The sequence below is a fragment of the Ambystoma mexicanum genome, chromosome 5q, assembly GCF_040938575.1.
Source record: "Ambystoma mexicanum isolate Mex_15411 chromosome 5q, UKY_AmexF1_1, whole genome shotgun sequence".
Lineage (NCBI taxonomy): Eukaryota > Metazoa > Chordata > Amphibia > Caudata > Ambystomatidae > Ambystoma > Ambystoma mexicanum.
In genome coordinates this window covers 1,085,310,051-1,085,454,229 of record NC_090933.1, presented here as the reverse complement: position 1 = coordinate 1,085,454,229, position 144,179 = coordinate 1,085,310,051, and the positions used below count along the sequence as shown (strand labels likewise).

Genomic DNA, 144,179 nt, shown 5'->3' with positions numbered 1-144,179 from the left:
GTAGTTTGTTAGTTTGGGGCATATATGGTGGTGTGTTTGTGTGTTATGGGCATGCACAGATTAGTAACTGTGGCTCTCTTTGCAGCATTGAACTGCTCCTGTTACCGGACCTAAGAGTGCGCAGGCAGGAGGCCAGCACTCACCCCAGAGATAAGTTTCTCTTTGTCTTCCAATTGAGTAATTTGTTGCTATGTGCATGATGATCAAGTTTGGTGTACTTGTGTATGTGTTAATGTGAGTAGTACAGTTTTGTGCATTTTCATACTTTCACGTGTCAATCCTACTCCCCTCTCCTGCCCCGCATTCCGGTTATCCAGTATAGCAATGCCTGTCCCGACTGCATATCCCTGACCCTCCTTCCCCACCAGGGTCTCAGAGGCCTGTGTGACTTTGACCTTGCAGGCACCCAGACCACGGTGGGGGGTGGTTGGTTCGTGCCACTCCTGCACCTGTACACGGGAGCTGTGACAGTACACATCAGTTCGTGGTGCACAACGCGGTTGTGTTTGAAAACGCTGCAGTTTTTCTTTCTAAGTTTCTCAGGCTCGGAGGAGCCTGAGAAACTTAGAAAGAAAAACCGCAGCATTTTCAAACACAATAACATTGTATTTATGTTTGCAGTCGCTTCAAAAGCTACCGCAAACATAAATACGTTTTTAAAGCTGCAGTTTTATTTCTAAGTTTTCCGGGCTCCTCCAGCACGGAAAACTTAGGAAAAAAAAACACAGCTAGTGCTTATTTTTTAAAAAAAATAAATAGCACTTACTGAGATGCAGCTGCAGCTTTTCTGCCTGTAGTCTCCGGTCCACGTCCTCCAAGTCCCGGCACCAATGAAGGAAAAGCCACCCAGTGGTAGTTTTTCTTTACTACAGCTGGCTGGCTTTTCCTTCATTAGTGCCGCAAAAGCAAAAGCCAGCACAGGCGGGCATCCATTTCACAAAATGGATGCGCCCATGTGCTTGCTTTTGCAAATTTTGAGCTTGAATTGCTCAAAATTTTACGTAGGGACTTGGGGAAAAAAAAATATCAATCGTTTTTTTTAATATTGCCAGTCTATTTTTTAAATAAAAAAGTTTGGGTGCACCATCCCTTTAATCATGTGTTTCATGCCCTTTCTTCAGGGGGATGAGCCTCCAGACCACCTTTGCCAGCAGACATGGGCCATTGGACGTCTGCAAGCTGGACAGGTTTGGTGGTGCCGACATGTGCATGTGTGCGCAAGCAGAGGCACAGGGATTGCGCTCACACATCCAAAAACAGCTGACATGTTTCAAGGGACTCCAGGCAAGGTGAGAGCACAGGGGGGCCACAACACAGCAAACCTTCCACCTGGCCAGTTGCACATGCATGCTTAGTAGCAGCACTGATGGTGAGCTTGGACAAATATTGGTGTTGAAGCGCACAATACAGCTGAGATGTGTTGGTGGACTAATGGCTAGTTGATGTGAAAGTTGTCTGGGGCACCTTCAGGGGCAGTGGCACATACCCTACGGTCCACCATGGTCCATTGAGGCACTTGTATTGGCCATGTAGCGTTGCGAGACATGGAAAGAAGCAGCTCACAGGGACAGACAGCAAGGGACAGACTTGTGTGCAGTGCATTTAATTTCCATGTCGAATTTGACACATGCACTACCTACTTTATTTCGGTTATGGTGGAACACGACTTGTTCTGAAGTCAGACCTTGCTATATGCGTCTGGATGCTTACCCAGGGAACATTGCATGTTGTGTAAATCGTGACACATTGGTCTTCCATTTGCCACGCACCCACCGGCGCCTGACTTACTGCATTGACTGTGTGTGAACCATCACAGGGGTAATGTTACGTATGGGTAAGAAGCATCCACACCAGATTGTTTGTTTGTAGAGTAGTTTGTTAGTTTGGGGCATATATGGTGGTGTGTTTGTGTGTTATGGGCATGCACAGATTAGTAACTGTGGCTCTCTTTGCAGCATTGAACTGCTCCTGTTACCGGACCTAAGAGTGCGCAGGCAGGAGGCCAGCACTCACCCCAGAGATAAGTTTCTCTTTGTCTTCCAATTGAGTAATTTGTTGCTATGTGCATGATGATCAAGTTTGGTGTACTTGTGTATGTGTTAATGTGAGTAGTACAGTTTTGTGCATTTTCATACTTTCACGTGTCAATCCTACTCCCCTCTCCTGCCCCGCATTCCGGTTATCCAGTATAGCAATGCCTGTCCCGACTGTATATCCCTGACCCTCCTTCCCCACCAGGGTCTCAGAGGCCTGTGTGAGTTTGACCTTGCAGGCACCCAGACCACGGTGGGGGGTGGTTGGTTCGTGCCACTCCTGCACCTGTACACGGGAGCTGTGACAGTACACATCAGTTCGTGGTGCATCATTCTGTGTTATGTACCACACATGGTACACATCCTGTTGTGACATTGTTTTACTGTGCTACCTTGGTTGATACGTCATTGTGGTAGTACTTGGGCTATGTGACGTACTGCTACTTCAAGTCATCTACTGGAGGCTATTCTGGTTTGTTTTGCTGCCTGCAGGCTTTTTGCTTTGCTTCTGTGTTGGCCTGCTTTGAGTTCTCTTTGATGTGGTGTTTTTGCAAGTCAAGGTGGCCTATGAGGGTGCTGGACGCTTTTGGCACACAACGTGGGAGATGGTGACAAAGGGGAAGGGTGATCCTGTGGCCAGGTGAAAATCAAGGATGAAGGCTACATAAGGGTGCAGTTGTTCAGTGGGTCATGGTGATTTTTGAGGGAGGGGGGGGTGTTTTGTTGTTGACAGTTGCCTTGCCCTACAGTGTGATGCACAACCTGACATTGTAATTGCAGTATCCTATGCACATGATGTATTCTGCTGATCAATGCCTGTTCATGTGTTGTGTTTACCTTTCAGGTGTGAGGGAATAGTTGTGGCTTGACATGCTGGGGTGTACACATGGTGAATGTTCACATGTGATGTGTAGAGGAAACTGATGGTCACTTGATTGCACATGCATATATTGAGTGCATGTCCCTACTGACCCACACACTCGCACTATGATCCACTACATGTACAACCACCCTTCCAAGTCCACATGTACACTCTGTTTGCCTTCTGGTGCCCACTGTGTCCCTGCAGCACATGATCTATGACCAATTGTGGATCCTGTACATGCGTAATTTGCTTTTTGATGTAGTTTGTTGCTTAGATGTGATGCTCAGGGTGTGCGTCACACACAATGGCTGTTCACTATGCTGTGCGCTGAGCAGTGTGTTGAAGGAGGTGGGCACGGCACACAGAAGCTGCAGTGTTGATTTTGCAATTCACAATGTGCTTGTAGACAGGCATTCATTGTTATGTTACAACTACAACTGCATTTGGCTATGACTTATTTTGGGTGGGAGGTTGTTGGTCAGTCGTTTCATCTGATTCCATGTCAGGCATCATTGTGTGATGCCACTTTACATTTTTCACAAGTCAATGTGTACCTTATTGGTACTGTGTTGGTGTATAGCTATTGCTTGCCATGTCATGTTGTGGTTTGGGAGAGTTTGGGTGACGTAGCAGTGATAGTCATGGCCTGTTTTGCAGGTCTGTGTGATTCACACCTTGCATGTGTGCCTTTTGGCCACACAGGATTGCTTATGTTTAAGTAGCTAGGGATGCACACAATGTGGCACTTCCATGGCAACATTCTCAGGGTGGTAAGGTTGTGACAGTTGACTGTCTCTTTTTCATCATCGATTGTCACCTGGTATGTGCCAGGCCTGTGTGCACTCCGCAGGGGTGGGAGTTTAGGTGAAAAATGTGGCCACAAGCTGGGTCCGGGCTTCCTCGCCACGTGCCCTTTCCCCTCCCATGGGCAGCGCCTGTGCCTGTGATTGGGGATGTGGGGGCACCACCATGTCCACCGGTACACCCTGCCGTGTTGCAACATTGTGTAGGACACATGCTGCCACAATGATCCTGCACACTACTGGGGGTGCATAGAGTAGCTGCCCGCCAGAGCGGTCAAGGGAGCGGAAGCGTGACTTGAGCACTCCGAATGTGCACTCCACTATGGCCCTGGTTGCAATAATGGCCGCGTAGTATCTTACCTGGGGTGGTGTGGTGGGGTTCCGGATTGGCATCATCATGTGGTTGCTCAGAGGGTAGGCACTGTCCCCTGGAGAGGTGATGATGGTTGTGATTATTGGGGTTTGTGTATTTGTGTGTGTGTGTGTGACATGAATGCATGTGCACAGGCATTTGCACTCACCTAGGAGCCATGCCCAGCTTCCAGGGCAGACATTCTGTATATGAAACTGTCATGGGTGGAGCCAGGGCAGTTTGCATAGACAGAGGTGATGATTCCCTTTGCATCACATACCACCTGCACGTTGATGGAAAGCCAGTGCTTGCGGTTTTGGTAGATGTGCTCAGTGGCCCTAGGTGGACCTAGGGCCACATGGGTGCAATCTATGGCACCAAGCACTTTGGGGAAGTGTGCCACCCTGTAAAAGTCCTGGACAACGGCCTGCCTTTCTGCGGGTGTTCTGGGCATGTATACGTGCCTGCGGACTGAGGGGCGCGCTGTCATGATTGCCAAGACCTGGTGTAGGCATCGTGACTCCGTGGCCTGTGAGACCCCATCCCCACTATGGCAGTAGTCCGCTGAAATGACCTAGTGGCCAAAAAATGCAGGACATTCAGCACCTTATCCAAGGGGCTCAATGCTTGGGAGCAGAGGGTGGGGGTTGTAAAGTCATCTTCCCACTCCCTGACCAGGTCTAGGATGATACGAGGTGGAAACCTATACCTGCCGTAGACCTGGTTGTCAAACATCCCAAAAAGGCTTGTCCGGGGTGAGAAAATGCGTGCCCTGGCTATTCTCCTCTTCCTGCGGTGTCCCACGATCAGTGCTGCGACAAATGGGGCATTCATCGTAGCGGTATATACGTGTTTGTTGTTTGCGTGCACTTTTATACTGTGCGCGGGGACGCTTCCACCTGCCTTCCTGTGGCAGACGCGTTGACGCCTATGCGCATCTTTTGCTGTGCGCCGGTTTCCCGTATTCGAATCCATGAATACGGGTTGTTCGCGTGCGTGTGGGCGTTCCGTGTAGTTCCCTGCAGTACTTCCCCAGTTACGCCTTCTTTTTCATGCGTTATTCCCCATTCCGCATGTTACGCCCACTGTTCCGCCCACTTTTGTTGTGTGCGCCGCGCTATGTGCGCTTTCGCTGTGCGCGTAACGCATGCTGTTTGATGACGTGTGTGCCCGCATGCGCCACGCATGGATTTGGCGCACAACAAGTGGTATACACACTCAGCGCCTTCCCTGAATCGCACGCGTGCGCTTGCTTTCTCACGCTTGCGCCACCTTGCGCCTGCTTGCGCTGGGATTTTCAGCGCACGTTTGTTCCATGATTCGGCCCCTTAGTGTGTTCTATCATTTTGCAGTGTAATTATCACCACACTGGTGATTGCTGCCCCATATTAAATTTGTGTGATTTTCATTGAAATTTAAAAATAAATATTGTATTATTACACATCTGCCTGGTTCATGGTCCATTGTGACCGGGGGTGTTTGTAAAGGTGGGTATGAGACGGGTTGGGTGCCTTCTCACATTGAATTCATAATAAATAAAATAAAAGTAATTTGATTGGGCGCTGAATCCCCTGCCAGTAGCAAGAGTCCTGGTCTGGAGTGTACCGTGCCTTTGAAATCCTTAACAACATAATTGGTGTTTGCTCTCCCCTAGAATTAGAAGATCGGGCGGCCAGGGACTCCCAACAACAGACACTATATTGGCATATTGGGATAAAACTGTGCAACGGTACGCTATTACCACTTTCCCTTCCCCCATGACAAGGATTTGGGGCAATAGATTGTCCCCTCCCCCTGGGCTTGGGTAGGGGATCATTCCTGTGGTGGTTGGAAGGTGGGCTTCATAGATTAGGACAACTGTTCCAGGATAATCTCCCCCTCACGTTCGACCAGTGTAAACAAACCTTCCAAATAGGATATGCTGACAAATATGGGTATATCCAGCGGAGGCATTGGACGTCACGAGCCAATGTGGCAATGCAGGGGAAGCAGAGCACAACCACTTTTGAAGACTTATTCATAGGGAACCCCCCCCCCCCCATCCCATCTGCTAAACTGGCGACCTTGTACAAAGTGTTAAACTCCAGAAGGGTTAAGGCCCCACATGGCAAAGTGGGAAGAAGACGTGGTCAGGCCCATTGATGACCTTGCGTGGTATAAAATCTGGACGAGGGTGGGCAAGGCATCTCAGGTGGTCCAACTCAAGGAAAATGGTCTCCAAATATTGTGCAGATGGTACCTGACCCCTGAGCGGTTGCACAAAATGAATCCGCAGCTCACCCCCAGTGTTGGCATTGTGGGACTTCCCCAGGCTCATTTATTCACATGTGGTGGAGGTGTCCCCAAGTACAGAGGTTTTTTCGAATGTGAGCTTGACCATTTGGTGATGTTAATGGAGGATTCTCAAGGTCACTACAAACAGGGAGGCAAGAAGTCCCGCCTGGTCAGCCAGCTTTTGGTGGCAGCTAGATTGGTAATAGCAAAGCATTGGAAAAGTCAAAATGGGCTGGATATTAAGGAGTGGTGGGCACGGATATGGTATGTGCTGCCATGAGCAAAAAAGATGGGGCAATGCAGGGGCGAATGCCACAATATCTGGCAGATTAGGCCCCACTGATTTCATATGTCAGCGCACATGATAATCCTAATGTTCATCACAAACCCCATGAGATGATATCATTTTTTAAAATCTAGAATGAATAAGAACTGCTGAATGGTAAGGCGCCATAACTGTTAATATATTATGCACCGAACTGTAATTCTTCAATCAGTATATTGGATTTGATATGATTTGAATTTTTGGTTTTACTAGTTTGTCAAGCGCAACGCAAAGCACGAGCTCTAGGAGCACACTGGACTGAGATATAACGCAGAGATTGCAAGGGGTGGCGGGAAGATAGACCACGCCCCCTTACTTGTGTAAGATTAAGATGTAGCACATTGGCAAATGGAGTATATTGTAAACATGCTAAATAATAAAGTTTGAATTGCAAAAAAAGAGGACTTTTGGTCCCAGCTTTATGCGGGCCAATGACAGTCATTTAGGAGTTAAAGTAGTTTGATTCCGGCAAATAGTTGTGTAGCTACTACGTTTCCCAAAATATTGCCAATAAAAAGGGGTTCATAATGGGTCGGTAGCTGGCCAGGCCGTCTTGATCTAGGGTTGTTTTTTTCAAAAGGCGCCGTATGAGACCAGTCTTAAGGGAATGATCCTTCTGTGAGAGAGGCATTAATGATGCTGAAGAGCGTGTTGAGGACCAAGCCCATCAATTGTATAAGGAATGAGGCTGGGATGATGTGATCTGAGTCAGAAGTACGTTTCAGGGAAGCAATCGTGGTTCATCTTTTGAAAATAGGGGTCAAGTGGGGGTAAGGTTACGCTGAAACAGAGGCTGTCAAACAACTGAAAAGAAGTCTCCAAGGCTCCGTTTGGCTTTTCCACATGCAAATTCAGAATTTTCCCTGGATTCTCGGACACCTGTTGAACCACAGTCTTACATCAGTAGCATGGCCAGGTTAACAGTCATGTTTTATGCAAGCTTTATTGACCTTTGTGAACAATGTTAATGAATGCAAGAAACAAGTCCAGGCAACCGTATGAGCACTGAAAAACTATCGGTTGATCTAGTTGAGACCTCTCACTAGCCTCTACATTATTTTCAATAACCGAATATGAACTGGGAATTGCTCCGATTCAAGGCTGGATTCGGTCTATGCAGAGTTATCCCATAGAACTCAGATACAGTCAAAATAAAGTCAGATGGAACAAGGATTAGCCAATCTACAAGACAATCTTTGCATATTTAGCTTTTCCTCATATAGCGTATGACAAGAACACCAGTCAGGGAATGCCAATAGTTTATGTAGATGGATGCTCCTACCAGATTTAAAAAAAGGAGAAGGCATTGGTAACTCGTGTTGGGCATGCTTCGGTAAATGACATCTCAAGCATCCGCAGCAGTTGATAAAATTGTTCCCCCGGAGTAGTCAAATGGCAGCATTAATGGCCATAGATAAAGATGTCCTATTCAGATTATGTCCAAAATGCATTTGTAGAGCATTTAAAACTAGAAAGTCAAAGGCGTACTTTGTGCCAACAAACAACCCCTGAAACATAGGAAGTTATTCAAGACAATAGATGATTTGGTAATGCCAAATAACATCACCTTATTTAGGAAGAAAATAAAAGGTCACTCAAAAGTTGAACATCCCGATAAGACAGGAAACTTTTTGGCTGATCAGTTAGCCAAAACTGGAGCAATCCAAGGAGAATACATTGCTATGAAATATTTCCTTGGAGAAATAAAAATAACTGCAGTAATTAGATCATAATCCCTGGCTGAAAACAAGCGCTCAATGGAGTGCAAATTCTCCAGATGCAGACCCAATTACAACAAAGAAAGAAGGCAATATTTGGGAAATTCTACATATATTTAGAAGATTAAGAACATTTTCCCTTAACCGAGCCAGACTGTAGGGAGGGAAAGGAAGATCTTCGAGACAATGAAATTCCAGAAAATGTTTAGCATTCAAGACTAACTTTTGGTTAGGACACCCCAGTCTGGTTGCAACATGTGGGTGGTACCATCCTCATTTCAAAGCATAATATTAAAGAAGGCCCATAATGTAGAAACTGCTGGTAATCACAGCTTTGAAAAGACAATGGCGATCCGACATGAGGTCGTATACTTCAGTTCTAATAGGCGTGGCCAGGGTGTTCCAAAGTTTGGAAGCTAGGACAGGGAAGCTCACCCCACCAGCTTTTTGGAGTTTGCATCTAGGCACGGTGAGGCTGTGAGTTTGGGCTGCTCTAATGGGTCGAGTGGATGTGTGGAGTGTGAAGCGAGCGGACATGTAAGGTGGGGCGTTGTTGCTCAGGCATTTGTGAGTCAAGGCTAGGGGTTTCAGGGCAATTCTATGTTTTACCGGGAGCCAACGTAAGTCCAATCTGACGGAGGAGATATGGGAACGTCTCGGAATATTTAAGGCTGCCCTTAAGGCATTATTTTGTACAGTTTGCAATTTATTAAGGTTAGACTGACTGGTCCCTAGGTAGAGAGCACTGCAGTAGTCGATTTTGGCCATGACATGTGTTCTGGCGAGGATGATGCTGTTGGTAGAGTTTAGGAAGGGTCTACAGGCGGTGATAAGTTTGCAAGTATAGGCCGAAGCTGACCTAACTGCATTTGTTGTCTGTTCAGGGAGAGCGTGGAGTCGAGATAGACACCTAGAGTCTTAGTGTCTTTGGAGACTTTTATATTGTTGCCGTCAATAATGAAGGACTTGTAAGTTTGATCTAATTTGTTGAGCCAATGATTTGATCCTAGAAGTAGGAGCTCACTCTTATCATCGTTAAGGCAAAGTTTGTGATGTTCCATCCAGGCCTGGATGACCAAGTAAACATCATTCAGGGCTTTCGTGTCAGCTGTGTAGTCTCCCGTGATGGGGATGAGTATCTGGGTGTCATCCACGTAGTTGGTGTAGGAGACACCCAGATAGTCAAGCACATCGAAGAGGGGCTTGGTGAATACATTATACAACGTAGGGGATACACACGAGCCTTGAGGAATGCCACAATGAATGGGGGAAAGGTCCACTGAGGCCATAAGTGAGAAGACCCTCATAGATCTGTTACTCAGGAATTAATGGATCCAGGCATTGGCAGAGTCAGAGAAGTAGGCTGCAGATTTGAGATACTGGCAGAGTATTTGGTGGTTGACCAAATCAAAAGCCGCGGAGAGGTCGAGGAGAAGGAGAAGAGCTAACTTCCCCTTGTCCTTTAGTGACTCCATCTGAGTTTTCAGGTCAATCAGAGCTGATTCCGTGCCATGTTTAGGGCGGAACCCTGATTGTCTTAAGCCCAGGAGATTGTTTAGTTTGAGGTAATCCTGAATCTGCAGGTAGGCTGTGCGGTCCAAGATCTTGAGCAGGAATGGGACTGTAGTGATTGGTCTGAAGTTGGTTGGGATATTAGGATCAAGGGAGGGTTTTTTGAGGAGTGGGATAACCCATGCATCCTTTAGGTTGTCAGGGACAATACCCGTCTTGAAAGAAGCATTTATAAATGCTGTGATGAACAGGGCTAACTCATGAGATGCTTCCTTGATAATAGGTGCTGGGCAAGGGTCGCCTTGGCAATTGGAAGGTTTTAAATTGTTTATGATGCCTTCTACTTTGAGAGTAGTGAGCGGGGAGAAGGAGAAACGTTTATGAGAAGGATTGGCTAGGTGTGTATTGGATGTGGATGTGGTCAGTGTTTGGTCAAGCTGTAGGGATTTCTGTTTGTCTCTGATTTTAGATTGGAGGGTGGCAATTTTACCCAGGAATGCTGAATGAATATTGGTGCACCAAGTGCTATCTTTGGTACAAGAGTTAGGGGGGGCTGCAGGTGTCTCAGGTTCCTTAAGAATATTAAAGAGTTCCTTGGTGTTAGACTGGGCTGACATAATGCGGTTATTGTAAGAATCTTTTTTTGCCTGGAGTACAGCTTCTTTATAGTTAAGGGTGGCTATCAGAAGACCGTCCTTGTGGGCGTCAGAGTGGTGACTTCTACAGCGTGACTCTGCAGTACGTTTCTCTTTACGTAACACTCTAAGCTGGGGAATGAACCACGAGTTAAGGTGAGCTCGTTGTTTGGGTTTCCTCAGTTTGAGTGGGGCAATAGATTGTGGGAAGGATGAGGGGGGAGTAGTTTTTCAGTTGTAATGTTCTTTTTATTTCTAGTGAGGGTGGCTGGGCGACCAGAGGCATGGGTGGTGAGGCTGCTTCGATACTGAAAGTGATGAGGTGGTGGTCGGACCATATGCAAGGGTCGTTGGAGAGTACGTTAATATTGCAATTGGTGTCACTGAGTCAGTCAAGGGAACGCCCTTTAATGTGGGTGGGTTCCTGTATGTGGTGTGAGAAGCCTAAATCTGTTAAGGTATTAGCGAGGTCGAGGGCCGCAGGATCATTAGGGTCTTGGTGTCCTAGATTAAGGTCACCAAGAATTATGGTTTGAGAGTTAGATTTTGCATTGTTGAGTACTAAAGTAGAGATGTCATCCACAAAGGATGTGGGTGGACCAGGGGGTCTGTATATTAGGTGGATGGTGACCGTTTGGTTGGCTGAGAGTCCGAGTTTGACAGAGAGTATCTCTGCGGATTCCACCTTAGTGCTTGGGATGGTTCTAAGTCCTAATGAGTTTCTGAAGATAAATGCAATTCCTCCACCTCTCGAGGTGCGATCACATCTAATAATGGAGTAATCGGTGGGGATGGCCAGAGAGAGTGCCGGGCCAGATGCCACGTGCAGCCAGGTCTCAGAGATGGCGATGAAGTCGAGTTCCTGAGTCTTGATAAGATCAGCGATGTCCAAAGCGTGAGCGGATAGGGACCTTTCGTTAATCAGAGCGGCTTTAATTAAACCAGCGTTCTTATTGATGAACTGCATCTTCTTTTCTCATTTTGGCTTCCATCAAAAGATTGAATGCAAATGTGGTAGTCCCACTAGGGCTTACTATCACAACTAGTTCAGAAGACTCAGAGGTCAGCACCTAATTCTGTGTCTCCTTTTTAACTTATGACTGGTAGAAAATGTTCTTGCCTCAACATTTTTTGTACCAAACACAAGAAGAGACATCGATCAACACCTCCACCACTCATGATTATGTAGAAAATTGGCAGAATCATCTCCAACATGCTTTTGCATAAACCCAAAGGGACTTGGAGATGGCTGCCACAAGAATGAAAGCCTGTTACCACCTGGAGACTTCCAAGAAAGAGTATGCGATAGGTGATGGGGTTTACCACTGTAATTTCCAAAGGAACCAACCAAAAGGGCGCAAATTCCTCCCACCTTGGCACAGACCCTTTAGGATCACAGAAGACCTCTCCTGTTGCCTACAAACTCAAAAGAGGACAATTTGGTCCACATGAACCAGCTGAAGACCAGTTATCCCCGAAATGCAATTAATCAGATTTGGGAATCAGTTTTTCCTACTGATGAGACAGCCCCCTGAATAAAAAGGAATCTGCGTAAAATGGGGAGTACAGATGTATGTTTGCATAATAACCAAAAGAAATGTTTGGAGATGTAGAGATTGGAGGGGATAGGAATCAAAGAATAGGTGAAATTGAAATTCATAATTATGTTGTACTAAACCAGCCTTTCTACCCCTCTCTGAGAGTAACTAATCCACGTTCCCTGCATCCAGAAGGCAAGCAGGACAAGGGAGAGAGAACAGAAAGAAGGATGTAAACTCCACAGCCCATCGAAAGAGAAGGTGGGCATCCAAGTACCTTTACCCAAAGCAGCAAAGAATGAATCAAAACCACAGCAGCAACGATCTAGAATGACGAACAAGACAATGCGCGAAGAAGAGGTAGGAGCTGGTACTATCGCAGAGAAACTGCATCAACATCTGGAAACAAAATGATTCTATCCTCTATGGATCAATCCCAGCTCCTCATTCTTTCCCCTTGAGACTTTGGTGCGGGCGAGGGGGAGCAGGAGGACTGTGTGGGCAGAATTAAAGGCAAATGAAGACAGAATTCAAAGTGAGGTGTTTCTAGAATAGTGCCTTTTACCTGCTTCACCTTGCATCACATTTCTAACTCCGCTACAAATTGGGTGCACCGGTCGGATACAGGTATTCACCTGCACACAACACATTGTGCAAATAATGCCACAAGTGAAAACACCTCAGGAACAATATAGACTTTGAATAACTTTATATTGACATCACAGAATGCTGTACAGATCCACGGTAAAGACAATATGTATTCATGGAGCACCGTGCCTGCTGCACTGGAACCGTACTTCCGAAAATAAGGCCCAAATGTGCAAATACCTTAATTTCGCTAACGGAGAACATTACCTGTTATCTTTTAAACATGACTAAAAAGTCAAGTGGTAGGACATTTTCAGATGTTCAGAATGATATAGTGACCCTACTGTACATCAAGTGAAGAAAATTAAAGGGGCAGTTCTTAAAAAAGATGTATTGGTAGCTTATTAAAAAGTTCCTATGGAAAATACTTTTTAAAATGAGCCTCAAAGTCCTGTTTTTCAAGTACTTGGAGGCATCCATTTGCTAAACATAACCAGTTTCATATGATTGTTATATCTCATCTCTTGCAGCAGTAATCAAGCAAGAGTCCCCCCCAATGGGAGCTTTTGGTTGTTGCCGGAGAGCAGATTACAGGTTCAAATGACAGTTAGTCAAAGAGCACAGCCCCTGGATCCTGGAGGCTCGCAGCACAGATTTTCACAGTAAGTGCCTTTACTTTGTAAACCTGGATGGTTTGTATCACCTAATGTCGTGGCGTTTTAAAAAAGCTGCTAATATCTTTTTTATTAGGGCCGACATTTTTAAATAATAACATTTGAGGGAACTGCATCTTTGAATGATTTCATTCAGATCATTGGTAAAAACATTTTTTATTTCTTTTCCCAACCACTGTTACAATGAATAGACACCTGGTGGATTGCACATAATATCTTATAATGTAAATATGTTGAAATAGTGTTTTGTATTGACTTACACCATTTCATTACAATAGTCGTGAAAATGCCTTTCAGGCATACAGAAACCTAAGATGGCGATCCCCCAACTGACCCGGCTGAACTAATCTGCAAGGAACTTGCTAACCCCACAGCAGTCGTCTCGTCTCCTCTCTTCCGCTCTCCCAGGCCCTTTGCTCTGCAGTGGCCGCCCACTTTTCCTCCAAAACTCTGGACATCCTGTCCTCAGTCATCTGCTCCTCCCAGCCCTTCCCTTCTCTTGCCTCTCTTACTCTCCTTTTTTCTCCCATTGTCTGCTCTACGAAGGTCTCCTCTAAACAGGTGCTCTCCTGCTCCTCCACAACCATCAAGAACAACATCGCCTCTCTCGCTCCAACCTTGGCTGACCCCTGAAACCACTTATTTGCACTGGATTCTTCCCTCAACCACTCAAGCATTCTCTTGTGCACCTTCTCCTAACAAAGCCGTCTGCTGACCCTTCTTGCCCGGCTAACTATCACCCTATTTCTATCACCATATTTTGGAGCAAACTCATGGAGAAGCTGGTCATCCACCAACGGACCGTCCACCGAAACAGCCAGCTGCCTCCACAACTACAGGTTTTAGGGATTGCCAGAGGTACAGGAATTGCTCTCCTGAACACCCGCAAAGACCTACTCTCTAACCTGGACTCCAACACTCCCTCGGTTCTGATCATCCTCAATCTCTCTTCTGCTTTTGACGCAGTGAATCACTCGATCCTCATACACCGTCTCCATGATACATGTAAGGGAGGCATGGTATCACAAGTATGACACGGGCACAAAGGTTAAAAGTTTCAAAACCTTCCTTAGATTCTTGGGGTTTGGAAGAACTCCCACGTTGCCTTGTAGCTATGATGGGAGTCGTCTCTACCATCAAATAATAAAGAAAACACAGTCCTAGTCAGTTTATGCCAAATCAAAATGGCTGATACTAACAAAACCGAATGCCTGCCCTATCTCTTATATAAAAAGTGTGTAAAGGTGAACGTGTATGCAAAGGCAAGTCAGTGTTATAACATAAAAGATCAAGGTGGCTGAGTCAGCTCTCCCCCCCACGGTGGATAGCACGGAGTAAGGCGGGCCCCGTAAACAGGATGACACACTCTGGCTCAGGTTATCAAAACAAAGGCAGTTCAATACTTGGGTCAAGGCCCACTTGGCCTTCCACTTTAAAGTCACTTGTTTCCAGTTCAACAACAGTTCTTTCACAGTTCAACAAAAGTTCACATATGTCTCCCTCTGTCAGGCTCGGACCTCTCAAGGCATCAACAGTTCCCGTAGGTCTCCCCCTGTCAGGCTCAGACCTCAACAAAAAGTACCTGATTCAACGCAGAGCTCTTCAGTCTGCCTCAGACCACGCAATCACAGCACCTACAGGGGTTTCCCCCACCCCCAAGCTTTATTCACATTCGTTAGGGGGTCCCTTCCCCTACGTTTACCTCATATTCCAGGTCTCCCTCAGCCAGGCTCCGACCTTCCACTGATGTCAAAGACTTTCGAATGTGCAAGGCTTTTACCATAGACCTCCCCAGGACCAGTTCGACTTTCACTTCCGCTCTCCCTTATGTAAATTTTCCCCAGTGTCTCTTGGTCTCGGTAGTTCCATACCACAAGGACAAAAGTTCAAAGAAATCTTTCTCTTAAAGCAATCACCTTTTAACTTCCTTGTTCGTAGGGGTTAATCTGCACCCTTGCGCATTTCAGAGATCGTTCACTTTGTCACTTTATAACAAGACAAACATTTTGTGGAGACTTTCGAATAGGCTACTTTCTTTCGCTGGATCACTCTGCTACCCTGTATGACTGGCTTCACAGTTATCAGTAACTTATAATTCACTACTGGTTGGCTTTCTTTAGCGTCTCAGCATTGTACGCAACCTTCAATTGTGAGATACACAGTTGCAGCTACAATCTTTCCTTGACACAAACCAGCCTTTCATCTCTTTCAATAACTCACCGATTGTGCGAGTTCCTGTCATGTCTACGCGGCTTTGAATCACCTCCCCAACTCTGTCATTCACCCGGGAGGGTCGCTGGAGTCCTTGAAAAACAATGCAGGTTTTGGTCTGGGATTTGGCTTTCTCTGCGTATTCTTCATGTTTCCCGGTGGCAACTGCCTCCTGCATGGGTGTTCAGGGTTTCCCTACCCTTCACTCTAGTCCCTCGATTGGTCGTCCTGCTCCAGTGGGTTTGCCTTCGACCCTGGAAGATCTGCTCCTTACTCAGAGAGTGTCTCTATGTTCTGCCTTTTATCCTTGTGGGGGAGCTAATGGGTATCGGATGTTAATGTTAAAGGACATTTGTATCGCGCACTTTCACCACCGGAGTGGTCCCTTGGTGCTCTGGCGGCTCTGAAAAAAAGGGAGGGAGGGTGGGTTAGTGGGAGGAGGCTGGAAAAATGCAAGAATCCAGTGATAGTCTGTTGGCTGGGCCTGGTGTCACGCTCACCTGAATCTCTGCAGGAGCGATGGATTCCTTCGACCTCTGCCCTTGCTCTCCCCTCACCCGGAGTTCTGCTCTCTCTCCCTTCACCTGGGGTTCTACCTGTAAGGTGAATGATGGATTAGTGAGTGGTATCCAGACCCAGGGAACCCCCTCCTCCCCGACTCCCTATGAGTTAAATACTGTGTCCATGGGGCTCACCTCTTGGTTTGGAAAGGTAGGCTCTCCGTCCTGCCTCTGCAGGGGCGCTACAGTGCAGGACCTGTTGGCTGTCGCAGTGACTTGGTGCTGGTTTTGCTGGTTGCTGTGGTGGTGCTTCTGAGAAGAAAGCACAGCCGCTTATTTAGTTAGAGGAGTTTTGAAGCTCCTGAAAAGTGTCCCAGGGCCAGTTACTTCACTGGACCCTTCATTCTGCTTGGATCAGGTAAGTACTATATGTCCTCGGATTCCCAGTTGCTTCACTGGGTTCGGGCACGATAAAGTACAGGTTCGTATTGTCTATGGAGGGTTATTGCAAACTGAGTGTTTTCAAGTTCTAACCTGTCTTTCCTTTGTTTTTTCTCTTTGCAGGTTGCCAAAATAACTCGTCGGAAAAATCCAGAAACCTTTGCTGAGAAGGCAAGCAGAAGTGACTTGTAGGTCCGCAAGGGAAAGATGAAGTCGCAGACACCTTCGGACGACCGCTAGAAGGTGAGTAGAAAAAACTGCCGCTTTACCAATGCCTCTGTTCTTCTCTTTTCAGATGTAGTGTCCGTAGTGAAGATGATGGCCCAGCTAGGCGCGGGAACTGTAGAAAGCCGTAGAAGACTACGGAGACTGGAACCAGGTAAGTGTGTGCTCGATGCTACAGAAAACACACAAAGCAAGTCTTGTTCTTTGGGCGTGGCTTTTATAGAGAACCACGCCCGAAGACTAGAGCGTTGCACTTAGGTCTGGATTGGCACAAAAGGATCCATACTAGTGGAAACAGGAAGTCTCATGTTACTCTATGGGCGTAGGGAGCACCAATGGGTGAAATGGATATTAACCCTGTCCTTGCTCTCCATGCTTTCACCCACAATGCTCCTGTCCGTTTTCCCTTATTGTCATCATGGATTGGATATGAAGGCGACTTGGTAGTGTCCCCTAAACTAGTACCCATGACACCTGGGGTGTTTGCGGCCGGTAGTCGTCGTGTACTGTTGTGCAAGTCTATGTGTTTTCTTTTATTTTGCTGTTGCGGTGTAGTGAAGTTTGTGCAGTTTGTTGTGCTGTAGGTTTGTGGTTATGTTTGGTTTGGAGTTTGAGAGGTGTATGCAGAGGAGGAAATTGTTAGTGGAATTGGTTAGTTGGCATCTCTATCCTGAATTGATGAGTTGGACTTGCGTAATCTCTCCAGAGGGTACCCTGTGCCTCTGGTTGGGTCTGGGGCCATCCTGCATTCGAGGTCCTTTTCACATCTCACTGCCACCTCCACTAGCCCTAACAGCCCTGCATGTTCCTCCCCCCACCTACATGGCCAGTGCACCTGCCAGTGTCCACAACTCAGTTAGTGTGGTGATTGGTAGTATCTCAACAATTCCACAACACAGTGGTACCTAGTTGGATGGAATTGGCTGGGGTTGTTGACTCCATCTCCTTGGGCGTCACCTGTGCTCCACTCTGCCCGACGTCACCCGTCCAGGTGCCGTGGGTGCTTCTCAGTCGGTTCTGGGAGCTTGTCAGTGTCCTTTCCGGTTTAGTCAATTCTTTCCTTTCTGTTGTTTCAGTTTGAATCTGTGATGTTGAAGAGCTAGGTTTTTAGTAATTTTCTGAATTTTAGGTGATGTTTGGTCTTTCTTATTTCTTTTGGGATGTTGTTCCAGGTTTTTGTGGCTAAGTGGTAGAAGGCGGTGCCTCCGAGTTTTTTCTTAATGTATGGTTTTAGTGCCAGGCGGATTTTGTTGCTTGACCTGAGGGGTCTCGTTGGCTTGTAGATTGTTATTTTCTTTTGTAGGAATTCTGCTTCTTGTCCACAGATTGCCCTGTGTGTTATGCACATTGTTTTGAAGGTGATGCAATGTTTTACTGGGAGCCAGTCTAGTGTTTTTAGGGCAGGGGTGATGTGGTCTCTTCTGGATAGTTTGAGGAGTAGTCTGGCTGCTGTATTTTGAATCCATTGTAGTTTCTTCAGGAGGTATTCTGGTATTCCAAGGTAGAGGCTGTTTGCATAGTCGATTCTTGACATGATGAGGGCGATGATAGCGAGTGTTTTGTGCGTAAAGGAGAGGAAAGGTGGGATTCTTCTTGCCGTTTGGAGGAGGAAAAAACATTTCTTGACTGTTTCATTTATTTGTGGTTCTAAGGTTAGGGTGTTGTAATGTGATTAAGACATGCCTGACCTGATTAACAGGACATGTCCAATGAAATATGTAGGTGTTAGCCTCATTACTCTGTCGCCCTCTTCCTCGGCCCAGTGTTTGTTTAGAAGGTTAACTCACCCCAACTACCGCACCCAGGTGATCCTCCCACACTGGCCCATGCCCAGGGTCTGGATCCAAGGATGATGGCCATGCCCCAGCCATCTGAGAGAGGGATTTCCTGGGGACTTATACGTGGGACACCCTTTGGTTTCTCACATACCCTAGGCATCACGGACTGGGCACTGGCGTGGCTGACCACCTTCCTTTCAAACAGACCGTCTCCAGTGCATAGGGGCCAGTTTCTCTCCTCCACCTCACTCTACCTGTGGCACCCCCCTCAGGGCTCTATCCTATTATCCTGGCTCTTCAACATCCACCTAGCACATCTGGCCCACCGGATCTCCACTTCGTCCCCTAATTTCCAGTGTTACGCAGATGAGAAAGCTCTCTTTCAAGCTGCCTTCCTCTACCACCACTTCCTCCCTCATAGCTGGCTGCCTGAATGCTTTTCAGGCATGGTGCTCTACCAATGATCTCAGCAAGATAGAGATCCTTCTCGTTGGGATGCCTGCTCCTTGTTCCCCCCCCACTCTTTGGCTTGGGTCCCCTCCCCTCACCCACTTGTGAGGCAAACATCTTCAACTACTCTCTATTTCTCTCCACAGTTCATGGAACTTGCCAAGAAGTCCAATTTTTAGCTGCACCTGCTCAGGGGCATTTTTACCTTCCCTAACCTTCACCCAGAAGCTCAAAGTCTCCAGAGCCCTGGTTATCTATAGGCTAGACTACTGCAACAGCCTCATCCTTAAACTGCCTCTTTCCTCCCTTCACCCGCTTCAACTAATCCATAATAGGACTGCGAGACTTATCCTTGGCCTCAAGCCCAGTGACTGCATCTCACCAGCCCGAAAATCTCTGCACTGGCTCCCAGTGACAGCAAGGATCAAATTCAAGACCCTTTGCGTCATCCACAAGGCTGTCTGGGGCATGTAACCTCTTTATATCCAGCTTTTCCTCCCTAAATACCTCCCAGCCACAGTCCTTTAGTCTTCTGGTGCCAACTCTATGCAGGTCAACGCTTCTCCAAACAGAGAGTGGGAGGTAGATCCCTTTCCTCAGCTGGCTCCTCCCTTTGGAACGGCTTCCCTCCCCCCAGACATGAGCCAGATCTTAAGTTGCAGAAACTTCTCAAGACTTTTGTTTCTCCTCTCCCCCCTGCCCCCTCCGTCCGTTGCTAACTGCTGCAACTGGGGCCTGGACCCGTCAGTCATACAGGGGCTAGACCACCCCCTAAATGTCCCCCCAGCATCCTTTGCCAACACTTGCCCCGGATTTCCCCAACTTGGTCCTCCCTGTCCACCACACTCATCCTCCCCCTCAACCCCCTTCCCCCAGCACTTGCCACCTTGGCTCGGGCCAGTACTTGCCACCCCCACTCCTGTACTTCTCCCTCTACCCTCTCACACTTACCACCTTGACATGCACGCTAAGATTGTAACAAGGCTAATATAACCTTGCACGACAAGTGAACGCCATCGCCTCTTCTGTCATGTACACCACGAAACGTATAAATGCCTCGAGATGCTTCTTATCCCCGGATAGCTGCCTTACAATTGCTCGAGCCACTTTCGGGTTGACTACTGCAATGCACTCTTTGCCGGCACCTCAGAGCAAAATATCAGACAGATGCAGACTATCCAAAACAATGCCCTCCAAGCAGCACTGAGCATAACAAAACATGACCACAACACCTCAGCCAGGAAAAAAAAGCCTACGGGCTACCCATTTGCAAGAGGATCCGGTTTAAAACACTATCAATCACTCAGAGGTGTCTCTCCAATGAGGCACCCCATACCACACTTAAAAGATTTCCAAAGCAACCTCCCTCAGACCCACCAGATCAAAGTACACCCACCGACTTGTTCAGGACACATTTTTAAAGGGCCAAACCGGTGGGCTCAAGCTTCCCAACCATTGCAGCAAAACAATGGAACCTACTCCCCCCTGCCTTGTGCTCAGAGCCCTCCTACTGGACCTTCCGGAAAACTTTAAAAACCTATTTGCATGAATTCTGTACTTGTAACTCCAGACATTGCCTGCCTAACAAGTTCTCATTTTATTTAAAGTGTAACTGCTTTATGTAATAGTGCATCAATGCCCCAGGGCTTTGTGCGCTTTATAAATGCAAAAAATAAACCTACTTTTTTGATTCCCATGCCTCCCCCGGCCCCCCATCTTGTCTTGTGGAATCTGGAAAGACCTGTGTATAGGCACCATACAAATGTCCAATAAATAAACACTTTCAGTTCTGATCTCACTGCTTCACTTCAGCCTTGCATACCGGTTCCTATGTGTGGGGGGGGGGGGGTTAAGACTCCCATGGTACTAGCCTGGACCTTTCAGATTGGACACATTTACTGTGGGCTTTAATCATGAAGAACCCATTAAATTCCCAGGACAAAAGGACTTGCGAGTAATGAGCAGCCGCCTTGGAAACTCAGAGAGATTAGAGGGAAATTTGTAAAAATAAATCTGGAGAAAAAAAATCATATCTATGGTCCTCCATGAGATATCTGTTCATTTTATTATTACTTCAAAGAAATTCCTCCTGCTGTGGCACCTTGTTGAACTCTGCATAGCAATACAACCGGCCAGCTGTTAAGCCAATGCATAAGCAGAAAGGTGACCCATCATCTCATTTCAAATAATTTACTGAACCCATTCCATATTGTGGGTCACGTGCTGTAGCACAAGATATTGTTCATAGGGAAAATGCATGGCATAATTCAAATATTACATTACTAGTGCACAGGTTTTCATTCACACAGTAAGACCACTATATTTTCTAAGCCAACGACTCCCTCTGCCTCCTTTCTCTCCCGAAGTCATCCAGCATGCACAGAATTTGCTCGCTCCTCACCACGAGGCTTGGAGGAGTCCCCTGACCACCCAGAGGAAAGGTAAGCCCTGCTGGGCTTTTGTGGAGCCCTAACCACTGGCGCTCTGGGCAGACATGCATTTTTGCCTAAATACCAGAAATACAAAATCATTATTTTTTGCATGGCTTTAAATTAAAAGAAAAACGCTTCAGTTGAGGGCCATCCTCTCCATCATGGCCACTGCTGGATTTGTGGGACCAACTATTCACAGCACTTTCACCTAAACCTGCAAGTAAGCCTCTTCGGAAGTGTCCCTGGGACAACTTGTGCAGGACCTTTGCTCTGAAACTGCCGTTGTTTCGATTTGACACTTGAAACTTGGTACATCGCAAGCTGTGTTCATGGCACTCTCATACCGAATTTCGTACACTTGGCATTCCCAGGTCTGGAATAAACAGAGCGCCCAAAGCAGAGTACACGCGATACAGTGTCGCCCAGTGTTAGACAGGAACCTGTGCAGTTCCCTCTGGGACCACTGCAAAAGATTTAGGACTACAGGTGTTTGGCAGTAAACCCGCTTGGTAGCAGTCTGTACCACACAGATTCACTTGGTAGCTGCGGCTGAGCAGTCAGACTTCCCTCCAGAAGAGTTAGGCAGTATACAGAGTATTCACAATAGGTCAAAAGAACACAGTAGAACAAGCAAACACTGACCAGAGCTTGGTGTTAAAGAGATATAATTATTTATTTAAAAACACATTTAATAAAACACACTGGCACTAATATCAAGCAGTTCAAAAACACGGTCACTAAAAGATATACACTCCCTTCAACGATTAGTTCGATAAGTCTTAAGTAAAGCAACACTTATTTTCAGACAGCGGTGAGCGCTTAACGAAGATGGCACTCTAATCAATCGGTTTAAAAGGGAGAGAAAGGCAGAGCAAAGATAGAAACAGATCCCAACACTTTCGGAAGAACACAGTAGGAGAAGAAGGCAGGTTAACAAGGCCGGACCCACTTTAAGAGGCTCTGGTCGAAATGTGTCCAAGGTCACACGGTTCAAAGTGCCCAAATGTCTCGCAATAAGTTCAGAAAGAGTTGGACCAAAAAGAAAGGGACCAGTTTGATGGTCAAGGCGGCCAGCCCAGTCCAGAAGGTTAAGGGATTATTATTACCTTGTAGCAATCTTTAGAAAGGGAGGCCTGGCGGACACGGTACCTTAAAATGGTGAGAATACTCCAGCGGGGGCAGTTGTTCCTGGCAGCGGGTGCAAGTCGGTGCTTCGTCCGGGGGAAGAGAAGATCTCGTCGGGGAGGAAAGCAGGAGTCCGTTGCACTGCCAGGGAAGAAACCAGCCGCAGAGTTCTCAATTAAAAGGAGCGGTCCTTTTATTTGCGGTCCAGTGGTAAGTGGCTATCCAGTTGCCGGGGTGCTTGGCACGGGCAATTCGACCACAAGACGTCCTGGGATGCGAGAAAAAGAAGGTAAACTGGTTGTGCCCACCAGTCAGGGGAAGAAGACTCTCCAGCCGGGAGATATTCTCTGTCGTTGGGAAGTGGTGAGTCGGTTCAGCAAGGCTCCACCGGTGGTGTCGTCGTAGCAGGTCGGCTCAGCTTCTCCCTCGTCGGATTTTCAGGTACTGTGGCGACTTCTGAAGTTCCAGTCCCAAAAGCCCTGCTTTTATGCAGCACACCTCCATTCACTCAGCCTAGCTGTCAATCAAACATGCTAAGTGGTGGGCCAATCACACCAGAGTGCGACTTGAGTTAACAAGGTAACTCAGTCCAGGGTGCCTAAAACCCTCCCACACCCCCTGTGGTACCCAGACAGAGTGGCACCACTTTTGGAGGCTTCTGTGGAGAAGCCTGCCAAAAAGGGGAACAAAGGGCTCGACCTTTGGTTTGGAGTTACAGAGGCGAACACAAACGCCATTTTAAAACAGAGTTCTGGCAGAAAATACCAACCGGTGAATTCATATTAAATAAATAAACCAGCGGTATGTTCGAGGCTATAAGAATTAAATAATTAAAGTTGGTAGCCTCGAACAATGGGAAAATCCCATAGAGATATATTCGTGGTCGAATATAAAAAGTAGTATCCACTGCCACCAGCCAAAACTCGATCAGGGGGGACAGAGACGTGCCCCCTCGAGCAACAGACCCCGGGGCAATCGAATTGCCCCGACCAGTACATTCACAATATGATGGTTTGTACTGGTTTCTGTTCATAATTTGGGACTAGCAAAGCCAATGGTGACTTTACATGTCCTGGGAGACAGTAGTCAGTGCCAGAGTATGGAGTCTATGTTGGGGGTCACTATGACACCCCTGTGTTACTGCACGGAGGGTGCTGTGTAACACACATAAGAAAAACATATGAGACCCTATGGAGTAAAAGACCCCATAGCCCATGAAACACATTAACATTCAAAGGAACACCATAAATCATGTCCAAGAGTGAGAGAAAAAGAATCTCATTCTTGGCGGGAGAAAAAAAACAAACTCCGGAAATCCAGCAAAGCTGCTGGGGGACTCACTAGGTTAGGAAATTCAGCCTAAACAGAGAATTCTCCCTAACACCCAGCCATGGTGACGAACTTTGCCGCCATCAACCACAAGCTGGATGGTCTGACCTACAAGGTAGACAGGATGCAGGAGCGCATCAATAAGGAGAGTAGCAGGACCTCTGAGGTCGAGACCAGTGTCAGCATGCTAGAGGACACTTGTAACGATACAGCGCAAGCAGTACAAGACATCCGGAGAGAAATGAAAGCAATAAAGTATGAGAACCTTGAGGCAAGGTCTCGCAGACACATTAGGGTGGTGTATTTCCTGGAAACGATTCCGCAGCATAATATGGAGATCTTTATGGAGACTTATCAAGGAGGTGCTGAAAGAACTGGCGCTGTCGTCCCAGTTCCTAGTCGAAAGGGCCCACAAAATCACCCAGCAGGTCCCGAGACCGGGCCTAAACCTGAGGCCGGTGATAGCCAAGCTACTCAATTACCACGATCGGGACACTATCCTAAGAAGGGCGCAGGAACTTGGTGATCTCACCTTCGAAAATAGTAAGGTGTCCTTCCATCCGGTCTTCACCCCCACGGTCCAGAAGGCCCGCATGTCGTTCGATGAGGCAAAGAAACCACTCCGAGACAGGCAGCTTCAGTACGCTATGCAATATCCCTCCAAGCTTTGGGTGAAACACAAGGAACAAGTTACTTACCTGTAACTGTTATTCTCCAGCATGGGTCTGGCATGGATTTACATGCTCATGAATACAAGAATACATAGCAGTACACACATGCACAACCACAGGAGGTGGCAAGGCTCAACATTAAGCATTTCAACAACTCAACATTAAGCATCTCTTACCTCCTCACCAGGTTCACCTTCAAGCGAACAGGTTGCGCAGCACTGCTTGGCCGACTCTGGACTCCTCCCTGGAATCCCAGTCGACGCAGTAGAATCTCGTGAAGGTGTGCGTCGACCTCCACGTAGCAGCCCTGCAAATATCCAGCAGGGGCACACCAGACAGGAACGCCGTAGTAGCAGCGATTGCTCTGGTCGAATGGGCTCTCGGACGGCCAGGCAACGGCCGCTTTGCCAACAGTGACAGTGCATGATGCAGCCGGAGAGCCATCTGGAAATGGAAGCCTTGGAGAGGGCCTTCCCTTGGTTCACAGGGCCAAAGTTCACAAACAACTGTGATGTCTTCCAAAAACTCTTTCTGCAGTCCACGTAGAACTTCAGCGCTGTAGCCACATCCAGCAAGTGCAAAGTCCTCTCAGCCGGCGACAAAGGCGACAGGAAGAAAACAGGCAACACCAAGGGCTCTTTGAGATGGAAGTCCGACGGTACCTTGGGCATGAAGGAGGGGTGTGCTCTCAGCACTACCCTCGTCTCGTGCAATGTCAGGTATGGGGGCTTACAGGAGAAGGCCTAGATCTCTCCCACTCGTCGTGCGGAGGTGATGGCCACAAGAAACGCTGTCTTCCACAATAGAAATTCCAGCGGCGCTGAATGCAAAGGCTCGAATGGCAGACCCATGAGCCTGGTCAGCACTACGTTGAGCTCCCATGCCGGGGCCAGAGCCTTAACTGGCAGGAACGAGCGGAACAGTCCTTTCATGAACTCCTTCACCAGGCGGTGGGACCACAGAGATGTTCTGGTGTAGCGGGAAATAGCCGCCAGATGAATTTTGATGGAGGCATGCGCCAGCCCCGCCTTGGCCAGCGACCGCAAATACGGCAGGACTTGAGTGGCCGTAATCCGTAGAGGGCTAATCTTCTGGGCACGGCCCCAGACAGAGAGCCTCTTCCATTTATGTCCATAGAACTTGAGAGTTGAGGAAGCCCTGGCCTTGGCAAGTACCTCCTTGCAGTCCGCCGGGATATCGTAGCCTCCGAACTCTAGTGCTGCAGGAGCCAGGCCTGCAGTTTCAGCGATCCTGGGTCGTGATGCATTATCGTGCCTCCATTCCTGGTGAGAAGATCCACGTCCGTCGACAGCTTGAATGGAGGGGACACTGACATGTCCAGAAGGACCGGGAACCACATCTGTCTCGGCCACGCCGGTGCAACATGGATCATCCTGCACCTGGAACATCTGAGTTGACTGATGAGTCGCAGAAGCAACGGTGGGAATGCATAAAGGAACAGGCCGGCCCAGGGGAAGGAGAATGCGTCCCCGATGCTCTCTGGCTGGGGAAACTGCTCTCTGGCTGGGGAAACTGCTGGCGAACTTCCAGCACTTGGTGTTCGCTGCTGTCGCAAACAGATCGATCTGGGGATTGTCCCACCGTCGGAATAGGAGATCCACCTAATCTTGCCGAAGCTCCCACTCGTGGCAAGAGCGCAGCTCCCTGCTGAGTGAGTCGGCGACAGTGTTCTTTACTCCTGCCAAGTGAAAGGGTACCAGAAACATCTTGCAGTTCCTTGGAGAGAGCCTGGGATCTGGTGCCCCCCCTGCTTCCGGATGTACGAACATTGTGGTGTTGTTGTCGGTGAAGACCCGTACCACCTTGCCCTTGAGGGACGGAAGGAAGGACCTGAGAGCCCAGAGCTCCAGGATGTTTATGTGCAGCTCTCTCTCCTCTGGGAGCCAATGGTCTCGTGTGGAAATCTCTGGTGTGCGCGCCCCAGCCCTCCAGCGAGGAGTTTGTTACCGTTTCTTGATGCGCTGGGGCCTGGAAGTCCATGCCGGCCGCGAGATGCGTGCAGGTGCCCCACCACCGGATCACTTGTCGGAAAGTCTCGAGGGTGACCTTGTCCTCGAAGCTTCCTGCCACTTGTATCCAACGGGCGTCGAGGAACTCCTGCAACGGCTGCATCCGCAACCTGCACAGCCGTACGAGGTATATGCATGACAAAATAATGCCGAGCAGGGACTTGATGGACCTCACCCTGGCAACTTCCATGGTCAACAGCTGGTGTACCTTGCCCAGGATGGCCTTTATCCTCTCCTCCGACGGTGAAGCCAGCCGCGTCACTGTGTTGAGCCTGGCTCCCAGGAACAGGGTGTCCTGTGATGGCACCAAGCAGGACTTTGCATAGTTTATCGAGAACCCCAGTTCCATGAGCAGGCGGACGGTCCTCGCTGTGTGGTCGACGGAGAGTTCCCTTGACTTCACTTGGATGAGCCAATCCTCCAGATAGGGGTAGACGTGGATCCCCTGCAGGCGTAGGTACTCCACCTGCACCAGGCACTTAGTGAAGACCCTTGGCACCGACTTCAAACCGAAAGGCAGTGCTTTGAATTGATAGTGCGCCCTTGGACCACAAAGCGCAGACATTTTCGATGTCCATTGCATATTGGGATGTGGAAGTATGCATCCTCCAGGTCCAGTGACAACAGGAAGTCCCCTTCTTCCAGCTGTCCCAGCACCTGCTGAAGGGTGACCATCCGGAATTTCTGGGATATTATGTATTTGTTGAGGCGGTGGAGATCTAGGATGGGCCGCCAGCCGCCGGTCTTCTTTCGGATGAGGGAGTACCATGAGTATACTCTGGAGCCTCTTCGGGACGAGCTCTATCGTTCCCTTTCCCAGCATTGCTCGGACCTCCAGAAGTAGCTGTGGAATGTGGTTTTCTTTCCTGGCCACCAGTGGAAAGTGGGGACACTTCCTTTTGAACTCTAGAGAGTGTCTGTGGGCCAGGGCATCCAGCACCTAACAGTGGGGGAGATGGATTTCCACATGCCGACAAAGTGTCAGACGGCCTTCCACCGGGGTGCTCGGGTGGGGGACCGACGTCTCGGCCGGTTCAGCCCTGCTTCGCCGAGTCCTTGCCACCTTGGGCCCCTTGGCAACGACGTTGTCCACCGGCCTCGCTGCGGCCCCTGGTGGCATCCTGCAACGAAGAACGGGCTGCTTGACAGTACGATGAAGAGCTGCCGCCAAATCCTTTGGAGGCACCTTGAGACTTGCCTCCGGAGGTCCGAAATGACGGCCGTCGCTGATGGAGCGTGCCCAAGGCACAGGCCGTCTCGGGGCCTGCCTTGATGGCCTACAGTGGCTCATCCACTGCCTTGCCGAACAGGTTGTTCCCGTGGAAGGGAATGTCCAGTACCCTGGTCTGTACATCCTGATGGAAATCTGTGGCCCTGAGCCAACTGCGTTGGCGAAGGCCTACACTGTTGCCCATTTGGCAAAAACCGGTGTCGCCGATGTCCGTGGCTACCGTGATGGCGTGGTCAGAAGCCACCTCGCCCTCCTGCAGGATTTCAAGGGGCCTCTGCTCTCTTGTCGTCCGGGAGGAAGTCCAGGAGGGGGGGGCGATTTTAAACCACAGCTCCCTATCGTAGCGTGCCGCGATAGCGAGAGCGTTGGCCGCCTTAATGGCCGTCAAGATGACCAGACGTCCCATGGCATCCAGCTTCTTCCCCTTGTCGTCCGGCGGGGAAGTGGAAGTCGTTGCCGTCGCCCCTGCCGATTTCTTCTTGGCTGCCGCAGAGACTACGGAGTCCGGGGACAGCTGGGCCCTGAGGCACATAGGTGCGGAATCTGGGACCCCATACTTCTTCTCGTACTGGTCTCTCTTTGCAGGGGCCGTGGATGGGTTCCTCGTCCCAGATGTCATCCAACAGCGGGACTGAGAGTACGATCTTCCTCTTGGCCTCTCGTCGTTGATAAGGGAATCCCTCCTTCTTCTGCTCTTCGGGGCATAGTTGGAAGAGTTCTGAGGCCCTGCCGATCATGGCGTGAAAAGAGCCAATTTCATCAGGAGGGGAAGCCTGGGGAGGGGCCGATGGGAGATCTGTTCTGTCGTTGCCGGCGTTGTCCGTCCCCATCTCAGTCTCCAGCTCATCCCTCGGTGGAGGGGATGGAGGTGAAGAATGGAAGGGTGGGGGTGGATGGACTCGCCTCTGCTTGTTCGGAGGACTCCCCGACGGTCCAGGCACTGCTGGATCGTCTGTCGGAGGTAGGGCACCCTTGTCCTTATCTCTGTGTACAGGGCGCGCAGCGCCAGCAAGATGTCTTCCGACCTGTCCGGCAGTGGTGGCATCGGTTGCAACAGGAGCGTCGGCAGAGGCGTGGTGACCTCCGGTTCCTTGTGAACCCGCCGTTCTTCATCGGCTCCACCCTCGATCTTCATGCCCGCCTCGTCGGGATCCTTCCCGCAGGCCCTGACCTTGTCGAACCTCTTGTCCAGGACTGACTTGATGACAGACAGCTCTTCCTCGGAGGAGGTATCCGAGTCCGCTAGGACTACCGCACCCCCACCCCTCCTTCTCGGCCCGGGGCTTCACAGGGGTCTTTTCAATCGGTTAGAAAGACGATTCCTTCCGGGATGGCAGGGAAACTCTAGGCCTGGAGGTCGTATCCACTGGGGTTACCTCCGCGGGCTTTGCCAGGGACGCCACAACTCCCTCAATCAAGGCCTTAGCCGGGTGACTCTGAGCCTTCATGACCTTAGGTGCATCTGAGGCCTTCACCGTGAGGGGGAGCGTCACTGCTTCGCTCCCCCTTGGCTTTCTCCGTCGGGACCGGCCGGGGCTTCTCCCAAAGCTTACCCAGGTTTTCCGATTTCCTTTTCACCAGCTGGAGCGTTGGCTCGTGGTTGATGGCGTCAGTGACATTGTGCCCAGCCTGGCAGCCGAGGAGCCCAACCCAACGGCGCTCCCGGTGCCCGCAGACTCGCAGTGCTTTGCCTTCTGTTGGGCCCCCATCGCCAGAGCGCCATCAAAGGTCTTAGAAGACCGCTCTGACTTCTTCTCACCTACAGCCAGTCAACAAGTCGTTTATAACGGTCTTTCATGGTCCGGACGGGCATGTTCTTGCAGAACACACAGTCCTCCTCCATGTGCGACTTGTCAGAGTGCAGGCAGTAGACACACCGAGAGTGCTCATCTTCCTTGAAGACGTTCTGCAGTCCACATCCTGGGCAGATCCTAAACAGCTTGGATCCAACGGCCGTCGAGTCTCCTTTGTCTTGAGCCATGTCCACGCTGGGTAGGCCTCAAAGATCTTCCAGAATCCTCCAAGAAGTGAAATTCAATGAAAATTCACCCTTGAGGGGCATTGAAATTTCCGAATCGGGTCCCTATTAATCAGAAGATGAATCGGTGGAGCTTGATGCTCAATTTGACCAAAAAAATAAGAGTAAACTCTTTGAAAAAAAAACGCAACACGCAGTAAAAGCTCGAGAGATAAGCACAAAGACTCCCAACACTTGAACGTGCAGTAAAATCTGAAGATGGCTGCCAGAGGAGGGGCTTAGGTAGAGGGCAGTCATTGGCTGGGGGCAGTATGACCCAGAGACCAGTGATTGGTTATTAGGAGAAAGACGGTAAAAGGAAAAATAATCAGTTTCAGTTTCGTTTCTGAACTGAGGATTCCCAGCCTGAAGACGGGGAATATTCCATGAGCATGTGAATTCGTGCCAGACCCCATGCTCGAGAACGGAAGGGCACATTTATTTACCAGTCCAGAGGCTGTGCATGATTTTATTGAATCCCTCCCAAAGTAATGGCAGGCGCTGAAGTCCTGGTGCGGTCGGGACACGATGAGAAGAAGGCCTGCAGAAAATTAAGTTACTCCAGCGGTTCTGGTCGGTTGTGACTGGCCGGAACTAGATTGCTTGCCATTGGTCCGACGGGCGCAAGCACAGCAGCAGTAGACATGTAATGAGTCAGCCCAGCAGCATGTCCGTGATGGACAAGAGCAGTGACCTCCCCTCGACAGCTGGGCCACGAGGGATCACTTAGGTGACGGTGTCGGGCACCCCCGGGCTGTTGCTCATGCAAGTATTCTTGTTGGGGTATTGCGGGATGGGGTTGGACTCACTGTCAGTTGGGGGTGGACAGTGGGGGAGGATGTTGAGGGGAGAGAGTTCATGGTGTACAGCCCTGCAATGAGTGTTGGAGTTAATTACAAAATGGTTTGCATCGTCAGAGTTAGATCATGTGTTCACCTGCAGAAGGGGATGTCCAAAAGGCCAATCCTGGCATCTCATTAAACTTATTCCGCAGGAATTACACGCAAAGCAATTAGCTTGGACGTGAGGGGGCTGAATGACCCACGAAAAGCACGAAAAGTGATGCAATACTGTGAGAGGCATGGGGCACGAATAGAAATGCTTCAGGAGACCCACCTCAAGGGTAAAGGGAATTAAGGAGTGGCCAAGAGTTGGGGGAGCAGTACGTTTTACACAACCTATTCGGCCTAGTCGTCAGGTGTGATGACGCTGATTTACAAGTCACTGGGGCTTCAGGTGAGTGACTCTGTGATAGACCCAGGAGGGAGATATGTCATTGTGTCTGGGGTGGTGGGCGGTACGTCACTGACCCTTGTTAATATTTATAGGCCAAATGTGGATGACCCCGAATTTTTTACTCTTTGCTGGGACATTGGCTTAAATTCACACACACCAATTTGTTGTGGGCGGGGGGCTTAAATGTGGTACTCAATCCCAAGATAGATAAATCAGGAGGAGATGATCCAGGGCTGCTGGGGCCATCCTGAACGCCATGGAGTTACTCAAACTCCAAGACATCTGGAGGGTGCTTCTTCCGGGAGTGGGCAGCTTCACAGACCATACTACTGCACACAATACTAAGTCCAGACTGGACTATATATTGTGAGGCCAGCATTTGGTGAGCTGCGCTGAGGAGTGCACGATACTCCCGAGGACACTCTCGGACCATGCACCAGTCCTATGGTCCTTGCGGCTGGGGGAAGCAACCCCTGCTGGAGGTTGCAAACATTTTGAGGAAAACCTAGGCACAGAGGCCGGGAGGGGGACCCTTTGGGAGGCCTTCAGGTGGTGCTGCAGGGAGGGTGCATGTCAACGGAATGTTAGATCAAAGCTTGGGAGGAGATGGAGAGAGCGGGCTCCCCAGGTGTGCTAACTAAAGGAGGGTCTGGACCGCTTTCACGCGTTGGCGGATCAGGAGTTGAGGTATTTTGCACAGCCAGCGATGGCAAGTAGATACAGGGAAGAAGGCACACCCTTTAGATCTCTGGTGAACCTGGTGAGGCTCAAGCGGGGACTTGGGGAGGTCATGGCAGGGTGGATGCGTGGGGGGGGGTTGTGGTAAAACCTAGTGAAATTGCAGAGGCCTTCTGAGGTTACTATGAGTCTCTGTACTCGTTGGGAGCATCTCTCGTGGAATATGTCAAGGCAGCAGCTCTCCCCCTCCTTGGTGTAGAGGCAGCACCGTGGAAGAAATTTTGAAGGCGGTGCAGGATCTCCCTTCATCCAAGGCGCCCGGATGGGCGGCTTAACGGCTGAGCTCTATAAAGAATGGGGACTTGAGGTGGTAACTCATATGCTGAGGGCCTGGGAGGAAGGCATGGTGACTGGCAACTCCCGCCCACTATTAGGGAAGCGGTGGGGACTTTGATCCTCAAGCCGTGTAAGGATCCGCTTGAGTGTGCATCATATTGCCTGATTTCTCTTCTTAATCTGGACACTAAAATCTTTGCTACGGTTCTAGCCGATCGCCTACTCCCGCATATCCCGCAAATCATCCACAGCGACCAATCGGGATTTATCCCGGGGAGGCCGACCTCCTCGAATTTGAGGAGGCTCTTCATGATAAAACTACTCTTTGCATGGTCTAGTGCCCGGATACGTATCAGGAGCTTGCTCTCTGAATAATTTAGGCTGGGTAGTGGTACAAGGCAGGGGTGCCCTCTGCCCCCCCGTTATTTGCTTTAGCAATTGAAGTCTTGGCAAGTTGACTGCGGAAGTATCATGGGCACAGGGTGTTACCTATAGGCGGGGGTAGGGATCTCATCATTGTATGCCGACCACGCCATTTTGTACCTTGGAAACCCCGAGGCCAACCTGGGCCCCCTGACACGAGACTTCGGAGCCTACTCCGAGCTCCTGCTGAACTGCTCCAAGTCCATACCTTTCCCCCTCAATTCGACTAACATGCGACTGTTGAACACGGAGGGGTTTGGGTGGGAACAGCCGGTTGTGACATACTTAGGGGATAAAGTCAGCAGGGAGGTCCAATCATTGCTCAGGGATAACTACCTTGATTACCTGCATACCCTGGCGAAGGAAGTCGATAAGTGGTGCAGTCTCCCGCTTTCGCTCATGAGTAGAGTGTCCTTGGTCAAAATGATGGTAGTACCTAAGCTTCTGTATATTTTCCAGAACTTCCGGCATGGCCAGGGATGGATTTCTTCCGCAAAGTGCGTGCCCAGCTAATAAGTTGGCCTGGCATCCAAAGGCTTTGCGAATAAGATGGGATGAGCTAGCACTGCCACGGGAGGGGGAAGGATCTGCGTGCCAGATATTGAGGCCTACTTCCTGGCAGCTCAACTATCATTTGCCCAATACTGGATGCCGGATGCGCCATGTGTCCCCCATGTGTGCATTGAACATCGATCGGTGAAACCTTATTCTCTCCCGGGGGTGTTGCTCTCGGGGAAGGTGGCGGGCAGACGCAAGATTGACCCAGTGGTATGTACGGTGCAGGCTTGGAGGAGGGCTCTGAAGATGCTTGGAGTGGCTCACCCCTTTGATGCGGGTATTCCAATATGGTACGTAGAGGGTTTGAGGCCTACTTGTGACGCAGCCCTGGCTAGGGACTGGAGGACCTGTACCCAGCAGGGGTGTTTGTTGCACAATACATACTCATGGAGAGGACAGGGGTGAGGGGGGGGGGGAGGGTTACAGCGCAGACTCCAGTATTTTAGAATGAAGATGGCAATGAGGGAATGGTACCCAGGTTTTCCAGCTATGCCAGAAACCACTCCACTCCTACACTATATCAAAAACTACCCCAGCTGTCGAGGGATTCTGTCCTCCATGTATAAGCTGATCCTGGCAGGTGCTCAGCAAGATTACCCTAAATACATAACACAATGGGAGTAGGATGCAGCGGAAACCTTTAGTGCCATCCAATGGAAGGTGCTGTGTGGGGTCACAAGCCTGGGAGCCCCGAGCTCCAGGTTGCAGTTGATTCCACTCAAGACACTTCACAGCTCTTACATTACCCCAGCCTGGGCTCAAATATGACAAGTCAAGGCCGGCCAGGTGCCCGAGATGTTCTACTGAACCGGCGGGCATCACGCAGATACTGTGGGTATGCGTCCAGCTGCGACCCTTCTGGGGCAGCGTTACGAAGAAAACGTCAGACATACTGGGGCATGTAATCCCATGTACTTTAATGTGTGGTATGTTTGGATGGTCCACCAGGGTGCCAAAAAGTAAGCGTAAGCTGCTGGTGACCTGCATGATACTGTCCAGGCAGTGTATTTTGATGAAGTGGACAAATGGAAGCCCGCTGACAGACTTGATCTGGATGAGTAATTTGGACAGGGACTATGCTGCCCTATGTGGGTCCCAAAATAAACTCAAGGACATATGGGAGCCATTGTCTGTCTATTTGTCGGCAATGGACTCGGCAAAAGCCTAATGGGGGCCGTGCAGGAGTGGGAGCGCAGGACTGTCTCACAGTATAGCTGTGAATACATGGTAACTGATGGGGGCCTTTGGTCGACCCCTTAACGCATATGTATTGCTTTTATGAAAACTGATGATTTGGTGAATGTACACCTTCATGACTGTTTTATGGTGGTCTGATGCCTTGATGATGTGAACTGGTTAATAAAGACATGTTTAAAAAAATAATTACTGCTTCCTCATCCTTGGACATCTATGCTCCCTGCAGATCTGCAAGCGAGTAATGGCTGAACTCCTCCACTAACCTCTTCTGAACCTTTTACTGTGCCTTGGCACTCTGCCTTCCTTGCCGCAACTAACCTACATCGTCTCTCACTGCATTGTTCCTCCATCTCTAAAAATAAAAATAAATTAGGTGCGTTTACTTTTTTCATCTGTGAACCTCACGTCTCTTGAAATTGCATTCCTTTCTGGTTTGCATTTATGCCTCCGACTACTTCTACTAGGCCACCTGGTGAGTTTAGCAAGTGCTCTGCAGCCTCTTCTTTATTCCTCTCCTAACCTCTGCCACCCCTATGGTTCTCTCCATCTCTCCTATTTTCTCTAACTGTTACACCCTCACTTATCCACCTCTCTCACGAAGTCTGGAAGGAAAAAGCAGACATCTTGAGTGCAAACCCTGGACTTCCCATCGCAGACACCTATGTCAGTGTTTCCTCTAGAGACATTTTCACAGATATCCTCTTCTCTCTGTCCCCTCTCCAGATCTATTGACCCCTCATTTCATCTCCACTCTCTCTCCTTCCACATCCTCTACTATTAAAAGTGGCACCAAGTGTAAGTCCTGTCGCCCATTTTCTCATCCTCATGTTGCTTTCACACAGGCACTATCCTAGTTCAGGGTCCACAAACCAACCTTCTCAGTGACCGGATCCTGCCTTCTCTCACTAACTTCCTTCCTTCCTTCCTTCTCCTGCATCTCCCCCTTCTACACTCTCTCTCCATCCTCTGACTGGTGTACCACGCCCCTGTACACCACCTCAGAAAACATTCAAAGGCACAAACCTCTACTTGGCAACAACGCCCGCTCATCCAACAAACACTCCACTGACATCTGCCTCCTTCTTGAAGACATTGATCACGACATGCTCGCTCTTACCGAGACATAGTTCAATGCCAGCTCAGTCACTGCGTTGAAGTCCCTCATCCCTGATGGCTTCAAGATCATCTCCAAGCCTCAACCTCACCACCCTGGCATAAAGAGAGAGGGGGGGGGAGTTGCCTTAATTCTTCCATGAGTGGATTCCTACTTCCATCTTACCCACCCAGCTCTACTTTTCCTTTGAAAACCTGGTTTGCAAGTTGGTCATCTCTCCCACCTCCACCCTGAACATTGCTATCGTTTACCGGCCTCCAGGCACCACCACCCTGTGTAGTTTAGTTTATTTGTAATGCGCTCCAGACCTGAGGGTATTCAGGCGCAAGGCATAAGGATATTCAAAGCTTGGTTACAACATGTAAAATACATTTGTGTGCAGGTGCCGATTGGTTACATGTGTTTACAATAAGGTTACGATATATACAGGCAGGTACATTGAAGGCATGCAAAGTTTTACAAAGTAGTTGGCGCGGTTGGTGCATGCAGTGTAGAGAGAGGTGCCGGGCTAAGTTAGCAAGGTATATGCCTAGATGTCGGCATCTTTGAGCCAACTAGTGATGCTCTGGCGGAACTTGTGATAGGTTTGATCGATTCTTAGAGGGGATGGTAGTGAGTTCCATAGGAGTGCTGCCTTGACCTGGAAGCTGCTTCCTCCGATTTTGGCACGTTTGTATCTGGGGACCCAGAGGTAGTTGGTGAGTCTGGTGATTCTTGTTGTAGGCTTCAAAGTGAATCTGTCGGATAGGTAACGGGGTGCTGCATTGTTCAAGCATTTGTGGGTGAGGGAGGCAGTTTTTAGCATTATTTTATCATGAGTGGAGAGCCAGTTGTTGGCTCTTCTGGTGTTGAGATAGCTTCTCTCTTGGGGATTTCTAGGGCTGCTCTCAGCACATTATTTTGTAGGAGTTGGATTTTTTTGATGGTTTGTTTATTGGCTCCTATGTAAAGAGCGTTGCAGTAGTCCATCCTGGATAAAATGAGGGCTCTGGCTAGGGTGATGCAACTGTCCTGTGACAGGAAAGCCTTGCCAGCTCTAATCAACTTGCATGTATATGCTGTGGCCAAGGCATTGACCTGCTTATTGAAGGAGAGAGTGGAGTCCAGATAGAAACCCAGGGTTTTAACCTCCTTGGCGACAGTAATAATATTATTGTCTATGTTGAATGCTGAGTATTCGGGGCTGAGTTTGAGGGTCGAGGGAGTGCCCAGGATGATGATCTCTGTTTTGTCATCATTCAGGCATAGACCATGGGTGGCCATCCATGCCTGGATGATGAGGTATATCCTGTTCAACAAGGCCTCTCTAAATGGGCCAGTTTCTGTTCTTCCTTACTTTCATCCACCCTCCTCCTCATGGGTGATTTCAACATCCAACTGGACCCCAACCGAAACACCTCCCCCCCCCGGCTTTCCATCAATTCTCTTCACCGACCTCTGCACCTTGCTTTCCCTCTCCATTCTCCCTTTGGGGCCAACCCACTCAGCTGGACACACTCTGGACACCATCATACTCTGACCTCTCTCCTCTTCCCCCCCCCCCCGCCCCCAGGTCACCCATCTCTCCTGGTCAGACCATTCTCTTCTCCCACCTGGGTCCCTTTGGACCTCTGACCGCAGCCCCACTCCCCCCCCCGCCCGTCAACATCCACCCGATGAAACAAGTGTCAGTTGCTGCCTTTGCTTCCACCTTCATCCCGCTTCATCCCCCTTACCTTCAACTCCAACTCTGTCCTCCACAACCACTACCTGTCCATCACCAATACTCTGGACATTGGTGCCCCAGTCATGAGGATCTGCCTGAAATCGGCCTCAAAGTGGAACACTTGGTACGACTGCGAACTTGCAGCCCTGAACTGAAAGTGCAGGGCAGCAGAATGAAGTGGCAAACTTCAGGCTCAAACTGTCATACCGCCTGCTCCAAAGGCAACAGACTCTCCATCAATGTCAGGAAAAGAGCCCACATACAGGCACGGGTTTCAAGTGCATCCAAAAACACGGCTTTATTTTTCAAGATCTGCAGGGAACTAGCCTACCCTTCCACAGTCTCCTCCCTTTTTCCTTCCCAGGCCCTCTGCTGGCCACACACTTCACCACCAGGACATCCTGATCACCCTTGCTATGAACCATCCCAAACATCCTAACCTTCCTTGCCCACCCCCACCCGCCTCCTTCTCCCATCACACCTGAAGCAGTTACCAGAGTTTTCCACTCCATGAAAGTCTCTTCTAAACAGGGTTCCCCTTGCTCATCCAGGACCACCAAGGATGACATTGGCTCTCTTGCGCCTCTGCACTCGCTGATTTCTGCAATCACTCTAGACACGGGCTTTTCCCCCCATCCCCGCCTCCCTTAAACACTCCCTTGTGCGTCCACTCCTGAAAAAACCTTCAGTAGACCCTACCTGCCCTGCAAACAACCACCCTATTCCCATCACCCCCTTCCTGGAGAAGTTGGAATTGCCCCCAACTCACACACCAAATTTGTTGGTGGTCTCCACAACCATCAAGCTGGATTCCAAGCATCCCAAGGCACCAAAACTGCTCTTCTGAACACCTGTGAAGAACTGCTTGCAATTCTGGACTCCACTCCCCAGCTGTCCTCATCCTTCTCTCCTCGGCCTTTGACACTTTCAAACATTGCATCCTCATACAAGGTCTCCACGATACCCTTGGTATCTCAGAACGGGCACTGGACTGGCTGCCATCCTTCCTTACTAACCGCTCTTCCCAAGTCATCATGTGCACCTTCTCCTCTCCTACTTCCTTCTCCACCTGTGGTGTCCCTGAGGGTTCTATCCTCTCCCTGTGGCTCTAAAATCTACCTTTCTTTGCTCTGCTTGCACGCGTCATCTCCTCCTCCAACTTCCAGTGTTACGCAGCTCTTTTTCAAGCCGTCATCCCCCAACTGCCTATCTGCCATCCAGTACTGGTGCACTTCCAATGATCTCTTCCTCAACGTCTGTAAAACTGATATCCTTCCCATTGGGACCCCTGCTTCCTCCTTCCTTTCACTTTGGCCTTCCTCCTTGGGCTCTCTCCAGCTGCCTCTTCTGAAGCCAAAAACCTTGGAGTCATCTTCGACTCCCCCCTCTTTTCTCCCTCACACTCAGGACATTGCCAAGAAGTCCCACTTTCAGCTCTTCCTTCTCAAAGGAATTCTCCCTTTTCTCAGTTTCCCCCAGAGGCTCAATGTTACCCAAGTCCTGGTTCTCTCTAGGCTTGACTATTGCAATAGCCTCCTCCTGAGTCTACCATCTTCCACTCTGCGACCCATCCAGCTAATCCAGAATAGGGCGAGACTTATCCTTGGCCTTAAGCCCAGGGACCGCCTCGCTCCGTCCTTAAAATGTTTTCACTGGCTTCCGGTTGTTGCACAGATTAAATTAAAATCCCTCTGCATCCTACACAAGGCTGTCTGGGCACAGGGACCACAGTATCTTCACCCTTTCCTTACTAGATATTCTCCCTCTAGACCACAAAGTTCCTCTGGCACCAACTCTGTGTGTAAAGCATTTTGCAGTGGTCATTCACCTTCCTTAGCTGGCTCCCTCCTATGGAAGAGTTCCCTCTGCGCCTTGAGCGTGACTTTTTTAAATTCCGGAAGCTCTTTAAGACTTCCTCTTTATCTCATCCTTCATCAGCCCAGCTCCTGTCTACCCTCGGCAGTTGCATTGGCACACCTTACACACTTCATCTGTGGCTCACCCATGAGCTTGAACTCCCCAGCACTTACCCCCTCTGCCCTCTTCCTTGCTGCACGTGCACATTCTAAATACTCACAAGGCATAGTAGGTTCGTCCTTTTTCCTTCCACTGCTCTAACTATTGTTCGTTTGTTTTGTATCGTGTTTCACTTCCCTTGTTCCCTCTCTTCGCTCTGTGGGTGCTTTGGAACAGTATTTTACTTGCTGTAGAAGCACCTAACAAGCAAGCAAAATAAAAAATACCAGGTGAAGCTATGGAAACTGGACCACTATATATCTCTTAAGGCAATAGTTCCATCTAGCAGAGCATTCTGAACATTCGGGGAGCCTCTACTGCTCATGACAAGCATCGGACAAACATACGTCTGGCCTTTTATTTTAAGATAGATGAAAACGGTTTTGGCACATAACTTTAGAGACATGTGGCTGGGTGTGTTGTGAAGCAGAGAGCCTCGCTTTAATGTGATACAAAATTCCCTAAGAGTATTAAAAGTTAAAATGATGAATAAAATGAACTATGCTATACATTTATATTGCATACCCAGACATGCATCTATGATGCCAGAGTACAGCAATCCATCTCATTTACATGAAAGGTTGGTACCTACCTGCACTTATGTAATTGTCATTTGTATAGCGTCTTTTCCCATTGGTATGGTCTCAAAGTGCTGTTGGAGGAAACGGTCATGGATATCAAAGTCCTGGCATTGGATTCACCAGAGGAGTTTAGAATGCGTGTGTGCATTTTAGCTAAAACAAAAACATGTAAAATGGAGCAGATTGGGGGGGGGGGCACACTTTACGTTCTCACGAATATAGAAGGTATAACCATCCAATGAAGATTTGGGGGTGGGGCATATTCAATCAGAGTGTCCGACTATGAAGCAGGCCAGTGGAACTATTGGGCCAGTCAAATAGTGTGGCATAATCAGGACAAAGCATGGGGATATTTAACACTTTGAAAAGGGATCAGGAGTCTGGAAAATGTTGCAAGAAAGACCACCACCTGTTCTTGATGGATGGCTTACTGGGAGACCGCTTTAAGGGCTGCAGATGGGAAGATTCCTGTTCTAACAGAAGGAGTCCTATCCACAGGGGAACCTGCAGTGAAGGAAACCAGAACCAGCCCAATCCTCATTGAAGTAGATCAAGTGTGGCTTGCGGACAGCGAGACTTCAAACTGAGAGGGTCTCTGCTCTGCTGGCTCATTGTCTTTAAAGACTAGTCCAAAGTGAATGTGAGCCTTCCCCAATAAAACAATCTGCTATCTAGCCACCAGATTATTTTACCATCTAAATCCCAGAAAGGTATGTGGTTTTGGAAGGTGATGCCAAATACATTGAATGAATGCAAAATAAACATTTGCAATACATTTAGAATCAAATGAGATGACATTTCAATCTAACCCAAAATACATTTCTGAGCTGTATGCGTAGTGGTACAGATATCATTTTATGCAGTCTATTGTATCCAAAGCATTGTCACAGAAATAATGAACATTTAGCTGTGATATGAAGACAAACACCACAGCCTAATGAAGGTCTGCTTCATAATGCTTGTTTTGTGAAGGCCGAGGCTATTTAATAAGGAATGAGAGCAAATTTAATTGCATCATTTCTTCTCCCATAAAATCATCTGAATTTAAATCCCATACATCGTATACATTGCAAAGTGGCTTTCTATTAGTGAGGGGAGGGACACTTCCATCCATTTAATACATTTATCAAACCATTCTCCCAGGTTGTCTGGGAGAAAATAGTATGTGCCTTCTAAATTGATAACACTGCTTCCCAGACCTGAGAAATGTACATGCAATTCATAATAGCCCACATTCAAGTACACACATAGATTAGACACCCACAACCCCACACTTGCAATGTGGCAACTAATAGATGTAAAGTGATTTAAACATATGCAAGTTCTTTGCTATACATTGTTGATGTTATTGGGGGAGAGTAAAAATTAACTGTAGTCTGGCAGTGCATTGATGGCTAATGAAGAGTTGATGTATTAACTAATAAGCAACAGAATTAAGTCATGCCTATTGTCATTCTGTCGTAAATAGATTGTATGTAAAAATGAGGTGTGAGATTAATGCAGGAAGGTTATCGTTTTTTGTGGACAAGGTGCCTGTAATTGTGTAATATTGTGGGGACTTCCCCTGCATACAAGCTTAGAGACCCCGTTTAATGTACATACATTTGAGCTTTGATCAAACCACCAGTTTCTTGCCTAGAATTGTGAAGTGGGACTGTGTACTGGGGGTATTAGATTAGTGTTTCCCGAAGAAGGCGTACATTCACCAAAATGGATCTTACAATCTACACAGACTATTCAAGATAGGATCAGTAAGCAATACAGTTTAAGATCGAAGTATATTAACCTTAACATGATACTGTGCCCCCTCCACAACATATAAGGGAGACTGTCTCAGGAGTTTAGGAAATAAAGTGTAGTCCTAGGACATTTGAATGATCCCCATACCAAAACATCTACCCCCTCCTCCCCTTCAGCCTGCCGCCAACTCTTTCTCAGAAAGGTCAGCAGGATTCCTGCCAGTCTAAACTGTCAACATGCTTGTTGCAAATTGGATCGCTCTCCTGTCAAACCGTAAAGGGTCCTCCTAAGGTTATGTACGTAGGCAGCAATGCCTCAGAGAGTTTGCAATTCCGCCCAATAGGATGTATCACTGAAAGGAGGTCACAGAAAAGTAAAGACTTAAACCCCCTACATGCAAGCAGAAAAATAAATGCAACTACCTACAATTTACTAAGCGGGCTAGACTACCAACCACTCCTTCTGAACCCTGTCCAAGTACCAATCCCAATTCTGGTATATCTGTTCTACTGTTCCTTACAGTGTGCAGTGTTTGCATACTTTTCAATCTGCCAACAAAAATATACAGGTGCCCTTTATCCGACACAGACCTCCATCGTCCCATCTGCTCATTTATACTCTCCAACATTATTATCCACCGTTTCTCACATAATATCATCTGCCTCTCCAATAAAGAATGAGCCATTCCTCCAAGATATTCTCTCTATACACGGTTTGGCAGAAATAATGTTCTCCCCTTCCATTATTTCTCAATCTGGCAGCAGCTTTGAATATAGATGCTCACTACATTCGCCAAATGATACAAAATAGCCAATGAAGTAAGAAATGTGCGGTATCAGTTACCCAGGACAGGAAAACGCAGGGAGGTCAAAGAAAATGTACTCCAATAGAAGAACACTGCCGTTGCAGCTATGCAAAATTGGTGTTGGTTTGTGTCATTAGGGACCAAGGAGGATTTGGGAGATGGAAGGAATTCACACAGGGAGCAAGTCTCCAATGGAGGAAGTCCCCAATGGGAAGGGAATGGCCACATGAAGACACCATGAACTGCAACCGTCTGTGCATATTGAGGGGAGACACCCTTCCAGATAAGGCTGAGATTGAGGATGTATCCTTCTCCCTGTTGAACTGCTGGCCTTAGACGTCCATAGAAATAGGTAAAATTTGCTCATCTATTTCTATGGAAACACAAATGGGTCTTCAAATACATTCTGCTCTCGTATGCATTTGGAAAGATCAAAAAGCGCTGAGGTACACTTCCAATAACATGGCATTCAGGTGGAGATTAAGCATTCGAGAATTCACAAAAGTTTTTTTTCAACCCTTCTTTAATCGAATAGTTTGAGTTTTGGAAAATACCAATTTTGCAATTTCCTAATCATGCTCAGAGAGAACATTTCATTGGGCAATTAATGGTTGCAACATGGGGAAAAGAATCTTCACATGAGAGCTTGTGTGTTGCCATTCAGTGCCTGTGAAACGACCACATCATTGGAAGCAATGTCTTTGAGTAACCATCATTGTTTGAAGTCGGAACATTTATTCCAAAGGGAATGAATAAGAGCATGTATTTCTCTCCAATATACTTCTGCTCATTGTATTCTAAAGTATACATAAACTGGGCCCTCATAACCTGCAAGAAAACACCTGTTAGGAGATCCTCAAAGTAGGGATTATTCTTGCTCAGTCTATAAACTATAGCATGGGCCAATAGGATTCACTGAAGGGGCCGATGAGAACAATCTCTCACAGCAAATGAGGAAATAGACACCAGAATCTATATTTTAAAATAAATTTGTGAAAATAGCTACATCCCAGTGCCAGTTTTGTGACAGACCCATATACAGCCTACAAGAAGGCAGATCCTATGGCTGTTTACCATGTGGGCAAAAGCACAACAACGCTGGCCCTGCCTGCATTACTTGATGGACACAACATCTGGATACAACATCCTTTAACTACACAGTAAATAGGCATGCCTCTCGCCCCAAACGCTTTTACTCAAAAGAAACAAAAAAGTCAAACGGCCAAATTAGTGCACTCCCAGACAATGTACACACCAAAAAAAAAACGAAATTTCAGACAAGCATGGCACCTATGTTTCTGGTGTGTTCAAAAGAAGTATGTCCCATGAGTGCACATATACAACTTACAACTCCTTATCTATTATAAGCGACTGGACCAGGCATGGCAAGTGTTTTAGTACAGGCATCCATCTTAGAATAGATACAGAACATGTCTGTAAACAAGGCTGGACTTGCTAAAGCCACCCCTGCGATACATGGCAACATTTCTAAATTCAAAATATGCTGAGCAACTTCAAAACCACCAAGTTATGTTAATTCCCGACGACTTAAGTGTGCTTGTATGCCCTCTTTAAAAATGGCAAAAATGAAATTAAATATTTGATTTTGTTTTTAGATATTCAGTTCAACATTGTAAACATCCCCAAATTAAATCCCTTTACAGTTGGCAGCACAATAGATATATATTAAACCTTGATTATAAATTTGTATCTAGACATCTTTGGCATAGACCACTTTGGATAAACATCAAATTTTGCCTTTAAAAACAGGATTATACGAAATCAATTTTATTCCATGTACAATAATGTACATAAATTTCATGGTCACAAAAGAGACCAGCAGTAAGGAAAGAGGTATATTTACATTAGCACGTCACAACACAACTTTTTACAGAGCTTACACCACCTTTTGCAATACTGTTTTTGTGCTTTCAGCTCAACACTGATGAGGCAGAACTTTACTTGTTTTTGAACAAATACCTCTAGGATTCGTACAAAAACATTAATCCCCACCAGAGTCAGTATCGTTCAGATATTCTTCCTCAGCAGTCGTGTTGCGTCGTTCAACTGTCCACTCCTCTTCGTCACAGTCCGTGCTGTCATCATTGTCTTCATTCAGTACATTTAATTCATTATTTGGTGCAAGGGCAGCAGCTCCCGCCTGACCAGCCACTACATTTTCAGCTTCTGGTGCAACAATCCCATTGTTATTATTTACTGTTGCACCTTCTTTTGAGTCATCCTCTATATACACTTTTTGATGGCACATGGGGCAAGTGTCTTGAATGTACAGCCATTTTCGTAGGCAAAGTGCATGAAAGTAGTGATGGCACGGAGTAACACGAGCAGACGTCTGAAACTCATGGTAGCATATGGCACATACATCGTCAATTTCGCTTAAATGGCTTCCCTTTACTTCTGGAAGAGAATTAATTTTCTTAACAGCAGTCCTGTGGTTCATAAAAGTCTTCCATCCGTTCTTTGCCTGCAAGTAGATATTGAAGTAAGCATGCAGACACATCATGCAAGCACGGATTTTGCTTCCTGACTCAAACATCATGGTGTAGGCTCCGTTTCCAAACATAATTACTCCAAATACAAATTCAATAATATTGCCAGTTGAACGGACATAGTATACATAATCATCAAGCTTCTCCCAAAGCACGTTATAGTAACCATCCACCATGAACAGTGTATACACTGTTAAAGAAACAATTACTTTCAGACACAGTTCTACACAGAATGCAGTTACTGCAAACAGCCAGGTATTTAGTGCATAGTAATGCCACAGGACATAGCTGAGAAATATTGGAAGAACAAAAAGGCATGTAGAGACCAACAACACTGGCAAATGTCTGCGAACAGAGGACACATGAGAGGCACTGAGGGACATTAACACAGGGTCAGTCATTCCATGGACAAAATGTAAGATTGCAGTCAACAAAAGGCACATGTTTCGACTCAAGCGAACAAGTCGTTCCTCTGGCTTCAATCCACTTAAACCAGTCTGTAGCGCCAAAATAAAAAACAAAACAGGAGCAACAAACCCTAGTCTCTTGTCCTCTTCTTCCGTGGAGCCAATGAAAGACAAAATTCCCAAACCCAAATAATGTGCAATCGAAGAAATCACAGCACTCATTCCCATAACAGTTAGAGTAGAATCACAGCCACTGATAATAAGATTACACACCAAATCACAAAAGGTGTCCCAAGATATTAAATAGGGAGCATCTGATGTTCCGTTTTCAGCCACCTTCAACACGTACACCAATATAACTGCTTGGGCAGCAAGTCTAGTTAGCCAAAAGACTCGCAGTATATCTGGAAGACGGATCCTTTTCCATGTATCTTCAATTAACAATTGTAATCCATAAACCCGGTACATGTGCTTTATCAAGAGATAAATGTACCTTGTAGAATAGTAGAACGTTTGCACTTTCAGAAGTAAACACGCCATGGTCTGGAACGTCAGGACAATACCGGAAATTAAAACCAAAATCTGCTGTAGGTGTGCTGGTAATTCAAGGACTAGACCCGTTACAGGGAGCAACAAAGCCAGAATGATTAGGTAAGAGAACCTGGACTCCAGTTGGAGCAACGTGACATATCCAATTCCAAACGTTAGTTGTAGGATAATAAGTGCCATCCATACTGACGGTCCACTGGAAGGGAAAGGCTCCACTCCAAAGGCTGCTGTGTAGTACACATGATAGAAGTTGATGTGCAAAGTGGCATAATAATTCACCAACACTGATGTTGTTGCTAGCAGAAAGGCTAGGCTGAACATGTAAAACTTGAAAAGTGCTCGCTGTGATAAAACCAGAACAACACTGGATAGAAGTACACCTAAAAGAAAAGAAAGACAAGAAAATATTAAGTCTGGCGTGCTTACACTTAACTTTCATAGCAACAAAACACTGTACACCACTGTCAGTTACGAACACATTTGGAAGAAAACAAATTTGTAAGTTCAAATAGCAGTTTAATTTTAGCAGTGGACTGGTGTGCTTACACTTAGATATCTACTCTTTCTGATAGATGTGGGAGGGGAACCGGAGAAGTCATACGTAGCGACAAGCCGTAAAAATACTGAGCAAGAGGGAGGGAAGACCATCCATGACTTCCTACTCATCCCCTCACAGCTCACAACACAAACCCCAGACATGGGGCCCCGCATTCTCTATATACCTGGTCTCTAGCATCCCCAGCAACAAAAACAACCCAAGCCTTGGGGCATACCACTTTTCCAAACCCGGTCAGGGAATTAAATATTTAATTAGTAACCTTTGTAGATAAAGAATTAATTGAGGCGGTTTAGACTCAAAATTCATAACAAACGTTACTGTATACTAGATTAAAACTCCCACGTTCTCAAGAGGAATATTGCTGAATTTAAAATGCGTTCTTGCCCTACAAGCAGCCATACAGGTAGGACTATCGACCACTTGTACTCCTAATAATACGCAAACACCCCCAAAACATTTTTTAAAAAGGGGAGTAAAAATACTACGAACAAAAAATGCAAAATTGACACGTAGCACCTTGTACCCCTGCTTTCCACCACAAGGCTCCATGGATAGCTTTAGTGCACATAGTACCACAGGAAGAAACTATTTTAACTGCCTGACCGTGAGTAAACATTTTTTAGTGTGTACAAATATACTAGGTGCAAAAACATACCTATTTTCTAGTTGAAACATTTTTTATTTGCTTACAAAATACTTCCATTGGGAATAGGGCTTATATGGTTACTCCCTAAAAAAACAATTTTACTCCCAATTGTAAGCATTGGCAAAGCCAATAGTTTTGGCGCGTGTGGACAATGGCTCAGCATTTACCAGGCCCTTCCATAAGAGTAGCACCTGGCCATAAGATGTAACAGCTGGAAAATGGTGCAAGTACCTGGCCATATGATGTCAGTGCGTGCCGAATGTCTATGCTATATCTATACACACAAATGTTGGCTTTGCCAGTGCTTTTTTTTTTAAAAAGGACTTCAGTGCAAGGAACAGTTGTGGAGACACACATTGCTTATAAATCAAGCAGCTGAAGGCACACACTGTGATATACAACACCAAACGTTCCTTTGCAGCTGCAATTGAGCCATTCCAAGACAAAATAACACTGGCATGCCCTATACAGTATAAAGTTCAATGTTGCTGCTAGACAGAGCCAACTCAAAAAGGTTCCAGAAGGATGTGTTTTGGATGATGAAGGGTAGGTAGCGAGTGGGAATGGCCATAGAGATTGGCCTGGCAATAGACGGTCAATTGGGTGGGTAGAATGCCAAAAACGGACAAGCAGCATGTCCCTCTCTCCTATCTGATCTCCCTCCATCGATATTCAAAGGCAAAACATTTGACTTATAGCACCAGCGAATACCCAAAACTAAGGAAGGGGTGAAAAGATAACATGCAATCATCTGGTCACCCTCCTTCAGTAACGAAAGGAAATAAGATGGTCAGTTTGTTTTCACAACACGATTGTTCAATGTAGGTAAAGAAAGAGAAATGATACATTTTTCTTAGTAAAGTGGTATCCATACTTCCCTAATCAGGTGCTAAACCTTTAAGGTTTGGTTAAATTGTACAACTATTGAATAGTCAAAGATGATCATTGCATGCAAGTGGCTGAGGGCATGCTATAAAAGAGCAGGGTGACATTCTTGGTGTGCCAACTGCATGGGGCGACGTACAGAAAAGCCAACAGCTTTGGGTAGTACAATTCTTTTTCCAGGTATTGGTATCAAATGGAAAGTTAAAGACAACAAGCATCAGGGGGTCAATTCAAATGGAAGGCACTCAGATCATTATCAGGTATTGCCATTATGTGGGAGGTACTGGCCCCTTCCCACGTTTGGACACCTCTCACCCTTTACCTAGTCCCGGTCGCTGTTGCTGAGAGGCAGGGCACGATGTGAGAATTGGATGGCCCTGTCCTGGCTCTGCGGTATCAGGAATAAGCAGTTTTCTTGCGAGAACCCAAGCACTTTTGTGAAGATGGCAATAGGGGGCTGGAGAGTGCTGCTAGTTCGCCGGTGTACCCGCGCGCTACAAGCTGGCATGCGGGCCAGCAGCGGGACACCGTGGTGGGCAGCCTCCTACTGGGCACTGGCGTGACATAGTACCGCTTAGGGAAAGCTCGGATCAGGGAAAATCTTGGGGACATAACTACACTGTGGGCGCAGGTAAGCAACCAACAGCCCTACAAGATAGTGCCTCGCAGCACTGCTCCATACCCTCACGGAACATCACCATGAATGTCACAGCACCACACCCTGTTAACAAGGTGTGTCCACGGGCAGTACATGCTCACCCCCTCCCAATACAAGGTCTTCACGGCACTGTAACAGAAAGAGACATCTACCCCACTTCCCCAACCAAAACCCCCAGGCACCGAGGCACACAATCGTGGAACGAGATGTGTACCACAATGAGCCGCCGTATAGGCTCCCTTACAGAACTGTACAGTACTCAACACTAAACACTGCGAGCAGTACACAGGAAAACACTGGACACTTCGTGGAAGTAATGTAAAAGCAGGCACAATAACAATCATTGGCAGAACCAGTCGTGCTAGCGTCATGCACAGCAGTACTCGAGATCCAATCACATCACTAGCATACTGTGCATTCAATCAGCTACTGCTTCCATCGGAAAAGGCTAGACCAAACAACCAAGTAAGGCCATTGACATTTTTATAGCCATTTTAAAACCAAACGCAATTCTAATAGTAACATTTATTTTTAATGGGTGGGACACATGGCCAAACTACATAATGTCCATCCTCATTTGTCAAACTGCATTGAAAAGCATGTACAAACCTGCATCCAAAGCCCCTATGTTAAGCTCTCATGTTAAAGCTATTATTGTAATGACAATTGTTTTGGCTTTATAGGTAGCGCTTTCGCCGCTACCTAATAGCCAAAATTAAAAATAGATAATAAAACACTCCACTTCAAAACCTTATATGGAGCACTGCCTACAAGTAGGTTTTATAACTGAATGCAAACATTAATATGGCTCCTTTCCTCGTATCCTTGTGCATTCAGCGTTTATAATCAGGTAGAAGAGCAGAGAAAAAGACAGGATGTACCTGCAAGATAGCTCCGCGACTTAAAAGCTCACTTACGGCACCTTGTTCACTCTGCTGGAAACAGGTTTGAATTACATGAGGATAGTGGTTGGGGGCATGAAAATTATGCCCCCCACAACAAACATGTTTTCTTCCCCAAAAAAAATAATACTTACATTGCAAGCAGGTGAGGCACGACCCATGTTTTAACCTAGCAGTGGCCCAAAACTCGAACCAGCCTGGAGATTGACTGGTCAGCCCACTTTTATTAGCTGAAGAGCATGCCTGGTCTGCCCCGCCACCGTTACAATTGTTGCGGAGAAAGGGTCACTTTTTCCGTTTTACTGAAATGTAGCTCCTCTATTACAAAGCATTTCGAATGCATCAAGACTATTCCACCAAAATGGCTTACTCCGTTGTACAATTATATTTCAGGGGTGCAGGAGAACTACTTTGGAAGGGTGCGAGTTTTCTGACGCCAGGCAGAAGGGCAGTTGTCAAAGAGTCTAACCTGCCCTGCCATTTTCCCTCATCCCCGAAATAGTGGCCAGGTGCACTCTTCTCAACAATACATCCACCCAAAAACACCACCGGCAGCCCAAAACTCTGCCAATTGACTAACTTGGCCATGCCTGCCTGCTATTTTGCATGGTTTGTAACTAGTGGCAATAATTTACTGCCCGATTCATGGAATTATTTGTGAAAAACGCAAATTTGCTCGCCTTTCTGCCCAAAAATCCCCATACTTGAAACAGGGATTTTCGGGCAGAAAGGCGCGCAAATCGGCATTTTACACGCAAAATAACTCCATGAATCAGGGTATTAATTTCTTCCCTTTGCTCCCATCCTCACAAAGACCGTCTGGTCTATGCATGACTGCGCTGCTCTACTTCACAGTGGAAGCCTTCAGTTGCTACTTGGTTTATACAAATTCTAGACACCCTACTCTCCCACCACCCCCCCCCCTTTCTCCTCCCAAGCACTCACTTCCTAGCTTCCTTTCTGATCGGTCAATACCACGTGTCACCAGCAGAAGCACTCCTTTCTCTGATCAGCTAACCCACGCAGTGCTCCTGCAAACCCATCACAAATGGTACAATATGTGGCACCCATACCAGCTCTTAAACGTGCAAAATGGGCCACAACAAGGGAACAAGTTTAGTGGGAAATGTCAGTGTGGGTCAAATTTATTGCGCGTCTACTCTGATTAAAGGGTTCCATTGAGCACTGGTCTACCAAGAACAAAGATCACTACACTGAAGTTTAAACAATTAGGTAACCTAGCTAGCACAGTTCAGGGGCTGTATTCACCCTGCATGTGAGCACCCCTGCTCCTGAACTGCCAGGTTATTAAAAAAAAAAAAAAAGCCATCTCCATCTATCCACCTAACAAACTAATGTGCACAGACATTTCGTTATGTAGAACACACAAACCTGTGACATTATGTCACCAAAATCATAAGCGTTGAGAAAGACACCGTGACCACTTAATGACAGAAAGATCCAGCACCCCAATGGAAAACAGTGTACACTAAATGACGCCCACAATTATAACCTGAACATTTGATTATTGTATTGCAGTTTTGAGGCTTTAACGCTTTAATGCACATACGTAAGATGGGGGGCAAAGTACATTGACAACGATTCACTCACAGGTGTCTACAGCAGTTAAGAATATTGTACCTAAGTGAGGACAACAAAAAATAATTGTTGGAAATTTAGTATGGTGCTATGGGCAATTAGCACAATCAAATGCCGCCTAAAATTGGCAGGTATTACCCAAATTGACCTTTTACAATTGACCTTTTTGTATATGTATTGGGTTGGTTTTGGATTATAAATAATATAAGGGGATTGGGTGAGGGTAGTGGGGGTTCCCCCCACCCCCACATACATGTCCTAATTGACCTAAATTAGGTCAATTCCCCCGAGGTCAATTCTCCTGAGGCCAATTGTGAAAAGGTCAATTAGTATACAACCAAATGTCAGCCTATCCAAAGTGAGTTGCTTTCCCTCAATGATTTTACAGTTCTCTTATTTTCTCAGGGATAGGGGAAAGAGTGTTACAGAGTCTAGGACTTCAGAAGGAAGTATCTTACCTATGGCACTTTGAGTTTTTGAATCCACCAAGCCATGGTTTGATGAAATGTAGTGCTCTTAGCAGCGGAGTAGAATTTAAACAATGCCATTTGGTAATCTGGATCATTTTCACATAAGGCATGAGGTTCTGTGGGACATGTACACCAGTAGGCAATCCAGGGAGTGCAAAACAGATGTAATGTGGTTTCAGTTCTTCAACTTGCACATCTGTCTTGTTTTTAAACCTCCTGAACCACTCACTAGCAGTGCGTGATCATCCATTCATGCAAATAAATTATCACCAATGGGACTGCGAGTATAGCCGTGAGTCCCATGCCTATCTGTTTATCTTAAGAGCTAGGCCCGAAACATGTTGCACATTCTATTCATTACCAGCTGTTGGGCTTTCAAGCCAACTTCACAAAATGCCAGGACATAAGGAGTCTGTAGCTTCGCTAACAGTTTAGTAATTTCACAAGCAATGAAAGTTCATATTTAAGAAGCGTGTTTAATGAACTAGCGTGACAGGATTATATAAATGAGTGGCGAATGTAAATCATGGTTACAATACACATTAGGTCAACAATAGAAATATCAAAAAGCTACTGCCATTGTTTGAAATTAGATTAGTCATGAATGTCAGTCAATAAAAACGTTTTAGAAAATCAATTTCCAAAAACGAAATATATGCAAGGTCTCTAAACCCACCATTACTCAGAATGTTCTCTGCATTCTGAGCCAACTGCTTCTGCATCATGGCATTTGTTCTGCTTCCTACAGTCTTTGCTCTCCCTCACCCCTTCCCTTTGCATCTACAGCATGATCAGCTAGAAATTACCTTTCGTGTTTTTCGAGACAGATGTATGGATGGAGATGTAGATATATCAAACACCAGCAAAGTTATGGTGGGTTTGAGAAGACTTAAAAAATAAACTAAAAAAAAAAATAAACCTTTCAACAGAATATGTGAAAGTAGAATAGTCTATTTGAGCCATTGCCAGCAAGTAACCATAACTGGAAGTTCACCTTCAGTTCAAAGCCAATCAGCAAGGCATTGTGCATATGCAAAGTACCTAAATACAAGCCTTTTGGTCCAGGAAATGTTTGTCCTTTGCAGGACAGTGCTACTTTATACATAGCCTTATCAACCCAAGACAGACATTTCTCAAGGCTGTAGAAAACTGCATATCGGTTTCACCCTTATTAGGGATCACCAGTGTAGTAGTCTTTACAGCCTTGTGGTTGGATCATTGAGCTAATTTGCATACACCACAATGGCTTGCTGTGGCTATGAGCTGGAAGTGAACTTCTAGTGTGTTACAAGGTGGCGCTGTGACTGAAGTCCCACATGCCACGGTAGAACCAACAGGGACCACAAGATCAGCCAAGCAAAGAAGCCAAACTCCCGAGACTACTCCAAGCAACAAGGCAGCATGCGATGTCCAGGTGGTGATCAAAGACCAATAAGAGGAAACACCTGAAATCCAGGAAGAATTGTCAAGACTGCATAAAGAACTGGACATCTTCAACCAGTTGCCAGCGATGGGAAGCAGAGACCAAGCAGGACGACCCATCATGGAGTGGTTGACAAGAGCAGATCGTCCAGACCATGGAGAAGCTTATAAGGACCAGGAGCGAGGGCGCAATTGGATGCGCGGGTTCCTCCACTACAAAATCAGTGCAATCCTGTCAAAACACTGATTGATAGTACTGTAATAAAAAGTTTAGCACCATATGAAGGGACGCACTTATCCGGTGAGAGAGTAGCACTATGAAAGGGGAGAGGGGTCTCTGATATCTGCAAAATTAAAAGTTAATACAACGAATACTTAAATCATGGGACACATGTAAGTATAATCAAACTTGCTGGTAGAATGAAGCACGGTAAAGAGGCCCGAAAAGCCTGCTTCTTTGAGTGAGCATTTCGTTTGTGACAAGGTCACTGCAACCGGTTCCTTAGAACAGAGGCATGCGTACCCTGGCCAATCGTTCCGAGAAGCGCACAGAAGTTATTTTTAGAGTCAACTGATTAGAGCGTACAGGGTCTGCCAGTGACAAGAGGAATATATGACCATTTTATAATTCAAAATCATTTATGAAATGTGATTTTCTAGTGAAGCAAGCAAGACACACAGCAGTTTGATCACCTGCAGACCATTTTCCCTGGGAAGAGGGTTAGAATATTCCCAATGTGCAACAATTATTCACTAATATATCCGTGGGTCAAGGCTCTGATGGTGTGGTGGTGGGTAGCCTTTCACGAGAGTCAGGAAGAGGCGACCAAGGCAGAATAATAAAGTTCTGCTGCTCTTCTCAAATGTTTCAATCATATTGTGTGTTGTGGAAATTGGGGGTGGATTGTGACGTCACATTACTGTAATTGAGGGCGGAATGGGAAGGTTCATGGACCCAATGTTCAACTGCAAAATGTGGAGTTCTATATGGGTCCAAATTGCAAGGACCAATCATTTTTGTGTGGGAGATTTTTTTCTATGTCACACGATTGCAAATGCAAATTTTGCTTTCTATACAAATTTTAATTTCGAGGGTGGTACTTTGACAGCGCTTTCATGCAGTTCTGTTCTGCGTTCTGTTTGAATTTGCTGTCCCAGCTGCAACTGGGGCCCTGGATAAAATTGTGTTACTTGTACGAGGCAACCCCTGACATCTTCACAGATCTTAGTTTAAACATTACTAGGATGGCAATATCATTGCTCACCTTAAATGCTAGAAGCATTAACGGGAGCACACAGGTTAACACACTGAGCTTTTTTGGCATCCCTGAGATGTGTGCTATGCTCATGAATGTGGTATACCATATGCCTAGTTGTACAAACAGCTTGAGGCAGTGTGGAGGCACAGTCCATCATTTTGGTCTGGAGGCAACGACTGCAAGTCCTCCAGTGCACCATCCTTGCTAATAAGAAGCAGCTCAGGCTTGAGTCAGTAACAGAACAGGTAAACGGCAGAGAGCTGACCCATAGTTCAATCCTGGGCAGGCAAACTGATCTGACTGATCAACGTGTAGCAACACTGGAGGTTTTCCAAAACCGGAGGCTACTGCTCGCCACCTCCAGGGCCATCCTGATGAGTGATTTGAACTGCACCATTGAGGAGGATGAAGCATGGCTCTTCAGGGATGGATGTGATGTCTAGGCTGCTACAGACGATTGTTGGAGAGACTTCAGAGAGGGGTAATTGGAGGTATGGCGGTAAATGCCAAGTACTACTCCTCGAGTATCCCTGATGGATCAGTACGCTCCAGGACTGACTTCATCTACACCTCTCAGAAGGTAAAGTCAGAGTGCCATGGTTGACGTACACTTCACTGATCACAGAGCAATCCGCTACAGGGAGAGCTTTCAGGAACATTACCAAGTGCCCAGGTTCCTGGAAGCTTAATTGCACACCGTTAGGGAGTGAGGGTACGAAGGCAAACCTTCAGAGAGGCATATGGAGAGGGAGAGGCATGAGGAACGGCTTTCAAACCGTGGGGGGGAGTGCCTCAAGACAAATCCAGAGCTTCTCCCAGGAGGGTAGCAGAGCTGCTGCATAGAAAAAGAATAGAACATTCAAAGCAAACTGCAGGGACTGTTCGGATCTCTGCTACTGGAAGTGAGAGCTGACCTGGAGGAAACAAGGAAGGGGTTAGCTGTCCAGGAAGTTGTGTTCCGTTCCAGGGTCAAGAGACTTGCGAGGGACTAGAAATGCAATTAGTTTTTATTCAAGGAGCTAGACTCCGCTGCAACGACCCTTGTGGAACTCCAAGATCCATAATGTTCCCTCAAGGTGGGAAAGGAGAGGTCATCAAGGTAGTCCCCAACCTCTATGGCAGCCTCTACAAACGCATCAGCAATGCAAAGTCATCTCAAGAACGCTTTGCCATTTTAAAAGATTGAGGACAAAGCTAACTCCTATTCCTCCATCACTAAAAGTAATCAGTGGTTTCTTGATATTCAATCAGGCTTTAATGCCAAACTCAATCTTAATTGCAATTAAATTGCCTCGCTACAAGCTAAACTATTCAATCCTCATAGTTCCATCACTAATGAGTCCCCTGTCTCTAACCTATGCAACACCGCTATCCCCGTGTTAGATCTCGGAATAAGAATTATCCAATATTGTCTGAAGGCGAGCGTCCCCCAGAAAGCACGATCCTCCCCACAATGAGAGACAATAATGGACTCTCCCAAGATGGGAATAAGGCTAAGACAAAGTGCGGGTGAGCTTAAATGGGAGTTTATCAATCAGAATAGGGCATGCAAAGGACTTTGCAAACTCCGAGAGCGCTCTGTCTGACAATAGCAAAGACAGGCGTATATATTTACAAAAAACGTCATAAGAACCTACATGCTATAGGGGGCACAAGTTCGTGGGGATTGGGTGGCGACAACTAACTATAGGTGCTGCTGCGATGTGGTTTGCCTTGGTCGGTGGACGTCACTGGTTACCCTCGTGGGCTGGGCAGGTCAGCTGGGTTCATCCGGACGGCGTTGTTGTGCCAGCCGTGACCAGTGTCAGTGATGAACGTCTTCCCTGGCTTTCTGCCCTAAGGCCACACGCACCGCAGTCATTCAACATTGCAATATTATCTTCCCCGATAAATCTTCCAATAGGTTATTCTACAGGTTAATGCAACACAGGAGGAATGCACCTAGAGTGGGGTCTTTTGGTGATACATCAATACATGGTTACCATCGTCCTGTTGACCGGGTATCATAGGTCGCGAGGTTGGGTCTCAGGGCAAGGGACGGGCTGTCCGAGTTATCATGTCTCGTTAGAAGTCATTATGAATGTGTTCCTGTAGTGTTGCTATAATATTGGGTGTCCTAATTGTACAGGGGCCATTAACCTAAGGTGAGCCGGTGGGTCGTGGAGCCTAAGAAAGGGCGCCTTCGGATCTGTGTTTAAGGCCGGGGTTTACTGCTGGGTTGTAAATAATTCAGGTGGCAGGCCGTGGCCTTGGGTGCTGCGGGGGGAATGTGAATGTTTGAAGCGGCTCCAGCCGAATTGGGGGGAGGTGGAGCAGAGCAGCACAGGCCTCTGCTTTTTCGTCTGGCATGCTTCAATGGGGAGGAAGGGGGAAATGGCCTTGCATATGCTCACAACGGTATTTTCCTCGTGTGTTGCAGATTTAAGTGGAAGAGGCATAAACATTCATATAATATACAATACTCTGAGTCTTTTCAAAGCTTATGTTTTTGACATTGTTAGTGCCTTTCACATGGCCATTTCAAATGCGTTACCTATATGCTAAGTATTTAACAACCACAACATTTTGTTACATTTTTATACATGTGCGGTAAGCGAGGTAGTAGTAAGGTTGGTGGAGCACGCAGGAACAACCCGCTAATAAGACTGATGGCAGTGACACATGGTGAGCTTGGACATACATATTGTGCATTTTCGTGCACCACTTACATGAGCTCCCAATAGGGCTGTATTTGTCTTCCTTTGCACTCTAGCAGCATTAGTTTAGTTATGGCATGGGACCTTGGGGTGCAGTCTTCTCGGCGAAACATATAACATGAAAACCCCGGGACACTTACCATTTGCGCATAGCTACGGGAATGTGGGTACTTCACCCCGAATGTCATATAAGCACACATTCTGCCATCTTCATGGAGGTTACAGGTTTTTAGTCAGAAAGGTCATGGAGAGAAGGGTTTCATCACAATTAGTTTGCTTATTAGTTTTTGGGGGCTCTGCTATTGTCAGGGGACCATTTTACAGTTCTTTTCCACCCCGGCTCCGCTGGCCGGGTCATACTGAGAACAGTGCTACACTGCGGAAGGTGAATGTTACAATGTTTGCATCTAGCGCTAGCTCATGTCCGTCTGTTCGTGGGAACGGGCTCTTAGCGGATCTGCCAGAGAGCTGCGGCCACAGGGATAAGTGAGACTCTCCAAGGGTGGGGGCGGCGCTGTGGTGCACAGGGCTCAAACCATCTTGACTTCACAAAATGGTTTCCAGGACCTAGCTAAATACAGCATGCTTGGTCAATGTCTTCAGCCAGTGGCCCACCCACCACCTGGGCCCTGGTGGCAGGGGGAACCCCCGACGAGCCATGGACTTCACAAGGGGAAGGGGCTGCAGGGGAGGGGGGCCTCTTGGACCAATCCCCCCCATACATTTCCCCCCTTTCGTTACTTAAGTAACAAATACTGTAAATCCTCCAACCTCTTGCATTCTTCCTCTTCAACTACAGCCTCATCCCATGCAGGGGTGCCTTTTATGGGCATCCATGCCCTACACACTCCTCGCAGGCTTTCTCCTCTTCTAGCATATTCGTCCGGGGTGCAGGTCAGATATATACAACCACTGTCCCCTTCTAAGTCCACCCACACCTCCTCATACCATTCAAGTTCACGGGGCTCTTTAATTGTAGTGTGCCATAGCTACTACATCCCCGCTGTGGTATATGGGCACCATCTGGAATCTTGGCGTGTTATCTGTTCCTGTATGTACCTGTACTTCCTGCATGTTTTGTATCGTACCGCGGGCGTTGCCCATTGTCACCATCATCATTGCACCATTTGGTACGGCGTTAGCACAACATCGAAGACCCACCTGGCACATACAAAAAACAAAAAGGAGGAACACTACTGCCGGCATCAAAAATTTAACAGTCATTCCCAGCCATGATGGGACCCAGGAGAAGATGTTGTCGAACCATGTGCTCTCTTCTGCTCCACCTTCCATTTTCATTCTTTTTCCTAGGTTATGTACTGCTTCGATCACATGGGACAAAGAACCATTATCTGCGTCTTCGGAAAGGTACGAAAGTGCAGCAGCCACTTCCAATTTTTCGGCAAACACCTCCGTCCATTGCTGTCAGCAGGTCCAAGACGTAGCTATTTTGCATGGCATTAGCCGCAGTGCTCGCAGTTCCACCTTTATTACGTTAAATCCTTCTTCAGTGTCATTCGCCAGCTGGATCAGCTCCCAGCGTGTAATTTGGAGCCATTTAGCATTTGCCCGTGCCTGGATGCTAGGGATAAGTGAGGCAAAGAAAGTTTCTACAGAGCTGAATAATCGATATCTATCCGGGATCTGTGCCAGTAGCTCTGATGATGCTTTTGATATGTAGTTCGATGATCGTTTGTTTCGTGACAGCACCTCTTCCTTGTTACCGGAAGACAGGACATATACTTGTGACTCTGCAGTTGGCTGGGCCTCATTCTGCTGAGGCCTTTCTCGCATTTTCTTGCTCCCATCAATGTGGCTTTCCGGTATCACTATTAGTGCGAAGTGTAGGGTGGCCAATGAGCAGCTGCCACCCCAGGATTGTGGGAGATGCAGGTATGCCTGGTTGCCACATACCCAATAAGCGTCCATGAGGGCCGCTGTCCCCTTTCTCATATCTGGGATGGTGAGGGTCTTGTTGCAATTTTTGTTTACCCCCATGATGATTTTCCCTTGAAACACAGTTCATAGTTTATTTCTTTCTGTAGCTTGAAGGGCTTTTCAATGGCCGTTACCCAAGTCAATTTTGAGATGTGCTTCTTCCAGACTGGTGTGCAAGTTTTTTCTATCCATTGCAGTTACTCTGGTGCCACACCTCGCAGCGCTTCGGCTTTGCACATTATCTCTTCATCTTTCCACTTATTTTCTGAAAATAATGTTCCTTGTATTATAAAGAATGGTTCTTCCAAACATATCACTCCTTCCACTTTCGGATAACATGTCTTCTCATTCTGCAGCATTTTAAAAAGTTACCTCATGTGCCTGGAAGGTGTTCTTACTTCTGCACAACGTGAGATGAAGGAGACATTGGGCATCGACAATAGGCATCTCTTTAGGCAGCAGTACTTTGGGTGTACCTGAAGCATGGGGAATGAGGGAGCAGACATAACAGCTTTCATTTGCTGTTTGCTTAGCTGTTGCACTCATGTCCGCATACCATTTATTTGTCTGGTGGGGGTGTCGTGGGTCTTCCATTTTGTCCAGCCCCAACCCGTAATATTCGTCATATTTTCTCCTTCCTGTCTCCCTTTTCCTTCTGTTATTTCTAAGATATTTCCCAGCTTCATGGGCGAGGAACAGTGTGGGCCCCCCCTTTCTCCCCTTCACCCCCCTTTTCCCACTCATTGTATAATGCTTCATATCTCACTGTCATTTTTTCATTCTCTTTCTTCATACTATCTAGCAGTGTGTTTTCTGTTGCGGGAGTGGGCACGCTGGTGGGGGTGTTGTATAACCATGATATAACAGAGGGGTTATGATCATTTAAACTATGGGCATTGTAATCAGATGCTTTTGGCGGGGAAGTTGTGCTGTTTCGCATTTTTTCCTGCAATCTTTCATTTGACGAGATAGCAACATTGGGTGGTGTCGTGTAATAACCCCATACAAGTTTAGATCTGTCCCATACCAAAAAATCACCTTCTTTAGTATTTACAGTTGTGGTTTCATTGGTCGCATTAGTCCCGTTATTCCCTCCCCCCCCTCGTTCATCTCGATAGAGATGAACGCTATAAACCAATAAGTAACCAAGCCAAACAGTATTGTAAAAAATAATGTAATGCATACAGACTACCCACACTCATACGAATATCTACATCTTTCAGCTAAAACTTCTCTATATATAATCAATCTATTCATTGCAGGCTGCCCGTTTGTTGCCATGGTAGTTCCTGTTTGAGATATAAAAGTTCATTAAGTGCATGCATGTAAACATTTTTGTTGCCACTGTTTGTGCCAGGAGGTCATGGAAGGGAGATGGGTTGGGTAGGGGAAGGGGGGAAATGTACAGAGAAGGGAGCAGACAATATACATATTTTTCACATCGTTATTTACACTTGAACGCCCTTTTTTATCTCGATCGATAACCTGTAATATAATTTCTTTCGTTAACATTTTTGTCTGTCAGTTACACTCCTCCATTCACTGGTTCACGTTCACTCATCATTTTCATTACTGTTGTCTGTGCCTCCCCATCCACCTCTTCCTGTACACTACTATATGCCTTTCGCACATCTGTCAAATGTATCCAGTATTTGAGCCCCTTTACTTTTACAGCTATAGGGGTACAAAATACCACTTCGTACGGCCCATGGAACCTTGGGGCATTCCACCGGCGCACAAAGCTCCGGACATAAATGAACTCTCCTGGCATTAATTGTGCCTGTACTTCGTGTTCTGCATGGGACACCGTCGTGTTTCCTTCTTCCCTTGTGAATGGTGGTGAGAGCTGCTTTGAGATTGCACACGCTGCCCTAGTTAGCTTCTTCAGGTATTCTGTGAACTCATCTCCCAATATCGTGGCGCTTCTGTGTGTATCTGAGTGTTGGCATAGTGGGGAATGTGCAGTGTGCATCCATCTCCCTGTCACAATTTCGTGCGGGGACAGATGGTGGTCCTTGCTCGGCTGATTCCTCAGCTCAAACAGTGCAAGGGGTAAGCAGTAGATCCAGTTTTTCTTCAACGAGAAACACAATTTAGACAGTCTCCCTTTTAACAGTCCGTTCATCTTTTCGACAACGCCATTACTTTGAGGATGATAAATAGAGCACAATTTATGTTTTATTCCCAATAACGTGGCCACTTCTTTGAAGAGCTTGTTCACAAAATGAGTGCCGTTGTCCGAGCGAATTACGTCCTAAATTCCCCAACGCGGGAACACTTCCCTTACTAGGAACTTTGCAGCGCTTTTAGCATCAGGTCGCGCGCATGGGCCTGCTTCCACCCACCTCGAAAATGGGCATACAACCACTATCATCTAGCGTGCCCCATTACACCTTTCCCCCATATCCGCATAATCAATGTGCAGTTCTCTGAAGGGCCCTATGGGTTTTGGAATTGTCCCCCTGAGTGTTCGTAGCGTCATTCCAGCGTTATATATTTGGCACGTTGTGCACTCCATCGTCAATCTAGATATGTGCTCCTGGAGACATGGCACGAACCAGTCTTCTTGTATCTCTGCTGCAATGTGTTGCTTAGTGTTGTGCGCTGAAATGTGTAATTGCTGAAATGCTATCTCTAACAGTTTGATGGGCATTACTACTTTTCCTGAGTTATTTTGGCGCCATAATAAGTCTGTTGCCGATTGCCTGCACCCCCTTTTTTCCCACACCATCTTTTCATCACAACTGGCCTCTTCCTGCAGCTTTAGTATTTGTGATATGGGCATGGCACTGTATCCTTCTGGGAGCTCTTCGTTCGTCTTGTGCTGTAATATGTACTCACCTGTTCCATGTCTTTCAAAATACGAGGCTTCCTTGGCAGCAGCGTCCGCTGCTGCGTTCCCCAAAGACACAACGTCTGTGTTGGACGTATGTGCTTGGCACTTCACTATTGCTACCACTGTTGGATCTTTTAGGGCCTCAATCGATTCTTTCAGTAATCCAGCAGGTTTCTTGACATGACCCTATCTATGTCTTCACTGGACCATTTTTTGGAACTGGGAATGACTCTCTCAGCAAGTCTATGGGATTTATCTTGAGTAGCTTTGCTGGTTTTAGACATATCAGCAGACCTGGTTTTGTCTGTCTGTTTAGGGGGAGTGGTGTGTTCCACAGGTGTGGAAGAGTGAAAAGGTTGTTTCTTCTGCTGTTTTCCCCCCTCCCCGTGCGTGGAAAAATGTTTTCCCTGTCCTTTAGTGGCTCCGGAGGTTTTCAACGCCTGGCGTCGAGGATCGGGGGTGGTGTCCCTATCCTTCGAGCGTGGGGCCTCGCTGGTTTTAACTGCGGGCTCCGACTCCTGGAGCACGGTGTAGGGGAGGATTGGTCTAAGAGACCCCCCTTGCCTACATCCCTTCCCCAGGTGAGGGCCATGGCTCACCGGGTGTCCCCTCATACCACCAGGGCCCAGGTGGTGGAGGGCTCACCTGCTGAAGACATTGCCCACACGTATTGAATTAAGCTAGGCCTCAGAAACCATTTTGTCTAATAAAGATGGTGTGAGCTCAGCGTATTGTAGCGCAGCCCCCACCCTCGGAGAGTTTCAATTATCACTGTGGCCGCAGCTCCCTGGCAGATCCGCTGTGAGCCGTTCCCACGAACAAGACGGACATGAGCTAGTGTGAGATACTAACACTAACATTTCACCTTCCGCAGTGTAACACTGCTCCCAGCATGACCCGGCCAGCGAGGCCTGGGTGAAAAAGAGAACTGCAAAACGGTCCTCGGATAAAAGCAAAAGTTCCCAAATATTAATGCCAAGACTACGTGCAAGGCGTGTATGTCTCCACAAAACTTCCTCTATTAAGGAAACCTGTAAAATGTATAAACATAGTAGACTGCATGCTTACATGACATTAGCAATGAAGAACCCACACCCCTGCAGTTGGGTGCGAACAATAAAAGAGCGTTCCAGGGGACTATTCGTTATGTGTATCCTTGAAAAGCTTACACCCCATGGTCCCGCGCCATAACCAAACTAATGCTGCTAGAGTGCAAGGGGAGACGAATGTAGCCATACAGAGGGCTCATGTGAAGGACACGCGAGAATGCAACTGTCATGCGTGTATGTCTAAGCCCCTTATGTGCCACTACCGTCACGTACGGTGGCGAATCATTTTCTATGGGCTCCACCAACCTCACTACTACCTCACTTACTGCAAATGTATATGCATATAACTAAATGTTGTAGTTGTTAAAACATAGTGTACAAATAATGTGCTCAAACTGGCTATATTTGAGAGACATTCAGCAAAGTTAAAATGTATGTTTTCGAGTGATCCAAATGAGTAATAGAGTGTTCAAATGTTTATGATGTTTTCACCCAAAGTCGGCAACACACGAGGAAGATACCTTTGTGAATATGTGCAAGGCCATTCCCCCTCCCACCCTGCAAAGACTGCCAAACAAGAGAGCAGAGGCCCGCGCCGCGCTGCTCCACCTCCCCCAACTAGGCTGGAGCCGCTTCAAAGATTTGTAGTCCCCTCTGCAGCACCCAAGGCCACGGCCTGCCACCTGCATTATTTACAGCACAGCAGTAAACCTCCGCCTGAATACACAAATCCAAAGGCGCCCCCTCTTAAACCCCACAACCCACCGGATCACCTTAGACTTATGGCCCCTGTACAATTAGGACACCCAATACTGTGGCAACATACAGCAGCACATTCATAACGACTTCTAACAAGACAGAAAGACATGTACCGCCTGTCCCATGCCCTGAGACTTAGCCCCTCGACTCATGGTACCGGTCAACAGGACACTGGTAACCATGCACTGATGAATCACCATCAGACCCCTCTCAAGGTGCATTCCTCCTGTGTTGCATTAACCTGTAGAGTAACCTATGAAAGATTTACTAAAGAAGATAATATTGCAATAACTGAATGACTGCGGTGTGCATGGCCTAGGGCAAATAAGTCAGGAAAAGACATTCATCTCTGACACTGGCCACAGGGGCACAACAACACCGCCCGGATGAACCCAGCTGACCTGCCAGGCCCAGCCCAACCCAGGAGGCTGACCAGTGACGTCCTCCAGCCAAGGCCAACCACATCGCCGCAGCACCTATAGCTAGTCATCGCCACCCAATCCCATTGAACTTGTGCCCCTTATAGTATGTAGTTTCTGATGACGTGTTTTGTAAATATATACGCCTGTCTTTGCTATTGTCAGACAGAGCGCTCTCGGAGTTTGCAGAGTTCTTTGCATGCCCTATTCTGATTGGTAAACTCCCATTTACGCTCACCCGCACTCTGTCTTGGCCTTATTCCCATTCTGGGAGAGTCCTTCATGGTCTCTCATTGCGGGGGGGATCCTGCTGGGTGGGGACGCTTGCCTTCAACGGCCTGGGGGAGGAAGTCGTCTTTGTCTTCCGACGATCGAACTTCTGTTAGCCTAGGGAGCAAGGCACTCTTGGCAAGAGTGGATGATTGCCTGGAGTCATGCTGCGATCTTGATCGAGAGCGCCCAGAGGACACCGAATCGGACCGTTCTGTTTGTGCCTCTTTCCGAGAACTCGACGTCGTCGAGTCTCGGTTGGACTTAGTGTGTTTAGTGTGTGTAGTATGTGAAGCGCTTGTGTCGCCGGGGGTCTTCCCCATAGCCGCCCTGCCGGACGACCATCCGAGGTCAGAGACCTGCGCTCGGCTGTCTTTCGACACCGTAATGCCCTCGCCGTCCGAAAGTACGGCGTCGCTGCCGTCGCTGAAGGCGCCCTCCGCTGCCATGGCCGCCTGCCTGGCGTGGTGGGCCCAACACTTCGTCGAACGGTCCTCAAGTGTCTTAGGTTTAAACCTACTACACGCTCTGCAGTTCGCTTCGGGGTGGTCCCTCGGCAAGCAGAGATTGCACGTGGCGTGCCTGTCGACCCAAGAGTATTTGCGATTGCACTTGGGGCAGAATTGAAAAGGGGTACCCTCCATACGCACCTTGAGGCACCGGGCTGTTAAGTGTAGGAAATGTATAAGGTGTACCTATATACCAAGAGTGTAGAGTATGTACCACCCCCCACTCTCCCTACTTGCCGAGGCCAGAGGCCTTCCAAGGCCCGGGCCGAGGCCAGCGGCCTTCCGAGGTCCAAATCCGTCGTGCAGCAGCCGACGGTCGATTTCTTCTCCAGCCGGCGTCGAGTGTCGAAGTTCGACATTGGGGTGGGGAAGGATGTCAATAGATTATTTTAAATTTTTAGCAAAAGTATGGCTAAGGCCAGGGGACTCCGCAAAATGCTTCTGACCAGTATGGCGGAAAAAAACAATCTGAGGATCCTAGAGGCGCGAGGGATCTTGGGTACAGTGGACGTCACACTAGGGATAGTATTACTGGCACGCCCTGTGTCGACGCCCATTTTCGAGTTTCGAAAAACAAACTGTAATACTCTGCAGCTTCCACTAGATGGCCTATGCACAGCATGTGATCTAAGCAGATCCCACAAGCCTCAGAAATATTGTTACTGCACATCCTTTAGCTGCATATAATGCTTCTATTAGGGCAATAAGTTCTGCTGCTTGTGCTGAGAAATGTGATGGAAGGCGATACTGTACTAGTACTTCATACTCACCTTCTTCTACCCTCACTACTGCCAGTCCCACATGCCTGTGTCCATGTCAATCGACGCTGACCCATCCACAAAGTACACCTCCCCCTCGCTCAGGGCATTTTCGCACACCACCGTGCCCTCCCCTGTTTCTCCTGTGTAAGTTGCACAATTGTGTTCTTGCATGTCCTCTAGTGTGCATGGTTCTGTGATGAATGTTGCCGGGTTTACTGTACACCGTACACCGTACCACGTGAATATTGGCGCTGGGCAATATTATTCCATAGGCAGTTGCTCGCTGTGTGGTCAGTGTACTTTTTGATCTTTCAAGTATTGCAAATAATGAGTGTTCCACGAACAACGTAACAGGGCACCCCATTACTATTGTTGCACTTTTCTCAATGGCGAACGCGGCGGCGGCGAGAGACTGCTCGCACGCGAAGTGGCCTTGCATCACCGCATCCAATGTGCCACTATAGTAAGCCAATGGTTTGTGTCCTAGGGAAGTCTTTTGTGTCAGTACAGCTGTCATAAGAGTTCCCTTACAATGTGAGAACAGGTAAAATTCGCGCTCATAATCAGGATTGGCGAGTACTGGAGCACTCGAAATCAGCTCTTTTAGTGACTTAAACAAGTCACTCATCTCTTCTGACCACTATTTTCCTGTTCTCTTGCTGGGCCTCCTTGGGTGCTTGCAGTAATGGCCTGGTGTAGGCTGCATAATCTAATATCCATGCTCTACAATAGTTACACATTCAAGAATTTCTGCATCTCCTTCACTGTTGTGGGTTCTCTCACTGACCTTATTGCTTCCACTCTGTCAGGGATTATTCTTTTCCCGTCTCTTGATATCAGCTGTCCCAGGTACAGCACCTCCGTCTGACAGTATTGTAGCTTTCCCTTGTTCACCTTGTACCCTTTATTCGCCAGCAGCGTCAAAGGTATTACTGAGTCTTTCCTACACGTCTCTTCACTCTGTGCGCAGAAGAGCAGATCGTCCACGTACTGAATGATCGTGCTTTCAACTGATAAATTACCCAGGTCTTTGTGTAGTATGCAGTTGAATATGCTCGGACTTTCACAGTATCCCTGAGGTAATCTGCAATGCTCGTATCTCTTTCCCCCTAATGTGAATGCTGTCGGGTATCTGCTTTCTTCTGCCAAGGGGATGGAGAAGAATGCATTTTTCAAATCAACCACTGTGAAATGTGATGCCATTTTTGGGATGCTGCATAATATTGAAGCAGGGTTCGGGACTAAAGGGAACTCTTTCTGTATGACGTCATTTAGGGGGCGTAAATCCTGGATCATCCTCCAAGCCCCTCCCTTTGCTTTTTTGATCGGGTAGATACAGGTCTTACATGGGAGTTTGAAGGCACTATTATCCCCTGTGCTAACAATGCATTTATTGTCTCTTTTATCCCTTCCTCAGCTTCGCTGGACAATGGATATTGTTTCACTCGGTGCAAAATTGCCCCTTGTTTGAGCTTTATTACCACTGGTGTCACTCCATGCAACAAACCTACATCATGGGGGCCTGTTGTCGACAAATTGTTTGGCACAAGTTGCATGTCATTGTCAAAAAAAGGACGGTGGCGTTCCCACCACTGCCATCAACTGGACGGGAATTTGTCTAGTCTGAATCAAAATGTCACAGGGCATTGCTATTTCCATTATTATCTCGCCATCATTTTCCGCATCAGAAAAGAGATCCTCGTCAGAAGTCCTGTAGGGCAATATTAGTGTTGATGCACAGTACAGTGCGCCATTCACACCCATCTACGTCCATCCCAATCACTGCAATCCTTTTTGCTGATACCTGGACAGCATGCAGGTCTAAGGATACCACTGACCCTGGTGCTATGCCTGGGCGCACTATTGGGCGGAAGATGAATTCTGCGGGTATTTTCCACTCCACTTTTTTAGCTCGGGGACTACTTGGGCCAGCGTTTTTAAGCCTTCGATGAACATTCTCTCGTCCACTGGCATGCCACGTATTTCTCTGGTCCCTTCCGAGCAGGTTTATTGGCGATTGTTCATAATACAGTAAGGGTGTCTTTACCGTTTTACCCCCCACTGTCACATCCAAATCTTCTGTGTAAGGAACTTCAATTACAGCCCCAGAGAACCCCTGCGTCTCTAACTTCCGGTTAGATAACGGAAACCGGCCCTCCCGAATACATGATTTCTCCGCTCCCGAATCCACCATGAATATGAACTGCGGGTCTCCTATCTGCGCCCCTACCAATGGTTCCTCAGCTGCATCGTAGGTTGTAGATAGAACAGGACACGCAAGTGTTCTCTGTGGGCTGTCCTATGCTGGTTGTCTCATTGTCCCCCCCTGGTTGAACACACTTCCTGAAACTACTGACACACCACTATAGGGGGCTGGTGCTGGGGCTCCATTTGCATTCGTTGCAAAAGGGTTGCCTGGGGTGTAGTGCATAGTGTCGTTTTGTGGGTGATTCTGTGTTCTGTAATGATGCACTTGCCTTTGCTCTGGGTACCCCTGCTCTTGTTCCCTTTGTTGTTGCCCCATTGGGAGACCATATGGACTTCCCGGGTGAGGGTAGCCAGAGTGTTCTACCTCTGGAAATCCGTTATTTGTTCTACTCCTGCACTCTCTGGAAAAGTGCCCCCACTTCCCGCAGTTCCAACAGCTTCCCTGCGCACCTCTGGGACCTTGCCATCCATTTTCTCCCATTCCCCCGTACACATGTCCATCCCCTCTACGACCCCTGTACCCACCTCGTCCCCCTCGAGGGGCCCACTCTTGCCACTGCGGACCTCCACTCTGCTCCTGCTCGTTCCACTGTTGTTGCCCTACTCCTGCCCAATTTGTTGCCATCCTCCCCTGTATTGCTACCAGCCCCTCCTCCTCCTCTTCTCCCTCCCTGCTGTGTGGGAGCGCGGCTACGGCGGCAGTGACCTTCACCAGCTTCGTTTGTACTAATTTTGCCTCGTCTGCCAATCTTTTCTGCGCTCTCTCCTTTTCCCTCTCTTTTATTCGTTTACAGTGGTGAACTATTATGCTCTGTATTTCGGGGCATCCTTTTGGTTCAATACCTGCGATTTTGTCAAGTGCTTTTTATACCTCTTTAGGGAGCCCTCTCTTTATTATGAAGTAGAATAATGATGTTGATTGATACCAGGGCGTTCCCGTTTCTGCTCTCCACATCTCTTGGACCCGAAAAATGTAATCCATAGCATCTTCCCCATCATTCATTGTACATTGCATGACTGACTGCAAATCTGGGGTGTCTGGGAACGTCTCTCTTAAGGCGTCCCACACCCTGGCACGTACTGTGTTAAAAGAGGCGCCATCATGGCGATCGCAGTCTAAAGTTACTCCCGGGAAGCCAGCCTTTACCCATACTCTGTCAGCTTGATCCCCGACTGCTGATACTAGCAGACCCTTCACATCGCCTATTGCTAGAGGTAACCTGGCTGTGTGTTTCTCGAATGCATATATCCACTTGCTTGCCCCTCCTGATAGCGGGGGCAATAATTTTAACTAATTGGCCTTATCCATCTGAGCCCAGGGTATGTAATTCGGCCTCCCTCCTCCCCTGTGTATTAGTGGGAGTTGTAACTTCCCCTCGGTTGTTTTGTCTGCTCTCACCTTGATTCCGTTTTTTCCTAATGGTACCATTTTCCACAACCTATTCCTTAGTCGTCCTGCCCATTCTTCTTCCATGGTTCTCCCTGAACATGCACCATCCAGCCCCTCACTTTCTCCTCCCATTGCCATACTTAATCTTTCACTTTCCTCTATATCACACAATAGCCCCTCTCTACCTCCTGTAGTCCTTCATCAGTGCGCTCCTCCCTCTCCTCTAGTTCAATTATTCGGGCCGGTTCTTCTTGTATCCTAAACAATATCTCCCCCTTCTTCCACCCCTCCTCAATAGTTTTACCCTCACTCTGCGCTCTTGATGTGAGCTCCGACCTAGCAGCATTAATTGCAGTCTTTTCACGTATACTTTTTATCCCCGAGAGCTCATCTTTTGCTATAGAGAGCCTGGACTCTAGGTCTTCAGTTAAGTTTCTCTATGTTCACTATTGGTGTACTTACCTGCTCTCGCTCTCTATGATTCTCATACGGTGGGGGTGCTGTTAGCCCTTGAGTCGTAGTGACTGTTGTTGGGGGTACATATGTTGGGTCACTGTATCCTTCTGCGGGCACTGGCTTATTTAGTATTGGGTACAACCTAGTTGCCTCTACCGGTGACTCCCTTTCTGGCAACACCTTGTCGTCTTTTGGTATCAATAATGGATTGTCAGTGGTAGCTGGCAGATCAGTACCTAATTCCCTTTTCTTAGGTGGCGGTACTTCTTCAAACAATCTCCATAGGTCTAATATTTCTCTCCTATTATGTAGCTGCTTCCCCTTGTATTTCAAACAAATGCATGTAGCTACCATATCTAGGACACTCTTGTCAAATGATCCCCTTCGGGCCATATTTGGGGTAATCCTTCCCCCTTCAGCTCTGTCATCCACTGATCGTGATATTTCTTAATGCGTTCAGCGTACCCAGGTAGATTCTTACAAATATGTGCTAATGGTGTTTCTGCCCCCATGGTTCGTGGTTGCTCGATACTGATGTATAATATATATATATATATATATATATATATATATATATATATATATAATCTTTATATAGATGTATCACCAGATATATCTAAGTATTTGTGTATCACTGCATGTGGGGACCTGCGAGTGCCTCCGCCACCTGTACAATACAAGAATGGCCACGCACAGCCTCTATTCTGTATACTTTAGGGGGCACATACAAAAGCAAACCACCCTTCGTACACCATCAATATCTTCAGCAAATGTACCCAAAGAATCAAAAAGAAACAGTCACTTTACTGCATTGCGCTCTTGCTTGTAAAATTTCTTCTGGTCACACTTGCCATAACCACACCATAATTATGCACTTATGACCACTTTTACACATTCATCCTGACAAATATGTTCTGGCACATATGATGCTTACACACCCATAGGCAACACTCTATTCACAGCTCAATTTGTAATCCCTTTCCTCCCTTGCTAGCTGTCCCTTTCCGTCTTAATCTGATATGAATTCGTCTTGTAGTTTTGATATAAACTCGTCTTTCTACTTAGATTATCATTTTTTTTTGTACTAACCCTGTTTTTTTCCCCGTAAACCCAGAGAGAAGAATAGAAAGAATAGCAGTCACTAATGTATTCACCGTGTCTTCCTTTACCAGACACCTTTATCTCATTTTGCACTTCTTCATATATTCCCAGTACTAGTCAAGATAGCACTATGCGGCACTGCCTTCTACCCCCTCGCGGAGCTAGTTTCCCATCTCTATCTCTTTTCACCTCTTAATCCTAATGGTCATATGCAAACAAAAAGTAAAGAAAGTCTAGAGTGGTTCTTAGCAGTCCCAAAGTGTCCCCTTTCCACCAACCTCGTTCCCTGTCCTATTTTTCCTCCCCTACTCCCTTTATGGTAGCTCGCACTTAATACTCACGTGCCCGTCTTGAACAGAGTCTCTCCGAAACTGGGTCCGTCCAGGCAGTGTTGCCGTACACTCAATGGTCAGCCCCGGTGAGCGGTACTCAAAGGGGATTTTTCAACCGGGATCCCGTACCCTCTCTATTGAGTGCGCACTTCTGAGCATACCGGTTGCCGTTGGCGGGCAGCCTTCCGGAGCCGGCGCACCGTGCGTATCCCTTTTCGACCAGAGATTTTCGTGCCAAAGGGGACGGTAGGGATATATATATATATATATATATATATATATATATATATATATATATATATATATATATATATATATATATATATATATATATATATATATATATATATATAAAAGCAGAAAATAATCATCACGCTGTCGGGGTCACCACTGAAGGCGAGCGTCCCCCAGATAGCACGATCCTCCCCACAATGAGAGACAATAATGGACTCTCCCAAGATGGGAATAAGGCTAAAACAAAGTGCGGGTGAGCTTAAATGGGAGTTTATCAATCAGAATAGGGCATGCAAAGGACTCTGCAAACTCCGAGAGCGTTCTGTCTGACAATAGCAAAGACAGGCGTATATATTTACAAAAAACGTCATAAGAAGCTATAGGGGGCACAAGTTCGTGGGTATTGGGTGGCGACGACTAACTATAGGTGCTGCTGCGATGTGGTTTGCCGTGGTCGGTGGACGTCACTGGTTACCCTCGTGGGCTGGGCCAGGCAGGTCAGCTGGGTTCATCCGGACGGTGGTGTTGTGCCAGCCGTGACCAGTGTCAGTGATGAACGTCTTCCCTGGCTTTCTGCCCTAAGGCCACGCACACCGCAGTCATTCAACATTGCAATATTATCTTCCCCGATAAATCTTCCAATAGGTTATTCTACAGGTTAATGCAACACAGGAGGAATGCACCTAGAGTGGGGTCTTTTGGTGATACATCAATACATGGTTACCATCGTCCTGTTGACCGGGTATCATAGGTCGCGAGGTTGGGTCTCAGGGCAAGGGACGGGCTGTCCGAGTTATCATGTCTCGTTAGAAGTCATTATGAATGTGTTCCTGTAGTGTTGTGCTATAATATTGGGTGTCCTAATTTTACAGGGGCCATTAACCTAAGGTGAGCCGGTGGGTCGTGGAGCCTAAGAAAGGGCGCCTTCGGATCTGTGTTTAAGGCAGGGGTTTACTGCTGGGTTGTAAATAATTCAGGTGGCAGGCCGTGGCCTTGGGTGCTGCGGGGGGAATGTGAATGTTTGAAGCGGCTCCATCCGAATTGGGGGAGGTGGAGCAGAGCAGCACAGGCCTCTGCTTTTTCGTCTGGCAGGCTTCAATGGGGAGGAAGGGGGAATGGCCTTGAATATGCTCACAAAGGTATTTTCCTTGTGTGTTGCAGATTTAAGTGGAAGAGGCATAAACATTCATATAATATACAATACTCTGAGTCTTTTCAAAGCTTATGTTTTTGACATTGTTAGTGCCTTTCACATGGCCATTTCAAATGCGTTACCTATATGCTAAGTATTTAACAACCACAACATTTTGTTACATTTCTATACATGTGCGGTAAGCGAGGTAGTAGTAAGGTTGGTGGAGCACGCAGGAACAACCCGCTAATAAGACTGATGGCAGTGACACATGGTGAGCTTGGACATACATATTGTGCATTTTCGTGCACCACTTACATGAGCTCCCAATAGGGCTGTATTTGTCTTCCTTTGCACTCTAGCAGCATTAATTTAGTTATGGCATGGGACCTTTGGGTGCAGTCTTCTCAGCGAAACATAACATGAAAACCCCGGGACACTTTTACCATTTGCGCATAGCTACGGGGATGTGGGTACTTCACCCCGAATGTCATAAGCACACATTCTGCCATCTTCATGGAGGTTACAGGTTTTCAGTCAGAAAGGTCATGGAGAGAAGGGTTTCATCACAAGTAGTTTGCTCATTAGTTTTTGAGTGCTCTGCTTTTGTCAGGGGACCATTTTACAGTTCTTTTCCACCCTGGCCCCGCTGGCCGGGTCATACTGAGTACAGTGCTACACTGCGGAAGGTGAATGTTACAATGTTTGCATCTAGCACTAGCTCATGTCCGTCTGTTCGTGGGAACGGGCTCTCAGCGGATCTGCCAGAGAGCTGCGGCCACAGGGCTAAGTGAGACTCTCCAAGGGTGGGGGGGCGCGCTGTGGTGCACAGGGCTCAAACCATCTTGATTTCACAAAATGGTTTCCAGGACCTAGCTAAATACAGCATGTTTGGTCAATGTCTTCAGCCAGTGGCCCACCCACCACCTGGGCCCTGGTGGCAGGGGGAACCCCCGACGAGCCATGGAATTCACAAGAGGGAGGGGCTGCAGGGGAGGGGGCCTCTTGGACCAATCCTCACATAAATGTCCAACACCTTAAGCCATAGCTCTGCCCGAAAATTGTCCTCCTGCTAAGATTAAGGACGTTTTCAGTTGTCTTGCCCCTCTGGTCACCAGACTGGTTAATTCCTCTTTTACCAATTCTACTGTGCCTGCTTCTCTCAAGGAGTCTGGATCTCCCAGATTCTAAAAAAGGCTACTCTTGATCCTGCCTCAACTATCGCCCTATTACTAATGTTTACTTTTTGTTAACATTTTTGGACAAAGTCGCATACAGTCAACCACAGCAACACATTGAAAATAAGCATCTACTGGGCTCATTACAGTCCGGTTTTCGCACATCACATGGCACTGAATCCACTCTGGTTGATTTAAAAGCTAACTTGTGCCATATTGCTGACTCAGGGCAGATTGCCCTCTTAATGCTCCTAGATCTCTGCAGCTTTTGATCTCGATCACTCTTTGATGCTGGAGAGACTAGGAACTATCGCAAACTTCTCCAATAATGCCTTATTCTGGCTCTCATTTCTAGGTCCCAGATAGGCTTGTGTTGCATCAGGGGCGCGGGGGCTACACATTTACCATCCAATTGCTGTGATGTGGTGTCCCTCAGGGTGCATCTCTTTCTCCCACTCTCTTCAAGTTATACATTTGTCCTCTCTTGGACCTTCTTGACAGCATCATGTTATATCAACAACGCCGATGATGCTCTGATGGTGATCAAACTGACCGGCAATTATGAGTTGAACCTCATTAAAATGACTTCGATCTATACTACCATTGAGGACTGGATGATCAGAAATTCCCTGGTCCTCAATGGCAATAAAACGGAGATCATGTCTTGCCAAACTGGATCCCATATATTCATCCTTTAACATCTCCAGAGCTACAATTCAATCTTCCCCAGGGTCAAGAACCTTGGCATTTATTTAGATGCTAATCTCAACATGAACTAACATGTCAGCCAAATGAAAGCCTCCTGCACCTATACAACACACCTTATCAGACAAATCAAACCTTTCTTATCCAACACCAACACTGCGGCCCTTGCCGGTGCCCTGGTCAACTCCAGACTAGAATATACCAACTGCTTCTTGGCTGGTACGTCTCAGTCCAATCTAGTTACCTTACAGGTGTTTCAGAATAATGCCGTTCATGCAGTAAGTGGCATCTCCAGAAGGAGCCATGTCACTGACTTCCTGAAGCACTGCATTGCCTACGAGGTACCTTCCCTCACTCCTAAGTGCCTCACAGACCATGTCCCATCTTACTTGAAAGAAAGGATTAAGCTTTCTCGGTCATCTCCCTTTCTACGATCCAACAACTCCAATAACCTTACTCAGCCTTGTTCCAAGTTTGCCCGCTTTGCAGCACTAGCTTTGACTCGGTTACCTCTCGTTTCTGAAATACTCTCCCTGTTTTTCGGCGCACCTGCCCTGAGCTTTCTTCGTTTAAGAAATCAACATTTCTTTTTAATTCATACAACTAGTGCCCATCAACCCCTGCGTCTCCCTGGTCTACCCTTTGCTTCTCTCTGAGCTCTCTTGGTTGCTGAGCACTGAGGCCTACGGGCGAGTTGCGCCTTATAAGAAATAATGAACATTAAACCAGATGTGAAAAGCAGCCCTGGTTCCAGTCTCTAATGATCTATGAGCTACAAATACCTGAACATCGCCTGTTTCTCCCAAGGTTTTTCTATGTGGGGTTGCTGCTTGGACCGCATCACATGTTGGACCAGTCGACCAGCTCACCAAGCAGACTTAAAACAAAAATGCCTCAGAACGTTCCTAGAAGCCTGGGTCAATAATGTTGAGCAGCCAGAACAAGAAATAAAGCCATTTGAAGTTGTTGCATCTTCCAGGCCTGCCTTCAAAGAGTCCAAGGGACATCCACTCATTAACTTTAAAAATCTGTGAACTTGCACATTGTTATCAACATTCTTGCATGCATTTACCTTATATTCAAACAAAGCATGCTTCTTTATTCTAAAGTCAACATACTCTGTGCTTTCCTTTACAGCGGTGGGTTATTAGTTGCGTGGATTGTTAGTACAATTAAAGTGTATTTTATAGAACCTTAAATGGGCCTTTTTTATTTTGGTGCCATAGAACCATTGCGGTTATGATTGCTCACATCCCCAACTGAAGAGTATAGCCTGCCCACGTTCCCAAAATAGGCAAAGTGTACCATTTAAGGTGTGCCTCGTTTCACTTTATGCTTGGGGTCATGGTTGTTTTGGTAATGTGGAGCAGAGCAGGCACTTTAGTCAGTCATCATCCTTGTATTCCGGGGCACTAGCAATCATTTCGTCAAAGATTACAGCTATCTAGTCACATGTATGTATTGGTAATATAGTGCACATGATCATATTGCCCGTTCCCTGCCTGCATCAATTAATAACCAATTACTAACTGATCCTCATTACAAAGGCTGTACCAGATCACCAGTATTTTCAAGCGTCCTGAGCATCATTATTGCTAACACCGCTAGAGATTAATATTGCTGATCACCTACCTGCTGGTCAACATTGCACACTCCCCTCAAGGATCGTTATTCCCGCCAATACTGGCACATTGCTCTTGACCTGTAACGGGTGGTGATGTGGGTTTCAGAAACCCGCAGCATATCAACAAATAATCCAAATAGCGAGATTGACAGAATGCCTATGAGGCTGCAAAAAACAAACAAAAATCAAAGCTTTTTTGATTTTTATTAATAAAATGATGCCAGTAGCTCCGTCTATGAAAGTGAGGTTTATTAATCAAACTTGCCTTTCAGAATGATCCATACTAGAGAAGCATAGAGCACACATGACTATTGAGCTGGTCTACTGACCCCTCAGCAGCTGCCCTGTGGTTTTGGCAACATCACAAAGTGACAAGTGTATGTTGCAAGTCCAGCAGGTCAAGATCTGCCCTTACCTGTTCCAGAACCTAAATTAAGTTATAATTATGGGGCTCAGGATCTGGTGGCATTTGACAAATCTAAATATAAGCCATGCCTGGTTAGGACATGGTAATCTCTGGGACTACATGGACTGTCTAGTTACATGAATGTAATGGTAATAGTGCACATGATCAATATTGCCCGCTCCCTGCCGGCGTGAAATAAACCATTCCCAACTGATCCTTATAGCAAAGTCTGTAGCTGATCACCTGCATTTCCAAGCGTCCTGAATGTCACTATTGCTTACACCGCTAGAGATCAATATTGTTGATCACCTACCGGCTGGGCCACATTGCAAACTCCCTCAAGCGCCCAACCTTGCCGTTTGATACTCTATCGCACTCTTTCAAAGTGCTCCTTATCACCGTCCTTAGTCCCCCACAGGATACCTTCGGCTCATTCGCATATCTTGCCATCATTATCAGTGGCCAGGTACAACCTCTCTCTCAAGAGACACATCATTCCCCTAATGCCCTAGAGTTGCTACCCCTCCTCAATGATCAATGACCCCCAAAAGTAAACCGTGTGCATCTTATTGTGACACAATGACTAGTGCTCTGCCGGGGTACATGGAAGAGTAGTGCATAAAAACCCTTTTCAGCCCCACACTTCTACTCAACCAGTGATCCCAAGAGGAACAGCACAAAAGGTATACCTCCTTTGCCCCTTTTGGCAATGTGGGCCAAGGGCAGGCTAAACATTTCAGGAGCTAGCACAGCATGCTTAACACGAGTATTGTGGTTGTCCAACCAAGGTTCTACAAAAATGTTTTAAAAAAAGGATTCTTAAAAAATACAAACACTAATCAAAAACACTAACCCAACCCTTGACATAGGATACACAGACTTGACAAAAAAAAAATAAAACGGGGCTTTGCATATGAAGACTGTGATTACATAGGCATTTCCGAAGCATAAGTCGGGCTCACTGAGAAGGTCTTTTTAAAAAAAAGGTAGAGTGGGGGGTCTTGCTAGTCACAAGGGCCCGTGAAGGGAGGCCAGGGGGGACATAACTACTTCAGATACATTTAATGCATGTTCTTGGGGGCTCTACAGTGCCGATTAAGGTGATTGTCGATGGTTCAAGTTGGTTGTTCCGTATGGATAGTTGGAGTACAGGTTGTGGAGTCCGCTTAAGATAATCCAGCGATGGGGTGCGGTGCTGTAGCAATGGTCAGCTTGAAACTGAAAGAACAAGGAGACAGTGGGTCGAATTCAGTGTCTTGAATTGGTTGAGTCTGTCCCAAAGAAGTCCAACGATGCAGTTCTTCATTGATGAATTCAAAAAGGGTTGGCGCACAGGCAGGTGATGGGTCGAGTCAGTAGATCGAATGAAGTGGCAAGTGAACAAAGGCAGCTCCAGGGTGCTTGTGGCTGCTGGAAAATGGATAGAAGTGAGAACGCAGTGCCCAGAGCTACTTCTTGATTGCTGGCTGCTGAGGGACTTTGTCCGGGACTCTAGGAGCAAAGTTGATCCTTTATACTGTACTTCCGAGACAGGAAGTCACCTCTAATGACTCCCAAATGTTCCTCTGGGATGGTGGAGGGAAAAGGCATGGCCTTCTCTCGATAGTCTAGCTTCTCTATGTAAGAGGTCCAGGTGAAATCCTCAGTAAGTAGTCAAGAGGATTCAGACGGGGGAAGGGCATGGCAAATAGGCAATCTGCTACAACCCATTGGTCTGGTCCCCTTCTAGCCACCTCGAAGGGATCAAATCCTGCCTGCTGTTGGAGTATCTTGCCTGGTGATTTCATACTGGGGCGCTTTGGCCAAAAAAAAATGATTTCATACTTTAACTCCAATCACTCTCCTACCTCTACTGCATCAACTTATATGTTATTTACCACCCTTGGGTGAGCTTTTTATTGTATTGAAGGGCTCGTCTTTGAAGCAGTGGAACCTGGCTAACCCGTAACCCCGAGGAGCGTTTGTGTGCCTCTCACTAGCTCAGCATTGTACTATATCGCACATGGACATCATAGAATGTGGAGCGGTTTGTTCCTAGGGAGCCCACAGGAACTCTGTGCTCTCCACAGGAACAATTCTCACCCACTGTCCCACAGCTGTATGCTCGCAGACAAGCCTCCCAAAAGAGATCAAAAAGGAGTTTCCTTGGCTGGGCCCAAATGGCTGTTTTGGGTGAAACCCGGTTGCCAGACACTGATGCACACAAGGCACTGTCACTAACAACCAACCTGACAACAAAAATATATGACATCAATAGGTTTTGGCCAGCACAGTTGAAGATTCCTAGAGGCCACCATGTCAAAACTAGTCTCGGATTATATCTAGTTACATCTGCCACCAGGTTCTAGGAGTGCACAATGTTGGATCAGGGTTGTCATGGTTAAAGGCAGACCCTGGCTGTTGGGACCCACAGCGCCAAAAGGTTATTGGGCAGGTATGCAAGTCACTTTGTAATTGCCACGTAGCCAAACTACAAGACAGCTGCTGAGATGTGTCAGACAGGCTCAGCAAAGTTCAATTTGTGCTGTACTTTTCAGCATGGTACATTATAGAAGCACGTTCCGATTAGCAGATCTCACCCCAAAGACCATTTACCCGCATCATTTATATCAAATCAAAATAGCTCAGGCTATTCCGCCGTGACAAATGGCATTTTATCAAACTTATGTTTATTGATAGTGCCTGCACCTGAGCAGGTTCGAGGTGGTGCTCAGCCTGCCAACCAACATACTAAGGAAGGCGAAGTGAGCACTCCTTGAGTTTTTATGTCTCTAACAGCTCTTTTGCTGAACCAAAAAGTTCATGGCTCTTATAACCCTGAACACTTTGCTTAGGAATGAGTGGAGTCCCCAGCCTACCGCCTCCCGCCTATTATCAGATACCTGTTGGGCACAGTGAATAATGTACCAAATTGAAATACAGTTTGACAGTGGCAAGTAAGAAAGTCAAATTGGACTGGTATGCACAGGCCAGTGATAGGGAGGGATGGAGACCAGGTTATTTTGCCCATTTAGGCCTTTTCGTACTTCGTTATGTCTATAATGCTTTGGTAAGCCTTATGTCCTGTTATGCCTTGCTATAGGGTCTTGATTGTGCTCCTCACTAATCTCAGCATTGTACTCACCTTATACTAAACTGCTCCCAGGTGCCTCAATGGGATTCGGTCTGCTGGGATTTGCTCCCCTGGGCACTACTGTAGTTTGGCCCGTGGAGTTGTTCTCCCTGGTGTCCCAATGTGACGTTGCTCCCAGGTGCCCCATGCAATTATTGCCCTACTGTGATTTTGATACCCGATTCCCAATGTAATTTTCATAACTAGCTTCTAGATATTGAACCTGGGCTTCATAGAATGTGGAGTGGTTTGTTCCTAGGGACACCACAAACACTCTGGGCCCTCCATAAGAACAATCTTCACCCACTACCTACTCGTTACCCACTACTGCAAGCTCCTTTTGTGTTCCACCACTCCTGGTGCTCCCACACTATTCCATGATGAGTCAACTGCACACGATCCATAACCATGGTGCCACAGGACATCTCCTGACAAGTGCTTCACTAAAAAGTGCACCGTTTTTGAGATGTTGCCATTGAAATGCTAGACAGATGCTCCAAGTTGCCACACATGTTTGCTTCACCTCCCCACACCAACATTCTCAACACCTATGCTTAAACACATTAGATGCATATCAACGCCACTCTCACAATTCAATTTAATAACCCTCATAAAAGGCCAACAACAAAACACCACACCTTAATAATCAGCTTACAGATAACAACATTCGAGCACTATGGGCACACAGGGATCCTCTCAGGGCCCAAATTACCTCGGCTCACAACACCTAAAATCATACAAACTCATTCAGGATACAGCCAGCTTGCATTTTACCTCTCCGTACATTAATGTAGCCCACCCGCCTCATTCAGATCCGCCAATGCAACTGGAGACCTTGCAAACATGCAGCAGTGCACATAATAAATTTCAGTAAAATGTTAACATTGTTTCTGTGCGAAGCAATGGACTAATAAATACAGTGACCGACATTTTCAACGAGTAGAAATTTCACATTGCAAGCTACTAGCCAGGAATAAGGAATAAAAGGTTACTCCTCATCTCACACATTACACCATTTCTTACTCGTTAAATCAATTATCGCTTTCAATTAGCAAGTGCACATTTTGAGGCCCGTTTTCAATATAGATAAATGGTTACTTAACTTTCCTGTTATTTTGCGATACTTATAACCGATTTAACCACCAAAAGCAGTTTATGTTGATGCATCTTTAATTTCAAACTATTCTTTTATTTTTCAGTTAGTCCAAAAGGTATCAAAATCTGCAACCTGTGCATAGGCTCAAACAGGCACCAGTAGACATACTTTACTTAAACCATAACACACCTTGCAGATGCACATAACCATGCCCCCTCACTTAGATTCAGCAGTGTCTATCAGCAGTGTCTAAAACAAATTAGAGACTTATAGAAGTGTTTATAACGACAAATAAATGATTACCGCTGTTATGCATTAGCTGAACACACAATACAAGTAGGCGATAAGATTTAGTTTGCTTTTCTTGAAACACAAAAACTCCCCATCACCCCACAGCAGAAAAGATTACCCAGAACCTCACAGAAAGGCGCAAACATGTACATTCCAAGTTGCAACAACAGAGCCAAAGGCTGAATGCCGCGCAATGATTGGTTAAAGCGAGGAGAGCAACCACTTTCCCAGGGTTTAGTTTGCAGTAGTCACTCACAAAAGAGTGGACAAGACACTATACACTGATGGTCAAACACATCAGGTTTGCCGAGTTCCCACAGCCATGTTCCAGAGAGTTATAACAATGTATGTCCCTAGGCAGAACAATCAAACACAACTTAATGAAGGTCAGACATTTTAGAGTCGAGAAGCAAGATATGGAGAAACATGGTTGTAGAACTAGAGCAATCGCAACACAACACTGACCCTGCAGGGTAAACAGCACTTGCAGTGTCTCTGTGTCAAAGAAACAGTTGTGCAAAGCGACAATGCACAGAGCAGCCCTATAGGAATTAGTAAACAATACAGAAACTTGCACTAACTCACACCGTGTGAATGCAGAGGCGATGGGGACAACTCATGAAGCCACATCTTACACGAGCACCACTACCCATATACTAATTACTAAATCTCTAGTTATAGTGTGAGAGCTCATACCCAATTCACATCATATGAATATAATAGTAACAATGACACCTTAGGGTCAGCGTACATGGTTGTTTTTCTCATATCTCGTGCATAACATTTTATGGCTCTTTGGATTAATATTTATGGATACCAAAGGGATCTGCCTTACAACAGCGCACAACTTTACACTTCAAATTGGATACCGGAGAAAGGGACATCTACCAAATGATAAGAAAGGAAGCACAGCTGGACAGCGATATCTTTTCCTGAATGCGTGCAAAAAACTAAATCTGATACCAAAAGGACTCAGGATTGTAAACCCACTGAGAACTACCCATAACATGGTATATACGGAGCAGGTTTGCAGGAGAACATCAGAGAATCTCATACACCATCTCTACTCCAGAGATGGAGATTAAGGATGCTAATACAGCTCTCCACTGCCATAAATTCAGTCTCTCTCTCTCTCTCTCTCTCTTCAGCTAGGTGCTAAGGATAGCAACATTTGTATTAATGGCATCCAGTTTTTCGTTCACTGAAGCAAAGCCGCGCTGCATTGTCTCCAGAATTTGCTACATGTCAAGCGGGACAACGGACACTGTGGTCTGGGAGTCATCAGGTGAGTGCACGATGGCTGAAGTGGTAGTAGATGGTTGAGGGGTGGATTCTGTGAACCGATCCATGCTCCCACCCTGGTTATTGCCACCGCCTTTCGTCATCCCAAGGCACAACCAGGGATGGGACACTTCCCGACCAATCCAAGGTCACCAGCTGCAGGATACGCAAACAGGGCATAGTGGCAGAATCCCACCTCTTTGCAGTACCTCCTGTGGACAGCAGCCCCAGTCAAAACCATGCAGGCATGCCCCAGGGGTCCACGTTTGATGCCAGTGTGCACCTTCCGCACAGGTCGCTAAAGGGTGGCAAAGCTTGCAGCAGTAAAGGCTTGCCGGCACCATCCCCAATCCCTAGGCACAAGCAGAGGGCACCAACCAATCTACAAACCAAGTGATAAGAAATTTAAGAAGCACTGCCAGCTGGAGCAAAAACCTCAGGATTGTCAATTGATATGGTCCCAGCCCCGCAGCGTCACCACCGCAGCCCTCTCATGAAGACTAAACCTAAGGGGAGCCAGCCAGGGCCAGAGCACTTCTGCCCCACTCACGGTCAGACGTTGGAACAATGCTGGTGGATCAAAAGTGGCAGCGTCCACTGTGTAGAACTACAGGCAGGCAGAGTGTCTAACTTCACACAAGGCAGCGCAATGCCTACAGCTGCCCAACGTCCGCTGAGCAATCAGCGGTTATCGCCCACAAGGGGGGGCACCGCCAGGCCTCACACCACAGCTCCTCAGGAGGGCGGGGCAGCGGACTGTCTGCACCATCCCGCTGGGCTCTGCCACAGCAAAGCCTCCCAGCTAACAGAGCGACGGCAGCACATCCCGCGCTCCTCCCCTCCACAGCAGACTGACCGCATAAGCAGGCCTCGGTCCACGGTACTCGCAATCCCTGCCATGGATCCTTGTGCAGGTGGGTCCCCGCCCACAGGGCAAGGTCAGGCACCAGCAGGGCTCCAATGAAGTGCTGGGTCCAGAAAGCTGCGATGGATAGCTCCTGCACCACACCGACTTCAGGTGAAGTACACCATGATGGCTCTGCAACTGTGCCCCCTAATGGCAAGAACACTTATGAAATCATCCACAGACTCATCCATTTCCAAATAACATCTGTCCACAGCCACATTCGTTTTGGAATAATACAAGTCTAGACGCTTCAGTGCTAGTTCATATTCATTGTTACCATCGCCTTCTCCGAAACAAAAGGAGCTAGTTCTCAAAGAAATCCTGTGTCCCTTCGGACCCCAGGAGGGAACTATTTTCTTCTTTGTAAGTGAAATTCTCATTCTCAATTGGCCCCATGTATTTTACCCAGTACTCCTTCCATTCCATCCAAGAAACACAAGCCACCATTATCGTGTGCTGGGAGCACCTGAGGCTGGAGCAGCGTTCCAACTCTGCACATTAAGGTAAGCCTGAACGAGTTATTTTGAAGCTCCTTGCTGCCAAAAATGGAAAAATGCGAAAGCGCTCGCTTCGCGCTCCCACATGCTCTATTTTGGGCAGAATTATTCATGCAGCGCTTCCACCTACTGCGCACACTTAGGGGAGATAACTAAGGATATAACCTAATATCACTTACTTTGGTCATTGAACATAATAATTTTCTGATATACTTTCAAATGGCCGCTGGCTCGTGGGGTGGGATCATCTCCTTTGAGAGGCTGCTGCCTTGCCGATTGGGCAGCCCCTGCCTACATCTTTCCAATTGGAGACTCCGAAGGCGGAAGCTAGCGCACACAGTGAGGCTCCAGTCTGTGCCTGTCCGGGCCTAGGAGGGCACCCTCCCCCCAAATCAAACACTATGCTGCAGCCTGCTGTGTACATCCTACTCTCCCATGGACTTGGACCACAGCACCCCTACGATCTGTTGAACCTCCAGTGAGTGATGACTGAACTTTCCACTTGCCTCCTCCTCTTGCACCCTGATCTATCTGTGCCCATCTCACTTTGCTTATCCTCACCTCCTTCTCTACCCTCTCTGCTTTGTGTTCATTGCACCAAGCTGCCTTTTAGCTGTGTGCATTTTACAATCCTGGCCCCTAATTTCACTGCATTCGTGCCTCCTCCATCCTGCGCTCAATTGTTTCTTGTTTTCCCTTTGTTACTACTAGGCCACCTGTGAGATTAGGCCAGAACCGTGCCATGCAGTCACCCCTCTCCTTTCTACTCCTCAGTCACCCTAATGGCACTCATCTCTCCTATCTTCTCTAATTGCTACTCCATCTCCAGATCTATGGACTCACTCTACTCTCTCCCCCTTTCACTCCCTCTCCCATTAACGGTAGCATCAAGTGGGAAGTCCTCTTACCACTGAATGGGCGGAGTTCTGCTCCCCCTTACTTTCAATCACTTCCAACCACCTCATCTTGGGTGGCTTCAACATCCAATTGGACTCCCCTGCATCCGTGCTTTTCATTGACCTCTGCACCTTTCTTTCACTTTCCATTCTCCCCTCCGGTCCAACCCACTTGGCTGGACGCCATCATCCACTTTGACCTCTCTCACGCTCCCCCTATGATCACCCCTCTCTTTTAGACCATGCTCTTCTCGCCTCCCACCTGGGTCCCTTTGTCCCTCCTACCGCACCATCAAAAGCCCTGCCAACCTCATTCTCGAACATCCACCCGATGAAACAAGTGACAGCTGCTGCCTTTGCTTCCACCTTCTTCCCTTACCACAGACTACCACTGACTCTGCTCTCAGCAACCCTCACTCAACATCACCAATACTCTTTTGCCCCAATCATGAGGATCCGCCTGAAACCTGCCTCTAAGGCAGGTTTCCTACAACACCTGGTACGACTCCGAACTTTTAGCACTGAACTGAAAATGCAGAGCAGCGGGACGAAGTGGCAAACCTCCGGTATACCCTCTGACAAAAATGTCTGCCGCCTGCTCCAAAGGCAATACAGACTAGACTCTCCATCCGTGCCAAGAAAAGGCCCCACATTCATGCATGGGTAACTGGTGCTTCCAATAACAAGCTGAACTTGTCAAAACATGCAGGGATCTAGCCAACCCTTCCATGGTCGTCATCCTCCCCTCTTCCTTCCAAGGCCGTCTGTAACGCACTGGACACGCACATCAAAACTCAGGACATCCTGAACACCTCACCAGCCAAATGCATCCCTCACCCCCTTGGCTGCTCACCCTCCTCCATCTGCCTTCACCCCTGAAGTAGTTGCCCGCTCTATGAAGGCTTCTTCCAAACAGGTTCCCCCTTGCTCGTCCAGAACCGTCAAGGATAACATTGCCTTTCTTGCCACCCGCATGCGCCGATTCGCCTTTGGTACCCCGTCCCCACCCAACCCCCAGCCCTCCACCTCAAGCACTCCCTTGTGCGCCAACTACTGAAAAACATTCAGCAGACCCTACCTGTCCATCCAACTACCGCCCTATTTCCATCACCCCCCTTCCTGGGGAAACTGCTGGAGAAGCTGGCCTTGCCCCAACTCAACTTGCATACTGAACTGGTCGGTGGTCTCCACGATCATCAAATCTGGATTCCCAGCATATAGATGCACAGAAACTGCTCTTATGAACAGCTGTGAAGAAATGCTTGCATCCCTGGACACCAACTCCCCAGCTGTCCTCATCCTACTTGATCTCTCCTCTACCTTTGACATCATCAACCATTCCATCCTCATACAAAGGCTCCACAATACCCTTGGTATCTCGGAATGGGCACTGGAATGGCTGACCTCTTGTTACGCTCACCTGGTCACTGCGGAAGCGTTGGGGCACGTTTGCAGCCCTCCCTGAACTTGAATCACCCCCTTCAGGAGTCTCCCTCAGCATAAAAGCTGTGAGCGGTGGTACGTGGTGAGACTGCTCCTGCGTGGAGAGTGTGTGAATGCACTAATCTGATTGTTGTACCTCTCGAACCCTTCACCCCAAAGTATGGTTAATGTGAACATAAAGCTCACCTGTGAATTATGGAAGATAAGCTCACCCTCCTGCTACTTCTGGCAGGGGCGCGTCGAATGGGATCTAGTTCCTTCACTGATCCCTGATAAGGATTAGTCCAGTACAGTTGCGACTATGCTTCTCCTTATGATTGCTAAGTCTTTCTTGAGCTCTTGTGATGCTGTTCGTTCACTTTAATGTCTGTATATGTTGCTCCTATTTATGTCCGCAATAATGTCTCTCTCTTCTGTTTTCTTCCCTTAGATGGAAATGCGGCCTCAATGCAGCTTTGAGACGCAGACAGACGATGGAAGCAACCGCAATGCTCGACAGCAGGTAAGTGATAGTTTAAGGGAAAGCGCACAGTATGGCGAAGCGCAACCTTAAACTGACTTTTTCGATGTTCAACCTGGTCTTCTATTTTTCCTTGCAGGCGCTGCTATCGACGACGGAGCGTGTCGTGCTGTGGTGCCAAGATGAAGATTTCGGCGTTTCAGAAAGTGTAAAGATGAATACTTGGTTCGCCGAAGAGATGTACAGGTAAGAACAGCTTCACCCAGTTGGTAAGTATGCTGGCAGGAAGCAGGATCTTCAAAAGGTAAGTCTAACCTCAGGCCACGGTGAGCGTTACGCTGCTTGCAAGTGCAGAATAACGCGAAGCGGCTGTCCTGAGGGTCAGGGCAGCTTATATAGCTGAGATTGTGGGCACGCCCATTAGGGCCGGCTTACCAGCCACACCCTGCCACTCCCAGAGAGTGTGAGCACATACGAAGGGAATCCATTAGCAGCAACACCCAAGAATACACTTGGGGCTGCTTACTGGATGGAATGTTCAAGGTTAATGCATCTGAAGTGCTATGTCCAGAATAAAAGGCATAGTAAGTTCAGCCATCCCTTCCCCACTGTATTTTTTTGTATATTTTAATTGTACTGTAATCCCTGGTTCCCTCCCTGTTGCCCTGTGGGTGCTTTGAAACAGAATTGACTTGCCTTATAAGCAAGTAACAAGCAAACAAACTAAACAAAATAAACTAAGGAGGGGGAGGGAAAAATCACCTGGTACTGATAAAAAGGGCTGCAGCAGATGTATGGTAGTCCCTTGCATCAGTGTACCTTGCAACTTAGTTCACCAAACAATAATTTCCAACTTAGAGATTTCCTTCCACTCACAACTCTTACAGTACTGCCACGAAGAAGATGGAACCACAAAATGATGATCACCATTAAGCATTGACCATCCAAGATGGCTGCACGCTGCCACACGTTTTGGAGGTCCCTACCTCAAATGGCTTACTGTCCATCACTGGCACTTCACATACTGCATGCTCAATCAATGGTCCTCTCCTCGGGCCTCAGAGCCTCCGTTGCAACCGCTCAGTTCACTCATGCGCACCGAAACAAATGATGCCCACCTCGCGCTAGTGCCCAAAAGCTCTCCCAAACTACAAATTAATTCTCCTTTTACCTCTGGGATCCCAAGGCCCAATCTGCCGAAGGACACCGCATAGGAGCAAACACATCAGAACGAAATGATACAGTGCTGTGGGATTGTTCTCCAATCTGCACGATGGAGTCGAGTCCATTGTCGCCAATTGAAGTATAGACGATGACAATAGTGAATAATTTATCTTTATCTTCTTTACTGCTTATTCCTTATAGGACCCCACGGACACCTCTCGGTCTTCTCCCTTAAGCAGTGCAACTGCTTCTCCTTCACAACCGTCACCACAGAGCCCCCCAACCTTCTACACTCCATGGTTTAATTCTATGATTACAACATTACAAAAACAAGGCACAGCCAACTTTCCACACACTGCACATCCTTCCTGCAAAAGGTCACTCGGTCAGACAAATTGACAGGGAATTAGCCAGTGCTTTGAAAATATCCAGAGACAACCTGCTACAAGACAGAGGCAAAAGAGACAGACTGAATACCTTTGGTTGTCATCTACCACTAAACCAACTGAAAAGGATTGTGATGGACACAGCCAATTTTCAACAGGGATGATGAACCAAGAGATGTTCAAAGAAGCTCCCCTAATTGCATACAATCAATTGAGAAACCTAGAACAGCCTCTGGTCAGGTGGAAATGGACTCCTGATCAAAAACAAGGAAGACCCGGAACGTACCCTTGCAACATCCGGAGATGCAAAACATGCCAACACATCTGCATCAGATCTGCTGCAGCAACCCTTGGAGAATCAAGGGACATGCAACTGCAGATCATCCAATGGTGTATACCTCATCAAATATTTTAAAAAAATGCATTCAAGGGAATGACGTGGATGAGACCTACAAAGAGCTGTGTGAAAGGATGTACCTTCACAGATACAGCATCTCAAACCACAAAACAGAAACACCAGTGTGTCAACACTCACACAGGATGGTATTGAATCCATCAGTGGCCTCAAATACTACACACAGAAGGATGTGGGAGCTCAAGCTAAAACACAGTGGTCTTAACATCGATATTGGATTTATGACTCACGATGGCCAACTTTGAGTCTAGGTCCAACAGTGCAATCACATCAACAAAGTCAGAACACTGCCCACTCCAGCACCATTTCTCACCAACAGCTGCCTGACACTATTGTTCAGGATCCCTAATGCATGAGGGGCACAGACCACGCATCATGGAAATCTTGGCCGGTTCAGCTCAAGTGTTTGCCAACCAGATCAGCTGAGAACAGCAGGACAATCCAAAAAGGGTTAACATTTTTTTCTCCATTTGCCACTCTGCATCCAAGCCAGGTAACAATTGTGAAGCTTCAAGCATAGTGAGGTAACATTGGAAACTGCATCGGTTAAACTGTAGAGCACATTTTTGTAGTGCCAAATTGTATACCAGCAATGAAGCCTCTGCTGCTAAAAAGGAAATCATTAAACGCCCTGACAACTTAGAGGCTGCAAGTAAAAACACAAACTGACCCTGTTTCCCAATCATTTTTTTTATTTTATTTTTATTTAATGTGCTATAGTTTTAAATTCAAACTTTACACATATACATTCATTACTTTATCATATAACTAACTTACATAACATGTAATTTACAACATCTTAAGAGAAGATGTCAATTTGTTTCGAATCAATTCATTCAAATTACAACAGATCATACAAACTTCATTTAAATGCCATACAATGTTATAAAATATATAATAACCATCAAGCTTCATATGACCTCTCTAAGAAGTCACACTACCAGCTGCACCTCCTCAGAGCTATTCCTCCTTTCCTCTCCTTCCCCCAGAAGCTCACTGTCTCCAGAGCTCTGGTTCTCTCTAGGCTGGACTATTGCAACAGCCTCTTTCTAAATCTGCCTGCTTCTTCTCTCCGCCCTCCGAAACTTATCCAAAACAGGACTGCGAGACTTGTCCTTGGCCTCAAGCCCAGGGATTGGATCTCTCCAGGACTGAAATCTCTGCACTTGGTCCCGGTGGCTGCGAGGATTAAGTTCAAAACCCTCTGCATCGTCCACAAAGCCTTCTGGGGCCTGGGTCCTCAATACCTTCAACTCTGCCTTCCTAAATATCTTCCTTCTCGAGCTCTCTGCTCATCTGCCTCCAACTCCCTCAGGGACAGTCGCTTCTCCAAGCAACGTGTGGGTGGTAGATCTCTTTCTTCGGCCGGTGCCTCCTTCTGGAACAGCCTCCCTGCCTCCCTTAAACTTGAGAAACATCTCCGGTTCCGGAAGCACCTCAAAACCTCTCTCTTTGCTTCGGCTTTCTCTCCTCTGCTGGCCTCCTGGCTGAAACCTGAACCACGCCGACTACCTGGACACCCTCTGATCTCGGGCCCAGGTCCCTCCCATGCCACTTGGGGACTTTTCTGTATCCCTACAGTCCCCTACCTGCCCCGACACACGATGTTCGTACTTACACATGCACTTGTTATCTTGTACTGCACTGTCCCTGCCCCCTTCCCACGCACTTGCGCGATCTGAATGACACTTTGTCTAGTAGGATCGCTGTGTCTCCCCTCCGTTACCCCTCCCAGCCTCGTCGCGCCTTGATGCACTTGTGCATAGGCACGTTATAAATGCCATATCATATGTCAAAAATAAAACAGATACAACATCATCAGTATAAATATCAATATCATAGTCCTAGATGCCCGACAGGATTTATTCATCTTCACGGCATTCCACTTCCGTATCATTAGTGCTCCCTGATATAGCTATTGGGTAACTGCTCAATCGGGTGTTACGATGGCTAGTTAAGCGTCTTATCCAAATTTAGGTGAGTCTCCACCACCTTCCGAACCCTACAAAATGCCATATGCTGACTCCCATTCTGTGTGTTTAAACAGTTCTTCCAGAAAATATAATCTTTTATTGAGTCCTGGCGATGGAGAAACCCAAGATATTTCTGATATACCTTCTGCATACGGTTACAGTTGGTGAGGACAAATCTGGTCGTCTCCGGTACTGCACAATTCCGACAGATACGGCAAGTACGATCTTTAGCCGGAATGGGCCTAATCAGGCCCACTACATCCAACACTGGTAGCCTATTAATTCGCCTCAGGGCTTTAGAGGGTCAGGGTCAAAGGGCCAGATAAGATTGGATCTTTTCATAGTGTAAGGGATGATGGGTCTTTTTGCCCCCCCCCACCCTGTACATTCTACACGAAAGAGGTCTATTTGCTCAGCCCATCACAGGAAGATTCCCCCCTTGCCTTTCCTCCGATGACATTGGAAGGAAGCCATTGGATGATACACACGGGACTCCATTTTGCGCACAGCCAGCTGACAAACCCCACCACCTCCTCCCCTGTCTGCGCTGCACAGGCCCAGTTCTCATGGAAGCCCAGGCACGAATTGTTGCATAAAGATACTGTATTCTTCTCTTCCTCTGAGCTAATTGCCCTGTGTGAGACCGGGGCAAATCTTGACTTGTGTAATCATCCGTCTCCACAAACCTGCTCCTTCAACCCCCACCTTTCGAAATTACTGCCTGCACAACCTTTTGCCCCTCTACTCTCCTTTCATGTAACTGTTTGTGAGACCCTTCCCCACGGATCACCCTAGATTGCCCCCATACACCTAATCCTGTGTGATCATATATTCCTCATGGACTAACACCCATCAATCCATTTGTTTAAACCATGCAGCACCAGGGAGAATGAACCACACAAAAGGGACACCCAGTTTAAGAATGTGTTCCGACCACCACACCCTTGCCCTCCCACAGGCCCTGGTCCTGGTTAAGAATGTGTATATGTTTGCCCACGATTTATAGGCGACCCCTCATTCTGGTACAGGTTTTACGTCCCACGTTACTCTTTGCGTGCCAATAATTTTTGTGTTGTCTAGATTAGCTAGAACAGTTACAATTTGTGGACCCAACCTGACCTTCACCCTGCGGAGATGAGCCCAGCTGACCCACGTGCCTGCAGACGGCCCCAGCCACCAATTGGAGTCTGGCACTGTATATGGCAACATGCTGAGCCATAGGGGCCCACCAATGAACAATGTTACTTCTTCACTGCGCTTTGAGATCATACCAATGATACATAAGGCGCTATACAAATGCCAAATAACATAACTGTATGGCATGGCATTTTTTCTCTTTATAATGTACTGTTTATGTATTATCTGGCAGAGCGCTCTCAGAGCAGCAGAGTCCTCTGCGTGCATCTTTTATCTGATATAAAACTTTGTTCAACTTGCAATCTTTCTCCTGGGGTGTGTCCATTGTTCTGAGTTTGGGATTGTATTTGGGGAATGAACACTTCAATAGATATAAAGAACATCTATTACAAACCTATAGCTTTTCAATGATCCCAGATGTTTAAAGTTCTCGCCCCAATCCCATAGGTCCAGGCACCTTCAGAGATTCCAATTGGGGAAAGACAACTCCAATCAATGTCCTTAAATAGTAGATCCATTCCTCTGAGGGACGATTTAATTTCCGTTCTCTGAATCTTAATGCCAAGAGAACGTAATAATGGATTTGAGGGACTGTTCATCAATTTTATGAATAACGCGGTCCTCTTTTTAAGCACCATAACTTTGAGAGAATGCCGACCTAATTTCAATCTCAGGAGAGCTATAGGGACACACCCCTGGAAGACAGTATCTTTTTCCAAAATGTGCATTCTAGTAATTGCAACCATTCAAGATCAATTTCAATTAGGCTCTCCAGTCCATAAATGACTGTCGGGATCAAACATTGCATATATAGCGGTCTTATACCTAGTAACGAGTAGCCAGCTCATTTCCTCGCAAACTGGCTAATCAGTGCTGTGAGCTGTACAGCCTTTCTTACCCGGGATTCAATGCAGATTTTATAGCCCCTACTGACTTCAAATTATATTCCCAAATATTTGTATACTGGAGTATATACAATCTCGATATTTTGGATCAGAAGTCTAGCGATTTGCCCAGCTGCAAATAGCATAATTTGGGTTTTGTCGTTGTTTATGACTAGTCCATTTTTACCTACATACTCCCATAGGCTCTGTTAGGGAGAATTCTCTGTTAAGGCTAATTTCCCAAACCTAGTGAGTCCCCCAGCAGCTTTGCTGGATTTTTGGGGTTAGTTTTTTCTCCTGCTAAGAGTGAGACTCTTTTTCTCCCACTCTTAGGCACGATTTGAGAATGTCCTTTGACTATGTAATGTGTTTTATGGGGTCTTTTACTCCATAGGGCTTCATGTGTTTTTGGTATGTGTGTTACACAGCACCCTCAGTGACCCCCAAACAGACTCCATACCCTGGGACTGACTACGGTCTCCCAGGGCATGTAAAGTCACCATTGGCTTTACTAGTCTTAAATTGTGAACAGAACCAGTACAAACAATTATATTGTGGAAGTACTGGTCGGGGTAATTCGATTGCCCCTGGGTCTGTTTTCCAAGGGGGCACTGTACAGTCCCCCCTTGTCGAGTTTGACTGGTGGCAGTGGATACCACGCAAAATATTCCACCGGAATATTTCCTATGGGATTTTCCCATTCATTTTAAGCGCACCACTTTTTTGGTGCAATGTTAAAGATACCGCCGGGTTATTTAATATGTATTCTCTGGTTGGGTCTTTTTGCCAGGACTCGGTTTTAAAATGGCATTTGTGTTCGCCTCTGAAACTCTAACCCAAGTGGAGCCCTTTGTTCCACTTTTTGGCAGGCGTCTCCACAGAAGCCCTCCAAATGGTGCCACTCTGTCTGGGGTCAACAGGATGTGTGGGAGGGGGATTAGGCAACTCAAGTCGCACTCTTGTGTGATTGGCCACCACTTAGCATGTTTGAGTGACAGCTAGGCTGATGATTGGGGGTTTTGCTGCATAAAAGCAGGACTTGGAACTTCAGAAGTCGCCACAGGACCTAAAGAATCCGAAGAGGGGAGAAGCTGAGCCATCTACGACGACACCACCGGTGGAGCCCTGCTGTACGAACTCTCCACTTCCCCGACGACAGAGGAGATCTTCCAGGAGAGTATTCTTCCCTTTGAGCTGGTGGGACCAACCAGTTCGCCCTTTTCACCTTCCTGGATCGTCTCGTGGTCGAATCGCCCGTGCCAAGCACCTCGGCGGCCGGATAGCCACGCTTCACCACTACCGCGAATAAAAGGGTCGTACCTTTTAATCGGGAAACTCTGCGGCTGGTTTCTTCCCTGGCAGCGCAACGACCTCCAGCTTTCTTCCTCGTCGAGACCATCTCTTCCTCTGGTTGAAGCCACAACTTGCACCCACTGCCAGGAACAACTGCCCCCGCTGGAGCTTCCTCACCATTTCAGGTACTGTGTAATAATTATATACTTTTATACCAAAGCTCTGGTCAGTGTTTGCTTGTTCTACTGTGTTTTTAGCCCTATTGTGTATACTCTGTATACTGCCCAACTCTTCTTGAGGGAAGTCCGACTGCTCAGCCACAGCTACCAGGTAAATCTGGGTGGTGCAGACTGCTACCAATTGGGTTTACTGCTTACTCCTGTGGTCTTAACCTTTTTGCAGTGGTCCCTAAGGGAACTGCACAGGTTTCTGCCTAACAGGCTCCAGGCAATACACTGAATACCATTAAAAAGGTATGGTCTAAAAGGACCAGGTCATCAGCGTATGCCAGTACTCGACAGTGGGAATCACCAATTTTCAGTGGACAGGCTTTTATGTGGGCCAGATACTCTGGAAGATCATAAACAAAAAGGCTGTATAAAATTTGCGCTGTTACACAGCCTTGTTTAATCCCCACTCTTTGCCTAATCGGAGGGGTCATTGTTCCGCTACTATCCAGCCTCAAATAGACCACGTTGTAGACTGTGTTGTTAACATGGAGCAATTTCAGAAAGTAGAATAGGCCCGATGGACAGCCTAAAAGCTCCTCCAGAGCAGCTTCCCCTCTAACCCCCCCCCCCATTCCCCCAACAGTGTCAAAAGCTGCTTTGCAGTCACAGATTACATAAAGAGGGAGTCCATTGTTCACATGTGCCTGTTCGACCAAATGGTCAAGGAGTAGCGATTATGGACTGTAGAGTAACCGGCACAGAAACCACTTGGAATTTATCCAATATGTTTCTCTGAGCTACCCATGATTGAAGCAAATAACTTTCCGGATGAATCCAGCATAGATGACCTATAGTTGCCAGGATCAAGAGGAGAACCTTTTTTTCCCGAATTGGCACCAGGTGGGCCGTTTTCCAGGAGATAGGAATTTTTACTTCCTTCAGCCAAAACCATATTGAACCGAATTTTAAATAGGGAGGACCAAAAGAACGAGTTGTGGGCAAGGACTGCATTCGCCAGGCCATTAGGGCCTGGTGCCCGAGAAGATTTCAGGCACTTTATTTTCCTGTAGATGTCTTCCTCAGTGATCTTAATAGGTATTCCTATTGGCTTGCGGTCCACCCCCACCAGAGCAGATTCCTGCTCCATTGTGTTATGGTCCCCCAAACGTTTTACCCATGCACTGCTCTTAATGAGATTGATCATATCATGAGTGGTGTTTCCCTTGGATTCACCCAGAATCTTCTAGATACTACGGGTGTTCCCACTGGTCAGGGTCACTGCCATATTTGTACAGGATACGTTTTTACTATTCCATCTCCACCTTTTCACCCAGTTTCCATAGGCCTTTTTTTAGAATTCCTCTGTTTGAGATAGGCAGTTCCCGGAAAGATTTACACTTTCCAGACCTCGAAGATCTCGCCTGAGTTTACATTTGGCTTCTCTGATAACTTTATCATAGGGCTTATGAACTTTTGCCAGTACAGAAATCTTTCCCCCTGCGTGTTTAATCGAGAAGGCCTGTATCCAACCCTCAACACCATCTATTGTCCTATTCTGAAAGGAGCAGACATCTAGTCTCACCTGGCCTTTGTGATATTATCAGACCATTTGAGCCTATTGCCACTATGATGTACTCCCATCTCCCCCTTACATATAGTATTAGGCTGTGCCAGTTCACACCCTAGACTGAGTACTATCGCCTCATGATCACTCCAGGAGTTTGGGCTTACAGCAAAATTGTCAACCCACAAGGCCAGAGTTGTATTCACAAAAATATAATCTAATATGGCACCAGATTTGCCTGACCTCCACGTAGCTTTGCCGGGGCAATAACAGTTTGTACGACCATTTATCATTTCTAGTTCCCATGCATGAAAGAATCTCATCCAGCCCCTCTCCTCCCCCTCCATCCGATTTATCCCCATGGAGCTTTTTGCTGAGAGCTTCCCCCCTTCTTGTGTGCCCAGTGTTTCTACACATCTACAATTTAAATCACCTGCCACCAAAATTCCAACAGGATTCTGGCCACAATCCCAATTCAAGAATATTTCTTGCAGATCTTCTTGCAACTGCTCTCTGTATATCGCCCCAGGTGGATTGCAGACACTATAAGCAACTTGGCATAGGCAGTCCCCATAGGCATGGTAACTTCCACTGCCAACATGTTCAGATGATGTAGATACCATTTGAGAATTTTAGAAGGTCTTTATGCCCGTAATTAAACCTCTATAAGGTCTACCCCTTTAGGCCCTTATTAGCATATAACTGGCATATGCTAAAACCATCTATTACAACTGGTGACAATAACCTGGTCTCCTGTAATAGAAAAAAGGTGTGTTGAGCAATGTAACAGTGACAAAGCAGGAGTTGGAAAATGGGAAAAACCCTGGGTATTCCAGGACATCAGGGATGTTACTCATATTTGTATAGCCAAGGGAAGCGATTCGGTCAGCCATTTTAACAGGTTTGTATGTCTTCCATTTGAACCTAGGCCTCTCTCAGTAGGAGGGGCACTGTGCCCAAGTCACCGGGTTTCCCAATAGCAGTTACACATAAAGCAGGAACTTCCATCTCTTTTTCTGGTTTAGGTTTTTAATGATGCAGATCTTGTTTACCCAGATTGATCTCCTGAGCAGAGTTTTAGTAGAAAGAGGTACAGTTGGTGCGGGCAAGGCTATATCCTGGCCCCTCGGGTGTGTATTCAGTGTAGAAGATCTCTCTCTTGCTTCTAGTAATGGCTGAATCACCAGTGAAGCAGAACAAATGTCTTGCTCATCTATTAATACATTGGTAGTCACCAGATTTATCTGCGATCTACCATCTACCATCTCTTGCAATTGTTTAAATGTCATAGTTTTGAACTTAGAATCAGCATTCTAGCTGCATGTGCAAAAATTGTAACTTGGATTTGAATGTAGAAAACTGGGAACTAAAGTGACATTTAGCTGAATTCTGCCCGACAACTACCCCCGACAGGAGTTGAACTGGCTCAACAACTCTTCCCAGGCCTGGCTGCATTCTGCTGCCCCAGCCAAAAGGAGATGACACCTCTCTGATTGGATTAGGGGAGGAGCACCTGGGGACTACAGGAAACTAAACAAAGCACGGTCCCTGGCTCAGGCAAATGTTATATTGGGGGGGTCGTAAAATGGCTTCCTCTTTGGAGAAACTGGGAGGGGCAGTGCCTGTGAGAGCAAGCTGAGCTTGGGGGGAGTGGATAAACCAGAAATTCCACCATGTGCTTTGGAAAACCACACCCCTTTGGGGCCAGAGCATGATTTTAAAAAGATGGATAATTCACAGTGCGGACTTGTCAAAATTATATAAATATCATTCTTATGATTTTTCTGTGCACATTTAAAGAGGTGTTGGGACCCTGTGGTATGTTCTTGGGGATAGTAGCGGAAAAAAAGGTTGTTACTCCAAATGTATGCATGTTAAAAATCTGACACTTTATCATCTGAAACCCATATCCCTGGTGCACATTTGTGTAAAATCTGGAAAGGTTTCGAGGTCGTTATCTGGATGAAAAGGGGAGAATTCTGTCATAAGTGGACACGACATCGTACAAAGACAGGGATCGGATGGTTTGGTGCTACAGATAATATGTTAACTGGACCTATAATATTAGAAAAAGGGTACATAGATAAATATGTATTTGGGTCAGAAATAGATTTGTGTGCAATTTGACAAGGGGAGGATCCTCTGACCATAAACTTACCTCATCACTCTGACACTCCATTTCTTTCCCCCAATCAAGGGAGAGAGGAAAGCTTGGCCAATGATAAGTGAGAGGGGCAGGCTTAGCTAGACCCAGGCGCACACCCATTTTCAAAACACATAAAAAGGAACATTGAAACCCAGGTAGAGACATTCACTTTCCACTTTCTTGCGGGACGCTTTGCCGGGAGACTTCAGACTTCACATCCAGAGATCCAGACTTCAAATCCATCAATCTCCAGAGACCAGAAATTAACTCCAGAATTTGTAGCAGAGAGGCCTGAATCCACAAGCTGAATCCTCTTCAGCAGGCCTCAAAACCAACCAAACTATTCAACAGCCGGGCAAGCTGTTTGAATTCTTTGCCAAGAACTTTTGCAAGAACCGGTAGCAGTATCCAGAGAGCAGTGCTGTATCCGGAACCAGAGACAACCAGAGACCGGATCGCTGTGAAGAACTGCTAGCAGAAGTCCAGCCAATCCTGACCCGATCGGTGACAAAGTCGCGTTCCTGTCCAAAATCTAGCGCGAGTACCCAGCTAGCACTGTGCCAAAACCAATCTCTTAGTTTAAAATAATCTAATCCAAACTATTTTAGCCTATTAGAACTGCCTCCTAAAATCGTGTCATTCTGTCATCTTTAAAACTGAAAACTGTCATTCTGAGCTTTAAAATTTAAAATCCGAAAAACTACCTTTACTAAATCGGCCGCATCTCCGGAACCATTTGACGTTTTAACTGTCATCTTAAAGCTAAGATTCTAAGCTTTCCAACGAGCCTAGAACCGACTTCCTACTCCCTTATATTGCCTCCGTAATTGCGCTTGACGCACGCGTCTAAATTTACCACGATTTGACATTTTGCTCAAGTTCAGCCACGTGTAAAAATATTTGTCCTTGCTTTCCTTGCTGAAATTCGTGTGCAACCTGACAATCATTCATAGAGCATTGCTAAAGTGATCCTGAATTAATTTAAGTATCTCTCACTCACCCTGAACCTCCTATAGGGAATTAAAAGCATTTTTGGCATATTTTTCACTTAATTGCCACCACATCAAAGTATATTGCCTGTGTTTAAAACTCTACCCGTTTTCCTCTAAGCTTGCTAGGGGGGGAACTGAATGATAGTTGATTGCATTCCTGAGAACTGTGTGCTTTCCTCCCATCTCTTTACCTTGCATAGGGGGGTGGGGGTGAATTGTCAAAGAAAAGTGATTACATTGTCTTTTGTTGAAGTCACATCAAGTTTATTTTCTGTACTGCATTTTCATTCATCATTGCATTGTCCTTGAAGCCATAAAAGCATTCTCAGCTACTTTATCCTCTCTACATCACTTCTAAGCCATCAAAAAGAGTGTACCACTGTAACATTATCCATTGTTGATCACTATCATCGTCACAAGTGTGCTATGAAACATTAATTTATTATAAAAGTGATATATAGTTTAATTTTCAAATAATCCTTTTAATTTGCAAAACAAACCTACTTCTTGGCTCAATGGGGTCAGGGGGATTCTAAGAGAGGGGTGTTATAGAAGGTTTGTCATCCAGAGTAAACAAACTGGACATAAAAATATATCAATAAGGGTTTCCATCTGCATCCCAGACTAGGCATTGACTTAGCTGTAGTGTTGAATTGAATCCGCTTACATAGTGGGGGCTCGTAGCCGGAGATTCTGGATTAGATTTACCACTTGTGCAGCTTAATACAGTGTGCCAACTAACCGGATACACATATCCGGTTAGATCACCACGCCGTTTTACACTGTGAAAGCACTCCTCAAAGGAACGCTCTAAGGAAACAGTCCGTTTTGCAAAATAAAATACAAACTTCTGTAAGTCAGGAAGGAACTCAAATTCCAGAAGGACGACACTGGTAGACATCAAAATAGCCAGAGAGCACTTCTTACATAAGCTATTTGTGAGAGGTGAATGGACTGAGCAGGGCCAGGATGCGTGGTTGCAGGCAATCACAAAACAGGTCACGGCAACTGGGTTAGATATCTGGAGAGATCAGGGTCCCTTACATGTGGCCCTGAGCGAACTATACATGGCTCCTAAAGCTAAAGATGAACACGACAAGATGGTTAGGATAGCGGCATATTTGTATCTATATATGGGAGCCATGCAGGACAAATGTGCTGAAGGACAAGATCTGGCAAGTAGGCAACTGTTGGCATTAGAGAAGGCCCAATCTGACCTGGTCTCTTCTGAGCAGAGGCTGCAGAGGAGCCAGGAGTCAAAAAATGATAGTAGGCAGTATATCATTAAAATAAAAGAGGACATGGATATACTGCAACAGGAAAAGACAGACCAGGATACCAGAATTCTGGCTTTGCAGAAGGAGCACCAAGACAGTTTGGACTCCTTACTGCAGAGCCAGAAAAAGCTGGAGCAACAGATCAATTTCAACAGGGCATGCACAGAGCAGGTAGCCACCCTGCAAATCCAACTAGTCAGAGAGAAAGAGGAAAGCAATACATTGATTTTGAAAGACCTGGATACCCAGGCAGAGTTTGATGAAGAACGCCAGAAAGCTGGTGCCTCAAAGGCAGAGGGACGACCTGGCGTCACAAATGCAGGCTCTTGGTCAGGAAAGGGATACCTTAGGCCAGGAAGTCTGCCATTTAAAAAGAAAAATTGAAGAAAATCACTTGGCCCTCCAGGGGCTGGGTGACCTCCAAAAAGAGCATCGGGGCTTGCTAGATCACACCAGGAGGGTGGAGGAGGCTCCGGCAAGAAAGGAGCAGGCCAGTAGGGATGGGACTCAGGAGGTAACCCTCCTGCAGCAGAGACTGGCCCAGTACTCCAGGACCAATCAGGAAGCACAGAGAGAGAATCAGGCTCTCTGCCAGCACAATGATAGGCTACAGCAACAGGTAGCCATGCAGGAGAGGCTGATAAGAGTCTAGTAAGGCCTTAACTGAGGAACTGAAAGCGCAGGCTCTTGCATTGCAACAGGGAGCAGGGGCTGATAGAGAGGAGGTTCGCTGGGAAAGGGAAACGCCCGAGCATAACCTCAGGAGCCCTAGTACCAGAGGCCTTCATCTCTCCCGGTCCCTGGACTCTGCCACCCCCATGTCCCATGGCACACATGTGCACAGGGCCACAGGGATGGCAGATTACTATCCAGCCAAAAGGATGGGGCTCATAGGCCAGTACCACCCAGGAATGGATGAGCGGGCATCCGGGTATGGGCACCCAAGTACAATGCAATTTAGTGGGGAACCCCAGGAGAGTAGGCCCACTAAGGGCTTCCTGAAAACCTCTGCCCAGTTAGGTCAGTGGGGGGAGGGGTGCGTACCCATCAAATCCTGGTAGCAAGGAGGGATCTGAAGACTCCTCTGAGCATCACAGGACACAGGAGACCAGGTCCCCACATTCTGCCAGCTATTCCCAGGCTTGCAGATTCCGGGAAAACCTGGAAGATCAGACTGGCACCTCTCGGGGCAGTGCTTCTGAATCAGAGGATGAATGGACCAAGGTTACCCGAACCAAAAAGGCCAATAAGGTGAAAAGGGCCTTGCTTAAGGACCACTTAAAACAGATTAAGGCAATCAGGAGTGTCATCACGCCTTATCATAAGAACGCCAAGTATTCTGTTTGGGAACACTTGGAGCTCTACGAGAAAAAGACTTTCCATTTCAAGGACAGCAGTAGCTGCATCCAGTACGTCAAATGGACATTCTCCCCTGAATACTCCAGTTTCTTTGCGGAGCTGGAGGACCAAAATCATTCAAGATGGTCCACATATAGGGCGGCCATCTTGAAACCCTTTTCTGTACATAGAAATCCCCAAGAGGCTCGCAAGGCAGCCTACAATTTGCAATGTGGGGAGGATCAGGCCCCACAAGAATTTGTGCAAGAATTGAAGCGTGCCTTTGCGCAGACCACCAGAAGGGTGCGCACGGACAGCAGAGAATTCATCAACACTTTTTTCCATGCTCTTCCCAAGTACATAATGACCCAGCTCGTGAGCAAGCCACCCGGATCTATGAGGTGTAGAAGCCATAGAAAATAAAAGTAATGCGCAGAAAAACCACAAAACCAACAGCACCGATGCTGCTGCCAAGGTGGCAGAGGTAAAGGTTACCCCCGTTTTAGATTTGGAGATGGGGGGGGGGCCTAAAAACCTGGCTGCGCCAAATAATTCACAGCCAAGAAGGCCCTCGGGCCAGTCACAGACAGGGAGTCGAGGCGGTAGTCCCACAAATGGGGTCCCTCGCCCCCCCCCCCGCTACAAGGGAAACCGACCCATCCTGGGTTATGTGTGGACTCCTCCAGCCCAAAGGGGGGGGGGCGGGAGGGAGAATCCAGCCAAGCACCTAACCCGGGGAACTTCCCTCCTAACTTCCCCCAAGAGGGCAGAAATTCACCAAATCCTGGGCAGAACTTTTTCCCCAGGTATACACCCAATTTCCAACCCCAAAACCATCCATCCTTCTTTCCCCAATTCCCTGAGCCCAGACAACCTAATCCGGGAGAGGGGAGGCCAAGGGTGGAGGGGTACCCAAATCTTCCCAATCCGGGCTATTACGAGAGAAGGGATAGCTACCCTTCCCGGGATCAGCCCAGGGGAGAAAATAGAGCCCCGTATCAGCCTGAGCGGGTTTCACAACTTGAGCGCCAGGTCCAAAATATGGCACGGGATCTGGGTCACATACTGAGGGCTCAACAGAACCCTCAGATGAGCATGCCACCGCAGAATGCCTCAAACTCTGGGCCTGGTGCTCCAGAACAATGACGGGGCAGCACCCCAATAACCCACCGGTTCCCAGGCAGGAGGGACATGGGGAAGGGGGGTGTAAAGCTTTGGAGGAAGCTTCCTTTCCAACTTGTAAACAGCCCCTGGAAAACCAGGAACCGGAAACAAAATCTCCTACCCCTGAAAGTCTGCCACCCAAGGGGCAGAGAGGAGGTAGGAGAAACAAAGGACCCAAACAGACCCACTTTGTGGAAGAGGTACAGGCCTTACAATTTGAGGGAGAGGGACCCTCAGAGGATCCTGGGAAAAGGATCTTCTCCTTCAGAGATGGGGGAACTCCTCCCAAGGAAAAATGGGTCCCAAGAGATTCCAATCCAGACTGGGTGTATGTGGGGATTGAGCTGTCACCGCCCATCATCCGATTCCAGAACCAACAAAACCAAACTTGGTTCAAAACCATCCTGGTGACTGCCTCCAAAAAGGCAGGGGCGGCCCAGAACCGGAACCAGGGGAACCTAAAACCTAATCAACAGACTGGGTAGATGTGGGGATTGAGCTGTCGCCACCCATCATTCTATCCCAGAACCAACAATACCAAAATCCCTTGGGTCAAACCCCTCCTGATGACTGCCTCCAAAAAGGGGGGGCGGCCCAGAACCTGAAACCATTTCCAGTTGCCAACTTTTTCTTTCAGATTCCCCAGGCTCTTCACAGAATTCTGCCCAAATCTCTTCTCTCGCCATGTTCAAAACCAGAAAGTTAGCCCACCAGTTGTCCAAAAATGTGCATTTTCTGTGCCCCCTTGAGGAGAAGGAGGGAAGATATTATTCCCCGGTACAAGTACAGGGGCAGGGTACAATTAGGGCACTGGTGGACACTGGATCCCAAGCTACCCTTCTGTCCAAAAGGGCCTTTGATGAACTAAATGCAGGAAGGGGGAGAATTACCGTATTCCTCTCACCTCTCTTCCTGGACAACTGCAGAACTTTGACGGGAAGGAAATTCCCGTCGAGGGGACTGCAGACTTGGACATTAAAATTGGGCGACACAAGGTGAAACACCCGGTCATAGTAGTGACCCCAGAGGGCACCCCTTGTTTACTAGGGAATGACCTCCTGAGAAGGTTGTTACCCCTAATAGATTGCATAAACAAGGTCCTCAGGACCCAGACTAGCCAACCAATAAAATTAAAACAGAGTGTCAACCATGTTCGTTTAAACGGCACCTGCCACATGGTTGAACAAAAATCTGACCAAGTAGAATTTCACTTCCAGAACAACCAAATTCCAGACGTGACAGTAATAGCAGTAGGACAACAGACTGGTGGTGGGGGTCCTCTCTATTTCTGAAAATCAACCTTCCTTCCAGTTTAAGGTGGTATTCCACACTGGAAGGAAACCCTCTGAAATTCTTTTCCAATCCACAATCAGACACTCCCACTCTATAGTCCAGAAAGATTTGAAATCAGCTCAGAGCCTGGCTGATATTCAGCAAATTGGAGGGCAGTTGTTCATCCCTGTTCAGTTAAATGATGGGAAGGACACTGTTCTCGCCCGAGTGTGTGTGAACAACGGTAAGAGCTTCATCAGCGAAGCCATGTTCCGCCAGCTCCTAAAAGATCCAGCCATTCCCACATTCAAAATGATAGACAAATGGGAAATGGACCTGGAAGCACACAATTTCAACCATCTCCTGCCAAGCAGTTGTATGCTCAAAATCTCCATTGGCAACAAGAGCCTAGTCCATAATTGTTGGGTCGTGCGAGACGTCACTGCCGCCTTTTACTTAGGCAGTGACATTCTCAATCGCTTCGCCATTAATTTGGACCTAATAAACTTCAAAGCTTCGTCCCGATTAGCGGATAATCCCATGGGCTTCAATGATTCAGAAAAAGCGTTTAGGTCAGCTCAATTGCTACCTTATGAAGTTGAAATTCAGATTAAAAGAGGAAGTCACCATCCCAGAAAGGACCCGACAATTTCTCCCTGGAAGTGAAAGTTAAAAGAGGACAAAAATTGAAAAACCCTGATGCTTATATTCAGTTAAATGCTTCTCTCCAACAACAAGGGTTAGGGGTAAACCCAACACCATTAGTCAACATAGAACTTGACACCATTCCAATAGAGGTGGATAACAGCGACTTACAGAGTATTACTCTAGCCGCAGGCACCATCATTGGAATGGCGGTTGATGACCGACATTTCTCCATTGTTTTAGGAAATTAACTGTTAGGACAAATCCCCAAGGACTGTTTTGACAGTGACAGTGATGACAATACAACACCAGACAGGATTTTCACCCGGCATGGGGAGGGGGTAAGGGGGGAACTTCCTGGTGTACACTTCTTGCCCTTATGGTAAGGAAGATGTGACTTCAGGAGGGATGAGGTGATTTTCCAGGTCCATGAGGGCTGCCTTTCCCACCTGAAGCCTCCAGTCCAAATCAGCACTCTGACCAGGGACTTCTCCACCCAGCTGGAGGAGGCCGCTGTGATAGCCAAACCAGAAGTCTTTCAGGCTTCAGGCAGATGGTGGAAGAGAGAATCAACCTACCTGATGCTTGTGCGACTCTGGAACAGAAGCAAAAGTTGAAACAGGTTTTCTTGGATTTCCAAGATCTCTTTGCGGTAGACTCATATGACTGTGTTCGCACCGACATCCACACCACAACAATTCCCACGGACTCTGGAATTACTCCAGTGTTTGTGAAGCAATATCGTTTGCCTCTCGCATCCATGGAGTCCCTTACTGAAATAATTAAGAACCTTGAGTCCGGGGGAATAATCCGTCCAGTACACAGCACCTTCAATAATCCGGTGCTGGGAATATTGAAGCCAAACGGCCAGTGGAGACTGCGCCGACCTTAGGGAGCTCAACAAACGGGTCAACAATACTTCCCGACGGCCTCTGCCCTACATTGACCATGGGCTGGCCCACATTCAGGGGTCACAGGTATTCACAGCAATAGACCTGACCAATGGATACTGGACCGTGCCTGTCAGTAGGGAGGACCAATACAAACTGGCTTTTACCTTTGGAGGCCAGCAGTACACATGGACCCGGACTCCCTTCGGATACCTCAACTCCGGCAATTCAACATTTTCCTACATAAGGCCATGCCCGACCTGGGTGCGAGGGGTAACCTGGCTTATGTAGATGATGTCCTCATCAAAAGTTCATCTGTGGAAGAACACATAGCGGAGATCCGTTATGTTCTGACACAGTTGAAGGCCGCCGGAGCAAAAAACTTTCCTTTCAGAAAGCACAGTAGTGTAGAACCCGTGTTAATTTCTTGGGGCATGAGATTACTCCTCAGGGTCTCTGTCCCCAGGAAAAGAAAGTGGAAGCACTTCAGAAACTGAAAAACCCCACAACTCTGTGGGAACTAAGGAGCCTCCTTAGACTGACTAATTACGGCAGAAAGTTCTTTGAGGGCTACGCAGAGATCACTAGACCCCTGATTCATCTCCTGAACGGGTGGGGGGGGGGGCCTCAAGTGGGAATGGGGTCCAGAACAAGCCGAGGCAGTAAGACAACTCAAAAGAAGCCTCTCACAAGTGCCCTGCCTTGCTTACCCTGTCAGAAACAAGGAGTTCTTCCTGGAGACAGGGTTCTCTAATACGTGCTTGACGGCAGTATTATACCAAAAGCACGACAAGGTCAATAAAGTAATCTCCTACACGAGCAAAACTTTATCCTCTGTGGAGGAAAAATTCAACGATTGTGAGAAGGCACTCCTGGCAACGGTGTGGGCATTGAAGAATTACCGCCCGTTTATCCAGGGGGAACACATCATAGTGGAGACTCCACACCAGCCTCTGCAATATCTCCAAAGTGACAGAATCCGGGCCGGGATTGTGAGTAATTCCCGAATTACTTCCTGGATTCTGTCAATGCAAGGCTTTCCTGTAGAGGTCAGATATGGCCAAAACAAGAAGAGTCCCCTCGCGCAAGGTCTGGCTGACTTGCAGGATTGTGCCAGAGAAAACTGTCGAGGACGAAAGTCTAAAAAATCAAGGACAACATGGAGGCATACCTTAATTCCCCCCATCAAAGTCTTTGAAGAAGACAAGTGTGAGGGAATGCCCACGTGGATGGATGCTCTTACCATGTTGACAACAACGGGGAAAAAGAACTCGTGGCCAGCGTAGGGAACGCATGGGTGAATGAGTCCCCAGAACCCCCCGCTGGATACAAAATTGGTCCCCGAAGTAGTCAGGTGGCAGAATTGATGGCTGTGCATCAAGCCATCCTCACTGCTGTACAACATCAACTCCACGAACTGGTCATAATCACGGATTATGTACGTAACGGGTTTGTGGAGCACCTGGTTAACTGGAAAACCAGAGCCATGCTATGTGCTAATAACAAACCTTTGAAACATGGGAAGTTAATTCAAAACATTGATGATCTGGTCACCTCAAATGGGATGACCATCTACTGGAAGAAGATCAAGGGTCATTTCAAAGTAGAGGGACCAGACAAAACTGGAAATGACTTAGCTGATCAGCTGGCCAAAACCGGGGCCATCCAAGGGGATCTAATAGAAATAGAGTCCCTGTTGGGGGAAATCCAGGTCACTGCTATCACTAGATCCCAGACAAATGCTCACAATGATCTTTCAACTGCACAATGGAGTAAGGAGACCCCTGATGCTAATTTAATTACAGCTCAGAAGGGGATCCAATAATTGGTAAGTTTTACCAACACATTGAGGACCGAGAACTTTCCCCTGACGGATACAGATTACATTGGGAAAGAGAACCTAAGAGTGTTGATGAAATATCCAAAAAGGTTCCGGATCCAAGACGGTTTGTTGGTAAGGAAATCCCAAGCTGGCCATGATCAGTGGGTGGTCCCTACCTCATTCCGAAGCCTGATGTTAAGTCACGCCCATGATGCGGCCACAGCCGGTCATAGGGGGTTTCACACAACACTGGAAATCTTAAGAGAGGTTGCATACTGGCCACACATGGGACAGGACCTCGACCAATACTTGAAGGGGTGTCTTGTGTGTGCACCATTTCAGCCATCATCCCTCACACACCGTGCACCTCTCCAAAAGAGGGGGATGACACTGCCATGGTCAGATTTGCAAATCGACTTCGTAGGCCCTGTAATTCGCTTGTCTAGAGGAAATAAGTACATGTTGACCGTCACGTGCTTGTTTTCCAAGTGGGTAGAATGTCTCCCGGCCCCAAACTGCAAGGCAGAAACAGCAGCTGCCCTGATGATTAACCACATCTTTTCCTGTTTTGGTCTACCTCAAAGGATTGAGTCAGACAGAGGTAGCCATTTCACCAGCGAGGTAATGACAAAGATGTGGGAGATACTGGGGGTTAAAAGGAAGCTACACATTGCTTACAGGCCAGCCTCTTCTGGTGCAGTAGAACGCTATAACCGGACCATTGTGAGCATCTTAAAAAAGTTTGTGGCAGATTCTGGGCCAGGTTGGGATATCCGATTACCTCTGGTCCTAATGGCCATCAGATCTACCCCTTCATCTGCAACTAAAATGTCACCATTTGAGTTGATGACCGGACGCAAGATGGTGCTTCCCCAGCATTTGCTCTACAGGAACCAAGAGCAGACACTGATAAATGCTTCCACAACTCTGGTGTATGTGGAGAATTTAAGGAAACACCTTCAGCATGCTTTTGCCTATGCTCAGCGGAATCTAAAGATCAGCTGATAGCATGAAAGCCCACTACGACCTGAAGACCACCAGGAAGGAATATACTGTGGGAGACCGGGTCTATCTATACAATTTCCAAAGGAACCAGGCCAAACAGCGAACATTTTTGCCTACGTGGAAGGTACCGTTTGAAATTATAGACAAAATATCCCCTGTAGCCTATAAGATCTGCATCCCCAAAGGTAGTCTGGCGGAAGGGGAAGACAACTGGGTACATATAAATCAGCTAAAGTGTTGCCATCCCAGGCACACACTGCAGCAACTGGAGGAGTCCTCTGCAATACCAGAGGGGACCGCTCCAGATTAATTCAGTTCCCATCCTAAAATATCCCACATAGTCTAAAATATTATGATTTGAAAAAAAAAATGTTTCATGTTATATCTTGTTTTAAAATAAGACTGCAAAATGTATATGCCGCCCCACTATTTCAGTAGTGGTGGAAAAATGTTTATGAATAGGTATTGCCGCTTTTGCTTTATCATCCTAGGAGAGATGAAACCATGGAGACTGACAGCGGAAGGCGACCTTGGGACCGGGAGCGAAGATCCGAGGGGCCCGGGGTACCGCCCAATCCTCCCATCAGGACCAGCAAGGAGAACTGATTGATCGACTGGAGGGAGGAAAAGATGCTGTACTGTGCCATCTACGGAATTGGAAGAAGATGAGGCGAACATCCCAGATCTTGCAAGTTCCATCAGTGAAAGATCAGAATGGCCATCGCAAGAGGGGGGGCTTGTGGGATGTTTTTACCCATGCATCCAAGCCCTACCATAAAACTGTGCATTACTGGCATTGAAAACATCATGATGGCCAGAACTCCCCAGAGAGTGCACAGGGAAAACATGAAGAATAGGCTGCCACCCATTTTTGCCTATGTTGTGAGCACAGGAGGGCACTGCCTAAAACCACCATTGGGCTACACACACAGTAGCCTGAAACCATTGGGAATGGCAATGCCGATTGCCAAAAGCAACCCAGAACTGTGGGGAATTCATTTTCTTAATGTCAAAAATGGATACAATACTGGTGCCCACCACTATCAGAAAGCCAGCGTTTTAAAACCACCAGACTTTTGTGTAGAACTGAACAAATGAACCCAAACCAGGCCAAGGAAAGACTTGCTAAGAGGTGGATACAATGTAGAACTATATTCTGAAATGCCTTTAAGGAAGTAATTATTTAATGTATATATAAAGAATAGCTGGGGATGTCAGCAGTTTAAGTGAATTTGGGTTTAAAGCCATTAAAATCGAAATGTTTAGAATAAATGATTGACCTACTTGTGAGTGTCACATAGGTTGCAATTGTTTAAATGTCATAGTTTTGAACTTGGAATCAGCATTCTAGCTGCATGTGCAAAAATTGTAGCTTGGATTTGAATGTAGAAAACTGGGAACTAAAGTGAAATTTAGCTGAATTCTGCCTGACAACTACCCCCGACAGGAGTTGAACTGGCTCAACAACTCTTCCCAGGCCTGGCTGCATTCTGCTGCCCCAGCCAAAAGCAGATGACACCTCTCTGATTGGATTAGGGGAGGAGCACCTGGGGACTACAGGAAACTAAACAAAGCACTGTCCCTGGCTCAGGCAAATGTTATATTGGGGGGGGTCGTAAAATGGCTTCCTCTTGGGATAAACTGGGAGGGGCAGTGCCTGTGAGAGCAAGCTGAGCTTGGGGGGAAGTGGATAAACCATAAATTCCACCATGTGCTTTGGAAAACCACACCCCTTTGGGGCCAGAGCATGATTTTAAAAAGATGGATAATTCACAGTGTGGACTTGTCAAAATTACATAAATAACATCATTCTTGTGATTTTTCTGTGCACATTTTTACGAGCTGTTAGGACCCTGTGGTATGTTCTTGGGGATAGTAGCGGAAAAAAAGGTTGTTACTCCAAATGTATGCATGTTAAAAATCTGACACTTTATCATCTGAAACCCATATCCCTGGTGCACATTTGTGTAAAATCTGGAAAGGTTTCGAGGTCGTTATCTGGATGAAAAGGGGAGAATTCTGTCATAAGTGGACACAACATCGTACAAAGACAGGGATCGGATGGTTTGGTGCTACAGAAAATATGTCAACTGGACCTATAATATTAGAAAAATGGTACATAGATAAATATGTATTTGGGTCAGAAATAGATGTGTGCAATTTGACAAGGGGAGGATCCTCGGACCATAAACTTACCTCATCACTCTGACACTCCATTTCTTTCCCCCAATCAAGGGAGAGAGGAAAGCTTGGCCAATGATAAGTGAGAGGGGCAGGCTTAGCTAGACCCAGGCGCACACCCATTTTCAAAACACATAAAAAGGAACATTGAAACCCAGGTAGAGACATTCACTTTCCACTTTCTTGCGGGACGCTTTGCCGGGAGACTTCAGACTTCACATCCAGAGATCCAGACTTCAAATCCATCAATCTCCAGAGACCAGAAATTAACTCCAGAATTTGTAGCAGAGAGGCCTGAATCCACAGGCTGAATCCTCTTCAGTAGGCCTCAAAACCAACCAAACTATTCAACAGCCAGGCAAGCTGTTTGAATTCTTTGCCAAGAACTTTTGCCAAGAACTTTTGCAAGAACCGGTAGCAGTATCCAGAAAGCAGTGCTGTATCCGGAACCAGAGAGAACCAGAGACCAGATCGCTGTGAAGAAGTGCTAGCAGAAGTCCAGCCAATCCTGACCCGATCGGTGACGAAGTCGCATTCCTGTCCAAAATCTAGTGCAAGTACCCAGCTAGCACTGTGCCAAAACCAATCTCTTAGTTTAAAATAATCTAAACCAAACTATTTTAGCCTATTAGAACTACCTCCTAAAATCGTGTCATTCTGTCATCTTTAAAACTGAAAACTGTCAGCTGTCATTCTGAGCTTTAAAATTTCAAATCCGAAAAACTACCTTTACTAAATCGGTCGTATCTCCGGAACCGTTTGACGTTTTAACTGTCATCTTAAAGCTAAGATTCTAAGCTTTCCAACAAGCCTAGAACCGACTTCCTACTCCTTATAGTGCCTCCGTAATTGCGCTCGACGCACGCGACTAAATTTGCAGCGATTTGACATTTTGCTTAAGTTCAGCCACGTGTAAAAATATTTGTCCTTGCTTTCCTTGCTGAAATTCGTGTGCAACCTGACAATCATTCATAGAGCATTGCTGAAGTAATCCTGAATTAATTTAAGTATCTCTCACTCACCCTGAACCTCCTATAGGGAATTAAAAGCATTTTTGGCATATTTTTCACTTAATTGCCACCACATCAAAGTATATTGCCTGTGTTTAAAACTCCTACCTGTTTTCCTCTAAGCTTGCTAGGGGGAACTGAATGATAGTTGATTGCATTCCTGAGAACTGTGTGCTTTCCTCCCATCTCTTTACCTTGCATAGAGGGGGGGGGGTGAATTGTCAAAGAAACGTGATTACATTGTCTTTTGTTGAAGTCACATCAAGTTTATTTTCTGTACTGCATTTTCATTCATCATTGCATTGTCCTTGAAGCCATAAAAGCATTCTCAGCTACTTTATCCTCTCTACATCACTTCTAAGCCATCAAAAAGAGTGTACCACTGTAACATTATCCATTGTTGATCACCATCATCTTCACAAGTGTGCTATCAAACATTAATTTATTATAAAAGTGTGATATATATATATTGTTTAATTTTCAAATAAACCTTTTAATTTGCAAAACAAACCTACTTCTTGGCTCAGTGGGGTCAGGGGGATTCTAAGAGAGGGGTGTTATATAAGGGTTGTCATCCAGAGTAAACGAACTGGACATAAAAATATATCAATAAGGGTTTCCATCTGCATCCCAGATTAGGCATTGACTTAGCTGTAGTGTTGAATTGAATCCGCTTACAATAGGGGGGAAGCGGCCATTGCCGCGGGCGAGTTGCCAGCCGATCTTAGAACTTGAGCCTCCACCTCTGTCTCAGTTATCCGGGGCCCTTCTGCAATTGTAGCCATGCTTTGGTGGATAGATCGACATAGTCTAAGAGTTGTTGTCGATGTCATCATAATTAGAAGAATCATGGGGGGTCCTCACCGCATCCGAGCCATCCATGTTGGATTCCACCACCCAGCCCCTCAGAAGATGGTGCTCCCGCGAAAAACACTGGGATAGTTCCATGTTGTGGATTAATGGAGCTCTTTTCTGTTTTTTTCCCTACTTTGTTCGTAGCCTGTGAAGAAGCGTCTGTTTTTGCTTCACTGCCTTTCCTCAGATTATATCGCAAGTTCTGCAGTTGCATATGGACTGGCATCCTTATATCGAATGATAATAGGACGTTGATTCTGCTTTTAGAGTTTCCTGGTTATTAATTGTTTAAAATGATCACTCTCCTGTGGGTCGCCACGTCCATGGCCGCCTTCCAGGAGAGCGACGAGTAACACTCCCTACTCGGCTAAGCACTTGTTTACTTTTGTCCACACGTATGACAATTTTACCTACAGCACTTCTGCCTTATAAATCCAATATTATGCTCAGCATCACGCCAGGGGGTAAGATAGCGTTACAAGTTTCTATGCGCTAATCGAAGTGTTCAAATGTTTATTTCAAATTAGACAAGTACCGGCAGCTGGTTCCTTCGACTCCGCCGGGACATCAGAAACACAATGCGCACACCGCGCGCTCCGCGAGTCGAGGCTTTTTTAAGTCCTACCTCTCAGACCTCGTTGCAGATTGATGTTAACTGTAAAAAGACTTCCTCCCAATGTTGTAGTGAAAATGAAGGTAGAATGTTCTGCCAGCTCCCAGTCACACAGAAACACAGCGCACACCCAATTTTGTCTTTTCAAACCAAACAGGTTGTCCTGCAGGACACAAGGATTTCGGGCCAGATAAGGGATGCTAAAGTCTCCTGCTAAGTGCTAGAAATCTTGAGAACTCCTTCAGGGTCAGTTGTTTTTCAAAAGAAACGAGCTGGGGGTAGATCTCAGTCTTCGGCTGGGGCCTCCCTCTGGAACAGCCTCCCTGCCACTTTACTTGAGGAGAACCATCTCTGGTTCCGGAAGCACCTCAAGACTTTCCTCTTTTCTTCTGCCTTCGCTCCCCCTCTCCCCTGCTGATCTGTTCTCTCTTGGCACTGTGCACCTGGCCACCCTCTGTCCGGGCCCAGGTACCTGCTCACCCTGCCACCCTCCCGCACTGCCTCCGGGCCACCCCGTGCACTGGGGTCTGTATCTGTACCCATACAGCCCCCCTTTTTCTTCCTGCACTTATCAGACCTACCCTGTCTGCTGCCTTAAACCTAGCACTTGCAAATTGCTGGCTGCATTACCACCATTTGTTACCTTTATTAGTTATTGTTATTTATCTGTTTCTCCTCTGCTTCGCACTTTCTACTTCTCCCTCCTTCCATGCACTTTTCCCCCTACCCTCTCCCATGCCCTTGCACATTCTCAATGTCACTGGGCCCAGTAAGATCGCTGTTTTGTTGTCACCTGTTCCCCTCCCATGCCTTGTTGCGCTCTGAAATACTTGTGTACGAGCGCGATAGAAATAAAATATCAATCAACTATAGAGGGCTGGTGGATGGAAGACTCCAGGACTTTTTCAAAACATGGGAGTAGCGGTCTTATGGTACCTGGGTAGATTAGACGGTGTGATGGGACTGCAGGATAGAATTCTTAACTCCTCCAGTACAGTCAGGCATGATCGTAACTCCTATGCCAACAGGCAAGATCAAGAAATGACCCTTGCCAAAAGCCACCCTGGAAGTAGTCGAGAAGGATCTATAGTAGTCGTAGACACGAAGCCTTCTGGTAAATTCATGTTGCTTCTGGACCTCAAAGCCATGAATGCATTTGTAAAGGCAGAATATACAAAACGAAAACCCTAGACAATCATCCCCCTGGTGGCAAGGGGTGGGGGCACGGTAACGAGCATCAGTGGACCTGCAAGATATCACATTGTAATCAGATTCAGCAAGCAGACATTTTTAAGATTTGCTGTGGGTGGGGGTGAGAAAAGACATTAGCTGGTTCACGTCATTTGGGCTAAAAACTGCTCCACGGGTCTTTACGAACATGGTGGCCCTGCTATTGGCACGTCTCCAATTGAAAGTTATCCTGATATTACCATACCTCGATTGGCTGGTGAAGGGGCCCCGGAGGGCAGCGGTGCAGAAACACGGTCCTGCAGAAGATGTGTCAGGCTCTGCAAGACAGTTTCCCCCTCTCCACGCGTCATTATTTCTGATGTAAAAAAATGAATTGTTCCAACCTCTCAATGGGTTGACTCAGATCTTTTAGCATGTATAATACACACCTGCCTAACCTCTAGGTTTAACCCAGAGGTTAAACCTAGAGGTTAGGCAGGTGTGTATTGGGGTTGTACACTGGGGTTTTACGCTCTTCTCCAGGGAAGAGCGCAGAGTCTCTGGATTTCCTGGCGCAGGCACAGAGTTGCTCCAGCTTCCGCCCGATGGCTACAAAAGAACGATGCTGGTAGCCAATCGGGTGGAGGCAGGGGACGGGAGCTGGTAGTGCCGCGAATCTGGGCTCCCTGGGTATATGAGACCGTCACAGGCATAGTCCATTGCAGCAGTGTGGCCATGCCCGCTTATAATAAGCGACTTTTGGCTTTATTTTTACCCCCGGGTTTTGTCCGCTTATTGTGTCAATTAGTCGCTTATTGTTGCGCTTATTTCTTCATATGCACAACAATGAAAACCGTTCAGCTCACTGTGCAGCTAAGACCAGCCCCTCCAATCAAGATGCCGGCACGAAAATGCCAATGATGGGCCATTAGTCACTGAATGGTTTGTACCGGCATTGTGATGGGAAAAGAGGTGCAGTGGGGTGTGGGGAGTGAGCGTGCATTGTAGGCAGCTTTGCCTCTCTGCAGGTGTGCAAGTGTCATCTTGACTTAACACTGACTTCACATTCATACAAGCGCCACTACAGCAGTCTAAAAAGCGCTAAACAATTTCCAAGTGTCAGCAGAGCACTGACAGCAGCCAGCACATTGCCACTAGCAGCCAGCACGTAGCCACTAGCATTTTGCCTGCCGTCTCAAGTGATCAAGCTTCATCTTTGTTTTGCCACTGACCGGCAGTCCCCAGAGGATCCAGCCTGACCCCGCTCGCCCCATTCAGTAGCGGAGGCAAGTCAAAGGAGCGAAATGTTTGTAGGTCAGCTTTTTAACACTCTTTCTCTCCCTGTCCTCTTGCGCTCTCTCTCTCTCTCTCTCTCTCTCTCTCTCTCTCACACACACACACACACACACACACACTTCTTCGCCACTATCTCTCTCCTCTTTCTCTCTTGCTCTTCTCTCAATCGCTCTCTATAGAAATCAGAAAGTGCACCGAGTTAAGCACAAGTTCAAATACCGTACGGGCCAACGAAGCTCTCCTTCCCTAGAAAAGTCGATAAAAGGATTATCATTACAGTGGCTGCTAAAACATCAATTATAACAGCGCATTGAAGCGTGAGAAATACGGTATTATGCCCTATATTAAAAAAGTTATATTATTATATCCCCTATTTTTATTTCCTTTTCACAGCTCCTTGCTGTGGATTCACTTTCGTTCAATGCACCAATAATTTCACGTTTAAGTGCATGCCCTTGTCTTTATGTATGTATTTATTTCTTCCTCGAAGATTTGGGGGGGGGGGTAACCGAAGGGTCTTGGCCTTGCAGGGACGCACCGTGGGCCCAAACTGACACCCGTTGGGCCTGCGGTACGTCCCTGCAAGCCCAGGAAATTTACAAAATAGTTTAAAACTGCACCATTTCTTTCATGCCGCTTCTTTTCCAAACTATATATCAATTCCACTTTAAACCCACTTCCCTGGCACTGGTGATGAGTTACTTCATTATGCGGATAATAGTTTTGACCAGTGTTGCTGAGTAAATATTCTTTAAGCCAAGACTAGGTTTATTTATTTATGCAATGTTTGTCGGATACCTGTATCCGACAATCATTGCATAAATAAATATACAGATACCCAACAAACATTGCATGGATAAATAAATATCCTTATAACAAGTCAACAGCCAGACTTTACTGTATCAAAGCATTCACAAGTGATTGTTTATTGGGTTCAGGTGTCTCCTTGTCATTGCCCTTTTGGCTTAGGTTGCCTCCAAACCCCCTTCAACATCTTGTGTTCTTTGATGGTTGTATATACTGCATCCTATGCCATATTCATGGCATCTTGGTGTGCCCAGTCCTCATTGCCTGCAGCCTAAGTGGGACCAGGGCATCAAATTGTCTTGGGCAGCAATGAAAAAGTGGCCCACCGTTGCAAATGGCAATTCATTCCTTGAATGACTGAATAGTGCCAAGGGAGGGGGGGTGGCTGATAACACATTCTGCATTTTAAAGAATATTTATTCAATAAGACTGATCAAAACAACTATCCGCATGCTGAAGTAACTGATCAAACGAACCACCCGTGCTAAATACTTTTAGAGATCCGTTAAGTGATTTAGACGTGTGTGAAATTAATGCTATCACAACGTTTTCTTTTCTTGCTCTGGGTGTATGTAATGTTTAAAAGACTGGCTTGCATGCTAAACCTCTTGTACCTGGAGAACTTGTGGTGCTTTTCCAGCTTTGAGATTGAGGTTGAGAAAAGCAGAGGAAACCCCATTCCATTACTTCTGTTTCCGAATGGATGGAGTGGATGGTAGTGATGACGTGCATGTTTTTCTCTGCACCATATCACTGCATATTTCACATGATGCTAGCTATTTGGGCTGCTTCCTTCGGACAAACTAGCGTTCCTCCTTGAAAACTTGGCCTCGTCTCCCACATCACAGCCTTCTCACTGCAAGAAGAGCACGTGCCTCAAACTGTATGTGTTTTTTTTGTGGGGGATGGAGGGGCTGGGTGATCTGTCTGTATCCTGCATTCCACCTTTCTGCTTTTTGTTCTTGTCAGCGTCCTGAAGCCTGCAGGTGTGAGGCGCTATATAAGTCTGTGCACACCATGCTGACCTGATGCAGCACAAAACACAGCAGCACATGAAAAACTGCATGCCTTTTTCTACAGCCCGACTCACTAACATAGGCATTTCTGCTACCCCCAAACTATGTGATACGTCCCTGCTGAAAGCAGAGCTTCAAATGGCCTGCTTTTGTTGCATGCCACACTGCAATCAGCTCAGGAGATCATTTGGGGGAGCTGGTTGCAAGCTCATGCAAAAAGGACATCAAGCTGCACCGTACAAAGTGTACGGTCTTAACACACAGTCGTTTCACCATGCATGTTTGAGGAACTCAAAGGACCTTGGTAACACTTCAGACTCTCTGGCGATTGATGAGAGCATTGACATAACGACATTGAAGCAGCTGTGTTGTTGTTGCACGGTACTTAGTCCCTCAACAAGATCATTTCAACCTTTCTGGGGCTGGTCACCCTGGAAAGGGAAACAGCAGAAGCCATTGCCAACTCGCTTCTGCGGTTTCTTGGAAACATTGGCCTGAAGTTCAGCAACTGCCGGGGATTGGAACAGATGGTTGCAGTGTCATGGTTGGGAGGCACAACTCAGTCTACACAAGACTTCGACAACAGCATGAGCACCTCATCCTCATAGAGCATGTGCCTCATTCAATTCGGCTGTGCGCAAGCAAAGGAGATGAAATGCTACTTCGCAACTTGGGAGTTTCTTGTGTGTAGTACCTACAACTGATGCAAAGATACATGCTCTCATTAACAATGAGGAGGAGCCGATGAAGCTTGTGCAGCTGGTAGCCACCCTATCTATGACTGCTGTGAGTGTTTTACAGCAGTGGGATACACTGAAATTTCATTTGAGCAAGGACAAAGAACGGTGCTATGACGAGGAAGTTCTGTATCAAATGTACTGTGATTCGGTGTACAAATTATGTGTGACCTTTCTAACACCAATACTGCAAGAGTTTGTACAGCTAAACAAACTCTTCCAACTGGATTGTGGCAATGCATTTAAAATGTTGAACTGTTTGCAATGCTTCTACAAGGTAATCATTGTGAGAATTCTTATCCCCAGATGTATCCCTCCATTTGATGCAGGCCTGATTGATATTGATTTAGGAGACAACCGTAATCACTTGCCAACATCTGGAATATCATTTGGAACACTGTTCAATATTGCACTTGCAGAAATTGTAATTTCCAAAGAGCAGGAGCCGAGTGTGAAAGAAAGATGCAGAGGCTTTCTTTTTGAGGCTTCAAAACAGGGGCAGCAAAGACTCCCCGAAAATGTGGCTTTGTGGAAGTACATGGCAGCATTCTCACCATCTGTGATACTGTCGCAGGCAAAACCCACCCTCTCGGATATATCCATGCTGAAGCTGTTCTGAGGAGATGTGGGGTTGTTGGAGAACCAGTATCAAGCGGTTTCTTTCCAGGACTGGAAAATAAAAGACAAGCAGGCATCCGGGTTCTGGGTGGAAGTTCTCAATTTCACAGATGCCAGTGGAGAGCAGTGCTTCAAAGAAATGTCCTTGTTTGCCCTGTCATTAACTAGCATTGATGCTAAGTAATACAGACGTTGAGAGTGTTCTCACAGATGAACATTGTCAAGTCTAAAACACGGAACTGAATGAGGCAGCAAACACCGAGCAGCATTCCAAACATTTGGTTTGGGCTTCGAAGACTAGCAATTTGCGGTTTGAACTTTGAGCCAAGCACAGAAATGCTGAAGCGTTTTAATCAGCATATCTACACAACTGGAGAGGAAAACAACGTGGAGGAGGAAGCAGATGATGGTCTTTTTCACTTCCTGACATATTTACCAGATCAGCAGCGGACCAGAGAGGTGACGGGCCAGATGAACAGCACACCACAGAGGTGGTGGGCCAGATGGTCAGCGGACCAGAGAGGTGATGGGCCAGCTGAGTAGAGGACCAGAGAGGTGACGTGCCAGCTGACAGACCGGAGATTTGATAACTGCCAAAGGAGACTAGGATCACATAACTTAACTTGAGACAATAATACACAATAAAATGCCCAAGAAGGCGCAGATAACAAGAACTAAACTTAAAGGGATGGTCTAGTAAAAAAATGTATTTAAAAAATAGATAGGCCACATAAAAAAAAAATACTAGCATTCTCCGTTTTAAAACTTCCTATGTAAAATTTTGAGCTATTCAAGCTCAAAATTCGCAAAAGCAAGCACAGGGGCACAGCCATTTTGTGAAATGGAGGCCCTCCTGTGCTGGCTTTTGCGGCACTAATGAAGGAAAAGCCAGCCAGCTGTAGTAAACAAAGGCTACCGCTGGGTGGCTTTCCCTTCATTAGTGCTGTAGGCGGAGGACGGGGACCGGAGACCAGAGCAGGAAAGCTGCAGCTGAATCTCGGTAAGTGCCATTTATTTTTTTTTACAAAAAATAAGCACTAGCTGCGTTTTTTTTTCTAAGTTTTACGGGCTGGAGGAGCCCGGAAAACTTAGAAATAAAACTGCAGCTTTAAAAACGTATTTATGTTTGCGGTCGCTTTTGAAGCGACCGCAAACATAAATACGTTATTGTGTTGGAAAACGCTGCGGTTTTTCTTTCCATGTTCCTCAGGCTCGGAGGAGCCTGAGAAACTTGGAAAGAAAAAACGCAGCGTTTTCCAACACAACCGCGTGTGTTTCTGCCTGCTGTGGCTATCACTTTGGGTCTCCGGAGACCCAAAGTGAAAGCCATAGCAGGCAGAAACACACGCGGTTATGTTTACATGCCACGTAGTGTTTCTACCTGCAGCTGATTTCCCATTTGGGGCTCTCGGGCTCCCCGTGGGGAGCCCAAGAGACCCAAATGGAAAAGCAGGTTCAGGCAGACAACGCGGTTGTGTTGGAAAACGCTGCGTTTTTTCTTTCCAAGTTTCTCAGGCTCCTCCGAGCCGGAGGAGCCTGAGGAACTTGGAAAGAAAAACCGCAGCGTTTTCCAACACAATAACGTTGTATTTATGTTTGCGGTCGCTTCAAAAGCGACCGCAAACATAAATACAATGTTTTTAAAGCTGCGGTTTTATTTCTAAGTTTTCCGGGCTCCTCCAGCGTAAAAAAAATAAATAGCACTTACCGAGATTCAGCTGTAGCTTTTCTGCTCTGGTCTCCGGTCCCCGTCCTCCGCCTACAGCACTAATGAAGGGAAAGCCACCCAGCGGTAGCCTTTGTTTACTACAGCTGGCTGGCTTTTCCTTCATTAGTGCCGCAAAAGCAAAAGCCAGCACAGGAGGGCCTCCATTTCACAAAATGGCTGCGCCCCTGTGCTTGCTTTTTCGAATTTTGAGCTTGAATAGCTCAAAATTTTACATAGGAAGTTTTAAAACGGAGAATGCTAGTATTTTTTTTATGTGGCTTATTTTTTAAATAAAATTTTTTACTAGACCATCCCTTTAAGACACTGATCGCCCATAAAATGCCAAAGTAGTGGCAGACAGCAAGGACAGAGGAGATGAGTGCAAGATTAAATAAAGTATTTTTGTTGTTGTAACATACTATGTCCATGTCCTTTCTGTAGGTTTATAATTTAGTGTGACGATTCTGACTTTTGTGACTTATCCGAGGCATTTTAGATGTGTGCTTGTTTTTTCAGCTTATCCACATGGGAGGCAGCTTGTTTTGAAGGGTCATTCAGCTAATGTTCTCCTTCTGTCCTGGCAACACTGCACAGCAGTCACTGTGCCTTTATCATGTATGTTCGGTCTCGTTTTCCGCGCAGGAGTTCATGGGGGACTCCTGGCGGTGCGGCTCTTCATCTTTTTGGTTTGGTGTACAGACGCTTGGGATACCCTTATGGCACCCATGGGTGGGGGGTACAACCCTGTACCCCTAGTGTATGTTGTTTATGGGCACCTGTTTGTGGCCCAGAGAGCAGGGTATGGGCTGGTGGCAGCTCCATGCTGAATTTGACAGGTGCTCCGAGTATCCTCCATTTTGAGATACCCAGGGCCTGCCATTGGAATCAGTTGATTACCGATTCCAGACAAGGTGGCCCCTGTGGCCCCTTGCTTTCTATTGCCTGCTTCCTTGTTTTTCCCAAAGTACTGGGAAGCCCCGACTCTGTCCCTCACCCCCCACCACCCCCCGACTGCTGGGTGCAAGTTCCATATATGGTATTGTGATGAAGTCCAGGCCAGACTGGCTGGAGCCTTCCCAGTGACTGTATGGTGTGGGTACGCCCCTGGGGGTGGGACCTGGGTGAACGGAGTGTGTGACAAATACGCATTTCATGTTATGGGTGTCTAGTATCTGGTGTTTGACAGTGACTGAAACAGCCTTGCCGAAACTAGTATGAATTCAGTGTGGAGTGCTGAATGGCTGAGTGCTTGTCTGAATCCACATTCCGTGTTGCCAGTGCCTGGATGGAGAAGAATGGCCTGAACGCAGTGAGCCTGTTTGGCTGTCTGATTACATGAATACCCTTCTGGATCATTGGTTGCCCGAGTGTGACCCAGCAAAGTGAATGAGAGACTAAACAGTATATCTGGGGACCTCTCACTGATGGAAATCATTGAAGCTGAAGTTGATACTTATTCTCAAAGCCGAGCCGAAGAAGGTGAACCGCTGTTCCCTTCAAGAACTGATCCAAGAGAGGACCTGGCTCGGAGACGTCTTCCTGAGCTACACCATCGTGCACCAGCTGATCTTGGCCAAAGCTCCCTGGACGTCAGACCCTCGAAAGGCTGTTGACCGAAGACTGCCGCGGAATCACGAAGCAAAGCGCCCGGACATTAAAGTCCATCACTGTCTACAACTGTTGCCGCACTGCTCCTTTTCCTAAGACATTTGAAACAAGGACTCCCTCGCTCATCACCGAAGACCGCTTTGCTCTGCTGGAGAAAGTCAAGGCCGCCGGCAACCGAGGAGAATCCGCCGGTGGGTTTCCCGCCACCCGAAGACCGCAGAGACGCTGACGACCCTACACCCTTGCTGGGCCAAAGTTCTTCATCGACTTTGTGGCAACGAACGCTCGTCGCCGAGGTGCACCGCACGCCTCAGCTTGCAGGATGTTTGACCAATCGTCAACTAGCACTGAAAGAACCAAAGCTGCTGCCGCAACGACAGTGTGCACCCTTGTCTTCACCGACTCTCCACTACCCGTGGCTCCTGCCTTAAAGGGCATGCACTCAAGAAGGGCCTGTCGATGACTCAAAGAACTCTACGAAACCAGGTATTTTGGGGTCGTAGAACCTTTTAGAAGGAGTCGAGAATATATTGAGCATAATTGGGCTGGGCTTGTCAAATATGCTTTACTTACAGGTTGCCCAGGTGGGGAGATGCTCGCACAGAACTGTCTCATGGTAGTGGGATAGACGGTTCTGCCATTGCTTTATTTATCTTGTTTTCTTTCCGTGTCGATCGCTCATTCATTTTATAATCTGATTCGTATGCCATTTGAACTGTTAGAAGTTGATGCATTCAAAGTAATCGATAGTTAAGAGTGGGACCACATAGACCTGTATATATTTGCCATTATAGTATTGCCAGAGTGCAAAGTGTGTTATTGTGAATATAACTTTGAACCTTATTTATATAAAGACTGTTTTCGCTAAAATAGTGTGTGGACATTCCTTTGTGGGTGCTTGGAGACTACACTGAACCAGTCTGCATCACCTCCTGAGAGCCAAGCCTTGATTGCTCGCAACATTTTACCAATTAGAGAATCTTGGCTGGGGTGCGCTGTGCTTCGACTCTGCCATATAGAGAGCAGTACAGATAACCCCCTCCAGTCTTTACACTGGCCATGACCCTACGCTGCTGAGCTGACAGCTGAGGCACAGCACAGAGGCACTCCCTCCCTTGGAGTCGGCCCACGCTTCAGCTGATGAGCTGCAGAGTGATGCTTACAAAGTATGTGTCCATGAATCCAGAATTGGGTCCAGTTAAGACATATTTACTGTTTATTAGCGAATCCATAATCAGTCTCCTTAAGATCCATCCGCCTCAGGCTTTTCCCAGGATTGGCTCTAAAAGGTACATTCAGGAAACACATTGCTCTTTGTCACCTGAGCTTCGGAACCAACTTCTGGAAAGTGAGAGTTAATCCGGCATTGCTTTGTTTCAGCAAAGGGCCAAACTTTTGGTGGGTAGGGTCTCTGCAAAAAGGGGGCGGGCCGCTGATGACATAATCCTCTGGGTTTTTCTGTTGCAAATCATACCTGCCTAGTCTATGGGGTTTTTTTACGCTCTTCTCCGGGTCTCCAAGGAAGAGCGTCAAGTCTCTGGGTTTTCGGGAGACTACAGATGGGCCAGCACAAGGCACTTCTACAGCTTTCCTTTCCGTCAGCACAGATCAGGTTTCTGGTCCATTTCCAGACTTGCTAATGGGGCACATTGTTGATCAGTCACTCCCCCACTGCGCCGAACATTATCAAAAACAAGAGCACCTTCTACTCCTTCACCTCAGGGGGCAGCGCACCGCAGCGGCCACATCACTCGGGCAAGTACCTGGGCCATTATCCAATATTTAGCCAGATTAGTCTAATTGCCAAACCTAATGAAGACAACCCCAACTCTCAGGGTGGGGCCTGCTCCCTAATGGAATGTTTGGGCTCTCAAAAGGGTGTTAATGAAGGCGAGAGCAGCAGATGATATGATAGTTTATTTATATAGCTGTGTGTTTCAAAGCGCTTCAAGGCAAGGGAGGGAACAAGGGAAAATACGACATTCTTACAGGCCATGAACAGTAAGGATGTGAAAATAACTATCATACTGGGCCGACAACATTTCAGATAGGCAATGATGGGACAAAAAAAAATATGGGAGAACAGCTCTGCAGGATAATAAAGTCCAAACAACTCGAAAGAAAACTGCAGCTATTTGAATTACAAAAAAACAATATTGCCCATTTACGGCTTCCTCCATTGCTTAGTCTTAACTTCACTATCATTTCAATCAACCTTGCAGATTATGCCTAATTTATTTTAAAAAAAACTAGATTGCCAGCCTCCAGAAAGTGGGAGGGGGTCTCAGGAAAAGTTGGCGTGACCGATGACGCCATCATACGTGTTTTCCTATGCCAAATGTATGAAGATATGGTGCAAATGTAGGCAGGTATGGCATGATAGGATGCCGACATCACATCCCAGACTTCCAAGAGTGGTCAATTTTGTGATCATATAGGTTTTAAACACTGAGGAGTTAGGGGAGTCAGAAAGAAAAGCGAAGCATAAGACTTTCGACAAGTGTTAGACACCTAACTTTAGAGATGGTGAGTTTTGAGGTAATACCAACACCAGAACCCCTGCGTCACCGTCTCCCTGCTCTGCTCTACGATCGGAACACTGACTTACCACACAGACGTAACAAGACCTGGGTGGCAATACCAAAGCGACCCGCACTCGGGTCCCGGTAGGAGTTGAAGATGGCGTCAATGATGAAGATGCAGGGAACCCGCAGCGCCACGTCCAGCACGGCGCGTACCCGCTCTGCCACCGGCACAGCCGCCATGGAAGCGGGGCGGGGGGAGCCGCTGCGGCGCTACTCCAATTCACCTGAGCCGCCCACCTCCCCCACCGCCCGCCAGGGCACCTCCATCTTGCTATCTTCCGCAGTTGCTAGGCCGAGAACGCCGGCAAGAGCGCCTGTGACGACATAATCGGGCGCTGCCTACACCCTCCACTTCCGTGGAAGGAAAACAAGAAGAATGACAGCTTGGAAGAGGATAACTTTAGCCATATTGAACCTGTGTAAACCAGGCACAATTAAAACGAAGCTCTAGTAAATCTGCGAAAGTGTGTACTTTTATCATAGTACGGTGGTACGTACGGGAATATAATGTAATCTACTTCTGTAAACAACATTAATTCCGGAATTCTATGATATAAAGAGTTCAAAAGCTGTACTATAATTCACACTGCTTCAATCGTCGCTTGAAACTCATCGTTTTTAAAGCTTTACTTGCAAACCTAACATGCCTTTTAATATCCTTGTCCTCTTTTTGTGTCTTACATGTTAGTTCGGCTAATTGTTTCTCTGGAGGGGAGCCATTTTGAAATGGTCATACACCTCAAAGAGCAACGAACAATCTGTAGGTAAACCCTGCATACATGCCAACATTCATTTAGAAGTAGGCTTACCCAGTCCTGTTTTTAGTTTTAGCTGAAAGTTGGCAAATTAATATTACTGCTGTTTAGTGTGTAAAAATAACTGGCAGAACGGGTGAAAATAGCAGCTTGTTTTTGGTGGGTCGAAGTGTGTTATATATTGTGAATAGGTGATTTGTACATAGTTTATATGGACATGGAATGTTGGTGATGAAAACACATTCCGAGTACAACACTGTTCTTGGTTACCATAGAAGCTGGCATGCTGTACAGTGTTGTTGTTAGAACCGATGGCCATTGAAGGGAGAAAGAGCTGCAGCTCATGATTATTATGAGGGGATGGAACTGGTCCAGGTCAGGCCCCCAGAGTGCACAGAAACACACAGAGGGCGGTGTAATGCTTACCGGGTCCCCGCTCCAACTGGCGCATGCGCCACAGGGACCCGCCTTTATTGGCGTAACATGTGACTGCCTTCACAGTCTCTTAAAGGGGACATAACACTCCCCCCTTTTCATATTTTTTTTAGACCAACCATAAACACTTATCACAGAACATTATTATTTTTTTTTAATTCAACTCATCAAACTCAAAACGCAGACATCAAAGTTCAACAATACCACTTCAAAGTCCTGCAGATAGGCATAGCTCTCAGCTCACACGGTTTTGGCAGGTGTCACCCGCCTTGTAAACAGCCGATTCACCCGCAAGCCTCCAGCCCGCCCATTCATTTCAATGGGCCTCTCACCCGCCAAAAATAAAATCGGGTGTTTTCACCCGCCTTTGCGATACAAATGATTGAGCATAGCTCTCAACTCACACGCTTTTGGCGGGTGTCACCCGCCTTCTAAACAGCTGACTCACCCTCCAAGCCTCCTGCATGCCCATTCATTTCAATGGGCCTCTCACCCGCCAAAAATAAAATCGGGTGTTTTCACCCGCCTTTGTGACACAAATGGTTGAGAGCTATGATTGAGAGCCATGAGATAGGTGGGCCGTCTGCAGCGTTCTCTTACAGGATACCTCCTTTCCCCTCCTGGGTCATCCTCTGCTGAGGTCAGACCTCCTCCTTGGTCGGGAAGGCTGTCTCACCCGTCGCTGGATGTCGGTCCCTCCTGGCTCGTCTCTTGTCCTGCGCAATCCGCATGTAGCCACCTCTGTGTGGAGCTGGTCCTCGGCCTCGCTCAGGGCTCCACTCTGGGGACTGCCCCAAATTCCTGAAGAAGCACGAGTTCCTGGTCACTGTCGTATTTACGTCTGACGCTGTTACAGTGTCCACCACCTTGAGGGGAGCAGGCTCACGAGGCAGAGACAGTTTCCCTCGCACATTTCTTGTTCTCAACAGTACCTGATCGCCTATTTCAAAACTGTCGCTTTGCAGATTCCTACGGTCATTCACCCTTTCATTTGCCCTTCTCCTTTCTTCAGCTACTGCGTCATCATCTATGATCCCAGGTGAGCGTGTTAGGTGGTCTGGGAGAAATCCGCGCGGGCACCATCGAAATAGTGCTTTAGCGGGGGGCACCCCCATAGAGCAATGAGGAGTCGCACGATACTCTGCCAAAAACTTGTATAGGGTGCGTTTCTCGCAGTCCCCCTGCCTGTAGGCTATCCGGAAGACTTTGTTCAATGTCCTCATGACTCTTTCGACGTGCCTGTTTGCTCTCGGCCACAATGGCGTGATTTTGCAGTGGGCAACACTGTGTTTGTGCAAGTTTTCTGCAAACCCTCTACCTTGAAAGGGAGGTCCGTTGTCAGAGTATATTTCAACTGAGAGTCCATGCGTGGCAAAGATCCTCTCCAGTGCTGGGAGTACGTCTTCTAGGGTTGTGGATTCAACAAACTCGACCTCTGGGTACCTTGACCACTCATCTACAAGGACCACAAAATGGTTGTCTCGACAGGTCGACCCGAAGTCCATGTGTATCGTGCCCCACGGCACACAGCTCCTGTCCATACACTCAATCCTGGCTTCTCGTCTGTGCGGCAGCGATGCCTGACACCACACACAGTTGCAGACAAATTCCTCCACACGCTCTTCTAGCCCCGGGAACCACAACTTCATGCAGAGCCGGGCCTTGGTCTTGGTAACACCCTGGTGACCTTTGTATGCCAGTTCCAATGCCTTGCCCACTAGGCTGACAGGGACAACCAATTTCGTGCCCCTTAGTACCAAGCCATCGTCCAGAAATGTGAGTTCCCCTCTCACTCTCCACATCCGCTCAAGCGCTGTCCTAGCTTCTGTGGTCCGTGCCTCAAACTTCTCAAGGACTTTCTGCCAATCACCCCCTCCCTTTTCCAGCAGTCTGCAGAATTCTGAAACATTCGACATCGACTGACGCCTTTCGAATGTCGTTGATTGACATGAGGGTTGGGGCCATCACCTCGGCAATGTTGTTTATATAGTCCGCCGTCTCCACCTCTTCAGTGCTCTCTGTCTTTGGGCTGCGTTGGTGTGACAAATAGTCTGCAGCATTGGTGGCCCCGGGGTGGAATGCGAGTTCCACATCCTATTCCTGTAGGGCAAGAAGTCACTTTTCGATTCTCGCTGGCGGTTTAGCGGAGGAGCCAGTCATGATTGGTATCAGGGGTTTATGGTCCGTGATGACTTTCACTGGTTTGCAGTAGATGTAGAGATGGTAATGTCTGCACCCCCACAGTACCACCAGGGCCTCCTGTTCAATTTGAGAATATCTCTGCGCGGTTGCTGAGAGTGCCCGGCTGGCAAAAGCCACTGGACAGTCCACACCGTTTTCAACTGGCTGCACAATGACGGCCTGTGATAAGGTGGGTGGGAAATGACCACACGGGTCTCAGGTTTGACAGGTTGATCAAGTACAGTGTCTACACAACTAGCCCCACTAGCCCACTCCTCACCTGATGAATCTGTTGGAGACGCAGTAGATTCGTCTGTAGAACTTTCCTTCTTCTTTTCTCTCCAGGTGGTTTCGATCTTGTTCTTGGATTTGAAGATAGAAGGACGGGCTCGCCTAGAGTCCACTTTGCCAAAGAGGCTATGTGCCTGGCAGCGGGGACTCCAGGGAGCCCACCCCAAACCAGGGAAAAACCGGATGAAAAAACCCTGGTAGATCTTGATATGGATGGTAGTTGATGTAGTCCGTAGAGAAATCCAGTAAGAGTGAAGGCAAGAGTAGTTTTGCCTACAAGTACCAGAATGCACTGGTTGTTGTCGTAGTTGGCGATTGCCTGTTGTCCGGGTAGAGGTTCAGATGGCGTGCGGATAACACGCGGATATAGTGGTACACAAGGGAAGAACTGTGTGTCGCGAACACACCGCTCCAACGGTAGACACCGCTCACAGGAAACAATGAAAGCTGGGGAACCGCCCAGCGCGGCAGAGAGTACAGCAGTAGCAGGAAGGGCGGAGAGAGATGTAAACAGGTTACAGCGACAGACACCGCACAAGCGGAGAGGAAAGCAGTCCAGAACGGAAGGAGGTAAGGAGCTGTTCGAGTGGGAAGCAACCCACTAACAAACGACCAACAAGGTAGGCAGAAACCGGGAAGGGAACACAAGAGGGAGCGTCAGCAAACTTACTTGCGGGAACAAAGTAAGGAAGTTGCAACGCACAGGTGCTTCTCATCTGCTGGTCTTTAAGGCGGCTAATACTGGAAGACTGGAACGCGCTGTGCGTTGCATGGAATCATTCAGTCCTTCTTCCATATCGACCATCTCCTCCATACTTTCCATGGGTGATATGTGACAGTATGACCCCTTCTCAGTAGACTTCCTCCTGGTTTTCCCGGGTGCAGTCGATGGAACTTCTGAATGAGACGAGGTGCTGATATATGTCTAATAGGATCCCAAGAACTCTCAGACATCGGGTACCCCTTCCATAGTACCAGATACTGCAAGGTGACATTCCTGTACCTGGAATCAAGGAGTCTGGAGACTTTGTATTCCTTGGTGCTTTCTTTCTGCTGGAATCTGATTGTTCTTTTTCTTTTTCTTTTGTGTAAGTCCTCTGTGTATTCTTTCAGTAATGAGGTGTGAAAAACCAGCTGGATTCTTGGTAGTTTGGCTGGCATAGCCAAGCGAAAGGCTACCGGATTGATTTTAGCCGTGATCCGGAAGGGTCCAATGTAGCGGAGAGAGAACTTGCCTCGGTGTATCCACCTGGGTAGATATTTGGTTGACAACCATACTTTGGTACCAATTTCCCATTCCGGGTTGGGTTGTCTCTTGAGATCCGCCCACCTTTTGCTCTTATGAAGTGCCATCTCGAGGTTGGCTCTTGTCTTCCTGTGCAGATCTTGCAGAGTATTCATGAGCAGATCAACGAGGGTACATTAGAAGAATTCTGACCAAACAGAGGTATTTGTCGGGGATGGAATCCATAGGTGCATGAGAAGGGACTCATGCCTGTAGAGGAATGTTTGGTGTTGTTGTATGAAAATTCTGCCATGGGCAGTAGCCGATACCAATCACTCTGTTCTTGATTACAAAAACACCTGATCTACTGTTCTAAAGTGGCATTGAGACGTTCGGTGTGTCCATTGCTTTCCGGATGAAACCCAGACGAAAGGGATCTTTTTATTCCTAGAGATTTGCATAGAACAGTCCAGAATTTTGATGTGAATTGTGAGCCACGATCTGATACTATGGTCTGGGGTAGCCCGTGTAATCTGACCACGTCTCTCAAAAACACCTCTGCAATAATGCTTGCTGTGGGTAGCCCTTTTAAGGGTGAGAAATGAGCCAATTTGCTGAATGAATCGACCGTGACCATGATGGCTGAATACCCGTTGGAAACGGGTAAGTCTACAATGAAATCAGTGGAGATGTGTTGCCACATACCTTCTGGAGGGGTTTCCTGCTGTAGAATACCCAGGGGTTTGCAATATGCGTACTTATTCTGTGCACATACAGGACTTGAGACAACATAGTTCCTGACATCTTTTGCCATCGTGGGCCTCCAGAATTGTCTAGAAACCAATTCTAAAGTGGCATTTTGTCCCTTGTGACCTGTTAATGGTACATCATGACACCAGGCCATTGCTTGTTCTTGTAAGTCGGTCGTAGGCAGAAACAACAAACCTTCTTTGAATAACAGTTCTCCCCTTTGAGTCATACCCTTGTTTAGAGGGTCCTTTTCCTTGCTCTGGGCGGATTGTACTTGTTGCAAAAAAGTGTTAAGGGTATTAACAAACCGCTTTCCTGCTAAAAGGATCTCCTGACCCTGATAACCTCCAAAGTCTCCTTGACTGCGTGAGAGAGCATCATCAAGGGGGTTGTCCTTTCCAGGTAAGTATGTCAGCACAAAGTCGAACTGAGAGAGCAAATAGGCCCATCTGGCATGTCTGGAATTCCGACATTCCATCTTCTGGAGTACCTTCAGATTTTGGTGGTCAGTACGAACCTGAAAAGGATGAATGGTTCCTTGTAATAGATGTCTCCATTCTTCGCATGCTTGCCTAATAGCCAGGAGTTCTCTTTCCAAGACAGAGTAATTTCGTTCACTTGGGCTAAGCGTACGAGAGTAGTAGGCGATGGGGTGTTCCAATCCATCCTCCTTCCTTTGTAGTAGTGCTGCCCCAATTGCACCGCCTGAAGCATCGGTTTCCACAATGAAAGGTAAGGACTGGTCTGGTTGTCTCAATATGGAAGCTGTCACAAAAGCTGTCTTAAGTCTTTGGAAAGCTTGTTCTGTCGTTTGGTCCCAAATAAATTTAACACCCTTCTTTAAGAGATTAGTAAGGGGCAAGATGATTTCTGAAAAGTTGGGTATACAATTACGGTAAAAGTTGGCCAAACCTAAAAATCTCTGTATGTCCTTTACTGATGTGGGTACTGGCCATTGAGTTATTGCTTGTGACTTGGAGGGGTCCATTTGCACACTGTCTGCTGAGAGTATAAATCCTAAGTAAGGTACGGTTGTAGCTTCAAAGACACACTTCTCAGGTTTTGCCAACAGACTGTTCATTCACAACCTGTGTAGTACCTCCTGAACATGTTGGCGGTGTTCTTCCAGAGTGTTGGAAAAAACGAGTATATCATCCAAATATACTACAACTGAAGAATATAGGACATCTGCAAATATTTTGTCCATAAACCTTTGGAACTGGGAGGGTGCGTTCACTAAACCAAAGGGCATGACTCTGTACTCGTAATGTCCAAGAGGTGTTCTAAAAGCCGTCTTCCACTCGTCTCCTTCACGGATTCTCAGAAGATGATACGCTCCCCTAAGATCTAATTTGGTGAAAATTCAAGCTCCTTGGACAGCCTCTATAATGTCTTTCATCAATGGCATGGGATACCGGTCTTTTATGGTTAGACTGTTAAGTCCTCGGTAATCGATATATGGTCTTAATTCTGTCGTCCCTTTCTTTGAAATAAAAAAAAGGGATGCCCCTGCCGATGAGGTGGATTCCCGGATAAGTCCATTCTTTAGATTTGTGGCTAAGTATTCCTTGAGGGCCTCCTTTTCAGGTAGTGACAAGGGGAATATTCTTCCAAACGGTACTTCTGCATCTGGAACCAGTTCGATCTTGCAATCCTCCTTTCGTTGAGGTGGAAGATTCCGTGGTTGAGTGTCTAAAAACACATCAGTATATTCTTGGTATTGGTCAGGTATCAAGCTGACACTGTTTATGGATCTGTGTACCATTGTTTGTACTTTCGGCTTTGTAGGTTCTGGAATCAAACAATGTTGACAGCAGTAATGGGATTGAAATTCAACCGAGTTCCGACACCAGTCTATGCTTGGGTTGTGTCTTCGAAGCCATGGTATGCCCAAGATAATAGGAAAATGTGCTGCTCTTATCAAATCAAAGGATAGATATTAATGATGATTGGACATCTGGACCTTTAATTCCTGTCTCTCTTGACTGATGGGTCCAGAGGTTAACGGGGTACCATCAACCCCTTCAACTGGGATAGGTCGTATCTTGGAGCGCCTTGGTATCTGATGCTCCAGGGCCCACTTATCGTCCACAAAGTTACCAGCTGCCCCACAATCCAACATGGCTAGACATTCAACAGGATTTCCAATGTTTCAGTCAATAAGAATCTTGATCACCATTAAACTGTTGCTGTCAATTACAGCGGGTTGAGCCAATGCACAGGGATTAATTGTACTTACCCCTTCCTTTTCCCTGTTTAAGGTCGGGTTCTTTTGTTTCCCTGGCTTCTGGGAGGTACCTCGGGACAGTCCTGCAATAAATGAGTATTGGAGCCATAGTACATGCACAGCCCGAGATCTTTGCGTCTCCTTCGTTCGCATGCAGTAAGCGGTCCTCTTGCTGTCCCTATCTGCATAGTTTCTTCCGTCGGTGTCTTTTCAGGTGTTTGGGGTAGGCTAGGTAGAGCAGAAAAAGAACGGGGTCTCTTTTTCTATGCTCTACTTTCGGTCATACGGTAGTCTATCTGCAAAACCAAGGCCACTAGTTCCTGGAAAGACGCAGGCCTGGCCACTCTTGCCAATTCGTCTTTTAAATCTTCATGCAGACCGTGACGGAAAATGGCCTGTTGAGCCGTCTCTGGCCATCTGGCTTCAGTTGCTACTTTCTGAAAGTTGGTGACATAAGTTTGTAGATCCAAGGTTCCTTGACAAATGTCTAGTAGATTTTCAAAAGTTAAATAGAAGACTTCGGGTCTTTCGAATCTTGTTTTCAAATGTGTTACAAAGGTGCCATAGTTGTTTAAGGCTGGATCTGAAGCGGTTACCAAGGGAGTTGCCCAGGATAGGGCGTTACCTACCATATTGGAAATCAGAAATCCCACCTTAGCCCTGTCCAGCTCATATGTTTTAGGGCGAAAGGTAAAATGTATTGTACAAGCATCGAGGAATTCCTTCACCTTTTTTGGGTTGCCATCAAATTTTTCACAAGGTAGGGAAATGGGAGGTAAGTCTCCCTTGGTGTCTTTTCTCTGTTGAACTTGCTGTCTCAAAGCGGCGTTATCCGCTCTGAGGTTTTGCATTTCCACAGTTAGAGCCTGTATGGCATTGGCCATTTCCTGATATTACTCGAGGCTAGCCATCTTCTTCGGGCGTTGCAATCTCTCAGGTTTGACAGGTTGATCAAGTACAGTGTCTACACAACTAGCCCACTCCTCACCTGATGAATCTGTTGGATACGCAGTAGATTCGTCTGTAGAACTTTCCTTCTTCTTTTCTCTCCAGGTGGTTTTGATCTTGTTCTTGGATTTGAAGATAGAAGGACGGGCTCGCCTAGTGTCCACTTTGCCAAAGAGGCTATGTGCCCGGCAGCGGGGACTCCAGGGAGCCCACCCCAAACCAGGGAAAAACCGGATGAAAAAACCCTGGTAAATCATGATATGGATGGTAGTTGAAGTAGTCCGTAGAGAAATCCAGTAAGAGTGAAGGCAAGAGTAGTTTTGCCTACAAGTACCAGAATGCACTGGTTGTTGTCGTAGTTGGCGATTGCCTGTTGGCCGGGTAGAGGTTCAGATGGCGTGCGGATAACACGCGGATATAGTGGTACACAAGGGAAGAACTGTGTGTCGGGAACACACCGCACCAACGGTAGACACTGCTCACAGGAAACAATGAAAGCTGGGGAACCGCCCAGCGCGGCAGAGAGTACAGCAGTAGCAGGAAGGGCGGAGAGAGATGCAAACAGGTTACGGCGACAGACGCCGCACAAGTGGAGAGGAAAGCAGTCCAGAACGGCAGGAGGCAAGGAGCCATTCGAGTAGGAAGCAACCCACTAACAAACGACCAACAAGGTAGGCAGAAACCGGGAAGGGAACACAAGAGGGAGCGTCAGCAAACTTACTTGCGGGAACAAAGTAAGGAAGTTGCAATGCACAGGTACTTCTCATCTGCTGGTCTTTAAGGCGGCTAATACTGGAAGACTAGAACGCGCTGTGCGTTGCATGGAATAATTCAGTCCTTCTTCCATATCGACCATCTCCTCCATACTTTCCATGGGTGATATGTGACAACGGGACACAGACTTGCTTGAAATGAGAACAATTTTATTGTCTATAAACTAAAACCAACAACAGCCTGTATTTTTTTGGCACTGTGAAGAAGGCTGTATCTTGCTTTCAGGGGATCAGTCCTTTAGGGCAGCTGGCCCCTTGGTGTATGATCTATCCTGTAGGGTCTGATCTTTCCCCTCAGTGTAAAGCAGTGTTGGCCCCTTGAATAAAAAAACAGGAGACTAAGGGAGGAATTTGACACAATAAAGTCTGGGTTGCCTCAACGTTAGTTTTACTCCATGTAAAATATTAGCTTGGGGCGTATGAAGCTCTCAGCCTCCTCTTCAATGTCCCTTTTCAAATAGTCAATTCAAATCAGACCCCCAGGTCTTTTACTTCCTCTTTTCGCTTTCGGGATATAACAACTTTCCCCCTCTCACCTCTTTCTTAGGTGCCGCTTCGATCGACAGTTCATTTCCAGGACCATCGGCCTCTCCTGCCGCTGTCACATCTCTGGTCAGCTGATAAGGGAGAGACCCGGCGGCTTCCAGGATCCTCAGGCCCACCTCCTTCTTCAGGGGCCGAGGAACAGCTGACGGCTGGCAAGCCGCGGCTTCGCCGCTTACAGGAGGCGTGGCGTAGCTCGTCAGCTGGGCCAATGCCTGCCGGTCTCCCTGCGCTGGCTCCTCCCTCACAACGGTGGGGGCCCACGGAGCGAGGATGTCAGCCCCTTCGATCGCCCCTCACACGCAGGCAGGCTGACACTGCTTCATTTCTTTATAATACGGATGTCCTTCGTATGATGCTCCGACTCCTCCGGCTAGCGTCACAGGTACACCTACAGTCTTTGAACGTTTGAACACTTTTAACTGTGGATCCTTTAACTATTTGAACGGTGCTCAACAGGAGCTTCCTTATTTATCTTTACTGTCTTTAGCGGTCAATAGGCCCACTCAAGAACGGTTTCTTCTTCCCGTGGAGCAGCTTCGGTCTCCTCTCCCAACAGCTGTTCAACCAAAAAACAAAACATAACAGCCAGTCAGAAGAAAAGCACCTTCACTCCTTCCTTCATTCGCCACTGGCCTATAGACATGCCTTTCATGCAGAGATAAGATAAGACCCTCCCCTCACGACAGGGTGACATCATAATCACTTCAGCCTTCAATGCTTGTTAACTGACTCTGAATAATGCTCTGATCTTGCTCCACTCCTCCTGCGTTGTCACAATTCCTCTCCCTTAAACCCTTACGCTCGGGAAGGGCATGAATCCTTGATAAGAAATCTGCCTGAGCCATCTTCTTTCCGGGGTGGTGGACAGTTCGGAACGAATATGGCTGTAATGACAGGAACCACCTTAGGACCCTGGGATTTGTCTCCTTGTTCCGGGACAACCACACCAGAGGTGCATGATCCGTCCCTAACGTGAACTCCCTCCCCAGTAGATAGTACCTCAGCGACTTTATTGCCCACTTCACGGCCAGGCATTCTTTCTCTATTGTTGCGTAATTCAATTCATGAGGCATCAACTTCCTACTGATGAACAAAATGGGTCTCTCGTCCCTTCGTTTATTCTGGAAGAGTACCGCCCCTAAGCCCATTCCTGAGGCGCCTGTGTGCAAATAAAAAGGCATCTTAAAATCTGGACAATGAAGGACCACTTGATCTGAAAGGGCAGACTTTAGGGAATTAAATGCCTCCTCAGTTTTAGCACTTCTCCATTCCCTTTTTGGCAGGGCATCAGACCTTAGGAGATTGGTCAAGGGAGTTGCAAGGGTCGAGAAATGTGGAACAAATCGACGATAATATCCGACAAATCCAAGGAAGGCCCTGACCTGTCTGGTATTTTCCGGGAATTGTAATTGTTGAATAGCCTCTAGCTTCTCTTGTGGTTTTATGGTACCTTGTCCAACAAAGTACCCCAAATATCTAGTATGTGAATTGGCCAAGTTCGTATTCTTTGGGTTGATGTGCAGCCCTGCCTTCCTCAGGGTTTGGAAAATAGCACCTAGGTGGCACAGATGAGCATCCCAACTTTGGCTTTATACTAAAATATCATCCAGATACGCCCCCACATAATCTTCATGTCCCTTTATCAGATGGTTCATTAATCTTTGAAAAGTGGCAGGGGCGCCATGCAATCCGAATGGAAGAACAGTAAATTGGAATAGCCCGCTAGGGGTAGCGAAAGCGTTTTTTCCTTGTCTTCAGGATACAGCGGAATCTGCCAGTAACCCTTGGTTAAATCAGTGGTCGTAAGATATTTTGCGTCCCTGAGCTTCTCCAGCAAGTCATCGATTCTGGGCATGGGATATGCGTTGAACTTGGACACTTCATTTAGTTTTCGAAAATCCATGCAGAAGCGAATGCTCCCGTTCGGCTTCGGAACCATTACCAGAGGGGAACACCAGTCACTATGGGAATACTCCACCACCCCTAACCGAAGCATCTCTTGAACTTCTTTTTCCACCGCCTGTAGCCTTGCTTCTGGAATCCTATATGGACGCAGTCTTACTTTTGCTCCTGGATTGGTCTGAATGTGGTGACAGGCTAACGTTGTTTTTCCTGGTAACGACGAAAATAGATCTGTATACTGATCTAGTAACTTGGATAGTTCTTCTCGTTGTGCCGGATTTAACTCAGGGTTAATATTCAAAGCTTCTTTCCCAATCAGACTTTCGGAACTTGGCAGGTACTCTGCTGACCCCTCTTCCACGTTAATCATGGCGATCGTTGCCTCTGGCTCAATCCATTTCTTTAATAAGTTGACGTGATAAGTTTGAAGAAGGATTTTATTTCCAGGTTGGCGGATTTTATAAGTTACCCGCCCCAAGACCTCTTCAACGCTATATGGACCCTTCCACGAAGTTAGCATTTTATTTTCAGTTGTGGGTAAAAGTACAAGGACTTTATCTCCCACCTGAAAAGAATGCAGCCGTGACTTCTGATTGCAATATTGTTCTTGTCTTCCTGCGGCCTGTAGTAGGTGGCTCTGAGCCACGGACTGAAGCTTCTCCACTCTTGCTCCACTCTTGCCTTCAGTTCTGAAGCATATTCTGTCAGAGTAATCTCAGAACAAGACTGCTCTTCCCAAGCTTCTTTCATGATGTCGAGCAGGGTCCTCACTGGTCTTCCAAACAATAGTTCAAACGGGGCATACCCTGTCGAAGACTGTGGCGTGTTCCTCAATGTCATCAGAATCCATGGGAGAATCCTGTCCCAGTTCCGTTCTCCCGGTTGTATGGTTTTCCTCAGCATCTGTTTTATCGTCTGGTTGTATCTCTCAACCAGACCATCTGTTTGAGGATGATAAGCCGCTGTTCGGAGTTGCTGGATGTGTAGCGTTTCACACACTTGTTTGAGGACCGCTGACATGCAGTTACTACCCCTATCTGTGACTATCTCCTTGGGAATACCCACTCTTGAAATAAACGGGACTAGGACATCACATATTTGTTGGGCAGTCATGGAGCGTAAGGGAAAAGCCTCAGGGTACCGGGTAGCATAGTCCACAATCACTAGCAGATACTTATGTCCTATGCTTGAAGGATCCAATGGACCAACAATGTCCATACCAATTCGTTGGAACGGTTCTAAAATCAGAGGCATTGTTTGGAGAGGAGCCTTGCTTACATTTGGTCGATTCTTTTTCTGACACTCAGGACACTGTTGACAAAAACGTGCCACTTGGCCATATACTCCCGGCCAGTAGAATCTACCTAAAACTTTCTGTGTTGTCTTTTCTACTCCCAGATGCCCCTCTCCAATTTGAAGATGGGCCACTTCAAGTACTGGCTGGTAGTACTTGCTGCGGACTAGCAACTGGTGAACAGATTCTTTGTCAGAAGTGCTAATCACTCTGTAGTATAAACCATTTTCTTTGACAAAATGAGGAGTTTTTCCCTTTGGGTCGACTTCTGTTGAGTCTCTTGCATTTTTCAGAAAGGGGTCAAGTTCTTGGGCCATGCAAAAACTATCCCCTTGCTCGTCTTTTTTCCAGTCTACAGCTATGGGATACATGTTTTGTTCGATCCATGCATGATTTTCACTCTTCTTTCTATTCTTACTTTTCTTCAATTTATGAGATGAGGATGTAATCTCGTCATTATAGAAAGGAGCCTCTCTTTAACCATTGTCTCTCTAGACTTAGGATCAGCCGAGGAAGATCAGGCACATCAGAACCAATTAACAGGGGTTCAGGCAGCGCAGGCATTATTGCAGCTTTCAGAGTCATTCGTTCCCCCGCTACTTTTCCCCGTATTTCTTTAACTGGGTATAGCTTCACATCCCCATGTACACATCTGAATGGAATTCTTTCGTTCACAGTCTCTACATCACCTACCAGCTCCGGATTCACAGCCGTTTGTAAACCCCCCGAATCCAGCATTGCTCTGGTATGTTGTCCCTCCACCTCAGCCTCACAAACATAGGGATACGTGTTCTTCCGGGTAGTAATAGATCCGGTTGTACTGACATCCTTGGATGACTCCATAACCCCCACATCCATAGGACCCGCCTTGGCTTTTCTGGGTCAAAGAAGAGCAAGGTGGCCCCATTCGCCACACTCAAAGCACTGGAGGCCCCTTGCGCTGAGGCTGGGGGGTCTGGAGAGCTGTGACGTCCCAGTGGCTTCAGGGACAACTCGGAGTCTTCATCCTTCCCAGTCTGGCTTTCTGATCATAGAATTTGGCCAATGGGAGGTGCCCAGAGGTTGGTTATTCAGTGTTCTGTAAATCCCTCCAGTCTTAGGTATTGGGGGGTAGACCATCATCTTTGCTTGTCCAGCCTTCTGATACGTGGAGGCTATGTTAACTGCTTCAACCAAGGATGGTCTATGGTGTTGTCTAACCCACTTCTGCATTGGTAAAGGCAAGGCTTCTACAAACTGCTCCAGGATGACTTTTTCGGCCACCTCGTGTGTTGTTGAGGTGTTTATCTGCATCCACTTTTCACCTAGTTCTTTTACTCGATAAAATAGTTGCCGAGGGGTCTCTTCCATCATGAGTTTGGTGTCTCTAAACTTGATTCTGTAGGCTTCTTCGTCGTGGCCAAGCCGCTCAAGCACCACACGTTTCATGTCTCCGTAAGCGGTGTCCCCTGCCGGGTTTGCAGCCTGGTAGGTGCTTTGCATCTCCCCTGTCATCAGTGGTGCAATGTAGTGACACCACCTCTCGGGGGGCCATTGAGCATATCTGGTGACCCTTTCGAAGTTGACAAAGAAATGGGCGGGGTCTTCACCGCTGGAAAATCTTTGAAGGACCGAAGGTGGTACTGGTGTGTGGTTCCTCAGATTCGTGGCTTCCAACAGCTGGGCCTGCTGGACCTGTAAAGCCTGTTGGAAGGCTTGTCTATCGGCCTACGCCTGCTGGCTTTGAAGCTGGAGGGCCTGATGTAGCAATTGCTGTCCTTCGCTCAATGTTTTTATCAATTCTTCCATCGTGTTTCAGTCAATCCCACCGCTGCCACCAAATTGTGATAAGGTGGGTGGGAAATGACCACACGGGACACAGACTTGCTTGAACTGAGAACAATTTTATTGTCTATAAACTAAAACCGACAACAGCCTGTATTTTTTGGCACTGTGACGAAGGCTGTATATTGCTTTCAGGGGATCAGTCCTTTAGGGCAGCCGGCCCCTTGGTGTATGATCTATCCTGTAGGGTCTGATCTTTCCCCTAAGTGTAAAGCAGTGTTGGCCCCTTGAAAAAAAAAACGGGAGACTAAGGGAGGAATTTGACACAATAAAGTCTAGGTTGCCTCAACGTTCGTTTTACTCCATGTAAAATATTAGCTTGGGGCGTATGAGGCTCTCAGCCTCCTCTTCAATGTCCCTTTTCAAATAGTCAATTCAAATCAGACCCCCAGGTCTTTTACTTCCTCTTTTCGCTTTCGGGATATAACAACTTTCCCCCTCTCACCTCTTTCTTAGGTGCCGCTTCGATCGACAGTTCATTTCCAGGACCATCAGCCTCTCCTGCCGCTGTCACATCTCTGGTCAGCTGATAAGGGAGAGACCCGGCGGCTTCCAGGATCCTCAGGCCCGCCTCCTTCTACAGGGGCCGAGGAACAGCTGACAACTGGCAAGCCGCGGCTTTGCCGCTTGCAGGAGGCGCGGCGTAGCTCGTCAGCTGGGCCAATGCCTGCCGGTCTCCCTGTGCTGGCTCCTCCCTCACAACGGTGGGGGCCCACAGAGCGGGGATGTCAGCCCCTTCGATCGCTCCTCACACGCAGGCAGGCTGACACTTACTGCTTCGTTTCTTTATAATACGGATGTCCTTCGTATGACGGTCCGACTCCTCCGGATAGCGTCACAGGTACAACTACAGTCTTTGAAACGTTTGAACACTTTTAACTGTGGATCCTTTAACTATTCGAACGGTGCTCAACAGGAGCTTCCTTATTTATCTTTACTGCTGAAGTATATACACGTGAAACTAAGGTATGGTAAATATATGTATTTATTATTTATATTGGGAGATATCTAGATAAACACTATCGGGCTCCACCGGCTGACGAGCATTCTGTTGGCATTTGAATGTCGGCTCGCTCACAGCACTCGCACGTCTTTCACATTATGACGTGCTTCAGTGGATGGCCACTCGTGCTTGTTTCGCCACGAGCCCTGTAGTCTTTAGATGGATTTACAATACTACACATCTCCCCTTCTTAAATATTCGATGACACAACTAGTCTGACTCTTTACAAAATGTCCTGAGCTTAGTGTTCCCACACAAAGTCTTTCAATCTGCAGGGATCATGAATGACTCTTCCTCTTCTTGATGTGCGTGAGATATCTGTTTTAGGTTTTGGCAAGGAAATCATTGATGGGTCTTTCTCTCGTATTACATTTCTCTGAACTTTCTCAACATCACTAGTACCATTAACATTCATTCTCCCTCTTGACTTCCCTCGACTATCATGCATTGGTGCATTCCCTACAGGTGTATCCCACACACACACTCTCTTCATATTCCAGACTCTTCCATCTTCAACCCTCACCGCATGTTTAAACACTTCAATGACCCCAACTGGCTTGGACCATTTACATGGACCATTTCTCAATACAGGCGGAAGTTTGATTCTCACTAGTCCTCCAACCATCAATGGTGGTCCCCTTTTATTCTTAGTACTTACAGACACATCATGAGTTTTTTTATTTCTCAACTGCATAGTTCTGATGTTCTGACATGCATCTCCGAAATCCTTCCTTATCACGGTCATTCTTTTCAACCAAGATGGTGTTAACTTAGTGTTAGCTTTCCTACCTCTACTCATTTCAAACGGCGATAGGCCAGTGGTACAATGTGTTGTGAAACGGTGTGCGTTAATCTTTTGTCTAACAACTTCTTCCCATTTCATACCATTTGCCCAAGCCCATCTCACTGCATCTTTAAGCACTCTGTTAAATCGTTCGACCATCCCGTTGGTCTGCGGGTGATATATAGCACTTTTCTTGTGTACAATGGAATTTTCCACACAAAATGTTTGCATTTCTTTTGAACGGAATTGAACTCCATGGTCTGTTAGTATGCTTTTGGGTAAACCTTCTCTTCCACATACTTTTTTCCAGAAATCAACTACCATTTTTGCAGTCATACAAGGTTTAATCATGACTTCGACCCATCTAGTCAAAAGATCAATAATTACTACACAATACCCTCACTGTAAATCGGACCTACTATATCCATACCCAGGTCTTCCCAAATGTTACCTGGGAGTTCAGTAATTACCATGGGGTATTTCTCATTCACACATCCTCTATCACTCTCTTTGCAAAGGATACAGTCACTTATGACTCTCTCAGCCTGTAGATCATATCCTGGCCACCAAAATTCATCTCGTATTCTTCTCTTCGTCTGGTGGCCTTCATGACCTAACTCAATGATCTTTTGGCGTAGGCTTACAGGTGGAATAATTCTGTCACCCCTCATAATTCTGTTATTCTCCATCTTCAGTTCATTCGCAACTTTCCAATATTCCAACAGCCCATTTTCTTCATATTTGGTTTTGGTCAATGAACTACCACTTAGAATGATGTGTTTCAACTTATTGAATGTGTCGTCCAACTCCTCTGCTTCATTCCATTCCTTTTCCGATATAGACAGCCCTTCAATATTCAACACAACCTCGGATTCCATATCTTCAACGTCATCTACCTCCGAGACATTAGTGAGTCTTGAGAGACAGTCAGCAGCACGATTTCTCGTGCCTGGCACATATTTAACTATACAGTTATACTCTTGCAGAAGTATGACCCATCTTTTCATACGATTCGAGACATTGTCCAAACCTTTATTCATTATGACATTGTCACGACTCGCTCCCTTCGCTCCCGTTCCCACCACTTGGGGACATGATTTGGGGTTTATTCCCTACTGGACCTTTCCTTCGAACCTTATGCTACAGTGCTGTGATGATTTGGGAGCGCTAAATCCCTATTTTCCCAGCTACTTCCCTTCCGGATCCATTCCAGGTTTTTGGCAGCCAGCATGCTTCTTTAACCAAATGACTATGCTTCCCAGAATGCCTGGCCCACTGCTCCACCTCCACCCTTGCAACACAAGGTTGGGTGGAGGATAGGTAACAGCTGTGGCGGCAGGTGCAGCAATCAGCACACCCGAGGCGTGTGCTCGTTAAGCAGCTTTAAAAGCCTCAGTCTTACTTCAGTCCAGCGCTGGTCATCGATTGCAGTGTTCCTGTTTTTGACTAGTCCCTGGTTCCTGGTTCCTTGCCTTTGTACCTACTTCCTTGTTCCTGTTTTCTTGTTTCCTCCGCCCTGAATTTCGGATTCATGCGCTAATTGATTTCTGCTCCCTTGATTTCCCTTTTTGTCTTCCTCTGTTTGCAGGCAGCAATTTTCAGTGCTTTCCCCTTTTAGATGCAGCCCAGTTTGTCTGTGTTCTATATTTCTTTGACTCTGTCCTTTGCTGCTGTTACCCATTTGCCTTAGCCTTCCTCTTAGTTTAGTTTCCTGTCTTTTCCTTGGAGGGGTAGGGAGAAGTTTGCTTAGGTTATTTCGTTTTTCCCTGCTCCTGATCCTTACTTCCTAGAGGATCCATTCCATGTTTTCCACTGCACTTCTGCATTTATTTTCCCTTTGATTATTAGGTGTGGTGTGCGGTAGTAGCTAGCTCCTGTGTGAATGCTTATGTTTTCCTCACTATTTTGCAAACACTATTCCCATTTAGGTATTTAGTTTCCCTTCCATTGCTGTTCTAGCCTTTCGGGGTCCCAGTTTCTTCAACAGGATTCGTGGGCTAGCTGACATTCAAGAGGTTTATCTCGTCCTCGTGAGTACAGTTCTTAAGTTCCCTTATGTAATACCATCAAGAGTGTTAGTACACAGATCCTGTCATTGCTTGCCCTCCACATGGGTTTAGCGCTGTCAGTACCTGTAACAGCAATTGGGGGTAAGGCGCTTGCCGACTTTCCTCGCGGTCAGGTGCTTACCCCACATCCCTTTTCATATATTGGTTTTGATGTCACACTCTATTTGCACTCCTGGGTTCTAGCATACCTGAGTCGTAGTTCCTGGGTGCACATTTCCCTTGCCATATTCGCTGCCTTTGTACTCGCCTGACTAATCCTGACAGTATGACCAGCCCAAAATTCCCATTGAATATGGCAAGTTTAAGAAAGAAAGGCAGCAAGGCCTCTAACAAGTTTGTACAGAAAGCTTCCCCTACATTTACCTGTGACAATCAAATCACTAGTCCTGACTCCAATGAACTCCTTGTCACGAATGGGCATTTACGTGCAAAATATTTTTCCCATAGGATGGCACATCCTACATGGCCTGATCCTAGTTCTATCTTTGGTTTTGATCCCGATTCTATGTCAGCACAAGCCTTAGCCGCAGAAAACAACACACTGTTAGACTTATTATACGAGAGTACCTCTGTTGTTGAACCCCATGATTCCAGTTGTGCTTCACCTCAGATAGAACAGTTTCATGATACCAACATAAAGAATGGAGGGGTTTCTTACATAACTTCTGTTTTCTACCCTCAGTCTAACGCATACTCCGTTGCACAGGTACATACTGTAGTCCCTAATGCCAAGAGGTCTAATGTCAATAGTTTGTTTAAGGGAAACACAGACCAAGTTGGAAAGATAAACTATAAATCACAGAACCTGCAAGCAGTAGAGGACAATGTACAATCGATGCACATCCAGATTGCTAGTGCAGGATCCAGCCCTGATGCCACTATGCTTCCCCCTGTGTCTACTGATAGTGATTTACAGTTAATGCAGGGCATGCTAAGAGCTAAACTCGAGGAGTTAAGACAAGAACTCATTTCTGCACAAGAGGAAAATAAAACCTTACACTCTTTATTGAATACACCTCAGACTTTATCTGTTGATGTGGAGGAAGTGAACACTGTTCAGCCCCTGAGTGCAGAGACTTTGGTAAACCATGATATTTGTCGATATGTTAGATCTATTGGGAGTGAAGGTCTTACGTCTAGCACAGCGCTTAATCTAGGCACAGGTTCTAACCATTGTTCTGCTGTTTATCAGGGATTGCAGTTAGCTGAAGAGTTACAAGCCACTCCTTTACCAAAAATACCCTGTGTAGCAGTTTGTCATAATTCTGAGCTAGCACACATACAAACTTCTGATTTCCAAACACAATCCACAATGGTGGCATACACAGATTCAGTCACTACCGTAGGCTTAGGCCCTGCTCTTGATACAGCTGCTGAGACTGAAGTAGATGTTAAAGCTGATGTGGAAAACAATGTTACCTCTGGGTTCACTC

General features: G+C 46.9%; 1 protein-coding gene across 1 annotated transcript; it reads right to left on the bottom strand.

Moving 5' to 3' along the window:
- Nucleotides 1–43,918: 43,918 nt before the first annotated feature.
- RNF139 (ring finger protein 139) lies at nucleotides 43,919–124,186 on the bottom strand. Its single transcript, XM_069621593.1, has 2 exons — nucleotides 123,763–124,186; nucleotides 43,919–45,992 (listed from the first exon to the last, which is right to left on the bottom strand). The coding sequence occupies exons 1-2, from the start codon at nucleotides 123,917–123,919 to the stop codon at nucleotides 44,149–44,151; spliced, it is 2,001 nt and encodes a 666-aa protein (XP_069477694.1). The 5' UTR covers nucleotides 123,920–124,186; the 3' UTR covers nucleotides 43,919–44,148.
- Nucleotides 124,187–144,179: the final 19,993 nt, after the last annotated feature.

What these genes read in the sequence shown, in the direction of transcription:
- RNF139 (XM_069621593.1), bottom strand. Translation starts at nt 123,919, where the DNA reads ATGGCGGCTGTGCCGGTGGCAGAGCGGGTACGCGCCGTGCTGGACGTG. An exon ending in GGTCTTGTTACGTCTGTGTG is followed by an intron (nt 45,993 to 123,762) that starts GTAAGTCAGTGT and finishes CTTTTCTTTTAG; the next exon opens with GTGTACTTCTATCCAGTGTT.